Source organism: Bos mutus, chromosome 8 (genome assembly GCF_027580195.1).
Source record: "Bos mutus isolate GX-2022 chromosome 8, NWIPB_WYAK_1.1, whole genome shotgun sequence".
In the NCBI taxonomy this organism is placed as follows: domain Eukaryota; kingdom Metazoa; phylum Chordata; class Mammalia; order Artiodactyla; family Bovidae; genus Bos; species Bos mutus.
This window is the reverse complement of record NC_091624.1, coordinates 55,979,606-56,123,784: the sequence shown is the minus strand read 5'-3', so window position 1 is coordinate 56,123,784 and position 144,179 is coordinate 55,979,606. Positions and strand designations below refer to the sequence as shown.

Sequence of the window (144,179 nt, the reverse complement as noted above, 5' to 3'; positions counted from 1 at the left end):
TGGCTTGGTTGTCTTGGGATGAAATGGATGCTGAAGATGGCTTGGTTGAAAAACTGGAAAATTTTATTTTCCTTTTTCTTTCCTATTAGGTATTGTACCCACTTCCCATGCCTTTCTTTCAAGCAGAAAATATATTAAGTAGCTACCTTTTTCTTTTAGTAAAACAAGTATTGTTTTAAATTTCTTGTTGTTATGTGAATGATATTGTTTTGTTTTGATTTGTTTTTACTGCCAAGTGAGCATTGGTGGTTGATGTAGGGGGTATCTTGGGAATGTACCTTTTTCAAGATTAAGTGTAAAAGCTTGTTTTTGAATTGACTTTTACTGGGTGACTCAAGCTTTGCTTTTGGCTGTTTGATAGGGGTATTTCCTTTGAGGTTCCAATAAATAAATGATTCTATGTCCACCTGGGCACTTTTTTGGTGATTTTTCTATGTGTGCTCTTTAATAGCCAGATGTGGATTCTAGGAAAATGAGATATAAATGAATATAAGTAATCTGAAAGTTTTAGAATTTGCTTTGGTTGTATTCCTGATCTCATTCTACTTTATGTAGCAGATGGCTTTAGAGAGCAATTAGCTATATATTTATTAAATATTATACAAATATGCCAATATTATAAACATATTGCTATATAAATGTAATATATTAATATTTACATTGATGTATAACAATTATATGTTATATTAAATATTTATGTATAACACACAAGTATATAATATATTATTAATATAATATATTCATGATATTAATGTGATATATAATATAACATTGAATATAAAATAATTATATCAAATATATAAATATTCAGGCTTCCCAGATGGTGCAGTGGTAAAGAATGCAGGTGAAGGAGATGCAAGAGATGTGGGTTCGATCCCTGAGTCAGGAAGATCCCTTGGAGAATGGCTACCCACTCCAGTATTCTTGCCTGGAGAATTCCATGGACAGAGGAGCCTGGTGGGTCACAGTCCATGGGATTGCAAAGAACTGGACACGACTGAGTGATGGGACACATATAAATATACAGTTATTATAATGATACGTTTAATATATTCTATACAATAAAATATAATGTATTTTAAGACAATTATATAATATATACATTTATAAACATATTTATACATTTTAATTATATAACATGCATTATGTTATGCATACAAGTAGGTATGTATACTCAAAATTTTATTATGTAGGAATCTGTTCATCATAATAACTGATGTAAAGTAATATTTTAAATCAAATGAGCTATAATCTTACTACCTACACATAGCTACTTTAAAAATTTTGAACATTATCTAAATCATACTTGCATATCTCTCAACTATTTTTTTACACATGTACATATACACATTTATATACATATATGTATAATACCAGTTTTCAGTTCAATGTGTGTGTATATATATATATGATTATATTCCTGTGTATGTATATAAATATAAATCATGTTTTAATATATGTATATAAATGTATGTATGTTTCATATGTTTATATAAATGTCATACAAATTATGTGTATATAAATACAGAAATATACTTATTTAAACAAAAGGGACTAAAATAAACATAGTTCTCTAAGAATAAAAATAGTTATGTCTCACTGTTTCAATAACTTTATAGTTTTCTACCACATGTGTTTCTGTAATTGTTATGAACAATTCCCCTTTGTTGAATGTTGTTTTAATTTTTGCCATTATAAGTGAGGCTATGAAACATATGGGGGGCAAGAGTATTTGAAAAACTCTCCTAAAAGAAAACAGTTAGGTATGCTAAGTTAAATGTAAAAAACTTATTTTCAAGTGCATGGCTGATTTTGGAGGTGTGTAATAGAAATTTCCATGACCCATGAATGAAGGGTGGTGCATAGCTGTGAGAGTTAAAGTTACATTAAGAGTGGATTTAAGATTTTGATAGCCTAGAACACAAGCTGGAAAACCTCATTTTATGGAGCCAAATAGCAAATATTCAAGGCTTTGTGGACCAAAGAGGCAAAATTGGGGATATCATTTAGGTGCTGTGCTGTGCTTAGTTGCTCAGCCATGTCTGACTCTTTGCAACCACATGGACTGTAGCCCACCAGGCTCCTCTGTCCATGGGGATTCTCCAGGCAAGAATACTGGAGTGGGTTGCCATGGGATCTTCCCAACCCAGGGATCAAACCCAGGTTTCCTGGCATTTCAGGCAGATTCTTTTACCGTGTTAGCCACCAGGGAAGCCCAAGAATACTGTAGTGGGTAGCCAATCCTTTCTTCAGGAGAACTTTCCAACCCAGGACTCAAACTGGGGTCTCCTGCATTGCAGGCAGATTCTTTACCAGCTGAGCTACCCAGGAAGCCCATTATTTAGGTACTTATGTATTTATGTATGTTAGTCACTTAGTTGTGTCCAACTCTTTGCGACCCCATGGAGTATAGCCCACCAGGCTCCTCTGTCCATGGAATTCTCCAGGCGAGAATACTGGAGTGGGTTGCCATGCCATTTCCTTTTCCAGGGATTTGACCTGGATCTCCTGCTTGTAGGTGGATTCTTTATCATCTGAGCCACTAGGGGAGCCCACATACATATATATTAGGTACTTATATAACCATTAAAATGTTATCACTTAAAAATGTGAAAATTTTTCATAGCTTATAAGCTGTAAAAAATAGGCAGCTCTCTGGATTTGAGACACAAGCCATAGTTTACTGACTTAGAGACTTGGTTTTAATGGTTGTGACCACATGGGAGGCAGGAGATAGGAGTCCATCCCTACTAGATGGGAAGTTAGAACAAAACCCGTCCCTCGCTTCACCTGTAATGAAAGGGTGTGCCAGGAGGAAAAGTATCTATGAGGAAAGGGAAACTAAGACCAAATTATCTTGGCCTCTACTCTAGGCAGGAAACAAGTAGGAAATCCTGAAAATTTTGAACCCCAGACCTGTGTTCACAGTGTTTGGGTTGTAAATTTGTTTGTGGTTCTGCAAATAGAAGCCCCAAAATTAAAGTGCTTCCAAAGGGATAGCATTCCAAACACAAAACTAAATCCTTTCTGGAGAGGTAGAACTTCAGCCCTGGCTTAAAGGGTCCCACAGATAAAGTTTACCTAAACATGAGCTCATAAGCTAAACTTACACAATAATGAGGAAATCAGCTACAATGTGAGAGAATCAGCAAAAGCAGTCAATACTAGAGTTAGATTCCCAAGGCCATCCGTTGGATGTTGAAATTATCAAGTGCAAGGGAGAAATATATACATAAAACTAGAACTTAAGGATATTTTATAAGACTGGGTAGAATCTTTTTTAAAAAATTAAAAATACATGTCACTGATAAAGGTAAAAACTGAAAGATTGTTTAAAACAGATTAATTATGGAGAAGAGTGAAATTATGCTGTTTTTTAAAATATGACAGATCAGATATTCTGCCTTGTTGTATAAGTAGACTGATCTTTAAAAATACATATTGTTTTAAAGACTTACTAACTCTACAGTCAGGGCTTCCCTGGTGGCTCAGTGGTAAAGAATCCTCCTGTCAATGCTTGAGACACAGGTTTGACCCCTGGATCTGGAAGATCCCCTGGAGAAGGAAATGGCCACCCACTCCAGTATTTTTACCTGGAAAATCCCATGGACAGAGGAACCTGGAAGGCTACAGTGCATGGGGTCACAAAAGAGTCAGACATGACTGAGCAACTAAACAACAACAACTTTATAATATTTAAAGGCTTTTCTCCAAAGAAAAGTGAGAAGTAGCAAAACACAGAAAGTCTAGCGGGGAGGAAGTTCGTATATTCATTGCTAAGGAAGAGCTCCACCTTAGACCAGCAACAATGTGGAGGAGCTGAGCCTTAGATACTTACACTAAGCTGAAATCTTCAGAAATGTTTAAGTATTTATAAAACCAAAAAGATTTGTTTTAATTAATGACCAAGTGTTTTAACTGACATCAGAAGAGTAAAATAATAAACCCTGAGAATGTAGGAAAAAAATAGAGGTATGAGAAGAACTTAATAAAACAGAAAAAAGTATAAAACTGAGAGGATTTAGTAGGTCAAAATGATATTCTTTGAAAAGATTTAAAAACAATCAGATTATGAAAAACAAACAAATAAGCTACAGAAAGAATCTGGAAAATGTTCTAGCAGAGAAGTCAAACAGAGAATATATGAAATGCCAGTAAATTTGAACATTTATGTAAAATCGACAATTTCCTAGTTCCTAAAGTTTACCAAAACTGACACAAGAGGAAGTATATAACTGGAGTTCTTTAACCAATAAAGGAATTAAGTCAATAGTTTAGAATCTTTTACCAAGAAAATATCAGATCATTTGGGAAGTGAATTCTATCAAATTTCTATAAACAGATAACATCAATATTAATAAAAAACTTCTAAAGAGTTGCAAAAGAAAAATGCTCCTTTATTCATCTTACAAAGTCTATATAATCTTGTTACTGAAAATAGGATAGCACAGTAAGGAAAATGAAATTTATAGGTCAAATTTACTTGTGACTATAAAAGCAAATTTTTAAACTATTATATCAGCTAGCTCAGTTCACTAGAATGAGAAAAAGCATGACCAAGTTAGGTCATTCAATGAATGAAAAAATAGTTTAATGTCAGGAATATAGAAATTTAAATCACCCACATTTTATTTCTCTCATTTGTCTTTTAAAAAAATTGGTAAGTACCTATATTGATCCTTCTTGTACTCGGCATTGTCCTAAGTGGTTTATATATTTGCTCCTTTAAACCTTCTATTATTCCTGGGAGAAGGTTCGATTTTGCTTCCATTACTTAGGTAATACTTTTAATACCCAGGAAAGTAAGGTAACATTTGCAGGTTTGTGTGGTTGGTCATTGATGGGACCAGGACAGAAACCATCCAAAGACTACTTGGAAACAGAGCTCTGTATTGACACTCATGTTATAGATGAAAGGAAAAGAACCATGCACTTACAATATAGTTTAGTGCTCACATTATAGGTTAAAGGAAAGAAATCATACACTTAGATTATAGATTAACACTCATATTATAAGTTAGAAGAAAAAGAAACATGTGCTTCTCTCAGAAGATGTAAAAAAAGCAAATCTATTTGTAAAATATTCCCCAATTTCTTTTGTTTCTTTTCTGACTCTTGTAGTACATTTTGCCATGAAGAAAAATTAGTTCTTATATAATTTAAATGTATCCTTTTTTCTTTGTAGCTTAGAAAGGTATTCTTCATGAATAATCTATTTCAAGTCTCCCAGGTTTCTACTGATGCTTTTACAGTGTCATTTTTTTAAAACTAGTTGGTATATCTAGAATTTCTTAATGATTAGCCATATTTTCCCACTTTTGTTGAATGATTTTTGCTACTGATCCAAAAATGTCAATTTTATTATCATCTCAATTCCTTTATGCTCTTGAATCTAATTTTAATTTAAGGTGCATCCTGTTCCACTGGATGTTTCTTCTATTTTTGAACCAAAATGCTACTTTAATTATAATATAATATAATAAATGTGATATAGTTAACATATTACAAGATATAATAAATAGCATAATATAAAATAACAGTATAATTTACCATATAACAAGGTCAAAAAAGAACAAAACTATGCAATAATTTGAAACATCCCCCAAAGATACTTGTAAAATCAATATTCATTTCTAATTTAAAATAAATAATAATAGGGATATATGAATATTTCCACAATAAGAAGTAATTATATAAGAGAAAGAGATAAATAATAAAACTTTAGTAACATAGGCAATAAATGCCAGACAAGATGAAGGTGCCTAATATAATGTTAAATAAAAACAATTATTGAACAGTGTTTTTGAAGCACTTATGAGTTCAGTGACAAGAGAAAATAATATCTCATAAAAAAGAATATCTCATTCTTCTTAATGTCTGTACATGTTTTCATTGCATGAATATAGCAGCTTATTTAATATGTCACTGTTCTACATCTGGGTTTCTAGGTTCTTATGGAATTTTATTTTATTTATTTTTTAAATTTATTTTTGTTGTGGTATGCAGTATCTTTAGTTGTGACATGCGAACTCTTAGTTACGGTGTGTGGGATCTAGTTCCCTGACCAGGTATCAAACCTGGGCTCCATGCATTGGGAGGGAATCTTAGCCACTGGACCATCAGAGAGATCTCTTTATCGAATTTAATTATGCAAAAATGTTTCAGACTCTAGGACTTCCTCTTTTTGCATCTTTTGAAAGCAACAATATCTCCACAGATGATTTATTTCTGCTGGCTGCTCCAGCCACTAGCAGACTATGGCTACTTCTCAGTTCTTCCCATCACATTCCTAACAAATATGAAAATGCAAGGCAAGAAGGTCTTCTTCTTTGGAGACTGTAGAATAAGTCTTGGTGGTAAAGGTTAAAAATAGGAACACCGAAAAAATATTTTCCAGCTCTAACTATGTGTCTAACTCAATGAAACTAAGCCCTGTCCATGGGGTAACCCAAGACGGGCGGGTCATGGTGGAGGGATCTGACAGAATGTGGTCCGCTGGAGAAGGGAATGGCAAACCACTTCACTATTCTTGCCTTGAGAACCCCATGAAGAGTATGAAAAGACAAAATGATAGGATACTGAAAGAGGAACTCCCCAGATTAGCAGGTGCCCAATATGCTACTGGAGATCAGTGGAGAAATAACTCCAGAAAGAATGAAGGGATGGAGCTAAAGCAAAAACAATACCCAGTGGTGGATGTGACTGGTGAAAGAAGCAAGGTCCAATGCTGTAAAGAGCAATATTGCATAGGAACCTGGAATGTCAGGTCCATGAATCAAGGCAAATTGGAAGTGGTCAAACAAGAGATGACAAGAGTGAATGTCAACATTCTAGGAATCAGCGAACTGAAATGGACTGGAATGGGTAAATTTAACCCAGGTGACCATTATATCTACTACTGCGGGCAGGAATCCCTCAGAAGAAATGGAGTAGCCATCATGGTCAACAGAAGAGTCCGAAAGGCAGTACTTGGATGCAATCTCAAAAACGACAGAATGATCTCTGTTCATTTCCAAGGCAACCTGTTCAATATCACAGTAATCCAAGTCTATGCCCCAACCAGTAATGCTGAAGAAGCTGAAGTTGAACGGTTCTATGAAGACCTACAAGACCTTTTAGAACTAATACCCAAAAAAGATGTCCTTTTCATTATAGGGGACTGGAATGCAAAAGTAGGATGTCAAGAAACACCTGGAGTAACAGGCAAATTTGGCCTTGAAATACGGAATGAAGCAGGGCAAAGACAAATAGAGTTTTGCCAAGAAAATGCACTGGTCATAGCAAACACCCTTTTCCAACAACACAAGAGAAGACTCTACACATGGACATCACCAGATGGTCAACACCGAAATCAGATGGATTATATTCTTTGCAGCCAAAGATGGAGAAGCTCTATACAGTCAGCAAAAACAAAACCAGGAGCTGACTGTGGCTCAGACCATGAACTCCTTATTGCCAAATTCAGACTGAAATTAAAGAAAGTAGGGAAAACCACTAGACCATTCAGGTATGACCTAAATCCAATCCCTTATGATTATACAGTGGAAGTGAGAAATAGATTTAAGGGCCTAGATCTGATAGATAGAGTGCCTGATGAACTATGGACTGAGGTTCGTGACATTGTACAGGAGACAGGGATCAAGACCATCCCCATGAAAAAGAAATGCATAAAAGCAAAATGGCTGTCTGGGGAGGCCTTACAAATAGCTGTGAAAAGAAGAGAAGCAAAAAGCAAAGGAGAAAAGGAAAAATACAAGCATCTGAATGCAGAGTTCCAAAGAATAGCAAGAAGAGATAAGAAAGCCTTCCTCAGCGATCAATGCAAAAAATAGAGGAAAACAACAGAATGGGAAAGACTAGAGATCTCTTCAAGAAAATTAGAGATACCAAGGGGACATTTCATGCAAAGATGAGCTCGATAAAGGACAGAAATAGTATGGACCTAACAGAAGCAGAAGATATTAAGAAGAGATGGCAAGAATACACAGAAGAACTGTACAAAAAAGATCTTCATGACCCAGATATTCATGATGATGTGATCACTGACCTAGAGCCAGACATCCTGGAATGTGAAGTCAAGTGGGCCTTAGAAAGCATCACTACGAACAAAGCTAGCAGAGGTGATGGAATTCCAGTTGAGCTATTTCAAATCCTGAAAGATGATGCTGTGAAAGTGCTGCACTCAATACGCCAGCAAATTTGGAAAACTCAGCAGTGGCCAGAGGACTGGAAAAGGTCAGTTTTCATTCCAATCCCAAAGAAAGGCAATGCCAAAGAATGCTCCAACTACCGCACAATTGCACTCATCTCACATGCTAGCAAAGTAATGCTCAAAATTCTCCAGGCCAGGCTTCAGCAATATGTGAACCATGAACTACCTGATGTTCAAGCTGGTTTTAGAAAAGGCGGAGGAACCAGAGATCAAATTGCCAACATCCACTGGATCGTGGAAAAAGCAAGTGAGTTCCAGAAAAACATCTATTTCTGCTTTATTGACTATGCCAAAGCCTTTGTCTGTGTGGATCACAACAAACTATGGAAAGTTCTTCAAGAGATGGGAATACCAGACCACCTGATCTGCCTCTTGAGAAACCTGTATGCAGGTCAGGGAGCAACAGTTAGAACTGGACATGGAACAACAGACTCCAAACAGGTTCCAAATAGGAAAAGGAGTACGTCAAGGCTGTATATTATCACCCTGCTTATTTAACTTGTATGCAGAGTACATCATGAGAAACGCTGGACTGAAAGAAACACAAGCTGGAATCAAGATTGCTGGGAGAAATATCAATAACCTCAGATATGCAGATGACACCACCCTTATGGCAGAAAGTGAAGAGGAACTCAAAAGCCTCTTGATGAAAGTGAAAGAGGAGAGTTAAAAAGTTGGCTTAAAGCTCAACATTCAGAAAACGAAGATCATGGCATCCGGTCCCATCACTTCATGGGAAATAGATGGGGAAACGGTGGAAACAGTGTCAGATTTTATTTTGGGGGGCTCCAAAATCACTGCAGAAGGTGACTACAGCCATGAAATTAAAAGACGCTTACTCCTTGGAAGGAAAGTTATGACCAACCTAGATAGCATATTGAAAAGCAGAGACATTACTTTGCCAACAAAGTTCTGTCTAGTCAAGGCTATGGTTTTTGCAGTGGTCATGTATGGATGTGAGAGTTGGACTGTGAAGAAGGCTGAGTGCCGAAGAATTGATACTTTTGAACTGTGGTGTTGGAGAAGACTCTTGAGAGTCCCTTGGACTGCAAGGAGATCCAACCAGTCCATTCTGAAGGAGTTCAGCCCTGGGATTTCTTTGGAGGGAATGATGCTGAAGCTGAAACTCCAGTACTTTGGCCACCTCATGCGAAGAGTTGACTCATTGGAAAAGACTGTGATGCTGGGAGGGATTCAGGGCAGGAGGAGAAGCGGACAATAGAGGATGAGATGGCTGGATGACTCGATGGACGTGAGTCTGGGTGAACTCCAGGAGTTGGTGATGGACAGGGAGGCCTGGCGTTCTGCAATTCATGGGGTCACGAAGAGTCGGACACGACTGAGCGACTAAACTGAACTGAACTATGTGTGAGTCTCTTGGTTTGATTCTGTAGAGGATATAAGACAAGACTGTAGAATCTGCCTTCACAGTGCTTCCCATAGGATGTTGTTGTTCTGTCACTAAGTCACATTCAACTCTTTGTGACCGCATCAACTGCAGCACAGCAGTCTTCCCTATTCTTCACTATCTGCCAGAGTTTGCTGAAACTCATGTCCATCGAGTCGGGGATGCCATCCAACCATCTCATCCTCTATTGCCCCCTTCCATTAGTATGAGCTAAGTGAAATATGGTTGGGTATCTAATTCAAGACAAAATATAATGGCTATTTTTTGCTTGTGGCAAGATTGGTAGAGTGAATATAGACGTCACTGTAGGCTTTTAATTAGAGGGACACAATGAATCTTGTATAGAAAGCTGATTATTCTGGTCTCTTTCTGGAGATGAACTGGAAATTGTATAGAAGAACCGAAATTAGCTTAACCAAAGGTAAACTCATAAATAATTGAACATTAATTAAATATTTGTGATCCGTGTTTCTTTTTTATCATAATTTCTCCCAATTTATACACCTTTTTGATACCTGATTATTCATCTTCAAAGGTGCAATTAACAACAATTATTACTGTATGTATTTGGTTTTGCCTGGGCCCCAAAGAAACTATCCTAAATTACCAGCTGTGATTTTCACTTGATTTCCTCAAAAGAACAATTGGAACTCCTGGTCTTAAGTGGACTGGAATGTGAAACTAAATCTCTTATATATAATTAGAGGACCCTGCAGAGTCCTTTGGTAAATATTTGGAAAACACTAAGCTTCTTAAAATTGATTCTTGTAGTGCTGTAGGAAAGATCACTGAATCAAAAGGATGACAATGTTTCTTGTTCTTTTGTTGGCCTTCTTCATGGAAACATGGCTGAAGTTTCTGGACCTAATTTCCTCCCTTGTGTGGGAATTTCACTAAAAATATCCAACTGCATCCTGTCCTGATTAATTTCTGAAACTATTAGGACCAGAGAGAAGACGGTACACAGACAAAAGGAAAATATGGCAACTCCAAACCAAGAAGAGACATCTCGGAAGAAATCAACCCTGTTGACAACTTATCAGACTTCTAGCCTCTAGACCTATGAGAGTGTTACACTCATTTCCGGCCTTACCTCTAATATACAATAAATGTGCGTATCCCTGAATTGATTTTGGAAAAGTGAAATGTATAGTAGGTATGTGTGTGCATATGTATATGTGTGTATTCATATAATTTATTTTTATATTTGAAATTAATTTTAGTTTTGGCTGTGCTGGGTCTTTATTGCTGTTAGTGGGCTTTCTCTAGTTGCAGTGAGTGGGGGCTATGCTCTAGTTTTCGTGTGCAGGCTTCTCATTGCAGTGGCTTCTTCTGTTGCAGAGCATGGACTCTAGGGCATGCAGGCTTAAGTAGCTGTGGCCTGTGGGCTCGGTATTTGTAGTACATGGGCTTAGTTGCTCTGTGGCATATGTGATCTTCTCAGACCAGGGATTGAATTTGCACAACAAAGTTGCAGTGAGTGGGGGCTACTCTCTAGTTTTTGTGTGCAGGCTTCAATCCCTGCCATGGGAAAAGCACAAACTCTGTGCCAATGATATATCCTCTTTCCCACTTTTCTAAATGTTGTATTTTTCCCTTCATTGCTTTAGATCCTGTGTAGCAAGCATGATGAGAAATGGCTACCAATGATTTTGTTATTAATTTCTATTATTACCTTCATTTCACTGTGGCTAAAGATTCTTCGTATGATTTCAGTTTCTTAAGATGTTTTAGTACCTGTATTGTGGCCTAACGTATGGTCTATACTGAAGAATGTTTCATGTGTACCTGAAAAAAGTGTGTATTCTTCTTTTATTGAGTGATCTATACACCTCTGCTAGGTTTAGGTGGTTAATTGTGTTATTTAGTCCCCCAGCTCTCTATTGATCTTCTGTCTAGATGTGTTATACATTACTGAAAGCAAGGTATTGATCTCAACTATTATTTTAGAACTATCTATTTTTTCCTTCAATTCTGTCAATGTTTGCTTTATATATTTGGGGGATGTTTGGTACATTTTTTATAGTTGTTATATCTTTTTGATGGAATGAACTTGTCACTATATAGTGCCCTTTGCCTCTTGTGACAGTTTTGATTTAAAGTTTATTTTGTGTGATATTAGCATAAATATCCCAGATATTGCTTTTTTTTTTTTTTGGCTGTAATTACATGGGATATTTTATCCCATGCCTTAACTATCAACCAACTTGTGTTTTTGGGTCAAGTGAGTTTTTTGTAGACAGTGTATAACTGCATCATGATTTTTTTAACTTTGTTTATCAATGTTTATCTTTTTATTGGAGAGCTTAATTCACTTCTCAAAATTTACTAATGAGGAAGAACTTAATTCTGTCATTATTTACCATTCAAAAGTTAAAACAATATAATTTGAATTGAAACTAACTTAACTTCAATAGCATACAGAAACTCTGTTCCTATACAGTTCCATTCCTCCTCTTCACTGTTGTTACAAATTACACCTTTATACTTTGTGAGCCCAATAACACTGATTTATACTTACTTTATGCATTTGTTTTTTAAATCATGTAAGAAATAAAAAGTGGCATTGCAAGCCAATAACATGACAGTGGCTTTAATATTTGCCCATGTATTTATCTTTACTGGAGATCTCTATTTCTTTAAACAGCTTTGAGTTACTGTCTGCTGCTGCTGCTGCTGCTGCTGCTGCTAAGTCACTTCAGTCATGTCTGACTCTGTGCAACCCATAGATGGCAGCCCACCAGGCTCCCCCATCCCTGGGATTCTCCAGGCAAGAACACTGGAGTGGGTTGCCATTTCCTTCTCCAATGCAGGAAAGTGAAAAGTGAAAGTGAAGTTGCTCAGTCGTGTCTGACTCTTAGCAACCGCATAGACAGCAGCCCATCAGACTCCTCCGTCCATGGGATTTTCCAGGCAAGAGTACTGGAGTGGGGTGCCATCTCTAGTGTCCTTTAATTTCAACCTGAAGGATTCAGTTTGGCATTTCTTATAGGGTACTTGTTGGAGGTTGTAACAAACTCCCTCAGCTCTTGTTTATGTGAAAGTGAAAGTGAAGTTGCTCAGTCATGTCCGACTCTTTGCGAACCGTGGACTGTAGCCTACCAGGCTCCTCCATCCATGGAATTTTCCAGGCAAGAGTACTGGAGTGGGGCGCCATTTCCTTCTCCAAGGCATCTTCCCAACTCAGGGATTGAACCCAGGTCTCCCACATTGTAGGTAGATGCTTTACCGTCTGAGCCACCAGGGAAGTCTATGTGAGAATTGTTTATATGAGAATGTGTTAATTTCCCCCTAACTTTTGAAAACATTTTCGCCAAATATAGAATTCTTGGTTGACAGTTTTGTTGTTGTTGTTGTTGTTGTTAATTTTTCTTTCAGCACTTTAAATGTCTGGCCTCTGGCTCCCATGGTTTCAGATAAAAAATTAGCTATTAATCTTATTGGAGATCCCTTCTTTGTAATACATTTCTTTCTCCTTTCAAGATTCTCTCTTTGTCTTTTGGCTTCTGAGAGTTTGATTATACTGTTTCTGGGTATTTGTGGGTGTGGGTGTGGGTGGGGGGAGGGTTCTTTGAGTTTATCTTAAAAAAGAAATCGGCCAAAGGTTTACAACAACGAGATGCATATTGAATCCAAGGAGAGGTGGTTCAAAAATGGTAGGAAAGCTTCGTGACACTTGCCCTTGCCCCATCCATTCTCAGTGTTGTGATGGTCTTAAAGAAGAGGAGTCTTAATGCAACGATAATCTTAAAATAGCAACAGACCATGTTCCTAGTATGGGACCATCAATCCTGGTTCAAGAGGGAGCAGAGAGATCCTACTCTCAAATTATGACGTGCATCTTATCTAGCCTGTCTTAGAGCTACCTGAAAGACTGACAAAGATGCTTATATCTGTTTTGCCTAACGTGGAACACAGTCTGGAAAAGCAGAAGTCATTGTTCTAAAAAAGTGAAAGGTGAACTAACAAAGCACAGATGACTAGGGCAAAAGATTATAGATTGAAATACAATAGACCACATCAGATCCAGGGGCAAAAGCTGGGGGAGATTCTTTGTGAATTAGAACATACAAACAGTACCCATGTATACATACAGAAAAATTAAGAAAGCCACATGCATACTTATGATAAGATGCATGCTCAGAAAATATCAGTGAAGACTCTAAGCTTTTACCCTGAAGTGAGCCATAAACTCAGTGCAAGTCAGCTACTGAAGGAGTGATCTAGCAATCAGCAAAACAGAGAGAGGTGTGTAGTTTTGAGTGTACATGTGGATGTGCATGTGTATATTTGTTTTTGTTTGCTTTAGGTCCAGGAATTCAAGGAAATATCTGTCAAAACATTAGCTAAATGTGGGCTAAAGGAATAGAGATTTCAGAGACTACATATGATTAGGAATACAGTCATTGCAAACATATTTTGGAAAGGTCCCTAACAGACTAATACAGGCTTCAAGAGTCAAAAGCACAGAAAACCCTGGGAAAGTGAGATAATCTGATTTCCATAGATATCACCTTATAATAATAATACTTGAATGCCAAATTTTCAACAAATCATAAGACACATATCAAGACATAGGAAAGTATGGTCCACTTAAGGAAACAAACTATCCCTAAGGAAGCCCAGACTTTTCTCCATTGCATATTCTTGCCTCCTTTGTCATAGATTAATTGACCATAAGTACAAAGGTTTATTTCTGGGCTCTCTATCCTGTTATGTTGATCTATGTGTCTGTTTTTGTGCCAGTACAGTACTGTTTTGATTACTAAAACCCAGTGTTCAGAGAACTAAGATGATGGCATCTGGTCCCATCACTTCATGGCAAATAGACGGGGAAACAATGGAAACAGTGACAGATTTTATTTTCTTGGGCTTCAAAATCACTGCAGATGGCGATTACAGCCATGAAATTAAAAGATGCTTGCTCCTTGGAAGAAAAGTATGACCAACCAAGACAGCATATTAAAAAAGCAGAGACATTACTTTGCCAACAAAGGTCCATCTAGTCAAACCTATGGTTTTTCCAGTAGTCATGTACGGATGTGAGAGTTGGACTATAAAGAAAGCTGAGCACCAAAGAATTGATGCTTTTGAACTGTGGTGTTGGAAAAGACTCTTGACAGTCCCTTGGACAGCATGGAGATCCAACCAGTCCATCCTAAAGGAAATCAGTCCTAAATATTCATTGGAAGGACTGATGCTGAAGCTGAAACTCCCAATACTTTGGCTACTTGATGTGAACAACTGACTCATGTGAAAAGACCCTGATGCTGGAAAAGATTGAAGGTAGAAGGAGAAGGGGACAGCAGAGGGTGAGATTGTTGGATGGCATCATCAACTCAATGGACATGAGTTTGACTAAGTTCCAGGAGTTCGTGATGGACAGGGAAACCTGGCGCATTGCAGTCCATGGGGTTACAAAGAGTCAGACGTGACTGAGTGAACTGAACTGATAGTATAGTCTGAAATCAGACATGTGATTCCTCTAATTCTGTTCTTCTTTTTCAAGATTGTTTTAGCTACTCAGGGTCTTTTGTGTTTTCATACAATTATAAAAATTATTTGTTCTAGGTCTGTGGAAAATGCCCTTGATATTTCAATAGAGATTGCATTGAATCTGTAGATTTCCTTGGGTAGGATGTCCATTTTAACAATATTAAGTCTTCCAATCCATGACCATAATGGTATATCTTTTCAGCTATTTGTCATCTTTAATATCCTCAGTGTCTTATAGTTTCCTGGATGCAGGTCTTTTACCTATGTAGGCAAGTTTATTCTTAGATATTTTATTCTTTGTGTGTGTGTACTCCATCACTCAGTTGTGTCCAACTCTTTGTGGTCCCATGAACTATAGCCTCCCAGGCTCCTCTGTCCATGGAATTTTCCAGGAAAGAATATTGGAGTGGGCTGTCATATCATACTCCAGGGGATCTTTATGACCCAGGGATCACACCCATGTGTCTCATGACTCTTGAATTGGCAGGCGGGCTCTTTACCACTAGTGCTACCTAGAAGCCCCTTTCTTTTTTATGCAATTGTAAATGTGATTGTTTCTTTAATTTTGTTTTTTTGAGGTTCATTTTTAGTGTATAGAAATGCCATAGATTTCTGTATATTAATTTTGTATCTGCAAGTTCACCAGATTCATTTATGAGCTCTAGTAGTTTTTGAAGGTGTTTTTAGGATTCTCTATGTATCATGCCATTTGCAAACAGTAACACTTCTACTTCTTCTTTTGTAATTTGGGTTCCTTTTATTTATTTTTTTCTTGTCTGATTGCTGTGGCTAGGACCCCTAAAACTATGTTGAATAAAATATGTGAGAATGGGCATCCTTATCTTGTTCCTGATCTTAGGGGAAATGCTTTCAGCTTTTCATCATTAAATATGCTAGCTTGTCACTGTGGCCTTTGTTATGTTGAAGTATATTCCCTCTGTCCCACTTTTGGAGAGTTTCTACCATGAATGGATACTGGATTTTTTTCAAAACCTTTTTCTGTACCTATTGATATGATCAAATGGTTTTTAATCTTCAGTTTGTTAATGTGATGATAAGAGACCTAAGATAGCTACATAGGCTCAGTAACTTTCTCTCCCTGATTAGGTAGAAATCCTTGTTCTGCCTTCGAATTGAGTCAGTATCTGAGTAAAGAACTGCCAAGTATCATTCAGTTCAGAATACACTGCTGTGGCTATATAGAAATGAATTTGGCTTTTCCAAATGATAGTAAATGAATGTACTGAATGAATGCTTCAACTTAATGAACGGTTCTTAAAAATATATTAATGTAGGCACTTTAGTAGAGAATTGAAAACAAAACAAAAAAATTCAGATAAAAGGTTGGAATAAAAGTACACTTAGTTGTATACAGTTTCCTCTTGTAAAATTCTCTTTTTAAATTGAGTGAACAGTAAATTGAGAGTATCTGACTTGGGGCTAAGGAAATCTAAGCCTTCTTGGCCACACTGTATTCTCCTAGGTCATTTAATAAAGATACCAGTTGGATTGCTGAAAAAATAGTGGGAAAAATCAATCTCTCAGATCCAAAGGGCTACTTTTGAAAATATATGGACTGCTGTGCTCTTCCGGCCTCAGAAGTCCTCGTCTTAACCTTAGCCCTTCATGAAGAGAGGTTTTTGAAGCCACTTCCCACATTACTCATTATGTGACTGTTGAAAAAGAGAAACCCAGCTCTTTTCCTTTGCTTTCAACTAACCATTTTATTCAAAAATCTGTTTGGGTTGTTATACCTTAAACTTACCTGGCAAGGGACTTATGTGCATATTCTTATTATTTGAAAGATTGGTGCCAGTGTATGTGTCTGCAAAGAAAGAAGAAAATAAGGAAAGATGTGGTTATCAAACATCCCAATAGTGAAGTTGTGTGAAAGCAACTTTTGCAAGTTACCTGTCAGAGTTTAGCCTTATTATTATGTTTTATTTTATTCACTGAAAATAAATAATTTTCAGTGACTTTTGTCCAGATTTTATAGTTCCCAAAGTCCCGTTTATTCATGTTCAAACAGGGAAAATTACATTTTAAGTCACTGTTCTTCATCTCATGTTATTCATAATCACTCCTCATCACCTCTTGCGTCAAAGAAATGGGATCCTGAGAAGTGTCTAATGTTTGTCTTTGTGTAATGTGATGGGGATGCATCCCAGAGACATGTGAAATGTTTAAATGATGGCATAATGAAACTAGGATGGGGAGATCTGGAAAGATCAGGAAAGATGGCTGGTAGAGTGTGGCTAGATGGGGGAGAGGAGAGATGTGCAGCAAGAGGGAGAGATTTGCAGATGGAGAAAATTAAACAAATAATTAGGTTTTCTTGTGTGGTATGAGATGCAAGTTTTTTCCTCCCCATTTCCTTCAGAATCTCTTTGTGAAAGACTGTATTTTTCAGTAGTGTTACTGAGATAGGATTTGCTGTTTTGTTTGGACATGAGAATGGACCCATGGAAACAGTTACATTTTGGTTATCTATGATTATCTTTAAAAAGAAACATAAACATTGGCCACACTATCTATGTGCATGCTGCTTCCATGAAGTTCTTGCTCCCAGTTCATGTATCTTGTTGCTCAGTCATGTCCAACTCTTTATGACCCCATGGACTGCATGCAGCACGCCAGGCTTCATATATCTAGGTCCCTTCTTTCTTTAAGGTCAATCTCAAATCGCATCTCAAACGTACATTTACTGACATATTCAACCCACAATAAACTGCTCCTTCTTTGTTCTCCTTAGACTCTGATTGTTTATAAAAAACTCACTTTTGAACTGAAAAACTGTCTAATGTAATAAATTAGCTATTTCATCAGCATTTTTTGTATCCTCAACATAATTATAAGCTTTTATAGGTGTGGAATCATATTTTTATTTTTTTTCTTAGTACTTACACTTACTTTGACAAAAAATACAGTCGTTTATCCAAACATTATTTATCGAGTCTTAACTAATGTATTTCAACTCAATAAATATTCTTTGAATGAAAGCATGCATGAATGAGAAAGTATGCAATAGGTGGCCTAATGTACCAGCCAATATGACAAATAAAAACATAAACACAAAAACAAGCCAAAAGAGGACCAGGACTTTCTGCAAAATGTCCTGTTTTCAATTGGATGATGTCATGAAAATCAAGATACTCCTGAAAGGTCTTAATAGCTGACCAAGAATAGTTAACAACTGAAATTCTCTTGGACTTATTAACCCTATCACTAGATACATTTATATGTCTTAGGAATTTCATTAAAAGGATTTATAAAGGTTTTATAGACAAAATTTATAAATCTCTCAATTTCCATGTCCACATAGGATTTCTTTATTTGGGTTTCCAAAAGATTTAAATAAAATACAGGATAATTAAAAATTAGACATTATCTTTCTTAGTTTCATTTTTTTTTCCCTGGCAAACACCTTTAATATTCTCCATAGTGCTACCCAGTTTCCACTAGTGTTTTTCCCAAATGAATTTTGCTCTGAATGGTGGGATATATAAGATGTAAATGAATTGTTTGTTGTTTTAAAATTTTAAAATTCTTCACAATGGCCTGGCTATGGAAATGCATTGAATATTATTTAAATAAAGTGACATCCTCAGGATTATTATTCCATCCTGGCTAAGATGCTGTCTGCTCTGGTTTGTTAAAATTTCCCTTTAGGGTGGTTTTAATTTTGTTTCTGATCTTAGGGATTTATTGCCATACTCATCCTACACCTTGTTTTCTTTGAATTACTCTCCTTGCAGTTTCGGATTCATACAAGGCCTTACAGGTTAGTGACAACCTGGCCATTGCAAGTCTGGGAAGGACAGGCCTACTTTTCAGAAGTGTTAATGTTTTCTCTACCTGAGGGTCTTAAACAGATGTCAGTCTTCTGCACCACCTCCCCTTCCCCTTTTAATGGATGAAATTTTTTTAGGACATTTGTACCAGTTTCTCAATATTCTTCCAAACTAAATCTAAATTCCTGACTTCGAGGTAATGTTAGATTTCTAGTTCCAGGCCTTAATTTTTCTATTACTTTCTGAAACATGTATGTGTTCCTTTATTTTAATCTCAGCTATGTGCTTTTAACTTTCAAAAAATTTTACATGTGTCTCCAGTAAGAGGATTACTTTACATTGAGCTTACTCTGCTATTTTACTGGCATATTTAAGATACAAATAATTTGCTACTTACTGGGTTCAATTACCTGTATATTTCAGGCATCTAAAACTCATCATGTTCCAGATTGCCCTCTTTATTGTTAATAATTTTCTTGGGAATCTGCATGACATTAAATAGATTAAAGTTAGTGAGTGGCCCAGGAATGCCTGAAAGTTTATTTGTTAGAGTGGCTAGGGAAAGTTTAAGCAAGGAAGAAAACCAAATGAAAAACAGAATCACATAATTATGGCTGTGTTTACTCCCAGGATTCCACATAGGACTTCCTGGAAAGCTGGATTGGGGTATAAAATGCCAGAGTTCTAAGTGGGGGTGACACCATCTCATGCCGAGCTTTCAGTTCTGGGCTAACGTCATCTCTGGTCTGCTCTTTGGAGTAGAAACTCTGGAGGAATGGCCAGTGTGTTCCAGGGTATATGAGGAGGGAGATTGTGAGCATGGCCTTTTAAATTGCAGATAAACTACCCACTATAAATGTGCCTTATTTAATTCAACCAATCAGATTAAAGACTTTCCCCTTGAATGAAATGCTGCTACATATATGAGCAGAAAAACAAAGAGGGTATAAGGACATGGAGAGACTTGGAGTTTTGCTTTCTCACTGATTATCTTTTCCTTTGACCATGACTTCCGTTTGAGTATGCTAGACTTTGGGATGATGGCAACCCCTTGGGTTGGGTGATGGCAACCCCATCTTTACCAGAACCTCTAAAGTCAACTTTGATTTTTTTCTTTCTATTCATTCCATGTATACAGTCAAACATTAGATTGACAAAGTAGGTCTTGAATATCACCATTTCTTTATATTCCTACTGCTATCATCACTGCCTTAACCAGGGCTTTAAGTTCTATAAATATAAATATTTATATGTAAATAAAATATGTAAATAAATAAAATATAATATTAATTCTGATGATTTTAAAGTATTTTCCTGATAAAGATGCACAATATCTTATACAAATATTTTTATGTTGGCTATTCTTCTCTTGAACTTCCCAGGTGTCTCTGTGGTAAAGAATATGCCTGCCAGTGCCGGCAACACAGGTTCAGTCCCTAAATTGGGAAGATCCCCTGGAGAAGGAAATGGTAACCCACTCCAGTATCCTTGCCTGGAAAATCCCATGGACAGAGGAGCCTACAGTCCACGGGGTTCATGGCGTGCACACACACACACACATACACATTCTTTTCTTAGAATTTTAGTCATATAATTCTATCTCTTGGTATGTCTAGAAATTTTTGATTGAATGCTGGCCATTTTATTTGCTTATTTTTTTTTTTCTCACTGGAAACCTTGTTTTGCTTCAAAAATTTTATTCCTACCTAGAAATAGCAAACCTTCAAATTAACATTGTTAAAATGCTGTGAGGAACTTACCCGGTGGTCCAGTGATTAAGCATCCACCTTCCAATGAAGAGAATAAGAGTTCAGTCCCTGGTTAGGGACTCAGATCCCACATGCTGCAGGACTACTAAGCCTATATGCCTCAGCTACTGAGCTGTGCACAGATTTCCTTTAATTTGGTTGATTAGAATTTGCTTTTAGTTATTAATAATTTAGAAAAGTTTATTTCAACTTCACAACTTATTATTGATAATTTCACATTAATTTTCATTGTTAAATTTGAGAAAACTCTATGGATTACTTCCTCAGAAATACTATTATAAAGGCATTATGATTTAAGTACTGCTATAGTTTGTGCATTACAGGAATTGTGATAAAATACTTTTCATACAATTCCACTACAAACACACACATACATTCTCTGTCATTAACGGAGTATATTCTTGACGGAAGGAAATTTCTGTTTTGACTAAGCATTGATGAGAACTGAATCTTTGACTTACATTTTACATGCCTGATGATTGAAATAATTTTCCAGAGACTAGCTTCTGGCTTTATACTTTTCAGTTCTTTTTTATTCTTCCAATCCACATATTTTGAGAGCTATGAACTATAGGATGTGGCCATATTGTAATATGGTTTTTGTTCTTGTGCTTTTGTGTCTCATGCTAGTTAAAGAGGTGTAGGGTAGGTAATAAGGGTACTGGAAGTCATTTCTATAATGGGACAATTATTAAGTAAGTAGTTAATTACTTATGGTAGTGTCTGAAAATCACATAATAATGGCCTCGACTCTAACTTTGTAGCCAGATTTCAAAAAAGTCTGTGGCCATTCCAGTGTGACTCAACATTGGGGAATATGATGGAGGGAAAATTGGAAAAGAAATAAACACTGGTCTTATCTGATTGAAGTTAAAAGATATCACTTCAGAAAAATTTTCAAAAACATGATTACATGAACTAATTTTTGAGCTCTTCCTAGGACCTAAAAAGGAACTCGTAGTGTTGTGGAACCCTAAAGTTAAGCTTCACTAGCTTCTAAGTAAATTTGCCTTGTATTTATGGTAGTTGAGAGGCAATGAGAAAAAAGGGCTATAAAAGGAATGAGTCATTAGGGATGGGCAGAATGTAGTTTTTCAACAAGAAAGTAAGAGCAACTAGCTGAATGCAGGGATATAGAAGACATTGAAGAAGAGGGGATAGACACTAAAGGGAACAAAAAAATTGCAAAAAGAAGTCTATTCAGAAGGACAAAATAACACTTTTTTTGGTTACTTGCTATATGATTGGTCCTATACTAAGCAATTTGAATTCACTTTTATTTAACCCTTATAGTATGTATGTGAGGCTGGTGATTATTATGAGCATTATCTTATAAAGGAGGAAATAAAGGCCTAGCTTGGTTAAATAGGGCTTCCCTGGTGGCTCAGACGATAAAGCGTCTGCCTGCAATGCGGGAGACCTGGGTTCGATTCCTGCGTCAAGAAGGTCCCCTAGAGAAGGAAATGGCAATCCACTCCAGCACTCTTGCCTGGAAAATCCCATGGACGGAAGAGCCTGATAGGCTACAGTCCATGGGGTTGCAAAGAGTCAGACACGACTAAGCGACTTCACTTTACTTTACTTTACTTTGGTTAAATAACTTGCCCAGGGTCACATAGACAGTAAGTGGTACCCATGAACTTGAACCTGGGTCTTCTTGAATTTATTGCCTGAGCTTGTAGCACTTTAAATGGAAACACATGATATGCTTTCTTTGGGATAAATGCTTGTGAAACTGAGGGTATTAATTACATTTTAGAATGATCAATAACAATATATGAAACTTCTTCTACACATTTAATAATTACCATAGTTAGCACACAAAAATCTCCTACTTCCATCCTATTCTACTAAATCTAAAATAAGACTTCTACTTTGCTGCAGCAGTGAGAATTAACAAACATTTATTCATCAAGAATTATGAAGGACGTTCAATAATACCTTGTTTTCAGAACTTTTTAAATATCAGATAAAGTCTAAGATTTTAGCATTATACAAAATAGTGGTTAATTATTAGTGGTTTGGAAAGACCAATATAAAATTTTCTGATCTTACTGCACTGAGATTCACAGCCCTGATGTTTTCCACATTGACTATCTGAATGATGAAGAAAATTCAGTCACGTATTTCATTTCCAGCTGGACAGAAAACAAAATGAAATGTTTGGACTACAAACTTTTAATTTTTTCTAAGGCAAATGTATAGGTGATGTTTATTGCCTGATTAGGAGAAAAGTGATAAAAGAGGGCAGGCGTAAGAATTAAGCAGCTCAGCTGTCAGTCCCCACATCAGACAAATGATCCTTAGTACCGCCTGTCAGTATTGTTAACAGAGACTGTTATTTTATTAATCCTTATGATCCAGGGATTCTTTTTTTCATGTTTCAGGGCACAGCAGGTGAGAGAGTGGATTTGTTAAGCTGGGTGGGTTTATCCTTCTTTTATGTGTTCGTTCAATTTTATGTTCATTTACTTATTGTACACATATGGCAATGGAAGCTGCTAAAGCAATCGTTGCTATTCTGCAAAACAACAGGCACAGAAGCAGATGTCTTATTTCCGAGATTTTTTCCCCCCAGGATTATTATGATTAAAGATCCTTTCCTCCCACCCCCTGGAGAGGACCAAGGGCTGCTTGCCGGAGGTTTTTTAATGACTTGGGAAAAGGCTCAAATATCCCACCCGCCATTATGATAATCCACCCCAGGGGCAAACCACACATGAATATTACAGATTTATTTTATTTTTGTATCCCTGGAAAGGTATTATTAAGCTCATTAGAATACAAAAAAAAAATATACTGTCAAATTTCAAAATTACATGGATGAAGGAAATCACCAAAGTGGCATCATACCATGTGTGTTGCAGTTATAGTATCTATATTGATTATAGTAACTATATTAATTATATTGTGTTAACAATGTATGGAAAAGGCATAATACTGCAACTTATTTCAGAGAAAATATTTGTATTGGCCAACCCCAAATTGTACATTGAATGCGGGCTCTAGGAAAAGATTTAGTTCACGCTGAACAAGAGGTTAGCTTCTGTTTTCAGCCATGTGCTATTTGAGGAATTAAGCATCATGAATAATATAGGAAGTAAGAGGAATAGTCTAAAGATGGGATAGCACATTTTATTTAGGAAAGAGAATTTAAGGTTTTTTTTTTTTTTAGGAAAATTGCCTAATTATAATGTGATAAGAGAGTTATATTTTCTTCTTTCTTTCCTTTCTTCTTCTTTTTCTTTTACCATTTTTATCTTGGATATTTGATCTCTAAGATGAGATGACTGGAAAAGGCCATCAACCTTTTTGAAAGACTATTTCCCCCTGCTCCCTAAAGGCTGTTTGTCTCTTGGAGGCTTGGTCTGCATTACTTACCAAGAGGCAAGCATTTGTCCTTGCACTAAATGCTGACATCTCCTGATAAGAGAGAAGCTGCAAAGGAGAAGAATTGAAGGTCGATATGTTTATTTTGCTCTCAAGCGCACTGATGTACATTTGTATATTGGGGAAGGGAGTGGAGCTTGAGAGTGGGCCAATGGGGAGGGGTGAATATTTTGTGATGCGCTCTACCTGTGGGCTTATAAAGTTTACAGCTGCATTAGAAGGACAAGTATTACCATTGGCATGAACAGTAGAGTGCACTCAATTGAAAAAGCTTCTAGCCACTCACCTAGGGCTATATGCATTATTGCATTCACCCCCACCCTGCCTTCAAGCTAATTGAAAACGTCAGTCCATTTCAGCAAAGTTACACAACTGTCCATCCTTTTACCTGGTACAAATATTCCAGAAGGAAGAAAATGGAATACACAGAGCAACAGAGCTCATGCAATAGCCCATGTGTCTTAGATTTAATATCTGATCACTAGCTGGATTGAAGCCAAGAGGCAGTTCACAAATTTGCTGCACATTAGAATCACCTGGGGAACTCTACTTAGCTCTCCGTGCCCAGGCTCCTCCTAGACCTATTAAATCAAAATCTCTGGGGCTGGGACCCAGACACTAGTTTTTTTTTTTTTTTAAGCTCTTTAGGTAATTCAGACAAGCAGCAAAGTTTGAGAACCAGTCCAGTAGGGGGACAAACTTATTTCATACAGATACAGTGAGAGCAATTCATATGTAAAAAGGGCATTAATTCATATATCTATTTCTTATTTCTCATTATACTGTTGGAGTTTCAAACATGTTTTTTTTCCCCGCCCTGCAAAAAGCATTACTGTTTCCATTTGGTTCAAGGCATGAAAGAGGGCTCCAGAGTGGTTAAACAGCTGCTTTGTGGCTATAGAAAGGGGATTCAGGGAGAAGCCCTGATGCCAGAGGGGCTCCTCAGAGGCCTCTGGGCTTTGAAGTCTCCTGGTTGAGCTTGAGGGTGAGCCTTTGAGAGAGAGACTCACCCAGCCCGGCCTGGAGGGCCGCCAGCCTGAGGAGGTAGGCCTTGATATGAGTTTCACCTGCTCCTCCAGGACAGGTCTCCCCAGGAAATCACGGAGGTGGAAGTCTGTTCGCGAGAACCAGGGCAGACAGATCCAGAAGGGCCCAGTTCAGGTTCTTCATGACAGTGGCGGCTTCACAGCGTCATGGGTTTTACCCCACTCTCTTGAGAAGCTTCTGCATGTCCCGGAAGAGGGCGCAGTCGCAGCACTGGTTTTGCGTTTTCCAAAGACTCTAGGCCTTCTTGGCTTCTCCTGGGCCAATTGGGGAAAAAAGAAGTGGGCCTAGCTGGTGCAGAGCCACGTTATGTGGTTGAAATGGAAGCGCAGAAAGAGGTTAGTGCCCGCAGATGCGTGTTGAACAGGGGGTGAACAGTAGTCTCCACAACGGTGGAATAATTCTGACAAATCAGGGAGCTCATGGTTGAACAGTAGTAAATTAAGCTCAAAACTGATGTTGGCTGGTTCCAAAGGCCGAGGAGAGCTGAGTGGTGGATTCCAAAGGTTGCACCTGGAAAAAAGGTTGGAGGGTGGTGGAGGCTAGAGGACGGGGAATATGTGGGTCAGTTCCGTCCAAACACTGTTGAAGCAAGAGACAGGTCTGCGGACTGCTTGAGTGCAGCACTGTCTACCTTCTACCCCCATTTCTAACCCTTGGCATCTTGTAATCTTTATCTGTCTCCACAGTTTTGTTATTTTAAGAATGATATATAAACACGATCATGAATTAATCTTCAGAAATTGGCTTTTTAAAATTTTTAACTCAGTATCATTCCCTTGAAGTTCATTTCAATTTTTTGCATATATTATTTATTCCTTTTTGTTGCTAAGTAGTATTCTATCACAATATTTTATCACAATTTGTTTAAACATTTACCCATTGAAAGAAATGTGGGTAGTTGCCAGTTTTTGGCTGTTAAAAATAAAACTACTATGAATATTTACGTTTAAGTTTCTGCAGGAACTTAAGTTTTTCTTTGGGATAAATGCTCAATAATACAATTACTGGTTTGTAGGGTAAATCTAGTTTTAGGATTTAAAAAAACAAAACTGTCAAGCTGTTTCTCAGAGTGGCTAGACCATTGTATATTCCTACCAGTGATGTGATACAGTTTTTCCTCATACTCACCAGCACTTGATGTTGTCACTGTATTTTAATTTTAGTTATTCTGTGATATCTTATTATGGTCTTAGTTTGTGTTTTTCTAATGGCTAATGATGTTGAACATCTTTTTGTGTGCTTGTTTGCCATGTGTATATTCTATTCCATGGAAATGTCTTTCCCTGTATTCTGCCTTCATCTGTCTATTTTCTGATTTGGATTTTTTGAAGTTTAGTTTTGAGAATTCTTTGTATATTATAGATACAAGTCATTTTTCTCATATGGGATTTTCAAATGTGTTTTCTCAGTGTGTAATTTGAGTTTTCATCCACTTAAAAAGGATATTCTATGAAGCATTCTTAATTCATTTGATGAGATCCAATTTCTTGTTTTTGCTTTTATTGATCATACTTTTGTTGTCAAGTCTAAGAATTCCTCACCTAGCTCTAGATGCCAAAGATTTTCTCCTATTTTTTTCCCTCTGCTTTTTAAGGTTATGATCCACTTTGATTTATTTCTTTATATAAGGTGTGGAGGTTTAGGTTGAGGTTTAGGTTGAAGTTATTATTATTATTTTTTGGAGGGATGTCCAGTTGTTTCAGTACCATTTTTAAAGCCTTATTTTCCTCAAATATAAAATGGAGAGAAAAATAATCTAGTTTATGTCATGAAACTGAACTAGTAAATATGAAAGCAACTAACTCAGAAAGTAAGGTTTCTTCTTTTTCTTTATGTTTATATAATCCTCAGAATTTATTTACTTGAAGAGTTTTTCTTTTTAACAGAACTAAGGGATTTTAAGGTTCAGGTCCTATGCTGCTGCTGCTAAGTCGCTTCGGTCGTGTCAAACTCTTAGTGACCCCATGGACTGCAGCCCACCAGGCTCCTTCATCCATGGGATTTTCCAGGCAGGAGTACTGGAGTGGGTTGCTATTGCCTTCTCCGCAGTTACTATGAGACTGAATTATGAGTAGTAATTAGCTAAGCACAGGTGTAAAGCATTTGACTTACTCCCTAGTCATCATTTTTTCTCATCCCGCTAAACCCACAGCCCTTATCTAGTTCCAGCCAGTAGAGTCACAGTTTGTTTTACTGTTAAACTAAATTTCAGTTTAAATTTTCTCTACATATTATGTGTCTAGAATTGACTATGTTGGTGGCTCTTAACCCTATTTGCATTTTATTCATATAATCACCTGGGGAGATTCTATCATGGATATTTGAGAATAGACCTGTTATAAAAGGCCTGACTTATGGTTTTTGGACCCAAATCATAGTCTACATTGCATCAAATCATTTGATAGATCAAATCATTTGATAGACCCAAATCATGGTCTACACTGCATCAGATCATTTGATAGATGACCTCTAAAAAGGAATTTGTGATGGCTAATGCTCTTCATTTGCCAGTGTGCTTGTTTTGCCCCTTTTGAGGTGGAAATAAGGAAAAATTGCCAGCAGTTTGGCTTCCTGAATTCTAACTTTATGCTGTGGAATTAGTGTTGGCTCAGTACAAATCTTCAGATATTCATTCTGTCTCCTCCCAGCTGCAGGAACTTATATCCTTGAGCAGCTTTTTACCCACCATGCTCTTTTGCTTCTAACCTTAGCAAATAGGAGTCTCCCCTAAATTATTGTCTTTCCAAATGTTAGGCTTCAAGGCTTTAGCCAAGAATAGACAGAAAAGGAATTTTAAAAATGCAGAATGGGAAAGACTTCTGACACAATGGATACTTAATAAAGATTTGATTTTGAACAATAATTTGTGTCATTGCAAAATAACTCCTTGGTGAAATGCTCATCTTTGGTAATCATTTTCTTAAGTACAGACATTAACAACCAAAATATGTAGTACTCTTCTTCATAGTCTAAAACAAACCTATATCTAGATGAGAGGAGAATTCATTGCATAACTTGAGCTCTGATCTTACAGCTCCCAAGTCCTATATTCTTTCAACCATGCCTGCTAATTTTCTGTCTTCTTGATGAAGTAATGGCTTTCAGCTTGCATCCCCTTTCTCAGCATATTGCTTGATGACTAAGAGAAAGGGATCTGACACTTGACTGCTTGGATTCAAACCCTGACTAAAATTTACTTGTTGAGTACTCAAGTATGTTACCTGTTTTTGCCTCAGTTTTCTCATCTATAAAATAGAGACAATATTGCTTCTCTCAGGGAGTTTCTATGAGGTTAAAAGAAAATTTATACAATGCAGGGATTTATCAGTTCTTGTATGTATGCTGTGAAATGTAGATCTCCTGTGTACAGACACAGTGCTACAGTTATCTACTGCTTACATGATAAAAAGTCTAAACCTAGTAGTGTGTAAACAGAAATTTTAACATGTGCACAGGTTCTATGGGTCAGCAATTCAAACAGTGCCCAGAGGAGATGGCTTGTCTCTACTCCATAATTGATGTCTGAAACCGCAGCTCATGAGGATTTGAGTGGCTAGGGCTGGAATCATCTAGATAATCTGAATTTCATGTCTGGCACCTGAGATGGAATGACTTGAAGACTGGGCCTGACGAGGACTGTTGACTGGTGTGCCTGCAGAAGGCTGCTCATGTGGTTTGGACTTCTTATAACATGATAGTTAGGATTCAAGGTAGAGTGTCTCAAGAATGAGTGTCCAGAGTTCAAGCTTTCCAAAAGAATCATGCAGAAGCTGCACGACCTTTATGACCTAGTCTTAGATATTACATAGCATCACTCTTGTTATATTCTAGTGCGGGAGTTTAAAGTCTTTTTCAATAAGGTGTTAGCAGTCAGTACTTTAGGCTTTGCAAGCCATACAGGCTCTGTAGCGGATACTCAGTTCCACTGCTGTGATATGAAAACAGTTATGGATAATACCTATACTAATGAACATGCTGTGTTCCAATAAAGCTTTATTTATAAAAGAAAATAGAGGCCTAGATTTGGTCCACCAGCCATGATTTACTGACTCCTGCTCCGTTCTTTGAAGCCACAGAAAGTCTGCCCAAATTCATGGGGAGAGGTGCCCACATGTGGATGGAAAGAATGGCAATGATTTTGGGGCCCTGTATTAAAACCACTACATATGGGATATTTACATGAGGATGTGTCTGCATATCTTGTTTCTCACATTTATGGTGAATATGTGGTGTAGGGACATCTTATATTTCAAAGTTGGAACCTGAACTTAATGACTTTGATTTCTGGAACAATTGGTAACTCTAAGTATGGTTTCCTTAAATTCCTTACCCCAATAAATATGCCATGAAAGATAAATTTCAGGAAAACAATTGCTTTATGGCAGATTTTTACTAAGTCTCCATTGACTGAATTATTCTTTTTCATTAGAAGGCTTGCTTATTTTATTTCTTTCCTAAAAAGGTTTATAGCTTTTTGGATCTTGTATTTCCTTCTGTTGAGAGGATGATGCAAGTTTTTATAAATGGAAAAAATGGGGCAGGCTGAGATCACTCAGATCATACTAGTACTTACAGGAATAACTGAAAATGGAACACAGTCTTCTGAGATTTTCCTGTCCTGTGCCCTTTCTAGTAGGTGCCATTGTCTGCCGGGCCTGGCAATAATCATTTTCGACCTTTACCTCTCTAGGCTATTGTGAAGTGGTTTTGGGCTTTGTTAGTTTTCTTATGAGTTTATACTAAATTGTGTTCATAAAGTAGGTGAAATTCCTCCGGGAAGGATGGTAGCTATATTATTACTGGGTTATTACTCAAAAACATGGTGTTGATTATCTTTTTTTCTTTTCTTTTGCCCAGTTGTATCCGAACTGAAAAGATACATTATCCAAAATGAAAGACGTGCATCTGGTGGCAAAAACTAATTTAAAGGATGAAAATTCCTGATAGTTGCTTCAGTCAACCCTTAAAACACATGGAGCTTCATTAGTAAATAGACAACTTTCAGATCTTTCCCTTGGAAGAGATCACATAATCAGCTTTTGTGTTGATTTCGCATTCTGTTCTTTAGAGACAGAACAAATTAGAATAATTGGCTGGTACAAGGAAGGCACAAAGAATGTTCTTGTATTTTTGTGTTGCATCCCTTAATAAGGGTTGAAAATGAGACAAGAGGTGGGAACTTGAAGCCCAGAAGGGCAGTGGGGAGAGAATATTGTTTCTTTGAAAATATTCTTTCGGTGTTGGCCCAGAAGAAATGGGAAGCTGAGGAAATATTTTTTAAAAACAATGATTTTTGTGTTACCAATGGGAATGTGGAATTAGTAAGAATGAGGAACCATTCTCTTCCACCAAGGACTTGGGAGCAAATGAAACCATAAATACTCCCCACTCTTAGAAACCCTTTTGGAGCAGAGAAGAATAAAGGCAGTGCATCAGGGCAGAGGTGTTCAGAGCAGAGGGATGGGAGGAGAACAGGAGAATGGATATTTTTAGAGCTGTCTTTTTGAAATTTACCTGCCTGTCGTTCATTGCTGCTTTGCCACCACGTTGGTCCAGTAGAAATCCTCAAAGCAGGGGCAGCTGTATTTTAAAATAATAGGATTAAAGCAAGCGACTTTAATCCAGGTCTCTTTAGTTCAAGAGCACAGAGGAGAGGATGACAAAATAGGCTGCAAGGAATTGTTCACCGGGTGAATTTCCCCTAAACCTCACTAACAAGGAGAAAGGGACCACTGGGTTATGTTTCTTGTAGGAAAGCAAAAATGTTGAAAGCAAGTGACAGAGTGTGCAGGCTGTTTAGAAATCAAGCTGTATCACTTGGTCACTTGCTGATGATAACAGCGTTGGCTGAGACCTAACCATTTACAGTGAAGGCATGTCTCTGAGTAATAAGTTCCAGGAGGGCCACAACTGAGTTTGTCTGTTTTTAGCATTTAGCGTGGTTTTATTATCTCAGAGCCCAGTACATTATTGGCATATAGTAGACTTAAAAATGAATATTTGCAGATTGTCCAAATGAATGGATATGTGTGATTCATATCTGATTGGCTGGTCCTATGCTCTCCAGTGGATTTTCCGTGTCAGATTTTGAAAGTATTTATGACGGGGATTGACATTGTTCCCCATCTCATGGATAAAGGTTATACATCATAGGACTTTATATTGACATCCTAAATCTCTCATAGGAATTACTTAACAAGAAATAAAATAAGGTTGGATTCTGTATAATTTCTAGTTTTTAAGTTGATCAGACACTGGCATTTCAGCCAGTCTTCTGGTTGGTCCAGTGATGTCCCATGATCACCCATACATAATCAGAATGACTTTAGGATTTGGGAGCCAGAATATTCCTCAGTGTTTATTGCTTTGCTAGTGCATTTTATAAAATAGACTATTGAAAAAATAGCTTTAGACACAATATAGCATTTTATGATTTAGCCTGAAATCTGAGAAATATAGAGGTTATCTGAAGCCTGTAATGGTAAAATTCCCTCTGCTATTGAAGTTATTGTCTTTAAACAGAGATTCTACGTCAGTAATGCTATATATATTTTTTTGCATGATATTCAGGTTAATTTCCTGTTTTCTCCAAGGAAGCAATAGGGTGGTTGGTATGAGAGATGATGTGACTTCCAAAGGTGAAATATTATTTTGTTGTAATTTCCGGCTACCTAAGGATAGGAGAGGCTCAGGACATTACAGTCAGCATATTCTGTGAAGCAAGTTATATTGTGGTTTATTTATGAGCTTTACATGTTTATTTTCTGTGCAAGTTTGTATACTCTTTTTGAGTAGCTAAGTGTTTCGTAATTTTGAAACACTTGGAGTTTTATATATTGTGGTTTTATGGTACACTGTCTTAGGATGGAGAGGGCTCAGTAGAGTTCTTGTCACTATATAGTTCTGTATGTTGAGTCTTTACTTGAAACAAGTCTATGACATATCTGCTGAAGATGAGGAGAGAAATAGTTTAAAAACTGCAATTGACAACAGAAAATTGTATGTTTAATGCATTTATTATGTAATTATAAAATTAACAAATGACCATGGTAGAAATTTTGAAAGTCTGCTAGACAAAATAGAGATTTACAAAATTGGGGGTAAATTTCAGAGTGTAAAATTGTCCATGAATATCAGTGCTTTCACATTTTCCAAGACTTTAAAAAGACTCTGCTTCTTAAGATTGCACTCATGATATTTTATTTTAATGATCTTTTCATTATGAGGACACATATGTACAAATCTGTAAAAAAAAGAAAGGCATGTAAATTGCTGATGTTTCAGGTAGCCACATGACATAAAGTGGGAAAGGTCAACAAGCTGAAAGCACATGGATTAGCTTCTCTTTAATTGTTTACATAATTCTGATAGTTTCTTTCAGATAAAGTAATTAATGGGGAATCTTATTCAAGAAAAAAAAAATGCATGAACCTCAGGCCTTCTTGAAGCTGAGTGTTCTTTCCACAAAAGGTATTACAACTTTCCACGGCCACGCTTTCTTACTACCTGTCGGGGAAGGAGTATCGTATGGCAAAGAATTTTCCCGAAGGGAGGTGCTTCCCACACAGGTTGTCGTAAATGACTTCTGAATTACTGCTACTTAAATGCTGTACTTACTTGATTCTATTTTTTTTTTTAGAGCTATAAACTGTCAAATGGCTCTGAGGTAACAATTGTTTGGCTATTCTTCAGGGCTGTCACAATATGGTAATGACCTGAAAGTGAAAGTGTTAGTAGCTCAGACGAATCCGACTCCTTGTGACCCCATGGACTGCAACCCACGAGACTCTTCTGTCCATGGAATTCTCCAGGCAAGAATATTGGAGTGCGTAGCTGTTCCATTCCCCAGGGGGTCTTCCAGACCTAATGATTGAACCTAGGTCTCCCTCATTGCAGGTGGATTCTTTACCTTCTGAGCCACCAAGGAAGCCCAAAAACCAGAAAGGTGTGAGTCTTTGGTTTCAGAGTGAAATGGGAGCTAGAGTTGAGTTGGAGAAGAGGCCTTGCCTCTTTTAGTCAACAGTTCAGTGGCTTTTAATTAGTTTATACATTTGTATAACTACCACCCCCATAAAGGTAGATAACAGTTCTAAAACTCCAGAAAGTTTCCTCCTAACTTTTGCAAAAATCTCCCCATCTCCCACCCCCAGGTAACCACTGATCTAATTTCTATCTTTAGAGATTAATTTTGCTGATTTTAGAAATTTGTGTAAGTTGAATAATACAGAAGGTACCTTTTTGATCTGCCTTCACTTGCTCAGCATATGGTTTTTGAGATTCATTCATGCTGGAATGTTTTAAATCAGGACTTTAGCCTAGGTGGCTGATTTTGTCTGAAGACACCTATAGGTACACCTGAATCCCTGACATTGTCACTATCTGTTCTTGGCTCAATGTTTTAAACTTTACTAAGAAGCACAAGGTTGAAGTAATGAAACTTATTGTTAATATGATGGAGGTGAAGTGAATGTTGTTATATAATTTTCTCAGCATAAATTGATCTACTTGGAATCATTGTGTTGATAATCCATAAGGATATTCTTCCTAGAAAAATCTTGACAGTGTAAAACTTCTAAAGGATACTGTCCTCCTACTCCTTTAGTTTGCAACTTTGGGGTAATATTTCTGGAAAATTCAAATGCTCACAACCTGAAAGATACAGTTATTCACCCGAAGGCTGAGTTGCCTAACCCTTACATGCTTTCTGATAGAACCCAAATATTTTTTGCACAACAGTGCTTTCTTGTTAAATATAAACATATAAATTATTTAAGATGGGCATGCATATGCAGTAAAATGAAAAAACAGTCTTTCTGAGTTTCCCTTGTATTGTTTTTCATTCAAGTTTCTACTCAGTTCAGTTCAGCTGCACAGTCGTGTCTGACTCCTTGCGACCCCATGGACAGCAGCATGCCTGGCCTCCCTGTCCATCACCAACTCCTGGAGTTTACTCAAGTTTCTAGAGTGTATGATACTAGTTTAGGGTAACCTCTGGTTAGTTGGGGTCCTCTCTTTACATAAATGTTGAAGTACTCTATACCCATGTTGTTTCCTACTTTTCTCGCTTTCATTTTTTTGTTTCTAGCTTCTTATAATCGGTTATACTTTATCTTGCATTTGTTGAGGTGGCAGCTAGTGTAGGAACATTGAAAGCAGTGTGAAATTTTGATGTTCAGAATACATGTTGGCCAAATTCTATATTGAGGGAAGGTCTGAGTTTATTACAATAACCCTTTCTCAGCCCTAGAAACTGGGCTATATCCTGACAGGTATATAGAATTCATAGGAAATGCCCTCAAAGAGCTTACCGATCATAGATGCATATGCATGCATGTAATGATTACTTTATTGGCAGCTATGCCAACATACACACTCTATTTTGTTTTACATCATTATCGTTGCCTGCTGCTTACCACTATATACCTTGCTAATGGTGTGGTTTCTCTGGCTTGTTAATTTCATGGCCAAATAATATGTAATTTATCACACACTTTAGTGTAGAAGACAGAGAGTCCATAAATTTTTGTATGCTTCTTTCCCCTTTCGGAATGTATTAAACAGAGATCAGCCAAAGTAATAAATTTATTTCAAATGCATTTGATAGCTAAACATCAATTAGGACTGATGGGCAGTATTTCTTCTTCTAGCAATGTAAGTATTTTTAAGACTAAACCACTGAATGTGAGTTTACTGAACATGGGACTCTGTTTACTGGGATCCCTTCTTAGAAAAATAAAAGAAAACTTGAATTGGATATGTGTGACTTATTCAAGTTGTAACTAATTAGATACACCGTGGCTAACTTAATTTGTCAGAATCATTTAGTATTTTACTCACTCCCTTCCCCTTTCCCAAGTCTCATGAGAATGGATCATGAGTACCTTAAAACATAGTAAATCATCTTTCATCCCTATAAATCTAACTATAAAATCACACTTTCCTTATCAAGTATAACTCACTGTCTTTTAGAGTAATTGTGGTTTTAATTCTCTACAAAGTTGAAACCAGCAGAGAACAATGCTTTTATGGAGTCACCACATTCTAGAGCTTTAGAAAGAAGACTTTAGAATTAAGAACAGATATATCATTTTACAGCTAAAGCAGCTGAAGCCTAGAGTAGGAAAGTGACCATCCAGGTCAGGTAAAGAGGTTGAAGATCAGGTTTCAAGCTGAGAAAGAGTCTATGGGGACTCAGTCTGGGCAGTTCAAACACTGAAAGGAGACCACTAATGTTCTGGGAAGGCTGGCATCTGGCCTCAGTGTGGGATTTCAGACAGAGAGTGGGCCCAGGGGGAACTGAGCCTTTGCAGTGGGCAGAGGAGTCCATCCCATCTCCGAAAAGTGCCACTGACCTCAGAGTGGGTGGAATAAGCAGTGAATTCTAGTCCACCTGAGAAAGCAGGACAATCTGATTAACTCTGAGTTTAGGTTTATCTTTCATACTTCTTGAGGAAGAACTTGGACAAGGCCAAGTCAAGTGCAGCCTCTTGAATTCCACACCCAGTATGTATTAGTGGAGGCACTTAAACCTTCCAAATGATTCCAGTATTTTAATTTTACTCTGTATTTAATTCAACAGTCCTATGATTACTTAATGAGCAAATAACTGGAATCAAAAAGAGTGTGAATGTATTTTTAGTGTGAGGATGGGTGGGTGAAGTGGGGCAGTCTGGAAGAGGGAACCAATAAAAAGGGATCTTGGTAAATAAAAACATCTTTTAGAAATGGAGAGGAATTTGGAAGGAAATTAGTGCCTGACACCATACTCTTATCTTTGCATGCTTAGAAGCTAGTTTCTGATTTTATTTTCACAACAGATCTCCCTGTGATGAATTGTATTTGACCTCCACACTGTTTATCTCCTGGACATACTGTGAAGTTTTGAGAAGAAGCAGGTATTAGAATTTGTCTTGAGAGCAGCTATAAACATTTCCTGGAACCCCTCTAGGGTAGAAGAAAAGGGAAAGGAAAATGGAAACAAGGGATAAAGACAGCTAATAATGTTGGAGATACCACTGGGATTTGTGATATCTCTTTTTGAAATGGCTTCGCTGGTGGTTCAGGCAGTAAAGAATCCACCTGCAATGCAGAAGGCCTGGGTTCGATTCCTGGGTTGGAAAGATCCCCTGGAGAAGGGAACAGCTACCCACTCCAGTATTCTGGCCTGGAGAATTCCATGGACAGAGGAGCCTGGTGGGCTACAGTCCATGGGGTCACAAAGAGTCGGACACAACTGAACACTTTCAATTCACTTTTTGAAACTAAATAGAAGAAGTCAGAACTTGACTGTTTCTTGATCATGGTTTGTTTTCATTTTTGTTTTTTTCTTACTCCTTCATCAGTTATCCCAGTTGATAGAATATCATGTCATCTTCAATTTCAGTATGAGTGCTTGTCTTGCTTCCATTTCTATTATTCATGCAAACGTTGATTGAACTGATGACCCCAAGTTATCAAGGAAACATTAAATGCACTGATGAATACATTTCTTAATTTGAGAAAAAATTAATGAGTGAAGGTTAAAACACTCTTCTTAAATTTGTCATTTAAAAAATTCTAATATGCATACCTCATTGACTAATAATGCCAGAAAAATGAAGAATTCCTATGTATTAATGAGTCTGTATATTTTTGCACAGGTATGACTGTTACCGAATGTAACAGCCCAGTTTGCTGGCCATGTCCTGTCTCCAAGAAAGTTGTAGCTTCTGTTGTTTCAGTTAGTTCACTGGATATCAGAGGTAAATTTTTGAAGCTATACTACCTTTTACACTTAAAAAAAAAATTGAAGTGTAGTTGATTTACAATGTTGGGTGTCAGGTGTACAGGTAAGTAATTCAGTAATTCAGTTATGTGTGTGTGTGTGTATGTATTCTTTTCCATTACAGTTTATTACAAAGTATTGAGTAAGTTCCCTGTGCTATACAGTGGGTTCTTATTGTTTTATATATAATACACACTTACTTTGAATGTGTGATCCACGCTGGTCAGACAACATGATTATGTTCACTTTTGATATAACCTTTTTAGGTACAACCTCAAAGTCTTTGATAAAATATTTTAAAATAATTTTAGCCTGTGTGTGTTCTAATTCCAGTGGTAGTTATTAGAGATATGGATTTGCACTAAGTATTTGTCTTTTTTGTTCTTGGCCAATTAAAAAAATTCTTTTTATTTTCTGGTTGGTTTGCTAAATGTTTATGACTACAATAAAAATGTTAAATTTTGTCTCATCTTAAAACACGATCTGAATTAGCGATGAATATTGTGCTGTATACATAGGGACTAAATATAGTTTCTAACTTCATAAACACATAATCTAGAAGGGAATACAGACACATATGTAACAACTGCATTGGTTTACTGAGTGAAATAGTGAGATGGATAAAATGCTGTTGCTGCTAAGTCGCTTCAGTCATATCCGACTCTGTGCGACCCCAGAGACGGCAGCCCACCAGGCTCCCCCGTCCCTGGGATTCTCCAGGCAAGAACACTGGAGTGGGTTGCCATTTCCTTCTCCAATGCAGGAAAGTGAAAAGTGAAAGTGAAGTCGCTCAGTCGTGTCTGACTCTTAGCGACCCCATGGACTGCAGCCTTCCAGGCTCCTCCGTCCATGGGGTTTTCCAGGCAAGAGTACTGGAGTGGGTTGCCATTGCCTTCTCTGGGATAAAGTGCTAGCAAGCCTTGAATAGTCAAATCAGCTTCAAAAATAGATGTGCAGTTATTTTAAAATATTTTAAACATTTTCCAGCTACATGCAGAAAATAGTGTAAAAAATGTATGATTCTTACTATAAGCAATTTAGTATTTTGACATTCTGAGCATCCTCATAATGAAATTAAGTCCAGAAGGAGTTTTTTTCTCCATGATCTCTTGAAATGGTCCTTGTTCATCCACAATATTTCCCATAATAACAAAGGTGCTTCCGAGGGCAGGAAACTTCAACATTATTAAAGTTTCATAAAGCGAAGTCAATTTTAAGAATATAATGTCCCCAAACTGACAAAGGTCTTGAAAAATAATTTCAAGGGAAGCATAAATTATTTTCTGCTTGTCAAAGGGCAAAAATATTTAGGTTGAGCTAACGAATGGTAGAGTTTTAGAGTGAGAATATCTTAAAATATTACATAGATTTATACTGTCAGGAGATGCTAACTACATGAGGTTATTTGTATTTAAACAAATTTTAAAATTAAAAATGCAGTTTCTCAGTTAGATTTGCCATATTTCAAAGATGTTTATTAGCTACATGTGGCTAGTAAATACTGCATTGGATAGTACAGATACAGAACATTTTCATTATCATAGAAAATTATGTTGAGCAATACTAAATAGATACCCAGATATTCACAGAGGAGGCAACCAAGTCTCAAGGAAGTAATAAAACTTTCAGAGGTCACACAGCTATGCTTTTAAAGAAACACAGAATGACACAAAGGAAGTAGTAACAGAGGCATTAAAGAAACCCAGGAAGTTTCTGGAACAGATAAGGTAGAGTTTAACAGTGCAGGCTTAGTTGTTAGCAGGATTGAAGCTCATGATCATTAGGAAGACCTACCTGACTGAATTTGGACATTTAAAATTTTATGCAATGAATTAAAAACAGACAACTATTTCAATTTTAATGAAAAGCTGCCAGCTCCATATTTTTAGCCATTGCTGTGCTTCCAGATTATGTTTATCATTTTAATATACAAGGCACACTCTGAAGTTTGGTTTATCTGACCCCAAGAAATGAAAAAATCTTGTGGGTGTTACGGCTATATTTGAAAAGGTTGATTTTTAAATGCATCGTGCAGACTGGCCCTGTTTTAAAAGGGACTTCTGCCACCACATAGTCGAAATGTGAACTCTTTTCTCACTTTGCAAAAGTCAAAGACAGTCCCTGCATTTTTATTATTTCATTGAAATCCAAATATTATTTTTCCATTTTCTAACTTGTTTTCATCACAGTGTGATCAACTGTTGTCAAGAAAGGAAAGGTTAGATTTATCAATCAAAGTTTGATAAAGGCCCTCTAAATAATTGAACCCTCAGGAGAAACAATCCTCATGTATTCTTTTTCTATTGCTTCAATATCTTCATAAAAAGTCATTTCAATATGTTTGGTCCTATAGCAGAGATTCTGTAAAGTGCTTATCTTCCTCAGAGGTCCAGAAAGCCTATGAATCTGTGGACAAAGGTGGGTAAGGAAAGAGAGAGAGGGAGGATGGAGAGAGACTTGATGCTGAGATAGGACAATGTTCTAAAACCTCCTTGGGTTGAAGGTAGGGGAGCAGAAATACCCATTAGTAATCTAGAGTAAAAGTTAAATAATCAAGGAGATGAATACTGTGAAGGAATATGGTAACTTCCCTCCTAGAAATAAAAGTTATCCTTATTAATTCTCTTCCTTTTGCCCCAGAGAAGTGTTAGTTAGACTTGAGAGGGCTATTATTGCCAGAAATGGAAAAGGAAGTTTGAAGAGACTATCTTGGAGCAGAGAGAGCAAGAAATCAAAGCCAGTAGATGGAAAGCAGACTTCACGGAAGTCTCCAACTCAACCTCTAGGAAAACCAAGTCCAATTCCAAAAGATCCCGCATGGGAATTGAGGAAGACTGGCAGAGAGGGCAAAGTTACACTGAAGGTACAGTATTTATTATGGGATTGAACTCCTGAAAGGCCTTCTAGTAGCTTCAGACCTATTCAAGAATCCTTCATGTCCTGCTGGTTCCCAGTGAGTGGCTCACAGCTTCAAGACCTCTTGTCCAGGCTAAAGAACTATTTGTAATATACCCTGCCTGTATTTTGTACTTTGGCACTCCAGACAGGGAAACTTGATCCATTTTCAGATTCTAGTGCTTTTACCCCAGCCCTGGAAATGCTGCAGGCAGCCAGTCTCAGCTAGAGGGAGCCACTTAGCCCAGGGTCGCATCACCCCTTCCTACAACGCCCTTCATCCAATGACAAGTGTAAGAATATAAAGGTTAAGACATCCTACTGAAGTGGGACATTCTCCTGAAGGGGTCATCTCATTTTAAGAACTCTCCCTCAAAGGGTCACCTGAGGTTTCCTGAGGCTGCAACACAGCTTTACTTCTACCTTTGCCCAATCTGATGTCCTTTTTCTTCCATACATTGTTGATTCCAAGAGTTGTCCCTGTTAATCTCTTGGACATTAATCACTGTCTCAGGGTTAGCTCTGAACATAGTGGCATTTATTTAAGATTTGGAGGGCATACCTAGGCTTTGGTGTGCAGCAGCGCCAAACTGCACAAATATCCTTCTATTTCTCTCTCTCATCTCTGTTTTCATTTTCTCTCTGCTAGGTTAGCCAGGGGACTCCCAAGTTCTTCATTCTGTAGTCCTGGTACCAAGATTCTCCTGGAAAAAATAAACTTATTCACCTTTTACATCAAGTACTTCTTATTTTTTCCCTAGCAACATAAATCATCCTTAAAAGGAATTAGAGTGTCAAATCTTAAATATATTTTAGTTTCTCCACCACTTTATACATTAAATGCTCTTTCCTGGAGACTGATTCTGACATTGGCCTTCACTGCGTTATCAAACAGCCTCATTTGGAAGCTACTCCTGTTTCCAAATGCTGCCTTCTGCTGGTCTTCTGAAGTTCTTAAGTCTGCCCTGCCTCCACCATTAGGTATAGTTCAGTAGTTGTCTACCTCAAGGTAATAGGGTATCTTTTAGAAGTTTTATTTTTTCATCATTTACACACACACACACACATATATATATATATATATGATTACATATATTATATAATTCTAATAATGAAGCATCTATGTGACCACAGCTTTCTGTGCAACCCACAGGTTTTGCTACAGTATATTTTCATTCAGTTCAGTCACTAAGTCACGTCCAACTCTTTGTGACCCCATGAACTGCAGCACACCAGGCCTCCCTGTCTATCACCAACTCCCAGAGTCTACTCAAAACCCATGTCCACTGAGTCAGTGATGCCATCCAACCATCTCATCCTTCATTGTCCCCTTCTCCTCCTGCCCTCAATCTTTCCCAGCTTCAGGGTCTTTTCAAATGAGTCAGCTCTTCGCATCAGGTGGCCAAAGTATTGGAGTTTCAGCTTCAACATCAGTCCTACCAATGAACATCTAGGACTGATCTCCTTTAGGATGGACTGGTTGGATCTCCTTGCAGTCCAAGGGACTCTCAAGAGTCTTCTCCAACACCACAGTTCAAAAGCATCAATTCTTCTGTGCTCAGCTTTCTTTATATTCCAACTCTCACATCCATACATGACCGCTGGAAAAACCATAGCCTTGCTAGACAGACCATTGTTGAGAAAGTAATGTCTCTGCTTTTCAATATGCTATCTAGGTTAGTCATAACTTTCCTTCCAAGGAGTAAGCGTCTTTTAATTTCATGGCTGCAATCACCATCTACAGTGATTTTGGAGCCCAGAAAAATAAAGTCAGCCATTGTTTCTATTGTTTCCCCATCTATTTGCTATGAAGTGATGGGACCAAATGCCATGATCTTCGTTTTCTGAATGTTGAGCTTTAAGCCAACTTTTTCACTCTCCTCTTTCACTTTCATCAAGAGGCTCTTTAGTTCCTCTTCACTTTCTGCCATAAGGGTGGTGTCATCTACATATCTGGGGTTATTGATATTTCTCCCAGCAATCTTGATTCCAGCTTGTGCTTCTTCCAGCCCAGCCTTTCTCATGATGTACTCTGCATAGAAGTTAAATAAGCAGGGTGACAATATACAGCCTTGACGTACTCCTTTTCCTATTTGGAACCAGTCTGTTGTTCCATGTCCAGTTCTAACTGTTGCTTCCTGACCTGCATATAGGTTTCTCAAGAGGCAGATCAGGTGCTCTGGTATTCCCATCTCTTTCAGAATTTTCCAGTTTGTTGTGACCCACACAGTCAAAGGCTTTGGCATAGTCAATAAAGCAGAAATAGATGTTTTTCTGGAACTCTCTTTGTTTTTCAATGATCCAGCAGATGTTGGCAATTTGATCTCTGGTTCCTCTGCCTTTTCTAAAACCAGCTTGAACATCAGGAAGTTCACGGTTCATGTATTGCTGAAGCCTGGCTTGGAGAATTTTGAGCATTACTTTACTAGCGTGTGAGATGAGTGCAATTGTGCAGTAGTTTGAGCATTCTTTGGCATTGCCTTTCTTTGGAATTGGAATGAAAACTGACCTTTTCCAGTCCTGTGGCCACTGCTGAGTTTTCCAAAGTTGCTGACATATTGAGTGCAGCACTTTCACAGCATCATCTTTTAGGATTTGAAATGGCTCAACTGGAACTCCATCACCTCCACTAGCTTTGTTCGTAGTGATGCTTCCTAAGGCCCACCTGACTTCACATTCCAAGATGTCCGGCTCTAGGTGCATGTTTCATTATCATTCAATTAATAAAATTCTAATTCCTATTATGACTTTATCTTTGACCTACATGTTGATCAGAAGTATTTTTTTTTTTAATTTGTTTATTCAGCTGCACCAGGTTTTAGTTGTGGCTTTCAGGATCTTCCATCTTCGTTGTAGCATGCAAAGTTGTTTAGTTGTGGCAATCAAACTCTTTGTTTGTGGGATCCAGTTCCCTGACTAGGGATAGAATTCAGGCTCCCTGCATTTGGAGTATGGAGTCTTAGACACTGGACCACCATGGAAGTCCAGAAGTATGTTTTTAATGTCCAAATATTTGATAAAATATTGGTTATATATTTTTAAATTTCTTGATTATTCTGCGTCTTGTTTTATAACCAGCATACAGTCAACTTAAAAAAGTGTCCTATACACCTCAAAATTTGTGTATAAATGTGCATTTAGTTCTTGATGCAGTGTTTTATGCAAATTTAGGCCAAATATTTTTTCAGTTAATTTAATTGGGGGATAATTGCATTAAGAATATTGTGATCGTTTTTGCCATACATCAACATGAAATGGCCACAGGTATACATGTGTTCCCCCCAATCCTGAACCTCCTCTCCCATTTCCCACCCCACCATATCCCTTTGGGTTTTCCCAGAGCACCGACTTTGCATGCCCTGGTTCATGCATCAAATTTGCACAGGTCATTTATTTTACATATAGTAATGTACATGTTTCAATGCTATTCTCTCAAATAATCCCACCCTCATCTTTTCCCCCTGAGTCCAAAAGTCTGTTCTTTACATCTGTGTCTTCTTTGCTGCCATGCATGCAGGATTGTTGGTACCATCTTTCTAAGTTGTATATATATGTGTTAATATACAGTATTTGTATTTCTCTTTCTGGCTTACTTCACTCTGTATAATAGGCTCCAGGTTCATCCACCTCATTAGAACTGACTCAGATGCATTCCTATTATAGCTGAGTAATTTTTCATTGTGTGTATAGCACAACCTCCTTATCCATTCATCTACTGATGGACATCTAGGTTGCCTCCATGTCTAGCTCTATAAATAGTGCTGCAGTGATTGTTGGGGTACATATGTCTCTTTCAATTCTGGTTTCCTCAGGGTGTATAGGCCAAAGAGTTTAACGGTGGTATTCAGATCTTCTGTAGTTTACTGATTTGTTGTTGTTCTGAATTACTGATCTAGGTAATTTAGATTTTATTTCTAGTTAGTTTTTAGAATTTCCCTTCATATATTGCATTGAAGTTTAGTTTTATGACATGTTCCTTGTAAAGTAATGGTTGGTTTTATTATCCTGCCTTATCTCCAGTGATACTTTTTGCTTTCAAATCTCACATTAATTTTTTTCCAATTTTGCTTATTGTTTTTATGACATAATTTTTGCATCATTTAACTTGCAGTTGGACTATGGTCTCTTGTAAGGGGCATAGAATTAAGATTTTTGTTTGTTTCAAAAAATCTTTACCCTTTAATTTGAATATTTACAGTTAATGTATCTTATTATAGACCATTTACTCCTTGTTTTCTACTTGTCCTACCTTTTTATGTTCCTTTGGCTCTTCCTTCTAAATTCATCAAACTCCATTTTCCCTTTATTAGCTCACAATGTTTATATAAGTAGCAATTACACATGCACCATGACTTATTAGCTCTTTTACTGCTTTTCAAGCAATGCTGAGACCTTAAATTTATTTTATTACTTTTCCCTCCTTCTTTTGTTTTAATGCATTCTAATTTTTTATGTATTTCATTATTACTGTATGTGCAGTTAGATTTTATTTAGATTTATTCACTTATTTATCCTTTCTGTTATATTTAATTCCTTTGTAAAGTCCTTATTTTCATCTATGATAATTTTCCTTCTGCCTGCAGGTCTCTCTTTATAATTTAATTCAGTTGGTGCTGATGAGAACATATTCTCTAAATTTTGTTTGTTCAAAGATTCCCCTGTTTCATCTTCCAAACATTTTCTCTGCCTCTAGAATTCTCAATGGGCAGTTATTTTCTTTAGCACTTTCCATTATTTTCTAGAATTAATCATTTTTGTTGAGACGTAAGCTGTAATCAATCTCCTGCATTGTTCAAAGGTCAACTGTTGTTGTTTTTCCTCTGGTTACTTCTAAGATGTTCTGTTTTTCTTTGCTATTTGTGAACTGTACTGTGGTGGTGTTAGATATGGTTTCTTTATATTTACTCTTGTTGCATTTTTTAGTGCTTATTGAATTTATGGTTTGATGTATTCTTTTTAGTTTTGAGAACTCTCAGCTATTATTTCTAAATATTGTTTTCACCCCAATCTCTCTCTCCTTTTCCCTTTGGACTCCAATTTAAGCATATGATTAAAATGTTTACTGTGGCCCATATGTTTCAAATGCTCTTTTCTGTACTTTTTTATCCTTTTTGTTTTCCATGTTTAGCCTTAATATTTTTACTGTTACTCTATCTTCCAGTTTATTTATCTTTCTTCACCTGTGTCAGTCCACTACTGAGTTTTAATTTTAGTATAATTTTGAATTCTATCAATTCTGCTTCCATCAGTTTCTAGTTGTCTAGTTAAATTCTCTACCTTGTCATCTATTTTCCTGAACTTGGTAATATTTATTAAAATAAATTTGAACTTTAATATTTAGATCATCCATGATTCTGATTCTGTTTTTTATTCTAATTCTCCTTTTCTTGGTAGTCTTGGTGGTTCTTCAATGAATACCAGACTTGGGATATGACAAGTTGTAGAGAATCTGAATGACATTACAGTTGACCTTTGAACAACCTGGATTTAGACTGCACAGACCCACTTATATATCGATTTTTTTCCAATAACTGAAGCAGTACATAATCTCTGGTTGGTTGAATCCTCAGATGCAGAACCATAGATAGGAAGGGCCACCTATAAAGTGATATGTGAATTTTTGACTGCATATGGAGTCAGTGTCTCTAACTCCTGCATTGTTCAATGGTCAACTGTACTTTTTTCAAGAGAGAATTTCCTACTCCCAAGTAAGGAGCAGAAGGAAAGATCACCTCATTGATCTTCAGTCATTGCACAAACATCATACTCATTTTCCTTCTTTATAGATGTTTCCTTCAATGTAACTGTTTCATCAACCTTCCTAACACACGTTCACATGGACACAGAGACACATACATACAGAAACCTCCAGTGTCCTAATTCACATCATTAGCTTTCCACTGGGCCACTATTCTTTGGTGGGATCTGAACCTCAGTTTTATCTCCTCAGCATTATAAGACTTCTAAGTCTTTGCTTTGACTTCAGTTAGCTTTTGTTTGACTTCTTAGCATCTTGCCTTGTCTACCTACATGGAAAATGTGATACATCAAGGGACCACTGTTGCTGAATTGAGCTCAAGTCTCTGAACTTTTCCTGCCTCTGGGATTTTGATCCTTAAAATTCTAGCTGCCTTGTTATTTCTAAATTCCAACTTTGCTCTCTCCTCAGTCCTATGACATTGTCCTAAGATCCACTGGCTTTTCTGTCTCTTAGGAGTCACATTTGGATTCTCAGACTTTTGATTTTCATCAATAGTTTCTAAATGACTGGGCTAGAAAAGCATGTGCAGAATACTGTTATTACTTCAGTAAGTTTCTTTTCTATTTTACTTTTCTATGTCATGACTACCTCATTAGCTTTATAGTGCTCACAGTCAAATGTTGCTTATGATTTATCTGACTTTCTAGTGTGTTTTCCTAAGGTAAACTGATATAGTTGGAAGCAGAAGTCCTTACCTACTATTGAAAAATTCTGTTTTATCTTTCTATGAATTCTTTGATTTATTTTATTTTGTCACATCTTCCATCACTTTTTCCTACCCCAAATTCCCATTCTCACAGTTAATTTTAAAATTAAAAAATATAATTAAGCTAATATGTTAATTTTCAAGGAATTAATTTTGCTTTGAAGAAGAACACAGATTGGTGAATGGAATACGGAAAATTTCTTAAGACCTTTTTCATTTCTAAGAGTAGTAACCAGCCATCTGCACCATGATAAATTAGTCAACTATGTAAGGAAGCACTCATTATAAAATCAGCATTACTCAATAACAATCTCAAAAATTGCTTCACTTTCCTACTCATGTCACCAATTTCCAGATGTTCAATAGGAGCTTAGAATCATGAGACAGGACATGGGAAATGGCCTATCTTAGTAACCATAATTATTGGGAAAATGAAATTATAAATAAGGACTTGCTATGAATATATTCAAATCTTTTGTTCCTAAACATTTTCTAGAAGAAGGCTCAAAAGTTTGACATAGAAACACCTCTTGATAAGAAACAGTAAAATTTCTCATAATAGTTCTTTTCTGATCCCATTATGTGATTCTCAGGTTCACACAAAATTATTTTTACATGAACTTCACAAAGCTTATTTTTACTATTAAATCAGTGGCCCCACACCTCTGAAGCATGTGGCAAAATAGTTGAAATTGGAAAAATTTTCCAAAACCCAGGGCATATGACATACATACCTATAGAACGCAATATTTCTGTCTAGTTCTGTGGTAGACTTTTTCATACCTGCCAATCTAATTTGACTGTTGTTTTTACAATGCATTAGTGGAAATTAAATGGTAAGTTCAGTCAAACAGTCATTTCATACATCAAAAAGAAAAATCAGTCAACACCACTGTCTGACTGAAATAAATGAAGAAAACAATTCAAGGCAAACAAATGTCCCAGTAGACTTGTATAAATGCAGTAGTGGTGTCATATGCAGAATTAATCTTTCCCCACTCTTAACTGGAGAACACTCTGCCAGCCAATTCAGTCAACTCAGATAATCCTGAATTTTAATATTCCAGTTTCATTTACTCTCAGTTAATGGTGACTGCCCTTCCTTCTCCCTCATCTGTCAATCAGTGGAGAATGTCAGAGCAGAAGAATAGTAATATTGGCATACTGTAATGTCCTGCCCTGAATTCTACAGCTTCAAAATTCTTAAGCTAACTCAATGATCTTAAAGAGTCTGGTGCAGAAAGAATATGTAAATTAAATTACAGACCATTGATTGGCCTTCTAGCACTAACATCCCTTATTTCTGGTTCTAATATATCACAAAATACTCAATAGGAAAATTTTGAGTGTTTAGCAGGATTATATGGAGAAGGCAATGGCACCCCACTCCAGTACTCTTGCCTGGAAAATCCCATGGACGGAGGAGCCTGGTAGGCTGCAGTCCATGGGGTCGCTAAGAGTCGGACATGACTGAGCAACTTCACTTTCACTTTTCACTTTCATGCATTGGAGAAGGAAAGGGCAACCCACTCCAGTGTTCTTGCCTGGAGAATCCCAGGGACAGAGCAGCCTGGTAGGAGGCCATCTATGGGGTTGCACAGAGTCGGACACGACTGAAGCGACTTAGCAGCAGCAGCAGCAGCAGAATTTGGCTCCAAAGCAGGCACATTGAAAAGAAACATTGTCATCTATGATTGGCTTTCAAGTTGACTTGTCTTTTACTCATAAACCAGATCCAGTGTGAATTCAGTTCTGCTAAACGTTAGAGAATCTTTTGGAGGGGGTGTGCCAATTGTTTTGAATATTTTTGCACTCTAACTTTTAAAGCAAGTTTATTTTTCAAAGAGTTTAAGGGTTACTTTAATACTATAAAGATTATTTGTATTTTTGAGTTGCCAGTTCTCTAGAACAAATTTGTGTGCTTGAAGTTCTTAACTGTGGTACATAGATAGCATGTGGAAAGCAAGCAAAATAGATGGCTTTTCTGCTTTGAGAGAATTCTGCCTATCTTTGTAAGTAATAGGACTCATTCCTCATGAAATAATGTTCAGAAAGGAAGGAAAGGTAATTTTCTTAGTTTAAGCTTATGATACTGAAGATGTATGATACTAAGAATAGCTTTATAAAGAGGATCTGCATAAAACAGAAGTAACTCTAGGAAACATGTATTTTCTTATGGACTCTTATTTTTGTGATGGTGAAAAGAGGATATGGCAAAGAAGTGACACTAATACTGGCATGTTACATCAAGCTGTTTCATGGGATGCAGGGGTAACATGTGGGCCAGTAAAAGCACTTGAGAAAGAGTCAGCTCTCAATCATCCATCACCGAGTTTGTAGAGTATACTTGTGCTTCTTCTTCTTTCCTTTTGGCCATTTTACTTTTCTCCGCATATTTGAAAGAAGGCAAGGTGAAAAAGAGTGGGTTAACTGTCAAATCAATCTGATTTTCTATTTTATAGTACCTCTCACAGTTTGAGAATAGATAGAGAGCTTTAGAATACTGGGAAAAAAGAGTCTCTTGGATCAGTAATAGACTCTCATGATATTTGGTCAATCTTGTGCTCATTTAGGAAGCTAAATAGTAATTGAATGTATCAACTTCTAATTCAGTAACTAATTAAATGCTCATTTAGATAATATACCTAGGTAAGGAAAAAAAATTATTTTTCTTTACCTTGTCATAGCATTAGTGGATGTTGGGGGGAATCTGTGTTTATCTATCTATCCATCTAGATATAGATACATATTTTGGATTTGCTAAAATTATTATTATTTTTATTATTCCCATATCTGTTTCCCATCAGATCTATTCCTTCTCCCTTTCTTGCTCTTCTGACCCCTAGAAGCTACATATACAAGTACCCACTGTTAACATGGTTAGATTTAATGAGAATCTTTGATATGTAGTTGAGGAACAGGAGGAAGGGAGAAACCAGAATCTTTTTCTCTCTCTATCTTGATCTCGCTGGCATCTCTGGCAGGAATGTCTTCAACTCTGTGACTCCAGGTCCTAAAAAGCCTGTCAGCCAGGTGACCATAGATGCTGTCTTGACTCTTGGTGATATCACCTACTTCCTTTGACCTCCAGCCTAAGAGAATAGTAGTCTTCTGTTGGTGATAATCTCTAGATTGTCACACATCCCTTGTTTGGTCTCACAGCTCTTCCATGACTGGTATAACCAATTCTCTGTACTTAATTCCTTTTATTCTTGCTTGTAAAATGGTTTTCTTTCCTTGGTTAGACCCTAGGATACAATGGATAGGGCAGTTTTTCTCATGACTAACTCACTAATCAGTGAGGATCAACAAATTCCCAGTAACATTAATACCCTAATTTTACTAACTCATTAGCTGCATTTGACTAACTGCAATATCTGAGCCATCCTTAGAGTATCTTTAAGGTAGCATGATTTGAGGGGTCTTGAGAAAGGTTGTAAGACCTTTCTACCAATTCATAAATTCTCCTCCCAATGTCACATGTATAATCATTTCTTAGTCTCACAAACTCCAAGAGATAGAGGGGGAATTATAACTATGCAGCATAGTTTCTGCAATCAGATGCAAACATTTAAAACATCAATCACACCTGTTTTTTTCTATGACAATATAAATATTTCAAATATTTGGCCTATATGAAACCTAGTAATAAATGCAATTTATAATCAACATCCCTATGAGATATGCCTACTACCACACTTAATTTTTACTAACAAGGCATTTTCCCCATGCAATAACAAATATGAATCATTACACAATACTTGGGGGTACAAGTAATATCAGATTTTTTCATATAAATAACATTTATTTTGGATCCAGACACAAACCACCAAGTTGGGCAAATGTACAGTATCATCTAATAGTGGGAAACCCTTCCATTATTTGGTAGAAGAGATTGGAGGCTTCTTCTATACTAGAAAAAGTGAAGAGAGACTTGGTCGTCATTTGCAAAGGTCATACCTGCCAATACTTTTTGATCAGACCAGGAATGATCCCTTTGAAGGTGGAGGGGATTCCAGAATATCATGATTTAGAATACACTCCATAGACACAGCACATTTAGAAATCCTGCCATACATGGGTGCCATGTTCAATTTGTAACCACTTTCCTCTTCTTCATCCTCAGTTGCCTCACAATAACTTAGGATCAGATCATCCTTGTTAGACCTTGACATTCACTTTGTCAACCCACTGATATGCCAGTTTCATAATTGACTCACTGTGAAACTGAACCCACAATTGTAGTGTTTGCCAATTTCTGTACTGTGACTGCTCCCACTGTGGTCAGTTTCACATTACCAACATGATGTCAGTGAAGGCAGAGTTAGGAACAGATTTTTTTTTATTATTTCCACCATACAAATTTAAGACATGTAAATAACCTCAAGAAAGAGCATAGATTATAATAAAATGCAGTATAGTAATTAGGAAGTGATGAGTTTTGAATATCCATTAGTATTGTTTTTAAATAAAATTAATTTCACAGTAAGTTTATATCATTTAAATTTTAATGATGACTGTATTTAACAACACAAAATTCCTGAAAAAGATAAGTGGTTCTGACAAGAGAATATGAGCTATCTGTAGTACACTATCATTTGTCTTTCTCTTCTTAGATTCTCAGAGGAGCCCGCCAGGCTCTTCTGACAATGGAATTCTCTAGGCAGTAATACTGGAGTGGGTTGCCATTTCCTTCTCCAGGGGATCTTCTGGACCCAGGGATTGAACCTGGTCTCTTGCATGGCAGGCAGATTCTTAGCCTTTGAGTGTCCTTAATCTTCAAATACAAAGAGCCATTGTAAGAACTGTCAGCATCATGGTCCGTGGTCCTGGGTATGTCTTCTTTTAAAGGAGTGTGAAGAGAATCCTATTTACTATTCACCTTGTTATATGGAGAATTAAGAACTAGAACTGTGGGGCTGACTGTGCCTCTGGAGAGAAGGGAGTTAGGGTTGGAGTATTGTAGGGAAGCTCATTTTTATGTTTTTGTGAGTATAGAGCAGTAAAACACAAAATGAAAATTAATTTATCAGTAGACTATTTGGCTACATAAAATTTTGAATCAATCACCCTACTATGAAAAATGTTCCTGCTGCCCCCACTGTTTTAGGATATCACAGAGGGCTCACTTAGAGTGCTCCCTGATTAATGTAGATGCCAGGTACCATAAGGGGCTCCCCAGATGGCACTAGTGGTAAAGGACCTGCCTGCCAAAGCAGGAGACATAAGAGGCACAGGTTTGATCCCTGGGTTGGGAAGATCCCCTAAGGAGGAAATGGCAACCCACTCCAGTGTTTTTGCCTAGAGAATTCCATGGACAGAGGAGCCTGGCAGGTTACAGTCCTTGGGGCTGCAGAGTCATACACAACTGAAATGACTTAGCATGCATGCAGCTACCATTGAGATGTCTACCCTTTTCGTGACAGAGCAGTTTTGGCTCCCATATTCTCTAGTATCCTCCAATTCTGCTGTTATCTAGTACTTTTTCAATTCATGAGCTTGGAGATCATCTTCAGAGTTACTTCTTTTCTTTCTGTTGTGCTTGGTAAAAGACGTCTAGAGCCAAGTTGCCTAGCTCTGGAATAGCAGATTTAATGGGACAGCTGCTTTGGTTTTGCAGTTAGTCCTTCTGTTTTGTGAGACTAGATCCTAGGGTGGCTGAATCCAGGCCATTTTGTAAAATAGTCACTAATCTGTAACTGGTAAGCCACTTCTTTCTGATGATAATGATGTTGCTTGACTTAGTCTACGTTTAGGACGTGTCTTTCCTAGCAGCTCTATGTAACATGTTGAAAGTATGGTTCTATCATCTATCCCAGAATATCCAGTTGCCATATATGTCTATGTATGTCTTAATCCTAATTGTAGAACTGTTTCAACCTTTTCCCCAAGAAATTCTTGTATTTCTATTTTAAAATGTGATGCAGAAAGATACTTGGAAAGTGTAACATTCCTGTGATGCTTAATCTTATGTGTCAACTTGACTGGGCCATGGAGTTTCCAGGTATTTGGTTAAACATTATTCTTGGTTCTACACTCTGAATGTCTGTCTCCCCAGAATTCATATGTTGAAATTCTAATGCTCCAAGAATGATAGTATTAAGAGTTAGGGGTCTAAGGAGGTGACTTAAGAGTCATGAGATGAACCCTTGTGAATGAGATGAGTTTTCTTATAAAAGAGGCCCCACAGAGATCCCTTGTTTTTCCTGCTATGTGAGGATACAATAAGAAGTCTACAATCCAGAAAAAGTCAGTAGCAAACCATGTTATCACTCTGATCTTTTGATGTACAATTTTCAGAACTGTGAGAAAGTTGTTATTTATAAGTTGTCCAATTTATAGTATTTTGTTATAGCAGCCCAAGTGGATTAAGACAATAAGTATTTCCTAAGAGTGTTTTTGGATGAGATTAAAATTTAAATCTGGATATTGAGTAAATCAGATTGCCGCCCCATAATGTGGGTAGGCCTCATCTAATCAAAAAAGAACAGGCTGACCTTCCCCTGTGAAGAGGGAATTTTGCCAACTTATGTCCTTTGAACTGGGACACTGATTTTGCTCCTGCCTTTAGACTCAAACTAAAACATTAGCTCTTCCTGATCTCAAGCCTGCTAGTTTGTTTTGTTTTGTTTTTAATTTATTTTTTTAATTGTTTATTTTACTTTACAATATTGTATTGGTTTCGCCATACATTGACTTGAATCCACCATGAGTGTACATGTGTTCCCCATCCTGAACCCCCCTCCCACCTCCCTCCCCGTCCCATCCCTCTGGGTCATCCCAGTGCACCAGCCCCAAGCACCCTATATCATGCATCAAACCTGGACTAGTGATTTGTTTCACATATGATAATATACATGTTTCAGTGCCATTGTCCCAAATCATCCCACCCTCGAGGCCTGCTAGTTTTTAGAATGGAACATCATTGGCTTTCCTGATTCTCAGGATTGTGGACTTAGACTTGAGTCTTCAGCTTGCTTACCACCTTGCAAATATTGAGACTTCTGCATCTCTATAATCATGGGAGCTAATTCCCTGTAATGAATGTGTTTGTATATAAATATATACATATATTGTTATAAACACACATGTATACATATTTATTTATGCCTTATTGGTCCCATTTCTTTTGAAAACTGTAATACATTGCCTGATATTCTTAATTTTGACTCTGTTGACCTCAGCACTCTACTATGGAACATGGTATAATAATTTTTTATTTAACAGTAATTTCCTTATTGAATACATTTTTTAATTAGAAGGAAAGATATTTTCTTTATATTTGCAGCAATACAAATTTTTCTTTTTTTCCATAGATGTAGATCCCAATGATTATTTCAATTAGCTGATTTAATATTGATGAAAATGATGGAGAATATTTTTAAACCAAATTCCAACTACATAATTGTAAACCTTCACACTTAATTAATCATAGTTTACATGTTTGGGAAATTAAATCACTCTTAAGGAGCCTAAGTAGTTATTTATGTATACTATACAAAATTACAGAGGCAGGAAATTTGTTGATACTCCTTTTAAGGTTCTTTTGAATTTCCAAAATATTTTATAAGGTTTAGGTTACTTTGAAGTAGGATTAGCATTTATAAATGAGTAATCAAAGTTGAAAGAAGGAGCACCAAACTAAAAGTCAAGTCTCTTAAAAACTAACCTTGACTCTGACAATGATTAGCTGTTTAACTAGTTCACATCAGTGGATCTCACTTTCATTATGTACAAGTACTGGTAATAACCAGATAATATCTATGCTTTTAGTATTATTTCATCTATAGGCAACAGTGTGAGATAAGAAGTTTCTTTGTTTTGACTCATCTAAACTCATCTTACTGACTTGGGTTTTTCTCATCCTATTTCTATGACCACAGAATGACTCCCTCCTCTGACCAGACTGCACTAGGGAAAAACAAATCTGATACTCATTTGTCATAAGTTTAAATAATTTAAAAGGGATTCAAGTGTTATTGACTCTCTGTTGCTACATTTGTTTTGCATTTTAACAAGACCAACATTTTTAGCTAAATGAATGAAACTCAAAAGTGGAATTTCAGATGACAGTATAGTTTGGGACATAGGAGTTTTCTTAGCCATTTGAATAACTTTCAGGGTGATTGTCTATTTGGCTTATCTATAATATTGAGACAAGAATGTACAAGTCAGGACTGGCCAAGAGGTAGAGGAACTGCTGCCAACCATACTTCATTAATTTTTAATCAAGTGTTACGTACTAGACACTTTGCTAGTTCACAGGTATGTAGGGTTAGTGAAGATGGTGCACGGAACTTATTAACTACTTGTACTTACTTGTGACCATGAAATCTACAAACTTAGAGAAATATTGAAGACCCCAGGCCCACAATGCCCTACATTGCATAACAGTCATCTATTCTTACTTGATAGAGTTTGAAACACTGTTAAAAGCTGGAGGAAAGATTAGAACAAGTCTTGTATCTTACTTCAGCCCTGAAATAACCTCCACACTCTCATGTGTCTTTTCTGTTGTGTTTTTTTTTTCCTCCTTTTTTGCTTTATGGAAGAAAGGGCACTAAAAACAGTAAACATATTATTGAGACAGAGACAACTGAAAAAATAGTATCAATACATTTTGATAATTGATCCCTGAAATTGTACAAATAGTATGAGATAATTGTATAATTAAATTGTAAAATTGTATAAACTTGTGAGATCAAGTTTAATTGAAAATAGTGTTACTGAAAATGATTAAGTACCAGCTGGCAATATTTATTTGACCCAAATATTCAAAGTCACAAGCTGGACACTAATAGTAATGTTCAAATTTATAATTAACAGTAAATACATAGACTAGAAAAAATTCTTTTATAGGACTTCTATAGCCTCCTAAATTAATTCACCAAAACTAAAATACTGTCCTTTATAACACTGGAAATGAAAGCTTTACTTTTTAATGGGAAATCTGCAACTCATTGTAAAAATGGAACACTTCATTCCTGGTCTATACATATTTTCAGAAGCAATAGTTTTTGGATTGCCAAATACTTAGCATAAAGACAGCCTTGAAAATTCATTTCAGGCATGAGACACCTATGTATATAGAAACAGGACTATTAAAATGAAATAACCACTTCCTGGGACCAAAAGTTTATAATGATGAAAACTCTTCAAAGTGATACCTTTTGCCTTATGCTTTGCAATCCTAAGCCTGCAAGTACAAAAAAAAGATTGAAGAATGAGAAATAGATACAATTTATGATGGTTATTGATATAACTGCAGTTCCTGGTACTACTTGGGTCAACTATCAAGGAGCAGGGAGAATTTCAGCAGTAAAACAGTCTTATCAGATTTATCAAATTTTTTCTTAAACTTGATCATTAGCGTATCCTACATGCAAACATTATTACATTTTTACTTTTGACATTTTCCTGCTCTGCTAAGAAGTAAAGTATATATTAGACTGGTAATATAGAGCCTCAAGTTTTGGTTCCAAGTTTGTGATTTGGACTAAGTCCTGTATCTTATATAAGCCTTCTGTTGTAAAAGTAAAACTTTCATTTCCAAAGTTTTAGAGAACAATATTTAACAGTGGGTTTAAGTTTATGAAGATTTTTTTAAAGTCCTATATAAGAATTCCCTCTGGTTTTGATTATACTGACATTTGATTATAAATTTAGAAGGTGGATCATGACCCCAGTTACCAGTGCTGGGTACTTTCTACAACACCAAGATATCTCTCACCTTAAAGATCAAAAAAGTAAAGTGTGTTCAATTCAGATTGATATGACCTGACACCTTGGTATTGAGACTTAGGCTAACTAATATTTGTTAATGAATGTAAGCTGTCTCTCAGAAGTGCAAGTAGATCCATTGGTATTTAGATTGAGTTTAAAGTCAACAAGTGGAATATATATTTCAGGAAGTTACATGTGTTTGTAGATCAAATGATCCTGGCATTTCTATGACTTTGTTGTGAAACGCCTAACTGATAGAGCCTCAGAAATTATCTGTAGTTTGTGTAGGAGAACATAAGGACAATGTGGCAGATGTGGCTAATGGACTAATGAAAAGTCATACTTTCCTGAGATTGTGTGCAGAGAAATGGGGCCATGTGGCTACTTTCCCCTAAAATGAATGTAAATGAGAAAACACGTACATCTTCAGGATCAAAGCAGTTAAGAATAGATGTACCTTTCCTAAGGTCTCTTTTTTTCAAATAAAAAGTGAGAGGATCCCAAAGACTGAGCCAGGGACAGGATTCCTGAAGGCCATTAAATGAGGAAACCCCAACTGGACATTCAAGTGTCAGAAGTAATATCTGTTGTGTGAAGCCACTAAACTATGGAAAGCTGCTGGCCATACTGAATTATTACCAAACCTTCCTAATACAGAATTTGATTCTTTTTTTTTTTTTTTTTGCTAATGATAGCACTAACTCAAAGATATTTAAGGGCTAAGGAAAAATGATACCATCAATTTGTTTGCAGTCTCTCAGTTTATATGGTTTGTGTTTATGGTTTTTTCCTATTCATGCTATTTGTCCCTACTGAGTAGTTGAGGGGCACAAATCCATAAGAAAGTTACTGGAGAAACCAAGGTTTAGGAAACTTCCCTTAGAACACATTGCTAGTTGAGTGTCACAGTGCAGTGGAGATTTTTGACTCAGGCAAATGGATCCAAAGCCCACACTTTTCCAATGTTCTTCTGCCTGAAAAAGCCTGCGCTTAGTTACTCCAAGATATCCATGGTGGTACAGAGGCAGTCTTAAGGTCCAACCATGTTCCTCCTTTGCAAGTTTTTTTGAAGTATATTCTATGTAAAGTACAAATATCATAAATGTTTCACTTCAAAGACTGTGACAAATAAAGTGCAACTATGTCATGGCATCCGGTCCCATCACTTCATGGGAAATAGATGGGGAGACAGTGGAAACAGTGTCAGACTTTATTTTTTTGGGGCTCCAAAATCACTGCAGATGGTGACTGCAGCCATGAAATTAAAAGACGCTTACTCCTTGGAAGAAAAGTTATGACCAACCTAGATAGCGTATTCAAAAGCAGAGACATTACTTTGCCAACAAAGGTCCGTCTAGTCAAGGCTATGGTTTTTCCAGTGGCCATGTATGGATGTGAGAGTTGGACTGTGAAGAAGGCTGAGTGCCGAAGAATTGATGCTTTTGAACTGTGGCGTTGGAGAAGACTCTTGAGAGTCCCTTGGACTGCAAGGAGATCCAACCAGTCCATTCTAAAGGAGATCAGCCCTGGGTGTTCTTTGGAAGGAATGATGCTAAAGCTGAAACTCCAGTACTTTGGCCACCTCATGCAAAGAGTTGACTCATTGGAAAAGACCCTGATGCTGGGAGGGATTGGGGGCAGGAGGAGAAGGGGACGCCAGAGGATGAGATGGCTGGATGGCATCACCAACTTGATGGACGTGAGTTTGAGTGAACTCCGGGAGTTGGTGATGGACAGGGAGGTCTGGCGTGCTGTGATTCATGGGGTCATAAAGAGTTGGACACGACTGAGCAACTGAACTGATGTACCCATCATGTAGATAAAGACATAGCCCTCCATATTCCCTGTACTAATTCCTTTCAACAGTGGACTGTTCCTAGCCTCTTTTAACCTATAGACTAACTTGACTGCATTGCATTTTATATAAGTTTGATAATATAGTATGTATTCTTTTGTGTCTCATTCTTTTTTATTTTTTTTGCTAATATGTGTATTTAAGAAAGTCTTACTGTTGGGTGAAGTGAAGATGATTCTTATTCATTGCTGTTTGTTATCTTCTTGTTTGTATATATCACAATCTATTAATCCATTCTACTACTCATGGGCACTTGGGTAGTTTTCACTTTGGGTTTATTAGAAATAATCATACTCAGTGAGTCCCACATTTTCCCAAAGGAGCACACAAATGAAAAAACCAAAGGGCACGGTGTCTCATGCTTGCTGTCTTCCCCTATATTCCAGTCCTTCACATTTCACTGGACTTATTCTTAAAGGAAAGAAAACAACCAGAGGACACTTGGCATCCATCTTCTATCTGGTTTTACACTGTGTGTTTTAGCATTTTTATTACTTGGATACTCTGTATAGATTTACCTTTTTGAATATGCTAAATGTAGGAAGTCTAATTTTAATTTATTTTTTATATAAAATACACAAAAATTAATAAACATTTCAAAGTTGAAAATATCAACTTAGTATAGAGAAAAGATCATCAGACTTTGAATTCTGGAAAAGTAGATTTAATTTCTATCTCAGGGACTTTGTTTCAAAAAACCATCTTCAAGACTAAAATTTGCAATATGTATGATGGAGTTATATTCCTGCTGCAAAAACTTTTTATTGTGTAGATATTACATTTGTGAAGGCCTTTGGTAATCCTAAGGGCAGTACACAAATATTGGTCATTATTAGGGATAAACTTGCAAAGCAAGTGGGTGCTAAGTCTGAGTGTTAATAATAGCTAAAACAAATCTAGGGTCTAATCTATTGAGATTTTCTTCATTTAATTTTCTTTCCTCTATCTGTGTGTGTATGTGTGAATGTACTTTTAGGTCTACTTTTATTTTCTTAGACAACGAGAGAGTGAAAGTAAAAGAGAGAAGGGAAAGCTATCCAGGAAAAATTAAGCTTAAAATTCTTGCCAAGAACTAGACATGCTCCCCGCAGAGTGAGGTGTTATGGTTAGGTTATGGATATCCATTGCCCCCGTCTCTGGGGACTCATAAACTGGCTAGATGTCCTCCAGTTCCTATCCTGGACATTTAACAGCTCGGGTGCATTGTCAGCATGTGATTATACCCTCCCCAAGGGATCTGCAGTTTCAAGCACCCACTTCTAATCTCCCTGCTACAGCAGAAGTGCACTGCAATCAAAGACAAATTTGTAGGTCAATGAGTTGAAAATTGGTTGTCTTTAACTTTCTGATTTTTAAATTCATTTTGTACAAATTGGTTCCAAGAAAAAATAGGATGGGATGGTGAAAAATAAGAGCTGCCACCTTGCATTAATATTCACAATATTGTCTACTTACTTTTGGTTTCTGGATTAATGTAGCTCTGACTTGGCTCCTGTCTCTGTCAATAATAAAAAGATAATAAAATGGATAAATGGAAACCAGAGAATTTGCAAGCTGCATGATAAGTGTGATTTTTCAGGTTAAAAAAAAAAAATGTTCATCTGGGAACAAACTAACTTAAAGATTTTAAAAGCCAATTTCAGCTTAGCGGCTGGGGTTTTTTGAAATCTTAACCACTGACTGAGGTGTGAAACTTACATTTGATACAGTAAATCTTGTCGACTGTTATTTTAAAGGACTGAAATGTGCTTTTATTGCAAAATTGTCTCAAATAAAAAATACATTTTTACAATCTCACTCTGTCATAAACTTTCATGTCAGGTTTTGGCTCCACAATGCATGCGGGGGAAGCATTATACAGAAATAAGAAGGAGGCATGCATAATAACTTGTTTTATTTTCCATTGTAAGAAACAGAGATGGTCTTATGCCATTCTTGTTATCAAAATACTAAATATTACATACTTGATCAGAAATGATCAGTAAGCATATCTCAGGTCATAAGACTATTGCTTATTGTTGCAGAATTGTTTTCTTGGTTTGATATACTATAACGCCATATATATAAGAAGTTCTGTGAAATGTGTTTATAATTTCTTTCACTTAACATATTTCCTGAAATAATTATTAAAAACTCCAGGCCAGAATTCTACAGAGAGGGGAGCCTGATTTATATGATTCTCACACTAACATTTCAAAAATTGAGTTTTCTCAAAAAAGGTTTTAAATGAATTGTACTGTAATTAATTAAATTGTAGATTTCTCACTATTATAAGTACTATGATTTCAAGTTTAAAAGTAGTTAAAAAGATTCCATTTGTATGAATAACGTGTCTACTCATGTCTGTGTTTGAGAATATAAGGATACAAATTTGAAATGACATTGATAGCATAACCATTGGCATATTATGTTAAGTGTCAATAGATATGATAGAAAACAAACTAGCCAGCAGTTTTTGTCTCAGGGCCATTTCTTTTTAGAATATATTGTTTGTTTACTGACTTTAGAAATCTGGGCACACATTAAATCTATTAAAAATAAAATAATGATGATGGGAAAAATAATTACAAGGCATTGCTCACATGCTTCAGAAATACCAAAATGACATAATTCTCAAAGAGAAGTCCTCTGCCCTTAGACTTAGGCTTTTAGGGCTTCAGTGTATTTGTATGTAGGTACACCTCAGAGATTCTTTACGTTCAGTTCTAGACCACTGCAGTAAAGCAAATATGATAAAGTGAGTCACATGAATTTTTTTGGTCTCTTGAATGCACAGAAAAGTTATGCTTACACTATACTGTAGTCTAGTGTGCAATAGTATTATGTCTAAAAAAATACATACCTCAATTGAAAATACTTTATTGCTAAAAAATGTTAACCATCATTTGACGACACAGGGTTGCCACAAACCTTCAATATGTAAAAACCACAATGTATGTGAAGCTTGATAAACTAAGCACAATCAAATGAGGTATGCTTGTATGTGTATATTCACAAATAAAAAGGGTTGTTCATATTGTTCCTTCCCTTACACACTGCCATTAGAAAATGCTCTTGCTGCCGCTGTTGCTGCTAAGTCGCTTCAGTCGTGTCTGACTCTCTGCGATCCCATAGACGGCAGCCCACCAGGCTCCCCTGTCCCTGGGATCCTCCAGGCAAGAACATTGGAGTGGGTTGCCATTTCCTTCTCCAATGCATGGGGTAATTCAAACAGGATAACCAATGTTAAAGTGCTTTGCAAGCTGAAAAAAAACTCTGACTCTTTTGCCAACCCCTGAGTTTGGTATACTCTTTACATTTATGAATCTGTTGACTTTTAGAATGACTTTTGTGATTATTTTTGCTTGACATGAAAGTCTCAAGTGAGTTGTGATTTCCACTTGATATGTGGGTGTTTAGTGCTTCCTTGGTGGCTCAGCGGTGAAGAATCCACCTATAATGCAGGAGACATGGCAGGAACTGAAGGTTCAGTCCCTGGGTTGGGAAGATCTCCTGGAGAAGGAAATGACAACCCAATCCAGTATTCTTGCCTGAAAAATCCCATGGACAGAGGAACCTGGTGGGGTCCCAAAACAGTTCAACATGACTCAGCGACTAAATAGCAGCAACAGAGGCCAACTTGCTGTGTTTTTTCTTTATTAGTGTTCATAACATTTCAGACACCAGATGTCTGGGATTTTGCCCATGCTGATTCTCCAACACCAACTTGATATCCTTTATTCAATTCTGACACTAACCAGAGGTAGCGTAGAGCCTACTGGTTAAGGGTTCAGTCCTACAAGACTGGCCCGCCCCCAACCCCTAACTTCAGATGCTAATCACTAGTAGTAGGTCTTCAGGTTACCTAAAATTTCTGACCAACTTGGCTGCAAATTGGAGGTTTCCACAGTACCCTCTCTGGTTTCAGTAATTTGATAGAGCAGCTCATAGAGCTCAGGAAAACAGTTAACTTATTTTATGTAGGATACAAATGAAAAGCTGGATGAAGAGATCCATAGGATGAGGTCTGGAAAGATCTTGAGTGCAAGAGTCTACCTTTTTTTTTTTTTTTTTAAACTTTACATAATTGTATTAGTTTTGCCAAATATCAAAATGAATCCGCCACAGGTATACGTGTGTTCCTGCACTCTCCTCCAGGCATGTAGATGTGTTCACTAATGAGGAAATACTCTGAACCCAGTACTTTTAGGGTTTTTATGGAGGCTTCATTATGTTAGCATGATCACAAACTGCACTTTCAAACTTTTCCCCCTCCTGGAGAATAGGAGATGGGACCAAAAGTCTCAGACTTCTGCTCACAGCTTGATTTTTCTGGTGACCATCCTCCATCCAAGAGCCCACCAAGAGTAATCTCATTAGAAAAGAAAGATATTCCTATCACCTAGGAAATCACAAAGGACTTAGGAGCTCTGTGTCAGATGGTCCCATCACTCAGTAAATTAACAAAAGTCTCAAGAGCTTTGTGTCAGGAACTTGGGTCAAAGAGTAATGATAGTATCTCTATCTACAGGTTCAAGAGTTCTGTGTCACGCACTGGGGGCCTGACCAATATATATACATATATATAATATTTGTTTCCTATTTTACAGAGGGTCTACACTGCTGAAGAATGAGACAGGCTTTTATCTAGGCTTCCATGATAAACTCAGGGCACTGAGTTTTCTATCACATTAAAAATTCTAAGGAGATACTAGCATCATTAAAATATTATTTAATTATACCTTTTATTAAGAAGTTTTAATGTGTTTACCGACTGCTGTTGGATTGTTAATAAATAATCTTTCCAACAAGAATTTTATGATCATGAGATACTAAATAGAAAAGCTCTTTAGATTTATCCATGTTATGATTTTGAAAAGTAGTAAAGTTAAGTATTTCTGATGTCAGAAAACCAGTAAGAGTAAGCTGCTAAATTCAAGTTAGTAAAAATATTGAGACATTTCTTATCTGTATGAACAGCAAGAATCTGAAAGCATGATTCCAGCAAATACACTCTTTGAGAATCAGCCCATATGTCACTAGAATTCTTAACAATTTAAGGTGAACTAGAAAATAAGACCAGAAAGATTTCATTTACTTTCAATCTAATTCAACAAACACTTATTGAACTCTAATTAAAGGAAGGTTCTGTTTCAAAGACTGTGCATATATAGATGAATAAAAAGAAAACAAAACCAATTCTGACTCTTACTGATCTTATCAACAACATTTATGGTGGTTGAGGATATACTACATAAAGCCTGTTTTCTCTGGTCCATCTTACTTAAACCAGGACAGAGACTCTGAGTATCTACATTTTCCAGATGAAGATCAAGACCTCTGTAGGAAAAATCCAAAATGATTTGCAGACCTGCTCAATTATTTCCTGCTGATTGCTATCTAAATTCCTTGGGAACTGACACTGGCTTATACATACCTATTGCTGTAGTTCCTACACACTTGTTCTCAAAGTATGGCCTGTGGGCTAACAGTATTTGAGTATACTTGAAAAGGATAGATGGCAACTTTTCTCTGTTTGGTAGAAATCACCTGTAAAGCTATCTAGTCCTGGAGTTTTGTTTTGGGGGGAGTTTTAAAATTATCTATTCAGTTTCATTACTGGCAATTCGCCTGTTCATATTTTGTATTTCTTCCTGAGTCAGACTTGGGAGAATGTACATTTCTAAGAATTTGTTCAGCACAGAGGGCCTCAAGACAACTTGCTCCTTGTGGGGAGAAGCTGTATAATTGTAATCTGTTTATGGGTCACCCACCTGGGGGTATGGGTCTTGACTCTACCACTACTCCTCTCTTCCTGCCTACTTCATTGTGGTTCCTTCTTTATACTTTTAGTTGTAAAGATCTTTTCTGGTAGATCCTGGTCTTTTTCATAAATAATTTTCTGTAAATAGTTTTAATTTTGGCATGCCCGTAAGAGGAGGTGAGCTCAGAGTCTTCCTGCTCTGCCATTTTGGGAACTCTTTATTTCTTAACGCTCTTTATTACTATAAATCAGAAGTGAAAAGTAGTTATTCTGTTAACTGCTAATATATTAAGCAAATCAATTATCGTGTGGATGTTTTAAAATATCAATAATTAAATGAGTTAGACTTTATTTTAAAGAGATGAGGGAAGAAATTTAATTACAAAATTTTTAGTAAAGTATTAGCCTGTATTCAATGAGTATAATGCTTGCAAAGATACAACCCACAAATACATTTCACTCAAGGTACTAATGTTATGACAGTTACAGAGTGAAAGTGAAAGGGAGATCAATTAAGATAAAAGGGAAAAAGATGACAGGAGATATATAAACAGAAAACACTTCACAAAAAGGCAGAAAAGAGAGGAAGAAGAGATGGAGGTATAAAATAATAGAAGAAGAGAAGAAACAGATTGAGTACACATAAAAATGAGAGACAGGGGAATTACTAGAGGAATGGACTTTTTTCTGTCCTCACCTTAATTTCAATGTGGTTATGCACTTTCAGATCAGATCAGATCAGATCAGTTGCTCAGTCGTGTCCGACTCTTTGCGAACCCATGAATTGCAGCACGCCAGGCCTCCCTGTCCATCACCAACTCCTGGAGTTCACTCAGACTCACGTCCATCGAGTTGGTGATGCCATCCAGCCATCTCATCCTCTGGCGTCCCCTTCTCCTCCTGCCCCCAATCCCTCCCAGCATCAGGGTCTTTTCCAATGAGTCAACTCTTTGCATGAGGTGGCCAAAGTACTGGAGTTTCAGCTTTAGCATCATTCCTTCCAAAGAAATCCCAGGGCTGATCTCCTTCAGAATGGACTGGTTGGATCTCCTTGCAGTCCAAGGGACTCTCAAGAGTCTTCTCCAACACCACAGTTCAAAAGCATCAATTCTTTGGTGCTCAGCCTTCTTCACAGTCCAACTCTCACATCCATACATGACCACAGGAAAAACCATAGCCTTGACTAGACGGACCTTTGTTGGCAAAGTAATGTCTCTGCTTTTGAATATGCTGTCTAGGTTGGTCATAACTTTCCTTCCAAGGAGCAAGCGTCTTTTAATTTCATGGCTGCAGTCACTATCTGCAGTGATTTTGGAGCCCAGAAAAATAAAGTCTGACACTGTTTCCACTGTTTCCCCATCTATTTCCCATGAAGTGGTGGGACCGGTGCACTTTAGGGTAGTTTAAATTGCCATCTCTGTGCTTTGAAAAGTAATTACTGAACACAGTTCTTTAACTGCTTTTTACCAGGAGCATTGCTGAGGCCCCACTCTGAGTAGGATTACTGTGGCAGGCTGTCAGAAATGGTAGAGTTCTCAGCTCTATACTGCCTGGTGTCATGGCAACTTCTCTTTTGCAAACAGAATTTGCTGCAAGGGTCTAAGTTTGAAGTAAATAAAATTGTGATACGATAGAATCCTCCCATTTATTGCTAGGTGGCTTCTCAAATATGAGGTGGAGTCAACACGCTGGGCAACCTTTTTCCTATTAACCTTGAGACCAACACATGTGGAAAGATACTACCACACTCCATCAATTCAATTCTCATTTTAAGTTTGATGATGTTCCTTTGTTATACCTTCTCATTCTCATTCTAATTATGTGTGTTGACTGAAAAATATATTGACTTGGAATTGAACTAAAATGGCAAGGGGTATAAAATGTTTTAAATTAAAATCCCCTCAAAGAAAGTGGAAGATCACACAGCCATTGTTAATTTCTTTTTGTTTTGATTGTCTTAGCATTGGTTAGTCTTAGAATTAGTTTTAGAGTTAGATTTTTCAATTTGTTCTCATTTCAACTGAATTTCGATCACAATATATATTTGACTTTTAAACCCTAAGTAAATTTCATGTTTATGAATGTGAAGAAATAATAGCTAAACAAAAGAGGAAAGTTTAAAAACTCTTGTAAACACACAAGTCAACAACACAAACTTTTCTCTAAATTGCTCCTTCCTAATGCTTTGTATTTTTTTCTTCCTTCCATCAGCTAAGACATTTACAACATTCAAACATGAAGGTGAGAAAAATACTACATTTATATCTAAGAGAGATCTGTGGTACAGGTCCTCTAAGAGGAAAAGCAATATCAAGGAGAAAAGAAACAAACTGCATTTTTAAAACCTATGATAAGCAGACACAATGCAGGCAATAGAACTACATTTCTAAAACATGTATATTTAGTTTCTTCCAAAACATGAGACAAGCTACATCTATAATACAAGACCAAACTGTAAGAATGAAAGAATATTCAGAAAACAGGAAGAGATTGGGGAATTTTAAAAATATAAGTAAAATTTTCAATAGAAGGATTAAAAGATAAAGCATAAAAACTTTGAAAATTAAATTAAAAGATAAAAAGAATAATATACGTGAGAAAATAAAAGATTATTTCAGGAGTTATACCACAAGGAGATAGAAAAAGGTCTACAGAAGATACTAAGGGGAAAAAATTTATTAAAGAAATAGTATTTCCAGAGCTTAAGAGCATACATCTTCATACTGGAAAAGCTTATGTTGGAAATACATTTGCCAGACAAATGCATCAGGTTTTTAAAAAATACTTACGTCTATCAGAAAATCTAAGGACAGAAAAAAAAAATACTAGAAGCTTCTGATGGGAAGAAACAATAATTATCAAAAAATAATCAAATATAATAAAATAGAATTCAGCAGCTGTAGATTTCTTAATGGAAATGTTGGCTGTTATAAAATAAAGAAATAATGTCTTTAAATTCTGAGGGGAAGTATTTTCGATCCAGGATTCACACTCAGGCAAACTATCCGTAGAATATGAAGTGAAAATAAATTCTTGTTAAAGTATATAGGTTCTTAAAATTAATCATTCTTGATTCTCCTCCTAGGAAGTTACTATAGGATATGTTTCTGCAAAACAAGGAAGTAAACAAATACAGGAAGGACTTGAAATCTGGCAAAGGGTGAATCCATAGCAATAGAGCTGTGGAGTTTCACTCTGACTGTTATACAGGAGCACCAGTCAGCAGCTGGTGTGGACTGGAGCAGTGGGCTGGATTGCTGCAGAGCCAAGGCATTCCAAAAAAACAATCATGCTCAATTAAAAAAAAAAAAAAGAATCTGGTTTAGTTACCTTAAAAATTTACCAATAGGCATTTGAAAGGTCAGTTGAAATATTTGCAAAATGTAATAATGACTCTAAATGAAGCTGAGAAAATATGAAGAGGCAATTATTAACTCCATGCAAAATATAGGAGAAAATTCAATCATAATATATACTACAAAGGCATATTAAACAATGCAACCCTGATTTGCCATGAAAAATATTAAATGACATTGAGAGACTGAGAAGGGTGTTTGTGTAACTGTGTCCGTCTATATATCTACATGCTAATATGTATATTTGACTGGGGACAGGGTGAGCTTAACTCCTGTAACAAAATTAAACTGATGATATCTGAAATTGACAACCAAAAAAGTAGTAATGCCAATCAATTATTTTATAATATTGTGATAAATGTAAGAAACAACCCAAAGAATTTAGACCTTCTGGGGAAGAAGTTGAGTACAGAAAAAGTGAAGGGGTCAACTATATGTGTAATGAACTGTTAGAAAATAGGTGATTTAAAATTATGTGCATTCATTATTGGAATCTAAAAATTTAAAAATGATTTTAAAAAGAAAGAAACATAGCCACTCCCAGGTATAATGTTTTAATTTACTAATAGAAATGTAGATCATTTGATGCTGTCAATACTACCCATGATTTTGAGACAAACTGTGCTATATATGCTTAAGAAAATTATCCTGAGTCATACCTTTATTTCTTGTAAATGACATTTTTACAAAAGGAAGAACTTTGTTCTATCCTAAGGAATTGGGTAAGGAGTTTACAAGATCTGAATGTATGACATCTACCCAGTGGATGGTAGATTGTTCAGATTTTGAAGAATTTGCTATAGACATTAGTTGAATTGGTGAATAATCTTAACCAAGGGGATTACAATTCAAATATTGATGTATCTTAATTTGTAACATGAAACTAACCCTGAGACAAACTGTGTGTGTCTGTGTGTGTGTTGGAGGAATAATGAAAAGCAGAGTGACAAGAATCGCATAACTTTCCTATGACCCAAGGATTAGTATATTGATGCTTCTGATCCCTAGGGCTTATGGATGAAATGTGTTCTATTCCATAGCATTATTTTCTTTGGGGCAATACATGCCAGAGGAAAGTCTCTCTTTGTGTCTTTAGATAGGTCTAGTGGCTCCTGTCTTTTGAAGTTTTACCCATTACATTTGACAGCATTTCTGCATCATTTCTAGTTTCTTTATCTTTATTCTCACCTACGTTGCACCTGGTGTGCTCAGGTCCCTCCAGACTATTTCTAGCACATTGCTCACAACACCAACCATACGAGTGAGGCCCCCAACATCAGTACACAAAGAGCCTAATTTAAATCCTCTTTCCTGATACAGGGATCCAGCGTTGAACACCTCTTAATCATGAAACAGACCACTTCATGTGCCTCACAAGATTTCTTCTTAATTCTTCTCTTAAGAGTCTTTATTTAGTTATGTTGATTGTTAGCTAAGCATTCTTGTTTGTCTGATTGTGCCTTAGCCTTGCAATTATGATTTTTATTTTCTTTTAGTGCACCACAGGCTATGACACTAAGAAAAGTGTTGCTGAGTGTCAAGCACTCTGGGGATACTTGGAGGTCAATGAATCTCTAATTACAGCACCTGTAACATTGATTTACAAGATAAATGTGCTTTTTCCACAAAGTACATTCATAAATGGTCTCTGTAGGGCTAGGATATTTTATGCTGTAGGACAGAGTACTGGAATGTTGAAGATGACTACATGATAGATACCCAGTTCCCTTTCAGGTTGAGGGGAATTGTGGAATCAATTAACTGTTCATTAATATGCTCAGAAAAATCAAGTATCAGTTTTTAATCAAAACTACATAACCCACCTTCTTCTTCTTCTTCTTTTTGTTTTTTAAACAGAATATCTAGTCATAGGACCAGCCAGTATGTTTTGCCTTATACAAGCCTCCAGTCCTTGCTGACTGGTTCAGTTTGGTTCAGTTGCTAGTCGTGTCTGACTCTTTGCGACACCATGGACTGCAGCACGCCAGGTCTACCTGTCCATCACCAATTCCCAGAGTTTACTCAAACTCATGTCCATCGAGTCATTGATGCCCTCCAACCATCTCATCCTCTGTCATCCCCTTCTCCTCCCACCTTCAGTCTTTTCCAGCATCAGGGGCTTTTCAAATGAGTCAGTTTTTTGCATCAGGTGGCCAAAGTATTGGAGTTTCAGCTTCAGCATCAGTCCTTCCAGTGAATATTCAGGGCTGATTTCCTTTAGGATGTGCTGGTTGGATCTCCTTGCTGTGACACTTACCAGTATTAACTTAATTCAGTTTAATCTAATTCAATCAATAGCCATGTACCAATTACATTGTGCATTGTGCACAACTTGCCATACAATTTGACTACAACTCAGATCCTGTCCTGAAGGACTCATAGTCTAGTAGGAATAAACATATGACTACTTAAGCATATCAGTCATGACTGATATGGAAAAGAAAACACTGTGACTGTCACAGGGGCAGACATGCCCATGAGTGTCCAGGAGTCTGTGGCAGAGGTGGGGTTGGCAGTGGCCTGCTTCAGGGTTGGAGGCACTGAGTCTAGCAGTGTGTGCATGGGACATTTTGACCTGTCTTCTACTTACACTAGGCTATCATTATCTTCATTACCTCCATGAGAGTTTGGCCCCAGGTCAAGCAACAGGGAGGGAACACAGCCCCGCCCAGCAACAGAAAATTTAAGATTTACTGAACATGGACCACCCATCAAAACAAGACCCTGTTTCACCCTCAGTCAGTCTCTCCCATCAGGAAGCTTCCATAAGCCTCTTATCCCTATCCATCATAGGGCCAACAGAATGAAAACCACAATCACAGAAAACTAACCAAAACGATCACATGGACCACAGCCTTGTCTAGCTGTATGAAACTATGAGCCATGCCATGTAGGGCCGCCCAAGACGGATGGGTCATGGTGGAGAGTTCTAACAATTTGTGGTCCACTGGAGAAGGGAATGGCAAACCACTTCAGTATTTTTGCCTTGAGAACCCCATGAACAGTATGAAAAAACAAAAAGATAGGACACTGAAAGATGAACTCCCCAGGTCGGTAGGTGCCCAATATGCTACTGGAGTTCAGTGGACAAATAACTCCAGAAAGAATGAAGAGATGGAGCCAAAGCAAAAGCAATACCCAGTTGTGGATGTGACAGGTGATGGAAGTAAAGTCCGATGCTGTAAATATTGCATAGGAACCTGGAATGTTAGATCCATGAATCAAGGCAAATTGGAGGTGATCAAACAGGAGATGGCAAGAGTGAACATTGACATTTTAGGAATCAATGAACTAAAATTGACTGGAATGGGGGAATTTAACTCAAATGACCGTTATATCTACTACTGTGGACAAGAATCCCTTAGAAGAAATGGAGTAGCCTTCATAGTCAACAAAGAGTCCAGAACGCAGTACTTGGATGCAGTTTCAAAAATGACAGAATGACCTCTGTTCATTTCCAAGGCAAACCGTTCAATATCACAGTAATCCAAGACGATGCCCCAATCAGTAATGCTGAAGAAGTTAAAGTTGAACAGTTCTATGAAGACCTACAAGACTTTCTAGAACTAACACCCCCAAAAGATGTCCTTTTCATTATAGGGGACTGGAATGCAAAAGTAGGAAGCTAAGAGCTACCCTGGAGTAACAGACAAATTTGGTCTTGGAGTACAAAATGAAACAGTCAAAGGCTAACGGAGTTTTGTGACGAGAAAGCACTGGTCATAGAAAAACCTCTTCTAGCAACACAGGAGACAACTCTACACAATGACATCACCAGATGGTTAATACTGAAATTATTTTGATTATATTCTTTGCAGCCAAAAATGGAGAAGCTCTATACAGTCACCAAAAAGAAGATCAGGAGCTGGCTGTGGCTCAGATCTTGAACTCATTATTGCCAAAAGCAGACTTAAACTGAAGAAAGTAGGGAAAACCCCTACACCATTCAGGTATGACCTAATTCAAATCCCTTACGATTATACTGTGGAAGTGACAAATAGATTTAAGGGATTAGATCTGATAGACAGTGCCTGAACAACTATGAATGAAGGTTTGTGACATTGTACAAGAGGCAGTGATCAAGACCATCACAAGAAAAAGAGATGCAAAAAGGCAAAATATCTGAGGAGACCTTATAAATATCTGAGAAAAGAAGAGAAGCAACAGGCAAAGGAGAAAAGATAAGATAAACCCATTTCAATGCAGAATTCCAAAGAATAGCAAGGAGAGATAATAAAGCCTTCCACAGAGATCAGTACAAAGAAGTAGAGGGAAAAAATAGAATGGGAAAGACTAGAAATCTTTTCAAGAAAATTAGAGATACCAAGGGAACATTTCATGCAAAGATGGGCACAATAAAGGACAGAAATGGTATGGACCTAACAGGAGCAAAAGATATTCAGAGGAGGTGGCAAGAATACACAGAAGAACAATACAAAAAAGATCTTCATGACCCAGTTAATCACAATGGTGTGCTCACTCACCTAGAGCCAGACATCCTGGAATGCAAAGTCAAGTGGGCCTTAGGAAGCGTCATTCCGAACAAAGCTAGTGGAGGTGGTGGAATTCCAGATGAGCTATTTCAAATCCTAAAAGATGATGCTGTGAAAGTGCTGCACTCAGTATGCCAGCAAATCTGGAAATCTCAGCAGTGGCCACAGTAGCAGAAAAGGTCAGTTTTCATTCCAATCCCAAAGAAAGGCAATACCAAAGAATGCTCAAACTACCACACAGTTGCACTCATCTCACATGCTAGCAAAGTAATGCTCAAGATTCTCCAAGCCAGGCTTCAACAGTATATGAATTGTGAACTTCAAGATGTTCAAGCTGGATTTAGAAAAGGCAGAAGAACCAGAGATCAAATTGCCAACATCCACTGGATAATGGAAAATGAAAGAGAGTTCCAGAAAAACATCTACTTTTACTTTATTGACTATGCCAAAGCCTTTGACTGTGTGGATCACAACATAACTGTGGAAAATTCTGAAAGAGATGGGAATACCAGACCATCTGACCTGCCTTCTGAAAAATCTGTATGCAGGTCAAGAAGCAACAGTTAGAAGTAGCCATGGAACAATAGACTGGTTCCAAATCGGGAAAGGAGTACGTCAAAGCTGTATATTGTCACCCTGCTTATTTAACTTAAATGCAGAGTACATCATACTAAATGCTGGGCTGGATGAAGCACAAGCTGGAATCAAGAATTAGGGGAGAAATATCAATAACCTCAGATACACAGGTGACACCACCCTTACGGCAGAAAGTGAAGAAGAACTAAAGATTGATGAAAGTGAAAGAGGAGAGTGAAAAAGTTGGCTTAGCTCAACATTCAGAAAAGGAAGATCATGGCATCTGGTCCCATCACTTCATGGCAAATAGGTGGGGAAGCAGTGAGAGACTTTATTTTGGGGGCTCCAAAATCACTGTAGATGGTGACTGCAGCCATGGAATTTAAAGACACTTGCTCTTTGAAAGAAAAGCTATGACCAACATCAGTTCAGTTCAGTCACTCAATCGTGTCCAATTCATTGCAACCCCATGGACTACAGCATGCTAGTCCTCCCTGTCCATCACCAACTCCCGGAGTTTACTCATACTCATGTCCATTGAGTTGGTGATGCCCTCCAACCATCTCATCCTTTGTTGTCCCCCTCTCTTCCAACCTTCAATCTTTCCCAGCATCAGGGTCTTTTCCAGTGAGTCAGTTCTTCGCATCAATTGGCCAAAGTATTGGAGTTTTAGCTTCAGCATCAACCCTTCCAATGAATATTCAGGACTGATTTTCTTTAGGATGGAATGGTTGGATCTCCTTGCTGTCAACAGGACTCTCAAGTGTCTTGTCCAACACCACAGTTCAAAAGTATCAATTCTTCTGTGCTCAGCTTTCTTTATAGTCCAACTCTCACATCCATACATGACCACAGGAAAAACCATAGCTTCAACCAGATGGACCTTTGTTGACAAAGTAATGTCTCTGCCTTTTAATATGCTGTCTAGGATGGTCATAACTTTTCTTCCAAGGAGCAAGCGTCTTTTAATTTCATGGCTGCAGTCACCATCTGCAGTGATTTTGGAGCCCAACAAAATAAAGTCTGTCATTGTTTCTACTGTTTCTCCATCTATTTGCCATGAAGTGATGGGACCAGATGTCATGATTTTAGTTTTCTGAATGTTGAGTTTTAAGCCAGCGTTTTCACTGTCTTCTTTCACTTTCATCAAGAGGCTCTTTAGTTCTTCTTTGTTTTCTGCGATAAGTGTGGTGTCATCTGCATATCTGAGCTTATTAATATTTCTCCTGGCAGTCTTGATTCCAGCTTGTGCTTCATTTCTTCATTTCTGGCCTAGAGTTCCTCATGATGTATTCTGCATATAAGTTAAATAATCAGGGTGACAATATACAGCCTTGATGTACTCCTTTCTGTATTTGGAACCAGTCTGTTGTTTTTTGATCAACCTAGACAGCATATTAAAAAGCAGAGACATTACCAACAAAGGTCCGTCCAATTCAAGCTATGGTTTTTCCAGTAGTCATGCATGGATGTGAGAGTTGGACTGTAAAGAAAGCTGAGCACTGAAGAATTGATGCTTTTGAACTGTGGTGTTGGAGAAGACTCTTGAGAGTCCCCTGAAAGAGATGGGAATACCAGACCACCTGATCTGCCTCTTGAGAAATTTGTCTGCAGGTCAGGAAGCAACAGTTAGAACTGGACATGGAACAACAGACTGGTTCCAAATAGGAAAAGGAGTACGTCAAAGCTGTATATTGTCACCCTGCTTATTTAACTTATATGCAGAGTACATCATGAGAAATGCTGGACTGGAAGAAGCACAAGCTGGAATCAAGATTACCGGGAGAAATATCAATAACCTCAGATATGCAGATGATACCACCCTTATGGCAGAAAGTGAAGAGAAACTAAAAAGCCTCTTGATGAAAGTGGAGAGTGAAAAAGTTGGCTTAAAGCTCAACATTCAGAAAACGAAGATCATGGCATCCGGTCCCATCACTTTATGGGAAATAGATCTGGAAACAGTGGAAACAGTGTCAGACTTCATTTCTTTGGGCTCCAAAATCACTGCAGATGGTGACTGCAGCCATGAAATTAGAAGGCGCTTACTCCTTGGAAGGAAAGTTATGACCAACCTAAATAGCATATTGAAAAGCAGAGACAATTACTTTGCCAACAAAGGTTCGTCTAGTCAAGGCTATAGTTTTTCCTGTGGTCATGTGTGGATGTGAGAGTTGGACTGTGAAGAAGACTGAATGCCGAAGAATTGATGCTTTTGAACTGTGGTGTTGGAGAAGACTCTTGAGAGTCCCTTGGACTGCAAGGAGATCCAACCAGTCCATTCTGAAGATCAGCCGTGGGGTTTCTTTGGAAGGAATGATGCTCAAGCTGAAACTCCAGTACTTTGGCCACCTGATGCGAAGAATTGACTCATTGGAAAAGACTCTGATGCTGGGAGGGATTGGGGGCAGGAGGAGAAGGGGACGACAGAGAATGAGATGGCTGGATGGCATCACTGACTCGATGGACATGAGTTTGAGTGAACTCCCGGAGTTGGTGATGGACAGGGAGGCCTGGCGTGCTGCGATTCATGGGGTCACAGAGAGTCGGACACAACTGAATGACTGAACTGAACTGAACCGAACTTCGCTCAAGGAGATCCAACCAGTCCATCCTAAAGATAATCAATCCTTAATATTCATTGGAGGGAATGATGCTGAAGTTAAAACTCCAATCATTTGGCCACCTGATGCGAAGAACCAACTCATTGGAAAAGACCTTGATGCTGCAAATGATTGAGGGAAGGAGGAGAACGGGACGACAGAGGATGAGATGGTTGGATGTTGTCACTGATGCAATTGACATTAGTTTGAGTAGGCTCCGGCAGATGATGATGGACAGGGAAGCCTAGTGTGCTGCAGAGTCGGACACTACTGAGCAACTGAAGTGAACTGATCACATGGGCAAGTTTTTATACCTGAGGATAATGTACATGAGAGTATATATGTAAAAGTTTAAATTTTTACATTAAAACATTTAAAAATGCCTTGTACTCATGCACCTATTGTCACCATTTTCTAGTGATTTTGGATTCTTTTTTTTTAATCTCATATGGAATGGGAAAGGGAAATGAGAATATTAATTCATTTGTGTGAATATATTTTCTGGAGTAGAATTTGATGGGACAAGATGCTAGATCTCCACTTCAGAGCTTCCTTTAACCAAAAAGCACTGAGCTTCAGTATCTAATCCAGGATACTTCCCTGGTTCTTACTGATCACCTGTTCAACATTATCCAGATAATCATCATAATTTTTTTGCTTTCTTGTTGAACATCAGCAGTGGTAAGAGTTGCCTATCATGCGATTACATTGATCCCTGAGTGTCAAAGGACAAACCCTTCTGAAGTCATTTAAATTAATTGAGAAGGCAAAATGTTAATAAGTCAGTACTGTAAATAAGCAGGGGAAATTTGATTCCTGAGCATCATCCCATTGGTAAAACTGGGTCTAATAGGTGGAATAACGCTATGAAGTATGACTTTGTTTGATAGTAATGTTGGATGACATGCTTGGCTGACCAAGTCAAATGTTAAATGTAAGAAAGAATTGTTTAAGAACGTTTCCCTACTTCACTTTGGTGGAATACCATCGCACAGAACAGATTCAGAATTAAGAGGCTTGTGTGTATTTAGCTTAATTAAATATTTAATCAAATGTCATCTACCTGTTATTTCCACTCTACAATTTTCCATGACACCCAGAAGAATTAGCTATTTTTTAACATTTCTGTTGACTTTCTTGAAATAAAACACTATTGGTTTATGTTTCTATCCATCTTTTAATTATCCCCCAAAGTTCTCCCTCCTTCATCATCTTTAGCTTCACTGGGAAAACCAAGTGGGATTAGTGATCACTCACAGTATTTAGAAGTTCAGCTGACCTTAATGAAAAGCCCAGGACCCATCCAGGTTGAAAAATGAAATTGCTGTGCCTTGTGATTTTTCACGTTTCCACTTCACTCCCTGTAGCCACATCTTATTCTTAATCAGAAGGAAAATGTGAACAGATCCATTCCATAAAACAGTGGAACAGGGACTAGGAACCAGGTAGAGGCCATTTAATTAAAAGGTATAAGAGAAATAGACTGTAAAATTCAGCTAGTCCTATATAAAAAGTCAGCTTAGGAGAATTGAATGATAAGCTAAACTAACACATGTGAATTTCCAGAAGAGAAAAAGACAGTTTTGAAATCTTAGCAGCTTTGTTTTACTTTTAGTGTGCTTTAGGTTCAAGATCACAAGCTGAGCGCAATGTTTTAAAAAGGACAGAAGATGGAAGTAGGAAAGAAGTCAGCTCAATGAGTATATGGTTACAGATCGCAATCAAAGAATATTGTTCTGGTTTGCTTGCCTAATATTAAATGGATATCAGCATATTTTTCAATAGTTTGGCAAATTGTTTCATTGGTAATTAGGAACAAGAATTGTCTGGGTTGTGGCTTCAAAATAGCTTGCCAGGTTTGCAGTAACAAGGAAGCCATGTTAGTGAGAGGAATTTTGCAGTGTTTGCTAGGGGGCACTGCAGGGCCGTTTTTGTCTTGTCGCTTTGAGTTTTTCGTGGTTTGTCCATTTTAGTTACCTGTTTCTGTGAAAGCTGAAGTATTATATTGTTAATTACAGAGTTTTTATTATGGTTTTTACCTAACTACTTTCCCTGTACCCTTCAAATTCTGTGTTTTCTGGTGGGATTTGGTTGAACTAAAAACCCTAGGTTATAGTGGGGTGTTGATCTAGGAAATAGCTGAATCCAGCCTCCACTAGGAAAAGTGAGTTTTGTTTCCCCTAAAATAGCCAGGCCTGAGCACATCCCAGAGTTTGTTATTGAACATCCAAATCTTAGGCATTGTATACTGAGAAGCATTCCTTGTATTTTGAAGTCAGCCTGAAAGATTTCTGAAAATAAATGCTCTTTTCCTTGTCATCAGCAGGGCCTGTTTCACCTATCACCATAACGTGATTAAATCATAAGAGTACCAAAAAGCACCTGAAGACAGAACAGTCCTATCAATCTTGGTTCAGAGATTTTAATTTTCTGAGGGGAATGAATATTATAGTCATCCCCAAGGCAGTGCTGCTTTTACCTCAGAGCACTGTCAGTGAGCCAGTTTGGCCTTCTGAGCCATTAGTCAACAGTAGAGTTCTTTTAACTAAACTGCAGTAGATGTTTTCATGGCCCAGGTAAATTCACTCTACAGTTAAATTCTTTAGTCCAAGTTCTCAGAAACTAAGGAAACAACCTTCACTGTAAATGCTCCAACAAAAGGCAGAGTACATTCATAGGGTCAGCAGAAAAATGGAGAACTCTTAAACTTGGATATCTGTAGTGATTTTCAGACATATGTAGCCTCGACTCATTGCTGCTGCTGCTGCTGCTAAGTCGCCTCAGTCGTGTCCGACTCTGTGCGACCCCATAGACGGCAGCCCACCAGGCTCCCCCATCCCTGGGATTCTCCAGGCAAGAACACTGGAGTGGGTTGCCATTTCCCTCTCCAAAGCATGAAAGTGAAAAGTGAAAGTGAAGTTGCTCAGTCGTGTCCGACTCTTCGAGACCCCATGGACTGCAGCCCGCCAGGCTCCTCCATCCATGGGATTTTCCAGGCAAGAGTACTGGAGTGGGGTGCCATTGCCTTCTCGACTCATTATGGAGGGTTAAATCAGTGAGCTGCTTGCAAGTTCAAGCAACTGTCAGTAGATTCTGCAAGGGAAGGGCCATCCAAATAGCATATATTGTAAATCAGTCCTTATTAAACCTTTAAACTAAAACTCATTTCATTTCCAAGAGGCCCAGTTCTTAGGGTGGCCACTCTGTGATGACCAATGGACATGTTTCTAAGGCATGATGGAGCCCCACTCTGGCCATCACTTACATTCAGAATGTTTGGGTGGCTAACTGCTCCCCACCCAATATCTAGTTCTTATTTACTCCCTTACTATCACAATCCCAATTGTATTGGGTGTGTTAGTTGCCCAGCCAAAAATCTTTTTCTAATGATTTTTGCAGCTGAAGTTTCCTGTGTGAAACAGTTCTAACCAATGAATTTGAAAGTTTCTGTTAGTGCTTCCAAGAAATCCCCTAAAATGGGACAGACTTGGCTGGTATTGACTTTTCCAGTCTCCTTTATTTTTCGAATACAGATTCAATGATGATGCAGAATAAGAACTAACATGTGACTATAAGTTTACAAGCACACAATGGGATGTTTGAGCTCAGTGATGGAAGGAGTCAGACTCCTAGTGCTGTCACTAGGAGAGACATTAAAGATAAAATTTATATTTTATAATATAAAATATTTTATTATAATATAAAATGCCATATTTTTAAATTTTTTATAAACATTCTTCAAGTAAAATTGGTGATCTAATTATTGTTGGGGCATTCATCCTCTGACTTCTCATAGCATATCCTATCACTCTTTATCCAATATAGAAAGTACAATTTTGGAGTAAAGTCCAGGAAATTCTCTAAAACATATATCCTCTAAAAATGCAAGGCGTAGGTTAAACGTTAGTAGTTTCATATCTAAAATGGGAATAAAAATACTAAAACCAACTTGTTGTCACAAAGAATAAATAAAATGAAGCCAAACCACCAACACTGCTCCTGGCATATAATACATACTCAATATTACTTGTATAAGACATATTAATAATATGCATTTTATATACATTACATACCATTTTTTTTTACAGGAAACATAAACATATTTTATGTTATGGAATTTGAACATCATGTTCTGCATGTGAATTTATTATATGTCATTATAAATATTTAAGTACTCACTGCTAGTCATCTAGCAATGTGCCAGGCACTGTCCTATATATAAGTGAATGCAGTGGTGAACAGAATGTCTTGACCAAGTTGCAGTCTATTATGCTACAGAAAATATACCTTTGTATCTGTTATATCAATATATTAAGTACTCATGAAAGTATTTGAAATGTAACGTAAATTGACTCTTACAAATGTACATTGGAAAAGTCAACTTTTATACTTCTTTTACAAAAGATCATTTGCCCAAAATGCCAAGACCTAGCCATGTACTTTACTGTATCTATAATATCACAGATACTAGCACAGATGACAATCTGAATATAAGCGATGTCTAAAGTAGGACTCCAGCATGCCTGGGAAACATCATCAAAAGAGAAGTGCCCTTCTGGACATGCAATTATTTACAGTCTACGAATTCAGTGTCCAATGTGTTCATACCATCTGAACAGTGTGACTACAATTTTCAACAAATTTCCCAAGTTTTTCTCAAAAATGAAAATAGGATCTTACAAAGAGGGAACATGATATTAATCATTAATATTTTCATCAAATATTTTCCAGCATTCTGCCTTCCAAGCATGTGTAGAATTGTATTCCCGATCACTCTTGTGTTTGGGTGGAAACGTGTGATTAGTTTTGGCCAAAGAGTTGTGTATGGAACTCTTTGAGTGTGATATAGATCACTTATGGGCTAGGATATGTAGTAGCTGATGTGTGTGAGAAAGTGAAGAGCTCTTTTTCCTTTAGCACCATGAACCTGCAGTGTTCAGGTCATAGAGGTTGGCTGTTCCATCAGCCCAAATCTCTGAGTGACTACAATGAGCAGAGTACCCCCACCAACCCCTGAATAGACATGTAGCATGAACAGAAAATAAATATGGAAGTTCTGGCCATGTGGTTTCAGTGATTATTTATTAATGTCACGTGACTTTATCCTATCTGATACTGCTGTGGTCATTACATCTGAATCTACCTTGAATCTCTATTGTCCTCAATTTCCATTTCATATACTCCTCATAATACATAAGATTATGCTAAAATAAGATTAGCATAAATAAGATTATGCTAATCTTATTTTTCAAGTTACATCTTTAATCTGTCTTCTACTTAGACTAGGCTATCATTATCTTTTGCCTGACTCTGCTTATCTCCTAACTGAATCTCTTGCTATCCACCTTATGACTCTCAAACTATTCTCCATTTAATAATGAGAATTATATTCTTATAAAATTAATCACTCTGTCACTCCCACAATAGTTAGTATAAAATCAAATTCTCTGTGAAGTTCAAGCAGACCATTAAACAGACTCACCCTGAGCAACCTGCCTAATTTTACTGTAGTCCAGTTACATTATTGATCATTTTCTTCATTAAAAATATCCATTTTTTCCCCCTACCTTAGGGCCATTGCTTAAACTCTTTAATGTTTTTGAATTTTCTCCATGCAGTCTTTATTCTCATGTCAGGAACTGTGCCTCTTTCAGTTCAACATTATATAACCAGATGACTGCTAGTCCCTGCTACATTGTAGGTATTAAGGCATTTTTGTTGAATGAAAGACTGAAGGATAAAATAAACAAAGGAAGAAACTTCATGAATTCTGTTGAGGATTTGAAAGCTAACTATTACACTGATGAGAAAATCTAAAGCAGAAATGGGGCATTTTAAAGGGCCTCAAACCAGGTACATATACTTGATGAAGTAGTCCATACCAACTGGAATTACAAGCTAGTAGCAATTAAATAAAAAAAAGACGAAGAGCAAAGTCACATTCAGAGATAACCTCTAAACTCATGAAAATTAAAATTGATCAAATAGATATGCAATTATCAATTCAGATTAAATATATTTCATGACAAACACAGCTTGAAATCCTTAGATATCAAACAGATGGCACATTCCATTTGTAAAGCTTCATAAGTCAGTTCAGTCGCTTAGTTGTGTCCAACTCTTTGCGACCCCATGAACTGCAGCACGCCAGGCCTCACTATCCATCACCAACTCGCGGAGTCCACCCAAACCCATGTTCATTGAGTCGGTGATGCCATCCAACCATCTCATTCTCTGTCGTCCCCTACTCCTCCTGCCCTCAATCTCTCTCAGCATCAGGGTCTTTTCAAATGAGTCAGCTCTTCGCATCAGGTGGCCAAAGTACTGGAGTTTCAGCTTCAGCATCAGTCCTTCCAATGAACACCCAGGACTTATTTCCTTTAGAATGGTCTGGTTGGATCTCCTTGCAGTCCAAGGGGCTCTCATGAGTCTTCTCCTATACCACAGTTCCAAAGCATCAGTTCTTCAGCACTCAGCTGGGGAGCCGGCGGGAGGCACTCCACCAGTGGCAAAGGTCATGAGGAAGGAGGCTCGACATACGCAAAGGCGGGATTGAGCCTCAGGAGTCCCCCTGGAAATCCTCAAGCATCTACCTCCATAACCAGAGCCTGCCTACTTTACTACTTTGTGCTCTCACCTACACCTCTGACTTTACGGGGGGCTGTCCCCCACCACCTCTTTCAGAGAAGGAGTTAACTTAGAGCTCCAGTTAATAATAATTCCTGGGCATGATAGGAGTGTTTCAACCTACAAACTCCTCTGAAGGTTCTCTAGCCTGCCTGACAGGCTTGTCCGGCCACATGTGATTGCTCACAGCCTCCCAACTGTGAGACGCACGAGATGCTTTAAACCTTCTAAAAGCAGGTTCTTTAGAGAAGTTAGAAAACTATTAGTATAGGTATAGTGGGCTGATTAGAAATTGTATTGGTGAAGGGTTTTTCATTTGTTGAGCCAATGTTTACTGCTAAGTCTCCACATCCCCTGCCCTTACACACATTAATGAATATATAGAACAAATAAGTATTAACCTTTGATATTAATCACGTTAGACCTTAGGCTAAGTAAATTCTTTCCTTAATTAAAACCCACTACACCCTCACCCTATAGGAATGTAACTTTATCTGGTACCTTCGGAAGGTGGCGTCTGTTTCAAAAATAATCACCCCTGGAGAAATAAGTGTTGACTGACCGCTGTCACAAGGAGAGGGTCATAAATTGTCAGCAGGCCCCCCTGGCCAGAAGATGATGTAACACCCCTAAGACCTCTGTATACATTTGTATGAAGCACCTGACTTTAATAAAAGTCAGGACAGCTGTCCCCGCATGACTTTTGTATAACATCTCAGTGTATAAAAACAGACTCTGGAAAATAAAGAATTGGGATCAGTTCCTCGAAATACTGGTCTCCCCATGTCTCTCTCTCTCTCTCAAATTCTGGCTGAGTCTCCATCTGGAGCGCAGAGCCTGCCATGCTTACTAGTTATGCCTGGGCTTCTAAGATCCGACCGGGGAGGCCTCAGTGTCTCCTTTCCTTTGGGAGAATGGAAGGATGCCTGCGGCCTGCGTAAGTGGTGCAAACTTCTTATCTTCAAGTTTTATTGGTCTCCCGTGTAAACCAAGCTACTCAGCCTCTCTTCTCCACTGAATTTTCCTGCTGAGCTATCCTCATTCTATTACTGTTTATATCTCTAATTAATATCTAATTGAAGCTATTGTATCCTGATCTTCACCAACACCGTCCCCGCTTCGAATACCCTGGATCAGCTGGGTCTGGACCCTGGCACTCAGCTTTCTTTATAGTCCAACTCTCACATCCATACATGACCACTGGAAAAGCCATAGCCTTGACTAGATGGACCTTTGCTGACAAAGTAATGTCTCTGCTTTTTAATATGCTATCTACGTTGGTCATAACTTTCCTTCCAAGGAGTAAGTGTCTCATGTGCAGCCAAAATAGAGATTGTGTATGTTTCACACCTAGAAAAGACATAACATATAACTGATTTACAAGGAAAAATAATCTACAAGTTTCCATAAATGAAGAAAGTATCATGTTATGACTTTGATCTAGATTGTATATGGTAGATAACAAAAACAAACAAAAAGGGCCACTGTAAGAAAATATGAAGGAATATTTAAAGGATGTTAAAGCCATTTGACAATGAATTTATACAGTACCTGAGAATTAAAAAAATTTTCCATATGGAAAAATAAAACATTAATTCTTCTATATTCCTTGAAGCTGCTGAAATGGAAATACTTCTGATTGCATATCCCTTTCTGATTAAAGGGGAGGTGGTGTAAAGGCCATGCAGTTTAATTAAAAATGGTACTAGATAGAAAGTCAAGAGAGCTAGCTATAATTACAGCTCAACCTTAAATACATGACCTTAAGAAAGGTACTTTCACTAGGTCTTGGTTTACTCAATAGAAAATTAAGAAAATAATATCTACACTACAGGTCTGCAATGAAGATTGAATCAGGTAGAATATGTTGAAGTTTCTAGCCAACGACCATTTCTGGAAAGTATTTCAAAAGTTCCCTTTCCTTGTCCTTGGTGGCTTAGTGCTATGCACAATGGGATGTAATACAGTTAATTTTTCAAGGTGTTATATATTGGACAGGCTGAGTTGGAGAGTATGCTTTGACCTCCCAACAGCACTGGGAAAATGGAGATGGAGGGAGGATTATAAATTTGACTGTTGAGGAGCAGTGGTAACCAGCTGCTGTTGCTAATTGTAGGAAGGTTGTGATGAATTCAGACTTCATTCAGGCAAATGTTTATACATAAGGGAGTCTCATCAAGTGAACTGGGCAGGGTAGACAGGGATTCCAAGCAATAATCAAGGTCATGACTATTAAGAGTATGGTTCCAGGTAATCAGTGTGTTCAGAAGAGAAATGAGCCAGTGGCTGAGAAACTGGTGAAAATACTGTGCAGCCTTGTGAGAGTTGGGCAGAGTATCACCAGAGGGTTTCTTTACCAGAAGGACAGAAGCATGTCAAACTCAAATTTAGAATTATTGGAGGAATACCCTGGCAGTTCAGTGGTTAAGACTCCATGCTTCCAATGCAGGGGGTACAAGTTTGGTCCCAGGTCAGGGAGCTAAGATCCTGCATACTGAGTGGCACAGCCAAAAGAAAAAATAATAATAATAAATTTAGAATTATTGGAATTAAGTGTTTGTGTATTTGTAATTTTGATCGATTCTTCCAGTTTTACCTCCTTAGATATTTCATGTATTCACCCATCTATCCACAATGTATAAAATGACCTCTTTGCCCTAGATTTACAAATCAAAACAGTGTATTCTTAAACTTTTTTATTTTCACTGATGTGATAGTGAAAACTCATATGTTTTTGTAGGCTTTATATCAGCCTAAAGGTGTAATTGGTTGGATCTTAGTTTCTCCTACTTCTAACGTTTTATTGGAACATACCTAAAAATTGTTGACAAATAATAAGTTCAGGCTCACTTTGGGAGAACAAGTGGAGAAGAAAAGAAAGTGTGGAAACCTGTTTTAAAAACCCATTTACACAATTACTTTGTGGTGGACCTTTGGTAATTTATTTAGTTTCTCTGAGCTTTAGTTTTCTCTTCCGTAAATAGAATTACTGAATTGTGAAATTTACTGAAAATCTTATGTAATACCTGCCATTTAGTATGCATATAAGACTTAATTTAGAAACGATTTAAACTCTTTATTTAGTACTAAATTATGATTAGGTAAATGTGTATGTTTCATGCTTAAGTGATTTTTATCCTATTTGTATGTTCTTTTGGAGTTTAGATACCTAAATGCATTAATACAGAACAGGTTATGTCCTGTACATTTTAGGTAAGCAATGTGATGTGTATTTACTGAAAATGCATAGTTCACTCAGTAAGTTAGAATGCTGTATCCTATCAGTAACTTTGGTTTCTTTTAGGGTTTCATAACAAGTCCCAATTGCAACTTCTTTCAGAATAACTTTGTCTAAAGCTTTTGGAAATGCAGTGTGGAAATAGAATTTCTAGTGCTGAGTTGTATCTCCTGTGTGTCATGTGCTAAGTTTTGTCCAACTCTTTGCAGAACCATGGAATACTGAGTTATATATGGTCTCAATCCTTCTTCCTCAAATCTAGTGTGTTGTTTAAGATTGATGAAACATATGTCATTCCTGTCATCTATTATTTCCATTATGTAAGATAATTGAAATTTCACTTTTGTTTTTCCTCCTCTATCTTGGGAAAATTTTACATTTCTAACTTGCTGGGAGCTTTAGCCTAATCCTTGAGGTCAAGGTAGAGAAAAATATCCAAACATTCCCTGGTCTTCTGCGAAGTCTACTTAATCTCCTTGTACCCACTGAGTCTCTTTTTAGTCACTTTCACTACACTTCATAGACTTACCGCAAATGGTAATTCTATATTTATGTATGTATTACTTCTGAAAGATTTGCCTTCTTACAACTAGAATACAAGTCCCATGTATTGAGAGAACATTTGCTTTATTAACCATTAGGCACCAATTCCAAAAACTTGACTCAGCCTATAGAGCTTATTAAAACATATTATTGAATAAATAAGTACATTTCCATTCTGTCATATACCTTTAAACCTCTCTTAGGAATAGATTACTTATCATATTATGAATGATTTAATTCAAAGCCCTTCTACATGTTCCTCTGTTTTTCTCTTTAAAATGCGCCTTTATAAAACATGGCAAATTTCACTGCTTTTCTAGGCTGATATGATCCTCTGAGTTTCATTTTAGATAGTTTTCACATTAATTAGAAAGCAATGAAACAAAATACTTTTAGTTTCTAAAGCTTGAGACTATAATGCATTTGTTCTTCCACTATAGCTAGTGGTAAAATAAAAGGCACTGTTTCAGTTTTATATGTTTCTCTAACTGCCTGGTGAATGCAGTCATTATTTTGGGGGGTACTTTCTGACATGGAGAGTAGAGTATAAGAGTCTGTCTTTAAAAACTCACTGTCCAATAGGATATAAAAATCTTAAGAGGTGTGACAACTGCTCCAGAAGACCAACAGAAAATCCTGAATTCAGTAAAGCTAAATTTATTTGACATATTGCAATAAGGGAAAATACACTATAACTGTCACACTCTTGTTAACATCTCTGAAGGGGAAAACTGGGGAGATGGGAAATATTTGCATGATTTTAGCATTTTAAAGAGTAATTTTCAGGTGAATCTTGCAAGAAGGGGAACTAGCTGGGACCGGACAGAGTTTATGACATAACTGCTTTGGCTTGGCATGTGAGGGTTTTGAAGTAAGGTATGACAAGTAAACTTAGTCTCCATAAGTAAGCTGCTCTTATTTGCTCAGTCTTGTCTTCCAGGAGCAAGTATTCCCTGGAGCAAAAATCTAATTTTACTTTGCTTATTCTCAGTATTGTTTAACATAGTCAGAGGAAGTATGCTCAGTCTCTGTATGGTTTAACACAGGAAGAGAAAATTATTTTGGTATCAGGTTTCAGTCCTTCATTTTTGTGATTTATCAGCTTTGGCTGAAGAAGACTATTACCATCTGATCACATGATAAATTTACATATGTATCACTGTTTGAGTTAGCCAACTCACTGGAAAAGACCCTGATGCTGGGAAAGATTGAGTACAGGAGGAGTAGGAGGCCGCAGAGGATGAGACAGTTGAATGACATTACCAATTCAGTGGACATGAGTTTGAGCAAACTCTGGGAGACAGTGAAGAACAGGGAAGCCTGGCATACTATACTGCGGTCCTTCAGGTCACAAAGAGTCGAACATGATTTAGCCACTGAACACAGCAACACTGTTTGATGTTATGGTTGCATATAAAGTTTCTGATAATAATCACTGCAGGTGTTTAAGATTTTCTTCTATATGGGGGAAGATAATTTATTATATAAATATTGTTTGATGGAATTGCAGCCATGAAACAACATTTAAGACTGAAGATTACACAATTGAGCACTATAACACAGACACACATGAATTATTATCATCAGAACTATGGTTCATTTCTAAGCCAGAAATAGTCCTCATTCCTAAGAATAGATCAAATCCCACACCCACCTTATCTCAAATTATATATGGATATTTCTTATGTTTGTCCAGTTTTGGCATCAGGGTAAATTGAAATAATAGAATGAGTTGAGAGGTATTCTATCCTCTTCTATTTTTTAGAAGACTTTGTAAGGAATTGGTCATGTTGTCATTAAATGTTTGACCACAAAATTCTTTGGAATTCAGCCTCAAAGCAATCTGGACACTACATTTTTTAAAAAAATTGTTCATCAACTCACAAATCTACAAGCGTATCTAAAAAGTTTATCCATAAAACTCTACCTTTCTGTAGCTTCACCATGTACTATGGATATTACCTTAGCACTTTATGGAGCAGTGTCACATGCAAAACAAATCCCCTCTTTTTTTTCCTGAATGTAAAGTATTGTTGATTTGTTAACATTGAACTCATGGTGAGCAACACTGCAAGTCATGCTTGAATGAAACTTATCTAACACACATTTTTTCCTAAAAAGCACATCACAACCTTCTTGTGCTTGTAGACAGCACTTCACTATACTTGAGGCCATTTAGAATAGCAAAATCACCAACAAAAAGCACAAAAACATGAAAAACTTGACACCAAATGTATTTCAGAAAAGAAACTTGTGATGTGTGAGAGCTGACATGACAGGGCAATGTGTTGCCTGATTTGACCTCAGTTAGAACATGTGTTGGGTGACTCAGATGATTCATTACTTTATATAAGTTTGTAAATGACTGTGAACTTGCCTGAGTATCTATTTGGGGGGTTACAAACACATTTTGCAAGTAGTCACATTTACAAATGCAGAATCCATGAATAATGAGAAGCAACTGTACGTTAGTATGCTCAATAGTGTCCTACGTTTCTCCAAGGCTCTTTTCATTGTTTCTCATTCTTATTTTTTTTTGCTCTCAGATTCTATGATCTCTGTCAATCTGTCTTCATGTTTACTGGTTTATTCTTCTACTAACTCCCATTTCCTGTTGACCCCTGAAGCAAAATTTTTGTTTGGTTATTGGGCTTTTTGAACTCCAGAATTTCCTTTTGGTTCAATTTATAATTCCTATTTTTCATTGATCTTTTATAATAGGTGAGACATTATTATCATATCTTCCTTTAATTCTGTAAGTATGACTTTCTTTAGTTCTTTGAATGTATTTGTAATAGCTATCTTAAAGTTTCTGTCCTCAAAGTACAACATTTGGACTCTCTAAAATGCAGTTTCTTTTGCCTGTTCTTTTAAATCCTGAAAATATGCTTTTTTATTTATTTGCCTTTCTCATAGTTGGTATTCTCTTTGGTTCCAAACTGGATATTTGATAATATATTATAGCAGTTCTGATACTAACACCCTTTCTCTAGGACTATCATTGTTTGCTAGTCTACTTGTTTGTTTGCATTTATTTTCTAGTTAGTTGCTTGCTTTAGTTGAGTGAAGTTAGTTTTTCCCAAATGTGCAACCCTTAATGTTGCGCTCAGAGAGTGCATGCTTGAGTATGACTCCTCCTACCCGACTAGGTTAAAATGGTTTTATCTCTGTCCTCTTTGACTATCTCTTTCTATGAACTCCCTTTTATGCTACTGCTTTAGTTGCAGATGAAATATCATCTGCATTGGTATCAGATGCTGCAGTTAGCCTATGCTAATTTCTAGCTGATTGCTCTATTGTTTTGACAACACCCTGGTAAATAAATTACTCTGAAGTCTGATCTGATTCTGCTTGAACAGAAACAATCTGATTCCAGTTTGAGGAGTTGTCTTTGAGGCCACATTTTAAGGCTTCCTCCACCCCCAGGAGGGCTCTTCTTTGCTGCTTCTTCCTCAGTTATTTCTACTAACCTTCTAGCTGTCCTGCCTTTTCTCTTATTGCTGTTACAGAGCTATAAGCCCCCAACTAATTTACTCATCACCAAAATCACCACTGTTGTTTCCAGGGTCCTTAGGCTTGAACTTCACACTCCGTTCCATATATGATGAGCCTCTTAGGGAGAAGTATGGAGTGCTTTGTTCTTTTAGCCTTCCTCCTCTTCCTGGGCAGAATGTAACTGCTACTGCTTCAGAGTTTAAGGTGAGGACAGCACCCTATTTCTCTTGCAGAGACACCCATGTTCTATGAACAGAGTTCTAGGCAAAGATACTCTATGGTCTTCTTGGCTTTCTTCTCCTAACATGGAACCTTAGCTATACTCGTGAACTAAGACAAGGATGCTTAAGGTCCAGCATTCTCAGCCTGTCATGCCTGATGTAGAACTTTTGTCCTATGACAAGGCCTATGTAGAGGAGGAGGGCCTTTACCTTCTCTGTCATTTTTGCCTGAAACAGAGCTTTTGCCACATGAAGCTGGGTGAGGAAAGGATGAGAAACAGGTGGTCTGCTCCTCCTGGGCAGATACCATAACTCTTGGCTTGGACTGTCGTGAAAGACTTACTCCATCTTCTTAACTTCACGTGCCTAGAGTAGATCTCCTGTCACTTTATCTGGGAAGGGAAGGGGGCAAGTCATAGTTCAAATGGCACTGACTCTGTTCTTCCAAAAGTTAGTAGATTTTCTTGAATAAGTGTTTCTCCATTTGTTATATGACCTTAGGATGACTTCCAGAGATATTTAAATTGTTTTCCATACTTTGATCACTTGTTTTTTATTGGGAAGAGGATCCACAGAGTTCCTCACATCACTATTCTAGAAGTGCTTCTGACTTGACTTTTCTGGGATGTTTTGCTGTTTATAACATCTGTATATCTAAATACTTTTCCCATCTCTGATAACTTCTCAAAAAATTGTATTGTGACAGAACATACATCATCCTTTATAATCTATTGTGGTCACTTCATGTTGGGAGTTCTAACTGGAAACTGAGACATGAAAGCCTTTTCTGCTTCCTTATTTCCATCCTTAATTGAGGTTTCAGCCACTGTATTGTCAAGGAGTAACTGTGGGCATAGGAAGAGAATAGAGACTTTATTTCTAGTCCTATTTTCCAGTCCTTTCCTAGCTCATTGCTTGAGTATTGGAAATGCTTCTGTCTGTCTTTTGGCTCTTTGATAGGAAGTCAGCTCTTATGTCATCTGCCTGTATCCTCCGCACTATGTTTGTTTTGTTTTAAAATAAAAGCTATGTGTTAAATCTACAAGCTCTGGATCTTAAATTTTAAATCATTTTACAATGCCTTTTTCTTTCAAAAGTCACAACTGTTATAAATCACAAGTATTTTTACTTTCAATAAATTGTCTTTTCAATAAGTTTTCAATAACCAAGACAGAGAATGTTGCTGTTTATTCCTGCCTACCCTTAAGGGCAAGGGAAATGGAAAGCTATAGGCTCTGTCCAACTGTTAGGAGTAGAGAGAGCAGTGAGCACAAGGAAACTTGGACCAAAAATGTCAATTAACATTTCACAATATTATCTTGCTATTGCTTTAGAATTACTTGGCAAATCACATGATGTTTTTATTTGGAGGAGGGGGACTGTGGAATGGTAAGGGTGGCTGCTAGTAAAAGCTCGGTTGGTTCCTTTCTTCTGTAAAAACCAAATATAATTTAGAAAAGAAAGAAGAATAAAGAAGTGAGTTACTTACTTTCATATGGTTTCTTTTAAAATTATGATTCCTAAAGCCTGTTTTCTCTTAGCTCTTTTCAGAGTTTCCATTCCTGTATGAAGAGTCCAGAGTGCCCTGAACGTCTGTGACATGCCATGTTCATCTTTTTTGCATTTATAGAATGTTGTGGTTTCTCCCTGTTTGCATAGACTTCAGTTGAACATTGTCATTCTCTATTTTTTAAGTGAGTTCTACTTGATTGTTTCATGCCACATTTTTTTTTTTAATATGTCTGAAAGTCAACACCACCCGAGCAACAAGGGCAAATTTTCCCTCTAAAAGAGGCAAAGAATTCATTATAAGTAATTTTTACTAGGAAACAAATGGGGATATTTTCTAAAAAGTAATAAAATGAGAACACTACCAAAATTGTTAATCATTCTTTCCCCAGATCAGAACACTCATCAGGTCAAAAGCCAGGAGAAAATTTTGAGAATCATTAAATCTGGTATGTTAGAATAATATTTTACTGGTTAGTCTTTCCTGAAATGTCCAACTTTTTTCTTTTAATTTAGTCGTCCAGCCTTTTCAGTGAATCAAGGAATGGATCTAACAATAGATACTGATTGAGAGGTTGCCTTTTCCTGACTTGATTTTCAAAAATCTGGATCCTTAATGATATAGGAAGGATTTGAAGCATAGACAAATTATTTTGGAGAGAACTGTAGTCAGAACAAAACTTTTATGCTCTCCACTATAAGAAAAAGGACAGATAGAGAATAATTCAACAATGGTGGATCCCATAGAGAGAATCCCTGTGCTATCTTCATGGACTGATTCCTGGAGAGGTAGAATGGAGAGGCAGAAAATCCCAACCAGATTTTTGTTCCATGCCCAGGTTGATCCTACACAGCAAATTCCAAGTGTAAAGAAGCTCTGTTTTTATCTCCGCCTTCTTCCTCTCCTTCAAGATTCCCATAACCTACCATTACGTTGTATGAGTGACAGAATAATCTCCCTATGTCCAAGACTTCAAATCAAGGGAGTGTTGAAAGAAGAGAGCTGTCAGACATGAATGAACCATGTATATGAAATTAAGTTATATGACCTTGGTAATCTGTGTGGACTAATGACAGAGACCCAAACAGGACTAGGGATTAGCTGTGTGGACAAAAGACACAAAGGTCCAGATGCCTATAGCTTTTCTTTATTGTCCAATAAGACTGCTCAAACTTGAGCTGTCACACTTACTTTCTATTAGTAGGTAAAAGGTATTCCTTTTCTACCAAGTTTCTCATATGATATTTTCTTACATCTCATTGGCCAAAATAGCTATATAGCCATGTGTGCTTATTTGCTCAGTCGTTTCTGACTCTTTGCAACCCCATGGACTGTAGCCCAATAGGCTCCTCTGCCCATTGAGTTTTCCAACTAAGAATGCTGGAGTGGGGCGCCATTTCCTATTACAGGGTATCTTGCTGACCCAGGGATCAAACCCAAGTCTCTTTGGTCCTCCACTGACAGACAGATTCTTTACCACCTGTATAGCCATACCAACTGAAAAATAGGCAAGAAAACATAGTGTTGAGTGGGATGATGATGTGTTTGGTTGATTAAAATTAGGCTTCTTATTAAGGGCTTATATTAAGGAGTGCTCTTCTTGTGGAACTCCGGCACTTTATCCTGGAAACTCTAGTAATCTTCTCGCTAGGCTCTTAACTCCTTCTTCTCAACTCAGAGTATCCTGGGCTCCACTCGGATTCTCCCTGCCTGCATTACAATTTTGACTTTTTCTCAGGTCAGTAAGTTAGATCTATGTTGGGTTTCATTTTGTTTGTTTCCCATCATGAAGGATCCTTTTCCTTCATTGCCTGATACCCAGTGTCTTAAAAACCTTTGTTTATTTTTTGTGTGTTTCAAGTAGGAAGGGTTAATGGGGTCCCTGTTATTTTGTACAGGCTGTGAGTGGAAGCTCCCTACTCTATTCATTTTTCCCTCCTATTTATTATTGTACTCATATCTCTCATCTGCTTGGTGAGTTCTTTGCAAATTACTTTGGTATTTGTAATTTGCTGAAGTGTAAGTGAAGTTAGCATATGCACTTTACTTCCTGTCAGAGATAAAACTGCTTGTGAGTAGTCCTGTCTCTACTTACTAATTAGGCCTCCCTGCCCATAGAATTTGAGCCTGGGGGGATGGGAATTAGTTCAAGAAGAGAATGTATTTGGAGTGAAATGGTGTGGACCCAGAAAGCAGTAAGCAACACCCTGAACAGACCTTTGTAGAAATGACTGAAGGCCAGGGTGTATGAAGAACAGATTAAGTTGGAATACTTATTCGATAACACTCCTGTGGACTTTAGCCTGATTCAGATTTGCAATTTGTGTGTGTGTGTGTGTGTGTGTGTGTGTGTGTGTGTGTATGTATGTATAATGTTTAGTAGTTAATGTATCATGATAGGCATGACACTGAATTTAAGGGACTGAGATATAGTTCAGGTCTGGTTTTAGAAAATGACTTCATTTTCTAGCATAAAATGTTTTCAGGGTAGGTAATCTCCCATCTCTAAACTTCAGTTTCCTTTTCTTGCATATGTTGTTGTCCAGTCACTTGAGTTGTGTCCGAATCTTTGTGACCCCATGGACTACAGCACGCAAGGCATCCCTGTCCTTCCCTATCTCCTGGAATTTGCTCAAACTTACAGCCATCCTGTTACTTGATCTTTATGTACTAAATTCTATTTTTTATGAAAGGTTTTCTGTTTTAAGTGGACTAAATTAAACTTTCTATATACATCACAGAGCCTCTTTATACGTGAGCTTTCTTTCCCCTGTCCAAACTTTTGCAATTCCTGGTAACCTCCAAGGTTTGTGGCCTCTGGAGAATTCAAAGAACTACATTTAGGAATTTGGTTTGTTGCTCTTTCTTCCCTCCTACAACTCAATTTTTTTGCTCATACACACCCAGTGTCACAAATAGAATTGGTGTCTACAATTGGAAATGCAAAAGACCTTGGGATATAAATTGAGTTGAATATGTAGTGATTGGGTATTTTCTGTTGACAAATTAGTCTTTATAATTTTGGGGGTCAAGATGTGCTTGAGTTCTCAGTCTTAGGGTTCACAACAGTTTTATAGATTGGAATTCTACTACTACTCTATTGTTTCCAATACATTTCACAGGAGCAAAATATCTTCAGACCACTAAACAACATCTACTTGCAAGTGAAGAGGGAACAAAAGCTCATAAAACTGCAATAAAATATTTATTTGTCTTCAGCAATAGGATTAATTTTATCACTGTAGATTTATGACCCTAGAAATTCGTTGGTGGATATTTAATATATCAAAATAGCAGAACAAGGAGCTTGTATTAAGAAATGTGTTGTGAAACTTGTGATTTACCAGAGAGAACAGATTTTTTTCCATAGAACTTAATAAAACAGCAACAAAATTGAATTAGCTTGGCATAAAGTTTAATTGCCTGACGAAAGATTTGATACTGCTGTTGCATTACTGTTTATTATATATAACATATCTTGGACTTGTGGATCATCACCCCCCATCCCCACCCCCAGACTGACTGGGAAAGCTGATGATGGCAGTAGGATTGTAGTGTTAGTGTCTAGGAATATTCTTTTTGATTTCCTCTTCCTAACATAAAGGAGGAAGAGTTCACTGCAATGATCTTTCCAAAAAGGAAAACAGAACTGTATAGCTTGTTGCCTCCCTCAGTGCAATTCCTTTATTGAAAGCCTCTCTTCAAAAATTCCATAGCTCTTCAGTGCTATAGTACCTTGTGAGAGTGTGCCTTAGTGACATCCAGCTTATGCATCTGGGTTTTTGTTTTTGTTTTTGATAGAAATAGCCTGATAGCGGAAAGTCATAAAAGAATATAGTAAATCTACAACCTTCCAATTTTCTCTATTTTGAGTTGTGGCTATAAGTATGAATTACTGTCTTTCTGTTCATATTGTGTCTGACTCTTTGTGACCCCATGGACTGTCTGTGGAATTCTCCAGGCCAGAATACTGGAGTGGGTAGCCTTTCTCTTCTCCAGGGGATCTTCCCAACCCAGGGATCAAACCCAGGTCTCCTGCATTGCAGGCGGATTCTTTACCAGCTAAGCCACAAGGGAAGCACATATATATATTTCTTATCTTTTGAGCTCCTATAAGAATTAGGTACACACTTAGGAAAAAAACACAGTCTCTTGAGATTGTAATATGGGAGCTAGACATCTTTATGTTCAGAAAGGTTAGAGGTATATGGTCTGACAGAGGCAGAACAACTTCAGTCCCCATAATTCAGCTACTACAGAATTTGAGAATAGAGCCACTAAATTGATGATATGGCCATAGTGTTTACAACCAGAGACCGTCTAAGTTCTTATCCATGAAACTCTTAACAGCTAACCTTCTTGAGGACTGCTTTGTGAATTTTCAATCAGAAGGACAGTCCCCAAAGGGTGGCTGAGTCTGGATCATTGTTATGGAAAGTGATTGAGTAAGTAAAAATATGTATCATGAGAAGAAGCAGCCAGTAGCTTCCTTTTAGTTTTATTTAATGAGGGTAAAAAAAGGATTTCTTTTTTTGTTTGTTTGTTTAATCCTAGTGTCTCCTGGGGTCTTGATAATTTGTGTTTTTAAAGTATGTCATCAAGAAAGCATTCACTTTCTGTCACAGATCTGATTAACTCTCTCAGCCATTTGCATGTTCTTGATAGTAGAAGCATATGTACATTTGATGGAGTCTACAGGAGTCCAGAACATTGAAGCTTTTGGGCTTAGTCATATCCAGTGCTTTTAGGCCACCTTCAGCCCCGTTACTGATTATCTACCTAGAGAAGATGCTAAAAATAACACAAAATATAAATTTGACTCAACAATTAGCCGTTCAGACTAAAAATTCTGTTCAGACATTAAAAAATTAAGTCCATAAAACCTGAGTGATTTTATGGCATAAAAGAGATTATCAATTAACTTCAAAGTAACGTGGTTATATGAATGCTAGTGTCTCTCTCTCTCTCCCTCTCAGATCCTGATTAGAATAACCAAATATATTTAATAATAGGGAAAAACTCACATCCGTGCTTCTTACTAAAAGAAAAGATTATATGACTACACCATAGAAAAGAAAAAGTATACACTGTTGCAAAAAAGTATTCACAGAAGTTGAAAGCAAAGAATGAACAAAGAGATACAAACTCATTTAAATAAAGGAGTCATTATATTAATGCCAAACAGGTAGAAATAAATGCCCAACATATTAAATGTACCAATACTACTGCATTATTGATGAAGGACACAATCTTCCAAGAAAATATAAATACCATTATTCCTTGCATTAAAATAACCAACATAAAAATACATAAAATAATCAAAATACACAATCTGTATAAATCTAAAAGAAGTTGAAAGAGCTTCCCTGGTGGCTCAGATGGTAAAGAAATCTGTCTGCAGAAGACCCAGTTTCAATCCCTGGGTCAGGAAGATTCCCTGGAGAAGGGAATGGCTACCAACTCCAGTATTCTTGCCTGGAGAATCCCATGGACAGGGAAGCCCAGTGGGCTATAGGCCATGGGGTTGTAAAGCATCAGATACTATTGAGTGACTAAGCGTGCACACACACACACACATACACACACACAAGAAAAGTGAAAAGAACACAATACTAATAGATGAGTATTTTTACAGGCCTGGGGATATCAGTAATCTACAAATAAGCTAGTAAGTAAGCCAATACCCTTCAGAGTAGGATTCTTTCCCTCATCTCTTATAAAACACTAGAAAAATTTGGTTTTATTTTGAGCTATAATGGAAGCATCAATATACTACAAAATGCAGCCATTTAAGAGAAAATATTGTCTGACCATAATACAGAGGGAAATAATAAAACAAAATGAATAATACTCAATAACTTGACCATCTCCCAAGTTTTGCAGGACTGTGTTATGACTTTCTTTCTGTAGAAGTATATATATATATATATATATATATTTCTTTTTTTATTTGTTTTCAGAGAATTTCTTATCTAAAGACATTCTATGGCCATCACAGTGACATCATTTAGTACTTTTCTCTTGTGGTTCATAATCTATGTACTGTAATTCTTTCCTAATAGCTCTAGTTCTGGTAACACAAGACAATGGGTTAAAATCTGAGCCTTTCACACTTGCATTGAATACAGTGTGCCATTGTCAGCACTAAAATGCCACTTAATTTTGTTCCTTTATTCTTTTACATATCCCTATTTTCAAAGCCCTTTTCATTTTTTGACAGGTAAAAATTAAACTGATAATCTTCCTAACTGGTTCTTAGACCAAAAGGAAATATAAATGTAAGTTATATAATATATAAAAAGGTCAGTGGTAAGAATATTATATATCAACATTTATGAGAGATTTTTAAAGTTGCACTCAGAAGAAAATAAATGTCTCTATATGCTTTAAATACTAAAGAATAAAAGAGGAATTTTTTTAAATTTAAAATTTCATTGAAGATTTTTAAAAAAGTATAGCTAAAGTAAAGCACAGGTTGGCAAACTCTAGTCCATAGGTCACTTTTAGCCCACCACCTGTTTTGGTGAATAACATTTTATTGAAACATAGCTATGCTCATTGACTTTTAAATTGTCAATGGCTGCTTTTGTGCTACAAGGGTAGTGTTAAGTCATTGTGACAGGGACTATTAGGCCGCAAAGTCATACAGCCCTTTACTGTAACCTTAATCTAGGGCATGTAAAGAAAAGGATTATTAAAAATAAAATTATAAATGCGTGATTTGAAAATTAATCTGAGATATGTCCATTGTTTTAGCATGTTCTAACATGCATAGAAAACCATGTAATGTTATCCTATTTTGTTAGCATCATCTCATACTAAAACACTGAATGAAAAGCATAATGAAATAAAAATACAGATACGTTTCTCACATACAGGTGAAGTATTGAAAGTAAATATTATTAAATCTAATTCAGCAGTATGTTTAACTATTAATTACCTGCAGCCAAGTGAAAATTTATTCCAGGGTATATAAATTATTTACTATAAGTAAATATGCTAATACACCTAATCACATCACATAGCCCAAAGCAGAGAAATCATACATTAATCTTGATGCAGAAAAACAGTTGGTCTCTTTTTATGATAGAAAAATATTAATCTAGAAATGTAAAAGTATATTTTTAGTATGTCACAAACAGCATACACACTCTGATGTTTCTCACAGTTAAACGTCAGAGACAGTCTTTTAAAGTCATAAATGGTATAAGAATATCTTCTATTTTCATGAATATTTAAGGGAAAAAACTTATGAAAGTTCCAACTAGTGCATAAGATGTTAAAGATTTGAAAAGAGGAAAACATTAAATTATTATTTTCCGATTATATTATGATTATATTTCCTGAAAACAAAGTCTGGAAATTAATAGATCTGATAGTAGACCTCATTCAAGCTTCTTCAGTTGGCAAAGGGATTCCAGTGAGTTTGACATGTAACATTTATTTGTTATGTCTTTGCATTTTCCTTTACTTAGGAACAGTTCCTCGTTTTTTCTTTGTATTTCATACCTTGACAGTTACAGGAAACTATAAATCAGTTATTTCATGGAACATCTGTTAATTTGGGGTGTTCCTGTTAGTTTCAAGTTAATGTGTCACTGGCTGAAGTATTTCAGAAACAGTGTTGTGTTCTCATTATATGCCTATTCTAGGAACGATGCTAAAGCTGAAACTCCTGTACTTTGGCCACCTCATGCGAAGAGTTGACTCATTGGGAAAGACTCTGATGCTGGGAGGGATTGGGGGCAGGAGGAGAAGGGGACGACAGACGATGAGATGGCTGGATGGTGGATGGCATCACTGACTCGATGGACGTGAGTCTCAGTGAACTCTGGGAGTTGGTGATGGACAGGGAGGCCTGGCGTGCTCTGATTCATGGGGTCACAAAGAGTCGGATACGACTGAGCGACTGATCTGATCTGATCAGATGCACATGTTTTTCCTTTGTTCTGTTACTGGTAGTGTTTACCTTCGATAAGTTGACTAAAATGCTACTGACCATTCTAAACTTACTATTTTTCCATTTTTGTAATAGGTATTATATCAGGAGGTAATTTGTAACTATAAGAGTATCCTATTCCACATTATTTTATTCATCTGTTTGTTTATATTGGCATGTATTCATGACTTTCTATTTTATTCAATGGTTATGATTTGTTTCTATATATATTTAATTGCTCAAATTGTCCAGGGTGTCCAAATACTGAAAATTATCATATGGCCAGGATCTGCACTACATATATAAAGACATTCCCTATTCAACAATACCAAAATACGCTGTTCCCTAGCAAAGTTTATATGTAGAGCAATGTTATATGTAACCACAAAAACCTGAAAGCAATATCAGGGTACAACATTAGAGGAACTAACAGATTTATACTTCATTAAATATAGTGGGCTGTTGGATAGCCCTAAAATCATTAATGTTATTATATTATTCAGGTGCTATTCATTACATCAGAAAATGCTCATTGTAATATTAATGGAAGCAAGGTAACTAGGTTCCAAATTGTATATATTATAATCTCAAACATATTAAAAAATAAAAGGAGCAGAAACTATATTAAAATATGTATAGTAGATCTTTTCAGTGATGGAGTTATGAGTGACTATTATTTTTTAAAATTTCCAAATTTGCCACTGGGCATACTATGTTTTTATAATTGAAGGGGAAAAAAAAGCAAAACAATAAAAAGCATTGGATCAGCTTCCCACAAATATTGATTCAGTTATTGGGCTAAGGGAAGTTTTACTACCAGGGACGGTTTCATTTTCCCACTGTGCATTACTCCACAGGAGAAAAAAACATGCCAGCCTTTTTGGGCATGTTGGTGCACTGGGCAGGATGGTGTACCATTATAAGTTGGGATAATGATCATTATCTGCTAGGTGACCTGGAGAGGGTGGGTATCCAGTAACTCTCTCTCTATTCTACCATGGAAGCATTAAAAGAAATCTGCCCTCATATCCTTAGTTGGAAATATGGCCCTGAACAAAAGGGTTAAACATAAAAAAGGGTTAAACAGAAGTACACAACATAAACAACAAAAAATATAAGACCTATATTTTAAGTTCATTACTGTAAAAAAGATAAAATGCAGGATGTTCCTCTCATGTGTACTATAATATTTATGAGGTCATTAATGTTTGCCAAAAACAGTACATGCAAAACTGTCTTATTCTTTCTTCTCTGGCATTATCATAATATCCTATATGGAACTTTTGGTAAAAATTGGTATAGTCATTCATTATGCATTTATCTTATTTTAATCCTCTTTGGACTTGATTAGGATGACAATACTTAGTGCTTGAGAAGTCACCATGAAAAGTATGAAAGCTCAAGATATATCTGCTTATTCATAAGTAAATAAATCATTCTTTTTAACCCTTTAATCTACTCTAGAAATTGAATAATTGAGCTAGAACAGGGATTGTTCCATCTGATTCAAAACATTTGGAGGTCAGAGTCTCAGAGAGATTTTTCACATGTTTATTTGCTCTAATTCACATAATTAGTTAAAATGAACAAATTAGAAAACAAGTAACCAAAGGGTGCTGGATTAGCAGGAGTCTTAAAAGCTTTGCAGCTTCTTCGTATAATTATTGAGGAGGCATGTTTAATTAATATAATACCCATTAGTAATGATTAAATATAGCCAAGGTCAGGAAATTAACCCTTTTACCATTTACAGTTGGCATTTTAATTTTATAGTACTCTCAGCCCAGCAGAAATGTTCATTTATTTCAATGTAATATTCTGTGATACTGTTGCAGCATCAAAAATCTCTCTTTTTCATGTCATTATAATACAGTAATTTATGGGTAAGAAATGGAGGTTTTAGTTTCTGGAGATATCTATAGAAGACTCTCATAAATGTGAAAGTTCAGTACTCAAAGGAATGAAGATGCACATACAATTTCAAGAGACTGTGCTTTGCGAACTGGACTCTTTCTGAGCTGAGTGAAAAATAGAATGAAGAGACTTAAATAGTTGCTCCGTTTCCTAATCCCACATCTTGTACCTCAATTGAAAGGGGTTAAGAGCCCATTAAATTCTCTTCTTGGTCCATAAGCTTCTTTTCAGTACCTTTCCCAGGTTGCAAAGAAAATTTCCTGAAGGTTAGCCATTAAAGATTACTATACTCCTGAAAATCCTTGACTTATGTCTTGAAACATGGGGTCATTTTAATTATCTATGGATGAAAGACTGGTTTGACTTCAACTCACTTTAGGTGTCTCTTATGATGTATAACATCTTAAGGTTCTGAAAAACTATCTCCCTCATTACAGTCTAACAAATACCATATTTACTCAGCTTTTTGTTTTTATTTCTGCTTTATGTAATTCATTACTACCAGTGCATCAACTCTGATTTCTATGAATTAGGGAAAAAAATCTACAAATCAAAAAAAAAAAAAAAAAAAAACCAGCATGGAGTTATATTTTAAGTTTCCATAATGAAGCTACCCTCTCATTTGTTAAAGGTGTAAAAATTACCATCAATGAATATTATAAGAACCAGAGGATAAAGGAGGTGGGATATGAAAGATACTGAGTGTTTATGTGAATGAAAATTTTCATGAGTAGTGATACCTGTTTTATGTTCTCAAATTTAAATTACAATATTAATTTTAAATTATTTTTATTGGAGTACAATTGCTTTACAATGTTGTGTTATTTCTGTACAGCAAAAGTGAATCAGCTATATGTATACATGGGAAAGATTGAGGGCAGGAGGAGAAGGAGACGACAGAGGATGAGATGGTTGGATGTCATCACCGACTCAATGGACATGGGTTTGGGTGGATTCTGGGAGTCGGTGATGGACAGGGAGGCCTGGCGTGCTGTGGTCATGGGGTCACAAAGAGTTGGACACGACTGACTGACTGAACTGAACTGAACTGATACATGTATCTCCTCTCTCTTGACCTTCCCTGCCACCCACCCATCACTCTCAAAATTTTTAAAAAGATAGTTTTCAGATAGAAGAGAAATGCAGCTCTAATAGTTATATGTTTCTATGAATTATATATGTAATATATTTAATATGTATGAAATATATGTTTATTACAGAGTTGTCCTATATTAGTTGTGATTAATACTTGGTCTTTTGAATTTCAAGATAAATCAAGCAAGATGAATTGGGTAGGAACATCTGGACAGAATAAGGTTTTTCACGTCTGAAGCTGAAATCTTTCACCTGGATGAATTTGCCAAAGCCCAGAGGCATTCCCACAGTTCTAGAGTTTGGAAACATGAAATTTTTAGAATTCTAAGTACAATCTCTTTTCCCACGGGAGGACTCACATTAAACCAGCAAACACAAATAGTGTGTAGTAACAGAATGGCAAGTTGTGAATGTAATGATAAGCAAAAAAAAGTAAAGAAATCACAGTACTCTTTATCTCTTTGAAGTGTACTCTGACTGATCTGGATGTCAAAAGCAATTGGGATTCATGAACTTTTCTGTGTGTATTTTACACCTCAATGAAATTACAAAAAACAAAGTGAAATCTCTGAAACCCAGGGGCTAAGACTCTCCAGAGTAAACAGTAAGGACAATTCTCCTTAGAGTTTGGGTGGTGGTTTCTAAGGGCAAAGGGTAATAGCTACTGAAGTTGTCAGTTATGATTTGAAACTTTAATTTCTGAATCACAGATGCATGTGTTTCAAAAGAACCTTGGAAATTTGGATGGATGGTTGCCCTAAGAAGACCTTTTGTTTCTGAGTAGTGAGGATGACTCTTTAATGATTTATAGTTTTTCTGTCAGTTGTCTGAGATAACTTTTCTTACTTCATTTGGCAAAACATTTGCTGGTCTTTCCTCTAAACCAGAGGTCAAGATCTAACTCCTACAAAACTTTCCAATTGTTTCAATTTATTCCAAAACTCCTTGACCCTATCAACCTCTCTTACTGGGAACATTTCAAAATAATTGTAATTTAAACTTGGAGTTATAGCTCTCTGAAAATGTGACTCATGTATTTTGTTGGTGGACCTTCAGCTCTCAGAAACTCTGAAGTATTGAACAACTGGACACCTTGTGTTTCTGGGTAATTAGAGCTACTCTCTCATTTATCAGCTGAGTGATCTTGAGCAAATTGTGAAACTTCTCTAAGCTTTAGCTTCCTTGTCAATAAAGTTGGCTCTGATATATGTAATATTTTATACATAATAGTATACACAGTATAGCTGAGGTGTGTTGTGTGTGCAGTGACTATGATAAGCATTTAATACTACAAACGACTTTATCTCCATCCTTTGTGCTTAGTCACTCAGTCATGTCTGACTGTTTGTGACCCCATGGACTGTAGCCCACCAGGCCTCTCTATCCGTGGGGATTCTCCAGGTAAGAATACTGGAATGGGTTATACCATGCCCTCCTCCAGATCTTCCCAACTCAGGTACTGAACCCAGGTCTCCTGCACTGCAGGTGGATTCTTTACCCTTGAGCTAATAGGGAAGCCCCTCCATCCTTTATCCTTTAGTGAATATATTCTTACAAGTGTATCAACAATTGAATTGACGCCTCTGTGAGATAGTGAGGTCTCAGATAACAAAGGATCAGTTCTCAGCTGGTCACATCTTGGCGGTGTTGGAGAAGACTCTTGAGAGTCCCTTGGACTGCAAGGAGATCCAACCAGTCAATCCTAAAGGAATAGGATATTCATTTCTGAATATTCATTGGAAGGACTGAGGCTGAAGCTGAAACTCCAAAACTTTGGCCATCTGATGCGAAGAACTGACTCATTGGAAAAGACCTTGATGCTGGGAAAGATTGAAGGCTGGAGAACAAGAGGATGACAGAGGATGAAATGGTTGGATGGCATCACCAACTCGATGAACATGAGTCTGAGAAAACTCTGGGAGTTGGGATGGACAGGGAAGCCTGGCGTGCTGCAGTCTATGGGGTCACAAAGAGTCTGACATGACTGAGCGACCAAACTGACTGAACTGAACCATAATTTTGCTTGGGGATAAGAGGAAGGAGATTCAGAATGAAGCAGGGTTAAGTCCCAAGAAACTTTGTCCCTCAGAACCTTTCCACATTTGAATTTGCCATGTATAAGAGAGAATATGGATTAGGAGTCCTGCACCTCTGATTTAACTGTGATGCTGGTACATTCTTCCCAGCTAGCATTAATCAGAAGCCCAAGTTTCAGTGTATCTCTCTGCTTTCCTTTATTTTTATTTTTCTTCTCTTTCTTCTTTCTTTTTAATGAATTATCAACCTCTTTTTTGTTTGTTTTTATTTTTTCCTTTTGTTGTTCTTATTGTCTAGTCGCTCAGTTTGTGTCTGACTCTGTGACCCCATGGACTGTAGCATGCCAGGCTTCTCTGTCCTTCACTGTCTCCTGGAGTTTGCTTAAACTTATGTCCATTGAGTTGATGATGCCATCCAACCATCTCATCCTCTGTCACCCCCTTCTCCTCCTACCCTCAATCTTTTCCAGCATCAGAGTCTTTTCCAATAAGTTGCTTCTTTGCATCAGGTGGCCATAGTATTGGAGCTTCAGCATCAGTCCTTCCAATGAATATTCAGGACTGATTTCCTTTTGGATTGATTGGTTTGATCTCCTTGCTGTCCAAAGGACTCTCAAGAGTCTTTTGCAGCACCACAATTAAGAAAAATCAATTTTTCAGTGCTTAGCTTTCTTTATGTTCCAACTCTCACATCCATACATGACTACTGAAAAAACTATAGCTTTAACTAGGTGGACCTACATTTTCAGGAGCTTTTCACAGTCTCCCATATGTCTTTCCCTCTATTTCTCTTCAATCTAATTCTATTTCATTTAACCTCATCCAGCCTTTCCCTCAGGTCCCCCAACATGTGGTACTCATATGTTCAGCCAGGTTTGTTCCCTATTCCATAAGCCCTCTGTGCTCACTCCTGATGTTGTGTATTGTCCCTTCCCTGAAGGCTCTTTGCTGTCCTTCTTATAAACTTATTCAAGACTCAATCCTACCTCATCTAAGAGGTCCTCACAGAAGAAGGCAGTGCTTTTTGAAACCCTTCTTTAAATGAAATCCCATAGCAAGTCTAATTTGTCCTCCCTGACCTGGTAATTAATTATCCATTGACCCCATCATATAGGGTATGTTGTTTTTCTTATGTGTTATTCTTCTTTATATAAAAAGGTTTTAATGACTTTAACTAGGAGCTATGGCATTTTCTTTTTCATTTTCGTACAAGGGTCTGTGATATGAAGTTAACATCCATTTCCCCCACTTCCCATTCACGCTCAGCACTCATTAAGCATAAAGCATACATGGAACTTACTGGTTTACAGGTTTTTGTAGCCCTTGGTTCTGGTCCTTGGGTCTAAGCCACAGTACTGTAATGCTAATTTGATTGATTTCTTATTGTCACATAACTCAGGAATTAACTAAATCATTACAAATTTAGAAACATATAAGATACTATAAGAAAGCCAATGGATATCACAACCTTAGGCCTGGGGGAGAGTGCTGTGCGAGTCATAGATTGGTGGGGTTCATATTTAATGATTTAGCCTTCTAATATTCCTTTGTAATTAAGAGATATGCAAATATATAGTTAATATTTAACAGCATTGGTTAAAAAAAGAGAAAAGAGAGAAAGGGAGGGAAGAGAGAGATCTTGAAGACTTTTTGAAATTCATGAACAAATATGATTGGATGGGCAAAGAGAAAAACCAAGGGCTGACCTCCTACAAATAAGCTCAGGAAAGAGAGAAGGGCTCATCTGATATGCAAGTAGAAAGGTTAGAAAATCTGAATAGTCTGAGCAATGTTGGCAGAAGGCACATTAAAGAGCTTGCACAATTCTGCCAATGTCTCACCCAAAGAAATCTGGCATGGTGTTCACCATCTAGCTAATCCTAACATGCAGACATCTCTGAGAGTGAAATCAGATCTTTCTTTGCCAGACTGGGTTCCTTATTTGGGCAACTGGGTCAAATCAAGAAAGGCCAATATAGGCTGCCAGAGTAGACAAGGAGAGGAGAAATAAAAGAACAAGACAAATAATTCATCAGTGATTTCTTCCCAATATTCTTAGCCTCCACCTTACCTCCATCTTACTGGTAATACAGGAATAAGGTGGAAGGATCAGGTAAGAGGTATATATAGAAACTGAGTAAATATCGAAAACAAAGTAACTTAAAACATAAAATTTTCTTTCTAGGGATAATTGTGGTGATAGTTCAGTAATAAAATAAGATCAGATGAAGTCTGAAGAAATGTTAGAAAACCTGGATAAAGTAGAAAAACATCTGTTTGAAGGCATCAGAATGTTAGAGACACAAAGACGTGTGGGCCAAGTTCTAGGGAGAAGGGAAATAGACACAGGAATGACATTTGGCCCAGCTTTTCTCCTTGGGGCATTTGCTGATTCAAATCTTACAGTCTAGGGGCTGAGAAGCCAAGGAGTTCAAAAGACTGCAAGCAGAGAAGCCAAGTGGCAAAACTCAAGCAAAAAGCAACAACTAAGAGAATGACAAACTAAGTCTCAACAGGGCTGAGGGAACCATTGCATATAAAGCCTGACCAGTACAAGTACTTGGGAATGTTCACATGGTAATTTCAAAGGGCAGCACCCATGGAGGAAGGACAAGCCAGAAATAGACCAACCTTACCAAGACTGAGAACCCCTTTGAATGAGCTCAAACTGAGAATGGACTAAGGTTACCAGTCCCCATCGTAACTGTCTGCTATGAGCAAAAAGAGATCTTTTCAAAAGAAAGATAACAACATCCAGAGTAGAGGTATCTTTATAGTTTCCTAAAGTGAAAGTGAAGTCGCTCAGTCATGTCCGACTCTTAGCGACGCCATGGATTGCAGCCTACCAGGCTCCTCTGTCCATGGGAGTTTCCAGGCAAGAGTACTGGAGTGGGTTGCCATTAAAATAAGCCTGGTTTTAATATAAAACATAATTTGACATACCAGAAAAATACTAAATGGTCAAGAGCTCCAAAAGAAAAAGACAATATAAGTCAACACAGGAGGACAAGATATTGGAGTTTTCAGTCATTAGTTAAAACAACTATGATTTAACAAAGAAAATATACACATGGCAAATAAGTTTATTAAAAAGTGCTACATGTTATATAACATTAGGGAATTTTAAATTAAAGTGATGAGATACCAATACATACCTATTCAAATGGCTAAAATCCAAAAAATGAAATACCAAAGCTGGTGAGGATATAGAACAATAGGAATTCTCATTTGTTGCTAGTGAGATACATGACAGTTTCTTATAAAAGTAAACATACTTTTATGATACAGTGATCTTGTCATCATGCTACTTGGTATCTGCCCATAGCAACTGAAAAGTTATATCTATATTAAAAACCTGAATGTGGGTTTTTATAACAGTTTCTTTCTTAATTGCCAAAACTTGGAATCAACTAAGATGTTTTCCAATAGATGAACCATTTGGCTTCTCTGCTTATAGTCTTTTGAACTCCTTGGCTCCATACAAAGCAGTAGCATTCAGCAATAAGAAGGAAAGTCTATGAAGCCATGAACAGACGTGGAAGAAATTTAAATGCATATAGCTAAGTGAAAAAGAGCCAGTACGCAAAGGCTGTGTACATATTGCATGATTCCAACTATATGAAATTTAGAAAAAGGCAAAACTGTGGCCACAATGAAAAGATCTGTGGTCACTAGAGGTTGTGAGAGGGAGAAAAGGGTAGGTGAACCATGGAAATTTAAAGGCAGTGAAACTTCCATGTGTGGTTCTGTGATGATGGATACAGGTTATTATACATTGTCAAAAATCACATAATGTACAAAACAAAGAGTGAAGTCCAAAGTAAACCATGGGCTTTAGTTAGTAATAATGTGTCAGTATTAGTTTAGTAACTATATCAAATATGTTATACTACCATAAGATGTTAATAATAAGGGAAACTGGATAAAGGTCAGGAGGTATGAGAACTCTCTATGTGTTGTTCAGTCACTAAGTCATGTCCAATTCTTTGTGACCCCATGGCCTTCATTATCTCCCGGAGTTTGCTTGAATTTATGTCTAGTGAGTCAGTGATGCTGTCTAACCATCTCATCCTCTGCCACCCCCTTCTTTTGCCTTCACTCTTTCCCAGCATCAGGGTCTTTTCCCATGAGTTGGCTCTTCGCATCAGGTGGGCACATATTGGAGCTTCAGCTTCAGCAACAGTCCTTCCAATGACTATTCAGGTTGATTTACTTTAAAATTGACTGGTTTGATCTCATTGCTGTCCAAGGTACTCTCAAGAGTCTTCTCTAGTACCACAATCAAAACGCATCAATTCTTTGGTGCTCAGCCTTCTTTATGGGCCAATTCTCACATCCATCCATGACTACTGGAACTCTCTATACTTTCTGCTTCATTGTTATGTAAATCAGAAATTACTCAAAAATAATCTATTAATTTAAAAACAAGTCTAGACCTGCATACAAAACTTGCAGATAAATCCAGCCACAGCAGCATTATTTAAGTAATTCCAAAGTGGAAATAACCCAAAGGTCCATTAACTGATTAATGGATAAATAAATCACAATAATAACCATACCATTAAATGTGGTTCAGCCATATAAAGAAATCGTATACTGATACATGATTTCTTGAATGGACCTACAACATGGATGGACCTTCAAACCATGCTAAGTAACTGTATGATTCAATTTGTATGAAATATCCAGAATAGGCAAATCTATAGCAACAGCAGCAGCAGCAGCATAAAGACAAAGTATATTAGTGGCTGCCTAGGGTTTGGAAAAATGGGGAGTAAGTGACTTATAATAGATTCGTTTTCTTTTTTGGAGAGAGGTGGACAAAAACTTTAAAATTGTAGTGGTAAATACACAGCACATTAAATTATACATTTGAAACTATATGGAAAGTAAATTATATCTCATTGAAGGTATTATTTAAAATTATGATTAGTTATTAAAAATAAAGGGCAACATACACAGTTTAAGCAAACACTGTGAAATGCAATCAAAACACCAATACAGTATATTAACGCATATATATGGAATTTAGAAAGATGGTAACAATAACCTTGTATACGAGACAGCAAAAGAGACACTGATGTATAGAACAGTCTTTTGGACTCTGTAGGAGAGGGAGAGGGTGGGATGATTTGGGAGAATGGCATTGAAACATGTATAATATCATATATGAAACGAGTTGCCAGTCCAGGTTTGATGCACGATACTGGATGCTTGGGGCTGGTGCACTGGGACGACCCAGAGGGTTGGTATGGGGAGGGATGAGGGAGGAGGGTTCATGATGGGGAACACATGTATACCTGTGGCAGATTCATTTTGATATATGGCAAAACCAATACAATATTGTAAAGTTAAAAAATAAAATAATAAAAAAAAGAAAGTCTAGACTTAAAAAAGCAGTAGCTGAAATTAAGCACTCAGAAGCATGGTTTGATGGTGTCATAGTCAAACAAAATAAAGGATTACTAATGTCAATTAAAAAATAATGACTAAAATTTGGAGGGAAAATGATGGAAAACAGAGAATCTATCCCAAGACCCTGGGGGCAGGAAAGACCATGGCATGAATGTAAAAATGCCACCCGGCTCTCTCGGGACAAAGAGGGAACAGGCTGGCCTGCTTTTAGTTCATTTGCTGGGAGGGGGGCCTTTTACCCACCATACAAAATGTTAAGGAGCCTGCCCTCCAAGATGCCTTAAATAGCAGAAGCCAGGGCTACCACCCCATCTCCCAGGGCAAGAGACAGCCTGGTTGTGTCTGTCTCTTTTTTATTTTTTGCCATAATGGCAGAAATATGACCTATAAGGGTCCTATCCTGTCCTATATATTTGAGGTGTTTCACTAGTAGTTGAGGCTGATTGGACAGGTTTGAGTCAAATTTACTTTGTTCCATTGTTAATTGAGAAAGTGTTTCAATAAAATATTATTAAAAAAAAAAAGAGAAATGAGTACAAAAGACATATGGAATATATATACAAACTACTGTGTCTGGAGAAGGCAGTGGCACCCCACTCCAGTACTCTTGCCTGGAAAATCCCATGGACGGAGGAGCCTGGTAGGCTGCAGTCCATGGGGTCACTCGGAGTCGGACACTACTGAGCAACTTCACTTTCACTTTTCACTTTCATGCATTGGAGAAGGAAATGGCAACCCACTCCAGTGTTCTTGCCTGGAGAATCCCAGGGACAGGGGAGCCTGGTGGGCTGCCGTCTATGGGGTCGCACAGAGGTGGACGCGACTAAAGTGACTTAACAGTAACAGTACTGTTTCTAGCCAGGCCCAAGTCACACAGCCTAGAGAGAATCTACCTGAATCACTAGGACTTCTCTGAAGGAAAAAAATGAGATTCTGATGCCAGAAGTGGAAGGAATGATTTAAAAAGAAAAAAAAAATGGTACAATATAATCTAGCTACATCAGTAGATACATATTTCCCTGTGGTTTTAATCTGGTACACACAATAAGAAAAGGATGGAACTCATAGTAGGGGCTGCTAGATTCTGCTGAGGAAAATATGCTGTGGCAGTAGAGTATTTTTAGTTACTTTTTAGAGTCCACATGTAAATGACATTATGCATTATTTGTCTTTGTGTTATTTCACTGGGCATACTGTCTTCCAGTTTTATCCATGTTGTCTTAAACAGTTGGATTTTCTTTTTTAAGGTTGAGTAATATTCCACTTTATATATACATCAGATTTTCTTTATTCATCAATGTATTGATGGACACCTAGGCTGTTTTCCATATCTTAGCTCTTGTGAATAATGCTGTAACAAATATGGGAGTGCAGATATCTCTTCAAATAATGATGGTGTGTCCTTTGGAAGTGGTAGTGAGGAAGAGCTTATGACAAGTTGACCATGTGTTAAAGATGTTGGAGGAAAGGTCATTTTCAAGGTCATACACAGTTTAAAATCATGACATTTCAGTGACCCTGTGTGCATGAAGTCTTGCTTTTTTTTCTGAATTTGAATACACTGCAAAGAAGTGTTGCAAAATTTTTGATAAATATCAAAAGAATAAATAAATAAAAAGGATGGAAATACTTTGTCTTTTACTATGAAACTGGAGGAAAGGCAAGCCTTATAAGCAGCATGTGGATGTGGCCTGCTAGAATTTTCTCTGACGATAGTGCTAATTTAGAAGAAGAAGGATCCAAGGCTAAGGAACAATTCTGAAAGCAAAATAAGGCTGCTGTGTCTGCACCCAGTATATGAGATTAAGTTTTAATGGCATATGATGAAGTGGCCATGACACAGTTGGCAGAGCTGGTTGAGTTGTTGAAAATGGCTCTTGAAGCTACAGGAGTTGGACAGTAGACACAGAAAAAGAATAAGGTAAATCCAAAAGAGTGGAAGGACAAAATTAATAAAGAGCAAAGACAAAAATAGAGAAAAAAAGTGGTAAACTTGACAATACCGAAAGCTTGTTCTTTAGAAAGACTAGTAAAATAAGCAATATTTGGTAAATACAATAGAGATGGGACTAGCTATACAGCAGTATTCTTTTAATTACAAAAGAATACTATACTAACTTTATACCAATACACTTGAAAATCTGGACAAACTAGATGATAATGAATAAGTTATATGCATCCAATATTGACTCATATTTTGAGTAGAAAATATAAGTAGCTTTATAAGGTTAGAAAATATAATCAAAGATCTACACTTTAGAAAGATATCAGTTGTTTTCCAATTTATTAAAAAAGCTAAGAGTCCCAAGACAAAAATTAGATTTAGCAATTTACCCTAAAATTAATCAGAAGCACATTTCTTTTATGATATTAGGTTGTAATGAATATTAGCGGATAGATTCCAGCAACACATTTTTTTTAAAAGTTATAATGATCAAGAGGCATTTATCACCATAAAACAGATTTTTTTAAGGGAGGGTAAAGTTGGAATGAGGAGAGAAATGTGCATATCCAATATAAAAACATACTCCAAAGTTTCAGTGGTTTTAAAAAAATCTGCTAAACTATAATAGTACATCAATATATTATTAAATCTGTATAGGAACCCATGTATATATAAGAAATAAAATATAAGGTAAATAAAGTACAGACTATCCTTACTGTAGAACTACAAAAATGGTCATACAAATTACACTGTGCAAAGTTGATCTTAATGACCAATGTGGAAAATATTATTGTTCCTTGATCTTAAAATCTTGCTGAGAAAACACTAGAAACATTCTTGTTGGTTGTAGAGATATATATAGACTTTAAAAAAGAGACTTTACTGTACACATGAAACTACCACAATGTTGTTAATCAACTGTACTCCAATATAAAATCAAAAGTTAAAAAATGTTTTTAATACTAAATGTAGAGCTTGATTTATATAATTGTTTTAGATGACAATTGCAAGTCATTATATAATAACGCTAACATATTTGGATATTACAAATTTTATTTTACTTAAAGATACATTCTTTTAAGCTTTCAAAATATAGTAAATGTTATTCTTAGTTAAGAGACTGCAACCTAAAACATTAGAAATACTGAGAATTAGCATGTTTTATTCTATTGTCAAAAAAGCTTATGAGACTTCTAGTTTTGAGTCCAACATGAAAGGAGCTTGGAAGTTGCCACTCTGTACTAACAAGTAAATATCTGAACAAACTGAATAATCAACAATTCTTAGATACATTAGAGAAGTGAGGTCACAGGAAAAATCACCATGTCCCAAATTGGAGAGGCGAACACAGACTATAACAGCTTACTGGAACAGAAATGCAAGAGCAGAAATCACTGTGGAAACCAATACTGAGGTAGGAAAAATGGAACTGTATTTGATGAATTGCTAGAGGCTCAGTGTGCAAACGTCTATATGATAAAAATTCCAGGGAGGCCTCTGTACTTTTGTGAGTTTTGTCTCTTGAGCTCTGCCAGCTGTCACTACTGGGTGAAGAAGGTCAGAGTAAACTCCTCTTCTGGCTGAGGGAGGAGACAGGAACAATTTTGAAATACACCAGAAAATTCTACTATTCATAATAAGGCCCGCCCTCAGTTCAATTCAGTTCACTCACTCGGTTGTGTCCGACTCTTTGTGACCCCATGGACTGTAGCATTCCAGGCCTCCCTGTCCAACACCAACTCCCGGAGTTTACTCAAACTCATGTCCATTGAGTCACTGAAGCTCTCCAACCATCTCATCCTCTATTGTCCCCTTCTCCTCCCACCTTCAATCATTTCAGCATCAGGGGCTTTTCCAATTAGTCAGTTCTTCCCATCAGATGGCCAAAGTAGTGGAGTTTCAGCTTCAGCATCAGTCCTTCCAATGAATATTCAGGACTGATTTTCTTTAGGATGGACTGGTTGGATCTCCCTGCAGTTCAAGGGACCCTCAAGAGTCTTCTCCAACACCACAGTTCAAAAGCATCAATTCTTCAGTGCTCAGCTTTCTTTATTATCCAACTCTCACATCCATACATGACTACTGGAAAAACCATAGCTTGGACAAGATAGACCTTTGTTGGCAAAGTAATGTCTCTGCTTTTTAATAAGCTGCCTAGGTTGGTCATAACTTTTATTCCAAGGAGCAAGTGTCTTTCAATTTCATGGCTGCAGTCACCATCTGCAGTGATTTTGAAGCCCAACAAAATTAAGTCTGTCACTGTTTCCACTGTTTCCCCATCTTTTTGCCATGATCTTAGATCTCTGAATGTTGAGCTTTAAGCCAACTATTTCACGTTCCTCTTTCACTTTCATCAATACTCTTTAGTTCTTCTTCGCTTTCTGCCATAAGGGTGCTATCATCTGCATATCTGAGGTTATTGGTATTTCTCCCAGCAATCTTGATTCCAGCTTGTGCTTCATCCAGTCTAGCATTTCTCATGATGTACTCTGCATATAAGTTAAATAAACAGGGTGACAGTATACAGCCTGGACATACTCCTTTCCCAATTTGGAACCAGTCTGTTGTTCCATGTCCAATTCTAACTGTTGCTTCCTGATATGCATATAGGTTTCTCAAGAGGCAGGTCAGAAGGTCTGGTATTCTCATCTCTTGAGGAATTTTTCAGTTTGTTGTGATCCACACAGTCAAAGGATTTGGCATAGTCAACAAAGCAGAAATAGATATTTTTCTGGAACTCTCTTGCTTTTTCCATGATCCAGCGGATGTTGGCAATTTGGTCTCTGGTTCCTCTGCCTTTTCCAAACGCAGCTTGAACATCTGGAAGTTCACGGTTCATGTACTGTTGAAGCCTGTCTTAGAGAATTTTGAACATTACTTGGCTAGCGTGTGAGATGAGTGCAATTGTGTTTTAGTTGGACATTCTTTGGCATTGCCTTTCTTAGGGATTGGAATGAAAACTGACCTTTTCCAGTCCTGTGGCCATTGCTGAGTTTTCCAGATTTGCTGGCATATTGAGTGCAGCACTTTCACAGCATCATCTTTTAGGATTTGAAATAGCTCAACTGGAATTCCATCCCCTCCACAAACTTTGTTCAGGGTGATGCTTTCTAAGGCCTACTTCACTTCGCATTCAGGATGTCTGGCTCTAGGTGAGTGACCACACCATCATGAGTATCTGGGTCTTGAAGATCTTTTTTGTATAGTTCTTTTGTGTATTCTTGCCACCTCTTAATATCTTCTGCTTTTGTTAATATCTTCTATTTCTGTCCTTTATTGTGCCCATCTTTGCATGAAATGTGTTCCCTTGGTATCTCTAATTTTCTTGAAGCGATCTCTAGTCTTTCCCATTCTATTGTTTTCCTCTATTTGTTTGCACTGATTACTGAGGAAGGCTTTCTTATCCCTCCTTGCTATTCTTTGGAACTCTGCATTCAAATGGGTATATCTTTCCTTTTCTCCTTTTCCTTTTCCTTCTTTACATAGCTGTTTGTAAGGCCTTCCTAGACAACCATTTTGCCTTTTGCATTTCTTTTCTTGTTGATGGTCTTGATCACTGCCTTCTGTATAATGTCACAGACCTCCATCCATAGTTCTTCAGGCACTGTCTGTCAGATTTAATCCCTTGAATCTCTTTGTCACTTCCATTGTATAATTGTAAGGGATTTGATTTAGGTAATATCTGAATGGTCTAGTGGTTTTTCTGTACTTTCTTCAATTTCAGTCTGAATTTCGCAATAAGGAGTTCATGATCTGTGCCAGAGTCAGCTCCTGGTCTTGTTTTTGCTGTCTATATAGGGCTTCTCCATCTTTGGCTGCAAAGAATATAATCAATCTGATTTCGGTATTGACCATCTGGTGAAGTCCATGGGTAGAGTCTTCTCTTGTGTTGTTGGAAGAGGGTGTTTGTTCTGACCAGTGCATTCTCTTGGCAAAACTTTGTAGCCTTTGGCCTGCTTCATTCTGTACTCCAAGGCCAAATTTGCCTGTTACTCCAGGTGTTTCTTGACTTCCTACTTTTGCATTCCAGTCCCCTATAATGAAAAGGACATCTCTTTTGGTTGTTAGTTCTAGAAGGTCCTGTAGGTCTTCATAGAACCATTCAACTTCACCTTCTTCAGCATTATTGGTCGGGGCACAGACTTGGATTACTTTGATATTGAATAGTTTGCTTTGGAAACAACAGAGATCATTCTGTCATTTTTGAGATTGCATCCAAGTACTGCATTTCGGACTTTTTTGATGACTATAATGGCTCCTCCATTTCTTCTAAGGGATTTTTGACCACAGCAGTAGATATAATGATCATCTGAGTTAAATTCACCCATTCCAGTACATTTTAGTTCTCTAATTCCTCAAATGTCAGTGTTCAGTCTTGCCATCACCTGTTTGACCACTTTCAGTTTGCCTTGATTCGTAGTCCTAACATTCCAGGTTCCTATGCAGTACTGCTCTTTACAGCATCAGACTTTACTTCCATCACTTATTCTTAATAAGTCCTGCCTTTAGGAGGGACTCTTTTACCGGAGGTCTAATCTATTTGGTTTTGTTAAGTTTTGAGATTGACTGGCCTGAGGGAAGGGAAATACACTAACCCAAGTCCCTTCCAGCCATTTTGTCTCACTTAAAATGAGATACTTTAATGTTGAGAGGCACTTCTGAAATTCAGTGCTGAGGAACACATGCTCATTATAAGACTGAGACCTAATCATAAGACTATAGAATGCTTCTACAGCACCACATCACTGAAGATCTGTTTACTGCAGTTAATTCCACCAGTATACTGTGTCTGGCTTTTCGAGGAGAAAACTGAATCATATAAAATGCTTGATTAAAGCCACAAATGGCAGAAAAAGAGTGGAATATAAAAATAGGAACAAAGAACAATGGCAATAAATGTGAAACAGTATCAGATATGATAGATATTAATCCAATGATATCAATAATCATTTTAAATACCAATGATTATACCAATTAAAAGATTGTCACAGAGCACCTAAAAACAAGATCCACTTATAAGAAATCTACTTTAAATCTTAATATAAAGGTACATATAACTTAGAAGCAAAGGGTTGTGGAAAGAGATATCATACTAATTTAAAGAAGTTTGAGAAGCCGTATGAGTTTCAGTCAAAGCAGATTTGAGGGCATGGAAAATTACCATGCACAAAGAAGGCTTTCCATAATGATAAAGGGGTCAGTTCTCCAAGAAGCCATAAGAATTCTTGATGTGTATGTGCCTGACAACAAAGCATCAAATTAGACAAAAACAGAACTGCAAGGAGAAAGAAAGACGCCCACTGTCATAGCTGGAGGTTTATACACCCCTCTATCATAAATGGAGAGATCCAGCAGGCAGAAAATCAGCATAGACATAACTGAACTCAACAACACTATTGACAAAATGGATGTAATAAACATCTACAGACTTCTTCATCCAACAACAGCAGAATGCACATGGTCTCAAGCTCACATGGCATATACACCCAGATGGACCACATTCTGGGGCATAAAGCATGCTCTAACAAATTTAAAATAGCAGAAATCATATGAAGTTTAGTCTATTCTCAGACCATGATAGGAGTAACTTGAAATCAATAGTAAAAACAGAGGCGGAAAATTCCAAAATACCTGGAAATGAAGCTGTTCGGTTCTAAACATTCCATGGGTCTTGCTCTCTGTATGTGAACATGCACAGTGACCCAGCACCCAGAGACTTTGAAAGGTGGGGTCTGGTTGTTCTCTAATTGTGATATACATCTATCATTACTGTGGTGGTTTGTGAACTTGATAACAGCTGTGAAGTTTGGCACTTCCTCACAGTTAATACATGCTGGTATCTGAAATTCGTTTGTTCTGTTGGGGGACAGGCATTATTTAATTAAATAATGGTAACTGAAATTCACGCATGAGCAAACTGTTCAGAGTGAGGACTGCCTGTATAGCATACATTGAGTAATGTTCCATGGTAAGAAATAAATACCTAAAGGCCTATAGGATGAGAATTCATATCTTGTTATGAGGAAGTCTTTCTCTAAGCAGAATGTGAAACTGAGATATAAAGAAAAAGTTGCTTTGACTTCATAAAAATGAAAGAATTCTGTATAGCAAAAGGCAACCCAAATAGAGATAAAGATAACTGGCAAACTTGGAAACATAAACATATGACGATGTCTTTGGCCAACAATTCCTTTTCTTCACAATAGAATGAGGGGGGAAATCTCAGTGAGCCAAACCTCATGAATCAATAGATGAGAGGTTAGACTAAATTTCTCATATGGTGTGGATTTAATTTTATGGAATGCAAAATATCTTCCAGTAGGAAATATGGAGTATCACCAGTCTTATCCAAATCCCTACAATGCACACAGGTAAACCTTGAATAACTGTGTAATGGATGAGTCCCTTTTCTGTTCTATAAGAGAGAGAGAACAATTAGCAGAATGTGTGTTTCTCCAGGGCAGAATTCTGGTATTGTCTCTGGACCACTGAGCTTTGCAAAAAATCGAAACGCACAGTCTCTGGCAAATCACTCTTAAACAATCAAAAGGGAAAGAAATGGAAAGGCTGATGAACTTGCTAGTCACCGTGTGGTCATGACTCCTGAAAATAGTGATGATGGGGAGTATGTGATGTCACATATGTGAAGCTTACAGGGTATGGAGATTCAGATATACAGGGTGTAGATTCAAATGAAGTTGAGTAGGGAAGAATGCCTCTCATAACCCACCTCAGCTGAATTACTTAATATCTCAACTGGGAAATGTTGATTAAGAAATGAGAGGATACAGGCAGGAGCAACTCCTGAAATAGTGCCTAAATAACTCAAATATTCCTAAGGAATCCTGTGGACAACTGTGTCAGAGAGGAGCTGACAAATGGAATATAATAAGCACAGAGATCATGCCCTTGTCAGCTAGCATACGGAGAGCATTACTGATCCTCAGCAAATCATTACTGATCCTCAGAAAAATGTACTGTGACTGGGTCTAAAACCTGACTGGAATTTTCCATAGATGTGTGATATTGGAGATGCGTTTGCAGCTGCACTTGCCAAATCACCTTTTCAAAGCAGAGTAGGTCATGGCCAGAGGAGCAAAGGCTGCTCTGCTCGCTCTCAAGCAGAAAAGGATTTTAGAAATGCCAAGTTCTCTCCCACAAAGGAAGGGGTTAGCAGATTATGAATTAGTGATTAGTACAAGTATCTGTGATCCCTCAACTAATTTCCATCTTGAAGCTGGGATATAAAGACTCAGGCGCTGGGTGGTGAATCACAATCTCTCTGAATAGGTGCTTAATCAAGACTGGATGGGCTGAATTCGGGTCTCGGCATCTGGTGCCAGCTCTTTTTCCAGCAGGATGCCTTTAGACATGTCCCTGACACCTTTGCATCTATAGCTTTTTGTTGTTGTTTGATTGTTTAAATATATAAAATGGTGATAACACTACTTGGTGGCATATTCTATTAAAACAACAATAACAACAACCTGTCATTACTCAGTGCAAATCAAACAATAAATGCTTTCTCTTAGTGAACCTGCTTAACAATTTTCTGGACTCTTCTGCTGTGGGCCAGATTCAGAAATACACAAGTGAAAGAGGAGACAGTACATCATGTTTTATTCAATTGGGTCTTGATACCTATGTGTGACTCTTAACCAAGGAGTATGTGGTAGTTAAGGACACAGATTGAAATTGTTTAGAATGTGCCCTAAGCTCTGACTGCCAGGATTTAAATCTTAACTCTGGAAATTGTAAAACCTGGGAAAAATTGCTTCCCTAAACTTCATTTCCTGCATCTGAGAAAAATAACAGTATCTACCTTGTTGTAGACTCAATAATACCCTTGCCCTAAATGTCTACATTCTAATGCCCAGAACCTGTGACTGTCACATTAAATGACAGAAGGGATTTTGCCAATGGGATTAAATTAAGGTTATTGACGGGAAGATTATCCTGGGTTACCTGGATGGGCCCAAAGTCGTCACTGGTGTTCTCATGAGAGAGAGGTAGAGGGAGATTTGACTTCAAAGAGAAAGTGATGATGAAGCTGGGTTTGGATTGATGCCAGCCAGAAACCAAGGAATGCTGACAAGGAAACAGATTCTCTCTTAGAGCCTCTGGAGGGGGCATGAATGGTTCTACCAACTCCTGATTTCAGTTCAGTGAAACTGGTTTTGGACTTCTGTCTTCCAGAACCATAAGAAAATGTGTTTTGTTTTAAGCCACCAAGTTTGTATTAATACTACAGCAGCCATAGTGAACAAATGTGTACCTCTTAGGAACTATTACCCCAGTTAAAATGTGTGACTGGAAGCACACTTAGTGGCATATCTGCATGCAGCAGGTATGCCATCATAAGCCATTCTTAAAAACCTGAATCCTTGGTTTTGTGGGATCATCAAATTCAGTACAGTGGTCACCATTTTTCTCCTTGTTCATCCTGGTAACGTGTCTAGGCAGCTAGCAGAGAGAGCTCAGTCCTTCTCCACAGGTCCTCTCACCTCTATTAATTAGAAGGAAAGTAAAAGTTGCTCGGTTATGTCCAACTCTTTGCGACCCCATGGACTGTAGCCCCCCCAGGCTCCTCTGTCCATGGGGATCCTCCAGGCAAGAATACTGAAGTGGGTTGCCATGCCTTGCTCCAGGGGATCTTCCCAACCAAGGGATCGAACCCAGGTCTCCTGCATTGCAGGCGGATTATTTACCAACTGAGCCACCAGGGAAGCCCAAGAATACTGGAGTGGGTAGTCTCCCTTCTTCAGGGTATCTTTCTAACCCAAGAATCGAACTGGGGTCTCCTGCATTGCAGGCAGATTGTTTACCAACTGAGCTATCCAGGAAGCCCTAATTAGAGGGAAGAGGTTACTTAAGTAAGACATTACGTAAGCCACCTTATTCTTTTCCTTTCCTTCATGATTCTTCATCCAAATTTATAAAGACCACATCCAATGTGGTCTTTATAAATTTTAAAGAAAACAAAGTCATTTCTCAATGGATTCAGATACTACCCTAAATTAAGATTGCCAGTAAGTTCTTGTTCTTATTTCCAGACCTCATCACCAGAAATTCCTGAGCCTAAGTCCTCCCTAGCTTCTAGGATCACTCACTTTCTCATTTCTCCCTTTTCCTTTTAGTTGAGTCTTGTCATTTTAGTCCCTTCCTTAAACACAACTCATAATAAGGTGACATAGCAAAGTGATGAAAGTATAGATGTTTTGGTTTTAATCCTGGGTTTTTGTCATTTACTTACTGTGTGACACTGGACAGGCTCTTAAATCTCTCTGGGCTTCAGTTTCGAAAAAATAATTCAGTGTTATAAATAATACTTACCTAAGATTGCAATTGTGAGGATTAAATGAGTTTAATATTTGCTAAGCACTTAAAATCTCAGAAGATATTAAGAAGAGGTGGCAAGAATATACAGAAGAACTGTACAAAAAAGATCTTCACGACCCAGATAATCACGATGGTGTGATCACTGACCTAGAGCCAGACATCCTGGAATGTGAAGTCAAGTGGGTCTTAGAAAGCATCACTACAAACAAAGCTAGTGGAGGTAATGGAATTCCAGTTGAGCTATTTCAAATCCCGAAAGATGATGCTGTGAAAGTGCTGCACTCAATATGCCACCAAATTTGGAAAACTCAGCAGTGGCCATAGGACTGGAAAAGGTCAGTTTTCATTCCAATCCCAAAGAAAGGCAATTTCAAAGAATGCTCAAACTACCGCACAACTGCATTCATCTCACATGCTAGTAAAGTAATGCTCAAAATTCTCCAAGCCAGGCTTCAGCAATACATGAACTGTGAACTTCCAGATGTTCAAGCTGCTTTTAGAAAAGGAAGAGGAACCAGAGACCAAATTGCCAACATCCACTGGATCATGGAAAAAGCAAGAGAGTTCCAGAAAAACATCTATTTCTGTTTTATTGACTATGCCAAAGCCTTTGACTGTGTGGACCACAATAAACTGTGGGAAATTCTGAAAGAGATGGGAATACCAGACCACCTGATCTGCCTCTTGAGAAATTTGTATGCAGGTCAGGAAGCAACAGTTAGAACTGGACGTGGAACAACAGATTGGTTCCAAATAGGAAAAGGAGTCTGTCAAGGCTGTATATTGTCACCCTGCTTATTTAACTTCTATGCACAGTACATCATGAGAAATGCTGGGCTGGAAGAAGCACAAGCTGGAATCAAAATTTCCGGGAGAAATATCAATAACCTCAGATATGCAGATGACACCACCCTTATGGCAGAAAGTGAAGAGGAACTAAAAAGCCTCTTGATGAAAGTGAAAGAGGAGAGTGAAAAAGTTGGCTTAAAGCTCAACATTCAGAAAACAAAGATCATAGCATCTGGTCCCATCACTTCATGGCAAATAGATGGGGAAACAGTGTTAGACTTTATTTTTCTGGGCTCCAAAATCACTGCAGATGGTGACTGCAGCCATGAAATTAAAAGATGCTTACTCCTTGGAAGAGAAGTTATGACCACCCTAGATAGCATACTGAAAAGCAGAGACATTACTTTGCCAACAAAGGTCCATTTAGTCAGGGCTATGGTTTTTCCAGTTGTCATGTATGGATGTGAGAGTTGGACTGTGAAGAAAGCTGAGCGCCAAAGAATTGATGCTTTTGAACTGTGGTGTTGGAGAAGACTCTTGAGAGTCCCTTGGACTGCAAGGAGATCTAACCAGTCCATCCTAAAAGAGATCAGCCCTGGGATTTCTTTGGAGGGAATGATGGTAAAGCTGAAACTCCAGTACTTTGGCTACCTCATGCAAAGAGTTGACTCATTGGAAAAGACTCTGATGCTGGGAGGGATTGGGGGCAGGAGGAGAAGGGGATGACAGAGGATGAGACGGCTGGATGGCATCACTGACTCTAGGGACATGAATCTGAGTGAACTCTGGGAGTTGGTGATGGACAGGGAGGCCTGGCGTGCTGCGATTCATGGGGTTACAAAGAATTGGACACGACTGAGCGACTGAACTGAACTGAACTGAAACACTTAAAATAGCACTTGTTATAGTGTAAGCACTATAATTATGCTTGCTAATAATAATAAATGCCATTCCAAGCACATAACTTACTCAACTTTCTGTCATATCTTTGATGTATGTATTTGATGAAATCAGTAAATCATTCTGTTTCAAGGGGAACAGAAAAGTGTTTTTGAACAATTGTCCATGTGGCTATTTCACCACATTTAGTGTTTCCATATTTCTGTACAACAACCTGGGCTAGTCCAATAGCCAATTAAAAATGGACAGAGCTTATGTTTTGCACCCTTTACCTCACTCACCCCCCCCACCCCCACCCCCGCCACACAAATCCCCATCTCTTTGGACATAAACTTTCATTTGTCCTCCATCTTCTGAAAACCTACTTCTAAGAAAGTGTCTGGGTTCATCCATGTCACTACAAAGTAACATTGACATATAAACACTATCATGTGTAAAATAGCTAGCTAGTGGGGAGCTACTGTGTAACACGGAGACCCCAACCTGGTGCTCTGTGATGACCTAGAGGGGTGTGAGGGGAGGGCTGAGGTAGGCTCAATTATATATATATATATATATAGTTATGACTGATTTGCTTTGTTGTATGGCATAAACCAACATAACATTGTAAAACAATTATCCGCCAATTTAAAAAACAAAGGTGTATGATCTCCAGTTTAGTATGAATTTAAGACAAAGGTACCATTTACCTCAGAGAGACAACTTTTCAAGACTGGTTTTGTTTTTCAAATATTTTTTTTGTTTTTCTGTCTCTCCCAGCCTTTCAACCTTGGACAAACACAGGAGATCCATATTATGGCTCCAACACTTAGCACCTGTGCCATTCTCCGAGCCTGAAAGAAGCATCTGAGGGCAACACTCCTGTCCCGGGACTGTTGAGAGGACCACGCCTAGCTCTGTTTTAGGTAAAGTATAAACTGCTGCCCAGGCAGCCCATTGGATCACATCACCCTGGGTACACGGCAGTGACTGGTCCAGGGAGGGCCTGGGTGGGCTCAGCACAGTCAAGGGCTGTTTCTGGATCTCTAAGAATAAAATATTTTCTTCTTAGAGACAAGAAAGACATGCATTCATGAGTCTGATTCTCAAATCTTCCACAAGCCACCTTCTAATTCTTGAGAGATATATGCAGGGAACAATGCCCTGCTTAGTAATAACTAGAGTTTTAGCCTGAAGTTCCACACAAAATTTCTAATCTTAAGAAATATAAGAGGCCCTAGGTGAGACCTCACTTGTGGCCTAGACCAGTATTGGGCACAATATGGAATAAGGACTACCTGGCTCATGATTACCTGCAGTACTGGATGAAATCCAGACTGTTAACTCTCCCACAAAGTGAGAAAATTAAGAGTGATGGGGCCAGAATTATGCAGTTTTCATGATTAGTAACTAGTCATTATTTCCAGTCTAACCTGAAAGCAATTTGGTCTCTTTTGTTTCAGGAGCTTATCCTTGCTTTGGTCTTACAGCTTCCAAACTGAGGAGGGGGAGGGACAAGGGTTTTGAAAAAGGAGGGGATCCAGGCAAGGAAACAGTGTTCAGTTTGAACATTTAAAAAATAGTTTATTCTGGGAAAATGGTGCAAGGAGAACAAAAGAAGGTGGGTCAAATTTTAGGAAAAGCAATGAAATTTTGTGAGAAAATAGCGGTTGGAGGAAAAAGCAAACTGAAATACAGCATGAGTTTAAACAGTTGATGTTAGAGACAGAAGTAGGAGCATCATACCTACAGAGAGGAAAATACAGTTCTACCATCCTGTTGTCCCCAGGACTGCGCAGAACTTAGTTAATTTAACTTACTGGTTTTCAACCCATAGCATCAACCTGTAAATAAAACACAGGACACTTTGTTGTAATTGCATAACAAATTGTAAATATTATCATCACAGGTAAACAAAGCAAGCATGCTGTTGACAAAAGGTGAGTTGTACAAGGGGAAAGACAGAACTGGGGGCACAAGCAGTCTCAGGCATAAAGACAATGATGAGATTAGAGTGAAAGTGAATACTGTAGCTCTGTACTATAGCTAATATTTCTGGAGAGCTTCCGTGTATTGGACATTGAAGGCTGCAAATGTGTTATTATTTGCATCATCACGAGCGACTCCATGCAGTAGTGGTTATCATCCATTTCCCTATTGTACAGGTGAGGAAACAGAGGCCCAGGAAGGTTGAGAAATTGCTCAGGATTGCAGAGCTAATAACCTGAAGAACAAAGCTTCCAAGCCAAGTCCATCTCCAGAACCAAGGCTTTTAGCCACTGTGCTACCACTTCAGTAAAAGCCAGCAAAAATTGCATGGTATTACAGAAGAGAAGCCACGTAAGTAATGAAATGAATGTGATGTATTGAAAGGAAGAGGGATGAGAAGTAGTAGGGGTAGGAGTTTATCTTCCTGCCTCACGCTAGGGTGCTAAAATCCATCTACAATGGATACAGCAGATAAACATAATGTTTAGAATTATGGGGGTAACATTCATGTGGCCAAAAACTGTCTCTGGAGAGGGGAACTGGGGTTAGAAAAGTTGAATTTCTGTATTTGAAATGCTATCATGTCCACATATTATTTTCATAAAAATATATCTATTTGTTTAGAAATAGCTTCAACTGTGTAAATGCATTAAAACGTGAAATTCAAAAGCATCTTTACATCTCGTACATTTGTTAAGTGCTTGCCTAATCAGAATTGTTCTTTTCAGTTTTGAAGGGTTCTTTTTTTCAATGAAAAGCATTATAAATTTTAAAATTTAAAAATTGTCCCTGGTAATATTGCCAGCAAGGCCAAGAGAAGGTGTGGGACTGTTAGAAGCAAACTGGATTTCAACCCTGCTTCTGGGAGGCCGTTCTGACAACAAAGGGAAGGAGAGTCTCTGAAGTTAGGGAGCAGGAGCTTTGATCCTCTGGAGTTGTAACAAACAACTTAGAGTAAATGAATCAGGCGGCAGGGTGCCGGGAGGAGGCTGTCGGGCTCTCTGTGATGGTGTTCTTTGTTTTTGTGGGACTAATCTCAGAAATATTGCATTAGGCTCAGTGCTGTGCATTTTTAGGCTGGAGTTACCGTATTTTTCCATCTGTATACTTCATGAAAGCAAGCACTTTTACGCTCCCTTTAAAATGGGAATTTCCTATTTGAATTACCTGGTGAAGACATTTGAAGTAATTCATTAAGTATACACATGCATGCTCTATCTCCATCTATGTATCTATCAATCATCCTTTCCCTACTTACCTACCTGTATTAGTCTGCTCAGGCTGCTATAACAAAATAGCATAGACTAAGTGGCTTAAACAACAGACATTTCACACTTCTGGGAAGTCTAAGATCAAGGCAGATCTACTTCCAGGTGAGTCCGTCATTTTTGGCTTGTAGATGGCGATCTTCTTGCTGTGTCCTCCTCACGTGGTGGAGAGAGAAAGCTCTAGTGTTTTTTCTGTTTCTTATAAGAGCTAATCCCATCATGACAGCTCTACCTTCATGGCCCCTTCTAAACCTAGTTACCTCCTAAAAACTCCATTTCCTAATTCCATCACACACAAGGGGATAGGGTTTCAATATATGAATCTGTGGAGGGGAACAAAAGAATTCAGTCTTAACGCTTTGTATCTGTCTCTGTCTTTATGTGTAGAATAATAACAGTGGCTTATAATTCATTTCCCTGTGTTATTTTATCCTTCCAAAACTCATGTGAGGTAAACTGGCCATAGGAAAATCACTGATTTCACTGAAACACTTGAAGGTTGAATTAACTTTGTGATCACACAATCAATGAATGATGATGCCACAATTCAATCCACATCTTCTCCATCCTCTTTTCCTCTTCTCTATTCCAGCCACATTATTTACTAGCTTTTCCCTGAGGACACTGGTATCCTTCTTCTGGGCCTTGGAGAGGTTATTCCCATTATCTGGAATGCTTTTTCCTCAGATATTTGACTCAGTTGCCTCCCTCTACACTGTTCAAATTCCACCTTCCCAGTAAGACTTATCCTGTCTATGGTTTAACTTGAAAACTTTTTTTCTCTGCCCACAAGGTCAATTTCCCATATACTGCTTAATTTCGATTGCATTTGTTACTAGGCTTCCCTGGTGGCTCAGTCAGTAAAGAATCCACCTGTAATGCAGGAGACCTGGTCTTTTATCTGGGTCAGGAAGAGCTTCTGGAGAAGGAAATGGCAACCCATTCCTGTATTCTTGCCTGGGAAATCCTGTGGACAGAGGAGCCTACAGGTGGGCTACCGTCCCTGGGGTTGCAAAGAGTCTGACACAACTTGGCAACTAAACCACACCACCAACTTGTCAGATAATTTACGTTGATTTCTGTTCTCCCCTCTGACTAAAAGATAGGCAGCATAGAGTCAGGAATTTTGCCTTTATTGAACCTAAGGGAGGCCCAGCAGAACTCTAGGGTCTGCAAGAACTGGACACAGTTGTAACTCTTATGTTTGGTATTTTAGCAGCCTATCTCAGAACCAGGCCAGTTATTCAAGAGAATCTTTTCTGATACTTTAAGCAGTATGATAAACTTGAAGTAAACTTAAATTTTCAACAATTACAGAGCAGGCATGGACTCTTCCTTTGTTTCACCAGACACATGAACCTGGATACAAAATCCATCCTCTCTGGGTGAAGTGGGAATGTACAAAGATGACTGGCCTAAGTCTCATTTGGATAAAAAGATGCACAAAAGAGACATTTAAACATTTTCAAAAACTAAAACCATAAACTGTGTTTCCTCTTCACATATCAGAGATTATCTAGCCTTTAGTGTGGTTAGAGTAGTGTGGGGTGGGGGGCGGGGGGAGAGACAGACAGAAAAGGATGAGTTGCCCTGTCTCTCCCTCCTCTGGACCTTAGTTTTTCCTGGACTGTCACTCCTTACACTCAAAGCAGATTTCAGGAGTCTGCACACACGGTCATAATGTGTGCCTCGCTCCACAACCCAGTCACTGGGACCCAGAAAATTTTGCAACCTCAAGTCTGCCTCAACACATCATGACTCATATATATCAAAGAGTAAAGACACATAAACAGTAGTAGATTAACAAGAATAAGTTATTTATATATAAATTACATATATACATGTTTGTACATAAAGCTGGGAAAGATAAGGGACCATTGAGGCAAATGGATAAGTGGAGAGGAAGCAGCTAAAGATAGCAGTGGGCACCCTGCCTGTTGCACGTGTAGAGAAAATAGCCAGAAGTTTGGGTCGGCCAAGTTTACAGTCAAACCAGGGATGGCACAGTGGATGATACATGCAGTTTATTTTCCATCCTCCAAATGGAACTTCTCAAGTCTGGTATATAGTTCTGAACTGGGCTCATATGTTTCTCACCTTGCAACACACACACACCCACATTCCTCACCCATGCACATACAACACACACTCCTGCACACGGCTGCGAGTGTGGTCCTTTGGCTCATTGTAGGAAGACAGCAGGTTAACAGTTTCACTCAAATGGGCAGAGTTGTTTTCCAGCAAAGCCCGTTCATCGTTGCACAGAATCTGCAGAACAAGATATGCTCTTTATTTGTTGAGTTTTTTCACAGAAGAAAGGAGTTCGCTAATGCTCCAATGAAATCCTGGGCAGGTGATAAAAGTACCAGACCCAGAGCACAGACGCAGCTTCCCTGACCAGGAGCTGCTAAACACAACGCTGTGCTCCTCCTAAGTCAGAAGGGTGCCCTGAGTTGGGGTCCCAGGTGTTTTGAGCATAGAAGTTCCTCTCTAAGTATATATGGTGCTATCCCCCGTCGTACTGTGTGGGTTTGGGTTGGGGAGGCCTGGGTGCTTTGTGTGAATGGAACACCAGACGTGTACCCAGTCATAGCAAGTGTGGTGCTGTCCCCCAACGCCCGCTCTGTGCTTTGCATATGTGAGTTCCAAGTCCAATGGCAGGTGTTGACACTGGGGCCTCCCATCCTAGATGAGATGTTGCTCCTCCCATATGTTCCACCCATGGTGTATTGGCCAGGTGGGCCCCAGGTGTACTGATGGGAAGTGTGGATACCAGGTCCTCCAATCCTGGGAATGATGTTGTTCCCTCCTATACCACCACCACTTGCATCTTGGACAGGTGGGTTCCAAGCCAGGGGTGGGTCTCACACTTGCAAATCCAATGGATGCAGTGTTGCTCTGGTGGAAAGTGGAAATTGACTTGTTCCTTAACACAAATTTCTTCTCCATGGTGATGGGATTTGTAACTGTAGATTTTCTACACTCATATGGGTCCTAGGTGCAGTGATGGGAAGTGGTAACACCCTGACCTCTAACCATAAGGATGGTGGTGTCCCCTGCCATCACTCTACCACCTGGATTCGGCTCAGGTAGACCCCAGGCATTGGGATTCAAGTTGAAAGCAGATATGTGCCTGGATGCTGGGATGGTGGCTTGCCCTTCATACTGCAGCAGCCATGCTGCAATGAGATGACCCCCAGGTGATCTGGCCCACAGTAGGAACACAAGTGGTGCTGGGTGCCCCACACAGTTCTGTCCAAAAGTTAGGTGGGCCAGATGCTTCTGAATAAGTGAGGCCTAGGGCATTCATACCAACCCCAAAACTCCCACCAGCCATAGAGGCTGCAGGTCCCATCAACAGTGGGCCTGATATGGTACTAGCAGACAGCAAGCTACTGTCTCCAGTACTGGGCACTGTGGTATCCACTCCAAAACCAGTAGTAGCAAATACATCCCTGGGGAAAATACCTGAGTTGTAGACAAAGGCCGGCTGCATGTTGATGGTGGTGATAGCAGACAGGGGATCTGGCAAACCTGAATCCATTTTGCTTCCTCTGGGTGGCTGGACTGCAGAAGATGTTAGCTTTCTATCTTGTTCTAGGGCTAATGGGTTTCCCAGTGGAATAGACTTGTTAGGCTTCTTCCTATTGTTGGCCCCAGATGTGGGCTGAATGGTGAGTTCTGGTTTCAAGCTTCACTTGAAACATGGGTACCTCTGTTGACCAAATCCACAGGCAAATAAGTTGAGGCTTGGGTCCAGGCATTGCCACCACTGGGCGCTGTGTTCTCAGAACCAAGAATAGCCATGTGATATGGGTAGTGGTTCTCCTTGGAGTCAGAGGTAGACTGGAAAATAACAGTCTGAGGAGGAGGTGTTGTATGCATAGCATCGATGTCAAAGACTGGTTTGACATCTGTAGAGATGCCATCTGCTGGAGCATAGATAACTGCCAAAGCCATAGGTGAGGGGCTGGGAAAAACAGGAACTGAAGCCATAGATGTGGGGCTGGGGAAAACAGGAGCTGAAGCCATAGATGAGGGGTTGTGGGAAACAGGAGCTGAAGCCATCGTTGGGGTGCTGGTTGAGGCAGGATTTGGGGATTGAGGGAAACAGCCAAAGCCCTAGACGGGGAGGCCAGGGAAGACAGGACCCAAAGCCATAGATGGGGGGCCAAGGGAGAAGCGGCCAGAACCCTAGATGGAGGGATGGGGAAGACACCGGCAGGAGTCCTCAACAGTGAGGCTGGGGAAGACAAGGCTGTAGATGGGGGACCAAGGGAGACATCAACTGGGGCCCTAGGTGGGGGGCTGGGCAAGACAGCAGCCAGAGCCTTAGATGGGGGGCCAAGGGAGACAGTAGCCGGAGCCCCAGATGGGGGCCTGGGGAAGATGGCAGCCTGATCCCCAAATGGGGGCCCAGGGAAGACAGAAGCTGGAGCCCCAGGTGGGGGCCCGGGAAAGACAGCAGCCTGATCCCCAAATGGGGGCCCAGGGAAGACAGAAGCTGGAGCCCCAGGTGGGGGTCCGGGAAAGACGGCAGCCTAATTCCCAGGTGGGGGCCTGGGGAAGACGGCAGCCTGATCTCCAGGTGGGGGCCCGGGGAAGACGGCAGCCTGGTTCCCAGGTGGGGGCCCGGGGAAGACGGCAGCCAGAGTCCTAGGTGGGGGCCAGGGGAAGACAGCAGCCTGATCCCCAGGTCGGAGCCCGGGGAAGACGGCAGCCTGATTTCCAGGTGGGGGCCCGGGGAAGATGGCAGCCAGAGTCCTAGGTGGGGGCCAGGGGAAGACAGCAGCCTGATCCCCAGGTCGGAGCCCGGGGAAGACGGCAGCCTGATTTCCAGGTGGGGGCCCGGGGAAGATGGCAGCCAGAGTCCTAGGTGGGGGCCAGGGGAAGACAGCAGCCTGATCCCCAGGTCGGAGCCCGGGGAAGACGGCAGCCTGATTTCCAGGTGGGGGCCCGGGGAAGATGGCAGCCAGAGTCCTAGGTGGGGGCCAGGGGAAGACAGCAGCCTGATCCCCAGGTCGGAGCCCGGGGAAGATGGCAGCCTGATTCCCAGGTGGGGGCCCAGGGAAGACGGCAGCCAGAGTCCTAGGTGGGGGCCCGGGGAAGACGGCCGCCTGGTTCCCAGGTGGGGGCCCGGGGAAGACGGCAGCCGAAGTCCTAGGTGGGGGCCCGGGAAAGACGGCCGCCTGGTTCCCCGGTGGGGGCCCGGGGAAGACGGCAGCCGAAGTCCTAGGTGGGGGCCCGGGAAAGACGGCCGCCTGGTTCCCCGGTGGGGGCCCGGGGAAGACGGCAGCCGAAGTCCTAGGTGGGGGCCCGGGAAAGATGGCCGCCTGGTTCCCAGGTAGGGCCCCGGGGAAGACGGCAGCGGAGTCTTAGGTGGAGGCCGGGAAAGACGGCCGCCTGGTTCCCAGGTGGGGGCCCGGGAAGACGGCAGCCGGAGTCTTAGGTGGAGGCCGGGAAAGACGGCCGCCTGGTTCCCCGGTGGGGGCCCGGGGAAGACGGCAGCCGAAGTCCTAGGTGGGGGCCCGGGAAAGATGGCCGCCTGGTTCCCAGGTAGGGGCCCGGGGAAGACGGCAGCCTGGTTCCCAGGTGCGGGCCAGGGAAAGATGGCAGCAGGAGTCCCGAACGGGGGCCTGGGGAAGTCGGCAGCGGGAGCCCCAGATGGGGGGCTGGGCAAGACAGAGGCTCTCTTCTGCTCATCAGTGGTCGCAAATGTGGGCTGAGGGTTGTTTCGGGAGTCAAAGGGATAGTTAAAAATTGAAGCGTGGCGGGAGACCATGGGCACAAATTGGATGGTGGTGCCTGGTCTCTCTGCAGTGTGTGTCTGCTCCACCCCAATACCTGGGGGAGACTGAAAAATTACAGCTTGAGAAGGGGGAGTAGTGTCCATGTCCGTGATGCCCGAATCTGAAGGAGAGGGCACACTTGTAGATGCCATGACTGTGGTGGTAGAAGGGATGGCAGTAGAAGTAATGGGCTGCTCAGTTAGAACAGGGGGAGGGACGGGAGGGTCTGGAAGAGGGGTGAGTAAGTTTAAGGGAGGGGGAGAATCTACACACATGGGTGTTGGGGATTCATTTTTGTAGGAGGGTGGCTGGAAGGAGAGGGTTGGGGTGCTCAGAGGTGTGGAGAGGTCAGAAGTAAAAGGTGGTGTTGCTTTGACTGAACACCGAGTGCCTTCGTCCTCCTTAAGGGTAATTCCCACAATGGGATTCCAAACTGGAGGAAAAAGATAATCTGCAGGAATCGCAGAATGAGAGGATGCAGGGGCTGTGTATCTTGCCTCCTGATCCGTATAAGGTGGAAGGCCAGCCAGACTGGGGAATCTGGAGGACAGTTCTGCCAAGTGGGTGGTGGTAGGAGGGACCTCCAAAATGTGACTGACCGGAGCCAGGGAGCCTGTGGTCCCTGGGGCAGGTGGAGGGGCACTGCAGCGTCGCATAGCCTTCCTTACATCCTTCAGGATTTTGTTTCGCTGACGCTCCATGCGTTGTTTCAGGGTGCCCCAGGTTTTGGCGAGAGTCATGCCTGGAAGCTTCGGAGGCAGCGGAAGGTCACTGCGACCCCACAGCAGAGGCAGCGGTGGTGGTAGTGGTGGCAGCAGTGGCGGCAGGGGCAGAAACACCGGCAGGGGTCTCTTCCGCTTGAGGGGGTGCCTACTGCGGGCAGATCCCAGGGCAGAAGAACTGGTCCGTGGGGTGTCTGAAGGTTGTTCACGCTGCAGCGCCTTCCCAGACATCAGTGACTCCGGGGAGCTGGGTCGGTGGTCTTCACCCAGCACTTCTTCTATTGGCCTCTCGGGCAGCAGGTTGCAGCACGGACTTGAGGCAGAGAGCACCCTGGCCAGGGGGCCGGGCTGCGAGGGAGGCTGGCTGTCTCCAGCAGTGTCGTCTAAGCAGATGGCGAGGCTTTCAGAGGAAGAGTTCTTCCAAGACACCTGGGCTTTCTCATTGAAGTTGCTTTCTGGGTGCACCGGGGGGAGGTTTGGAGGCTCAGGACTGCACTGGAGGGACGTGAGGACCCCGCTGGGCTCCTGGGGCCTGGGTGTCATTGTTATATCCCGGTCGCAGTACAGACTTATCTTTCCATTGTTCTCTCCTTCGGCCTCTGTGTGACCTTCCTCCTTTGTTATGCTTTCCCTGGGCTCTTCTTGGACCATCGCCTCACTCTCCTTTGTGCAACCAAGTGGGAGGTGCCTGGTTGGTACCGGGTTCCCAACCTTGACTACCCGGGCAGGTAGCTCAGTTAGTGAACGCAGGAGAGTAATTTTGCGCCCCGGTGGAGGAATTCTGACGGTTCTCGAAGGTCCGAACATCATGGAATTACGAGTGGACAAGACAGGCTGCTTCTTTGGCGAGTTCCTCAAGTTCGTCACGGGTAGGACGCCCACAGGGGAGTACCCAGCCTGCTGGATGGGGTACTGCCTTTTCGGCGCAATGTAAAAGCTGGATGATAAAGGTAATCGATCCTGGTTGAGCAGCCTGTGACCAGGGTGTAAAGCAGGAGCTGGAGCAGCGGGGTGGCCCCGGCCAGATGTGATGGCATCCCGAGAGGGCAAAACCAGCGAGCGACGGCCCAGCGGGTTCCGGCGGCGGAGCGCGGAAACAAATTTACACAGTAAATTGCCCATATAGGACAGATTGTGCGCCAAACGCCCTGAGAATAGAGTGTGAAACTGGGAGAGCGTCTACCCAGCTTCTGACTCCTCTCGTGGTCAAATACGCACTGGAGGCAGGATTTCTCAGCCTGGCACTTGTGACATGTCCATGGTATACGCATCACAGAGAAACTGGGCTGCAAGCCCACACGTGGCAAATTACGGGGCAAAGGGCGGGGCCCCAGCGCATGACCCCTCCTGAACTCTCTAGCAGCCGAGGCTTCCCACTGTGGGTGCCAGGAGTTTGGCACCAGATGGGCCACCATGCAGAGACTGTTCAGGACTGTGGGGGCCTCCTCCTCCAGAGCTCATCCTGTCTAGCACCTCATCATGCAGCCACCTTGGTGCCTGCGTTTCTATCGGTCAGCCCTTCCCTGCGTGGGTCTCAGAGGCCTGTGCAAAGCTGAGTGCAGGAGCCACCCACCCTGTCGGGGGGTGGTCCGGCACCTATGGGGACCTTCCCAGCTTCTCTGCGAAGCCTGGAGCCAGGAGCACCTTCTTCACTGCTGCTCCTCTGCCATCATCTCCAGCCCGCAGGGAATGCAGAGCCCTCACCTGGCCGGATGCTGCACCCCATAACCTCCCTTCCTGGCAGGTAAGGCTCTTTCTTCACTTCTTTTTAGAAATTTAGTACAACAGTTAAACTTTAGACTGTTCTTCAGGGTGTGCAGATGGTAATGGCTTAGCCAGGATTTGAACCAAGCTTGCTTTGGGCTGTGGTGCCTCCTTGTCATACATGCTTCATGTGTTACTGTTCTTTTCTTGTACTCCTTATGGCACTTAGCCCTAAGTGTCATACCTAGAATGAGCCTGTATCCTACCTTGTAGAAGGTTTTCTTTTGCTCAATTCATGAATTGATCACCTACTGCACTGGGTTCTGATCTCAGAAGATGCAGGTTAGGGACCATCAGTTGTCAGCATAGCACCAGCGGAGGTTTTCCCTTTGGTCTAGTTTGAAGGATCCAGATATGTAAAGATCATAGTCTAGATAAATCGTGGGCTTTCCTGAAAGAAATTTACCAATGAATTATTCTGTATGGATTAGAAGCCAATTTCTATGGATGGCCTTCCTGGAGTATGTTCAGTAAGGCAACTCATTCATGTCTAGAAAGCAAATACATCATTTATTGCAGCTTCATAGTGGAGCCCTGTGTCAGTTTAAAATAGTACAATTTGGTCACTGTGAGCATGTCAGCTTGGGCCACTCTTTACTACTATGTGTAATTCTAGAGATTCTTATGCCCAGGAGAGAAGACACATTCTTGGGTGTCTAGGACAAGGGAAACATGTTATTATTCACAAAGTAGAAGCTTCAAAATAATAGGAAAGAACTTAAAAATCCTAGTCTAACATGGTTTTATTGAGTTTGAATCTTGTTTCTTTGGCTTACTTCATTGGAATATTTTCTTTCTCCTGAGCTGACATTGTGTGTTATACATCAGGCATGTGACATGTAGAGGTTTCAGAACCCAGAATTGTATTGATCGGTGAAACTTTATATATTTTAGTTTAAAATCTATTTAAAATAACACTGGACATAATTCATATATTATAAATTAGTTTTGCCCTCTGCTCTTGAGATTCTTTTTATAGTATGTCAGAGCAAATTTGGACTTCTATCCCCAATAAGATTCGAGATTGGAGGACACAAAAGCTTTTTCTCAGACCTAAATTATGTCTGAAAAAAGCGAGAAATATCATAAGCTCTATCTGACCTCTCTAGGAGCAGAAATGATTTACAGCCGTGGCATTTAACCATAATTCCTTGATCTTGTTTGAGAAGTTCAGTAAGGAATGATCTCTTGATTTTTGTTTCTTCCTTGTTTTCTTGTCTTGCTTACCAACAATCCATTGTAATCCATGAATTAATATGGCATCAGGCTGAGTGGTCTCTGGAGCTCATTCAAGTAACTTTTTTCCCTAAAATAACTCTAATTTCCTTGTTTTTCAGCTCCTCGTCTTTCCTTGCCCTTTACTAAAACCAGAACTCACCAAAAGCTGACTGGCTTTGTGCAGACCCTTCTTAGGACAATCTTTCCTTAATTATTTTATTCATCACTCTGTTTCATTTTTTGCCTTCTAGAAATATGTTGAAATCTTTCTGTAGTTGATGACTTCCACAACATCTTGGCTTTTATTGGCTTATTAACTTTGGTATTTCTACACTTTTATTTAAATATGGTTTCAGAAGGAATAGAAAGTAAATATGTGTCCTAGTCTGCTATCTTGAGCTGAAAATCCCTGTCAGTTTTAGCATCCAACATTCCCATAGAGGGGAAAAAAAAAAAAAAAACCCTTGGCATTAATAGGTGTAACAACTCAAGATTTCAGCTTTTCTTGGGTAATCACTAAGGACTTAGTATGTGGTGATTTCTAATGCTGCTGCTGCTGCTAAGTTGCATCAGTCATGTACTGACTCTGTGCAGCCCCATAGCTGGCAGCCCGCCAGGCTCCTCCGTCCCTGGGATTCTCCAGGCAAGAATACTGGAGTGGGTTGCCATTTCCTTCTTCAGTACATGAAAGTGAAAAGTGAAAGTGAAGTCGCTGAGTCGTGTCTGACTCCTCGTGAAACTCCTCTGTCCATGGGATTTCCCAGACAAAAGTACTGGAGTGGGTTGCCATTACTTTCTCCTAATTTCTAATGGGAAAATAATAACTATTTCATGAAATTTATTTGAGGATTACATTAGATAATGAACACACAATGCTTTCTAAAGTTTAAAAGTCCATAAAAATATTTTTTGTAATTGATTTGTTGCTACTTCAGTTTTACTTGACAGTGATTTATGACCTTGCTTATGTGAGAAGATGCTTTCTGATTTGTTGTTTTGAAAGTTAGATTATATTTTTCAACAGCTCAATGAAAATAACATCATTTCTGAAGGTTAAGGGTGAAGCTGTAAATGTTTCTTGATACCTGTCACTTTACAATATTTTCAGCAGCTAATTCATTCATGTATTCCTCCTCCCAATTTTATTGTGGACCTACTACCAACCAGATGCTTTACATCAGGTGTTGGAAAACATTTTCTGGATTTTTAAATATGTATCTTAGACTTGGTGGGCCGTATACAGTTTCTGTAGCTTCTCCTCCTCCTCTTTCTTCAGCAGTCTTTCAAAATGTGAGGTTCAGTATTAGCTCACGGGTCATAAAAAAAACAGGCTGAGCTCACAATGATTTGTGAGCAGTTATTTGCCAGTCTCTGCTCTACATTGTCACTGAGTAAGAGGTGCATTTTTTAGTAAATCATGTCTTTGAGTCAACTCTTGGTCTTCCGGAGCTTGTCCTTACTCTCTTGCAGTTTTTAATCAACAGGGCATTCAGAGGGATCCTGTTAAAACATAAATCAGATTGTATTGCTCAGATCTCTTCAGCGACTTACTCTAAGCAGAAAGCAAAGTCCTCAGAGTACCTCCATGGGCCTACAAATCTAGGCCTTTGTTTCTTCCCTGACTTGTTCTTTCTCTTCTCTACTTTGCTCACTCTATTTCCCACAAACTGACATCCTTTCTGTTCCTTGAATACTCTAGGCACATTCTTGCCTCCTTCTCTTTCCATATGACTGTTCCCTCTGCTGATAATATTTATTCCCCAGATATGCACCTTGCTCCCTTCCACAACCACCTTAAATTCCTTGATAAATTTTATCTTCCCCATAAAGCCTTCATTTATTACTTAATTTCACGTGGCAGGTACCTTCTATCAGCCATCTCCATCTCCCAACCATGCTTTCTATTTTTTCTCTAGCACTTACCTGATATACTAGTTATTCTATGCATCTATTTAATTTTTATTTACATATTTATACTTATATATTTATATTTGCTTGTATATTTTTGTCTGCCCCCTCAATTGGAGAGAGGGTATATTCATCTGTGTTGATCACTGCTGTGTCATCAACCTATAAAACATACTAAAGAATGGTGCCTGAAATTTGATAAGGGATTAAGAAATTGGCCACATAACTAAATATGTACATAAATTAATAAACAAATCTCCAGGGCTTCTGGATGAGGTCTAATGAAAAGAGGAAGGCAAATGATTGGGACAGGGTGCTATAAGAAGTAGAATTTGGAATACTCTGATAGGTATCCTAATAGATAAGGTCTTGTTAAGTTAGATAGTTTTAATGAGAGAGCTGGGAACTAGGGATACACAGCATCAAGATTTTTATAATATATTGTGTAGAGTTCTTTTTAAGTGTGCACAGATATCACTGAAAATCTATGCATGTGTGCATGCCTCTATTACTTTATTTAGTGCTTTACAAGAGCCCCTCAAGGACAGGGTTATAGTAAGTATCAGTATCTTTCCTTTATGATGAGCTTAATTTGTTCAAAATTATATCATAATTTATTTGCAACTGTGAAAGCAGACTTAGTTTTTGAGTAGACGCTCCCTAGAAATCTGTGATGTTAATAAAACCGACAAATATGTGTTCAGCTTCCAATGATACACATACTACAGACTCAATTATGGTCCATCCATTTTAATAAAGGCAAGAAGTGATTTAACAAATAGAGAGCAAAGAGAATATTAAGTTTTGTCCTGTGTTAATATTAGCAATGGATAAAGTGGGTTCCAACACCTTCAAGATAGCTTGAAACCATCATCTCTATGTCATGGCAGAGGGATGTTCAGCCAGGATATTGTTCTCTGTCACTCAGAAAAATACCCATAATGTATAATGATACTTATTGAGTCAGATATGGGACATTTGGGTGGTTAGAAGTCCTTTAACATGATTCTTTCAGATGCCTTAGGTACAAGATGAAGCTAGCAGCTTTGGACACTTTCAGCAATGAAGAGTTTGTTTGGATGTTAATTTTTATGCTGAATGAAATTCAGCTGAATGAATTTCATGCTGAATTCACCCTACCTACTTTAAACTGCAGCACAGCACGCACACTTCAGTTACCAGTTTGGTTCATTCCACAGAATTTTCATAAAACATAGTGTTCTATATACCTGGGATGTATCTCACTTAGTTCTAAGAATTTCCAGATAATTCTTCATACATAGTGTTACAATTCCAATCTTGCCAAGTCCTGCACCAGTAACAGAACACAGCACATTTATTTCTCTGGGTTGTTCAGATCCCAGTGAAAGAAGAATGGAATGGGATCAAAGAGATCAGGATTCTTGTCCCAGATTTACCATAAAATAATTGTGTTCTCAGGAAAATTGTAGCTATTCTAGACCCCTTTCCTTTTCTTTATTTCAACAGAGTTGCACTAGATGACACCAAATAACATCCCACTCTTTGCAGTAATAGCTTCAATGTTATTGGCATTCTGAAACAAATGAATACAATGACACATGAACCTGTGCACCATCTCTGTAACCATGTTTTTTAAAGATGAAAAAATGGCTGAGCACAGAAGTAGCTGTTTTGACCAGAGGCTCCAAAGTAAATGCAACTAAACCACAAGTTTCCTTCTTTCCTGAAGCTCACTTAACTGAAACATAGGCTGCTGGATATTAAGCTGTAAAGCATATTATCAGTGTATTTTAAAAGAAGCTATTCTTCTAGGAGAAGGGGACGACAGAGGATGAGATGGCTGGATGGCATCACTGACTTGATGGACGTGAGTCTCAGTGAACTCCGGGAGTTGGTGATGGACAGGGAGGCCTGGCGTGCTGCGATTCATGGGGTCGCAAAGAGTTGGACATGACTGAGTGACTGATCTAATCTAATTTGATTCTTCTAGGATTTCTAATTAGTAGCAGGAAGTTTTGAAATTCTTAAAAGATCATCTACTCTTGTGAGTTTACAGCTCTATTTTCCAGCCAAGCAAGTTGAATTAGGGCATCTGAACTTTTGGATGGATCTCAGAACTAAAATTCTAAACCTCTTGAGTTTTTCTTCATGCTGTCAGAAATTCATGCCAGATAGTCCTTTTAATAGAGAGTATGTACACACTTGTATATTTTCATATAAGAAAGCAATGTGGTGAGTGAGGATGGAAGTGAAGCCCTCAGTCTCAGAGGGGTATTGAGCTCCTGGTGAAATGTAATCATTATTTCTTCAAAGTAGAAAAGCAGTTATTTGAAGTTATTAACACCAAATAACTATTGATACATTATCTGTGATATATGTATTTACTGTACCAACTAGGTGTGTTCTTTTTGGAAAGTACACAGCTGTTTGAGACACAGATTGTTTATTTTTGTTTGTTTTCCCACAAAGACTGTGACCTTCTGATCATGAATATCTATATTTTACTAATATCTGGAACCACGAGCTAACACGGTGTCTAAAATGTAGCCAATGAATATGAAATCAATGAACACACTTTTTAAGTACAGGCCAGGGCATGGGCAAATATAAATTTTTTGTTTTCAGTCATAACGTGACTGAAACATATAAATGATACAGACAACGAGCGCTACAGTAATTCAAAGAAGGCATAGAACAGATAACCTGTAAGGATCTATTGTATAGCACAGGGAGCTATACTCAATATTTTGGAATAACTTATTAATGGAAAAGAATCTGATAAAGGACGTATATTTAAATTAATCACTGAACTGTACACCTAAAACTAACATGCCATTGTAAATCAACTATACTTCAATTTAAAAAACAGACGACAACAAAAGACCCCAAGAAGTCATAGACATGATATTTCCATAGAGAAGCCAAACGAAGAAGAGAGAGATAGCTTTTGAATTAACCAGAGGAGTCACAGAGAACCTAGGCTTGGACCTGAACTTGAATTTACATTAAGATTGCATTGCAGATACAGATGTAGGTAATCACATACACTCACTATACTGAGACTAGCTGAAGGTATGAGTCTTGTTCAAGATCCCAAAGCAAGTACAGTGTGGAGTCAAAATTTTAAGTGACACCTAATACACTAAAAAAAATAAAAAAATAAAATAAAAAGCCCCTTCTGTGATACCGTGTTGTCGTTGAAATAGTTTTGTTTCTTTCTGGTAGATTATAGTAGAGATTGGTTCTAGTGTCTCCTGCAGTAATTACTAGTTCTGTTTATCCCGTCTATAGTTGATCTTCAAAATTTCCATTAGAATGGTTTTGCCAAAATGAAACATACAAATATTCATGATGCCTGTATCCAAGTATTTCTTCTGTTATTCCCTGCTTCTCTTCTAGGATTATATGAACAATTCACTATCTTGAATTATGCTTTTCCCTCCTCCAAGAATTCTCTCCGCCCTCTTGGGCACCTGGAAAACCCACTTCATTTGTCAAAACTCAGTTTACATATTATCTCTTTTATGCTGTCTTCTGTTTAGTGTTGTGATCACTCTTTCCTTTTTGCTCTCATTACACTTTTACATACCTGACTGTTGCACTTGCTACACTGTATTGTAGTTGGATTTTTTTACATATCTCGGGCTTCTTCTGGGCAACATTCCTTGGGGCCAAGGACTACCTTTTCTTCATCCATTGATGCAGCCTTAGCATGTTACTTGGTATGCAGTAGTTAATACAAAAATGAGATCTGAATAAATTTAAAAAGGTAGGTACATATGACTTATTATCACTTTCCAGACATAACAGGAAAAAACATTACTGTTGGTGCTGAATGTTCACTTCTACTGTAGTGAATGGTGGTGGTACTTGACTCCACTTGCAATGTTTTACCTACCATTTTATGTATTTCTACCTGATATCTCTTCTTTATTTCCGTCTATATATTTATTGGTAATCCAAGTAAAGCAGGAATGAGGGTAGGGCTAGGCTATACTTGCCTGGAATAGTAAAGACGTTGTGTGACTTTTTGGTGAGAAAATCCTGACGCATAAGAGGTCTACATCTTCCCTTTGAGGCATATGGAGGGCTCTACCTCTAAAGAGTTTTATTAGCAACTAATCAAGATGTTTTTGCACAAGGCTCCTGATTAGCTATTAATAATACTAAGAGTGAATCAGAACTAAAGTAGTTTCTGATTTGTTTTACATTGTAAATGTAGGCTATTATTTTTTAATGCTGGGAGTGGTGGTGGTGGGGAGTGAAGGAATGGTCTTTTCCCATCTTGATGTTTCAATCCTGTCAAGAGAGATCTTAAGGTAATTTCAGCCCTGCTTCTTTACTTACTCCACCCCGGGGTGATCAAGTGACTTATATAGGAAGCTTGAAAAGAATTAAGTGGACATGTTTGTCTTAACTAATTCTGTTCTCTCCCTTGAGAGTGGGAGTTGGTGTCTTCTGTTTCTGTCATCCTGTGTATTACTAGTTCAGTTATGGACTAGTAATTTCTGGGGTTCAGTTGTGGGATGATTTCATTCAAACTGGATTCTAAGCCAGGGTTAGGTCAGTACCAGGAATATTCTGACCTCCATCTTCGCTCTGTTATCTTGTTTCTTAATTAACTCTATACCCAGATGTAATTAAGGTGTTGTACCTGTTGTACTTGCACAAATGCATCATTTGGTGTGTTACCTGGAAACACTGAGAAATAAAAAGAAAGGAGCAGACTTTTTGGAGAGGAAAATGTCCACGTGGAAATGTTTCCATGCTTCCATGCAAGGTAGTCTTGTGCCTTGGTCTTTAATGTGTGGTGGGATGTTGGGACTTTTGACTATTTGAAAATACTTCGGCTTATGCAGTTAAATGCCGTTAACTGCTGAAGTCTAGAAAAGGTTTAATGTATGCCGTATTAGTTTCCAGTACCTGCTGTAACAAATCAGCATAAACTTGGAGTCTTAACATAATAAAAATGTACTATCTCACAGTTCTAGAGGTCAAAAGTCTGATATCAAGGTGTCAGTAGGGCTGCACTCCCTAAAGGTGTTCTAGGGGAGAGGCCACTCCTTGTATCTTTGAGCTTCCAGTGGTTAGTAGCTTCCTTGGCTTGAGGCCACATCACTTAGTCTCTGTTTTCACTCCCTTTGTGTTTCTGTATCTTCTCTTCATCTGGTCCAAATTGCCCTCTGCCCTTCTTGTTTAATAAGGGCAATTGTCATCATATTAAGAACCCATCTGATTAATATGGAAATCCCATCTCAAGATCCTTAATGAAACTTGCAAAGACCTTTTTTCCAAGTGAGGTAACAGTTGAGAATTAGAACATGAATGTGTCCTTTTGGGGGTCATCATTCAACCCACTACACCAACAATAAGACTCTGCAGTTGGCTGTAGTTTACCGCATGGGAGAGTGGCTGTTTCTGTCAAGCCACTTAAGTAAAGGTCTGGTATAAAGAAAAGGGGCCCTAGGGAATTGCAGGTGGCTGAGCGAATGCCTGGAGCAGAATGAATAGGGTACCTGGAGGGTCTTTAGTATAAAGAGAACTTTACCTGGCTCTTAACTTTGGGGTGGGCAGGAGTTTTCAGGGCAGGAAATACTCAGGCAGTTACTCACCTTGGCTTACTCTTCAGGTAGTTTTTTCCCAAGCAGGCTTGACTGAGACAAAGACTTAGTTGTGAGGAAAGTATGTTTTCCAGAACTTGTCAGCATTGACACATTTGTTACCATAGGCTCAAGTTAATCCCCTTATATGTGGACCCAAGCTGACATGGAATTTGTCAGTTACGTTGGAGAAAGAACTGTTCTCTAAAAGGCAGGCTTCTTTGGTCTATGCAGTTCCATAGCCAGAGGCAGTGGAAATGGCTATGGCTCCATAGGACCATAGAATCTATACATCATAACTGGAGGTATAATGTTACTGGATAGAACCCATAATCAGGTCAGTACTGCAGTGTGAACAGATCATCAAAGAGGAAGAATAACTCCAGGGTCCATGTGTGATAGGTGCTCAGGGCTGTGCATTGCACATGGCAAATTCGTAGCGACCAGTCAACGTTAGGCCAGAAACGTCCTCCTGGTTCTAAGTTTGCAGGTCAGGACTTTCAGATAAATGGTACAGACTAGTGGACATCCTAGTGAGGCTAAAATCAGAGAGACTTTATCTTTCTTTCAAATGCCATTGAGTTTCAGCTATGTTCTTTGATAATTTCTGTACTGGATTCTGGGAATGAAAATGTGCCTTGTTTCATTATTCTGGGAGTGGGGACTGGCTTGCTTTTGAGATTTTTAAAATTGTGGGCATAATGCTATAATCTCAGATTGAATCTTAGTAACTCTTTAAAATCATTAAAAGCATGGTTCATGAAAGACCTGATAACTGATAGAAAAGCCAAGATCCTGAGAGACCAGGCCAATGTCAGCGGCAGAAGTCCAAGCTGTAGATATGGAAGGATCCCTCAGTCCACTGAGATACTGAAAGCCCTGCCACTGAGAATGAATTAAAACATACATTTGGGAGGATTATTTCTGGACATTTAAGGACTTCAGATTTTTAACCCAGCATAACAAGGAAACTTGATTTAAAAAAAAAAAAAAATGAGGTCTTCAACTTTGTTTTCCTTTCTCAAGATTGCTTTGGTTATTGAGGGTTCTTTGCGGTTACATATACACTTTAACTAATTTCTTCTATTTCTGAAAAACTAGGGGAAATGTAGATAGCTTTGTATAATATGGACATTTTAACATATTAAGTCTTCCAATTCATAAAAATGGGATATCGTTCCATTTATGTCTTCCTTAATTTCTTTCAATAACATTTAGTAGTTTTAAGTGTGCAAGTCTTTCATGTCTTTAGTTAAGCTTATTCATATTTTATTATTTTCGATACTATTGTAAATGAAATTGTTCTCCTGATTTCTTTTTTAGATTGTTGATTGTGAACAGAAGTGCAAGTAATGTGTGTATGCTGATTTTGTATTCTGCAAACACAGCGCCAAGTTTATTAGTTCTACTAGTTTTTTGTGAAATCTTTACCATTTTCTGCATCTTTTTTCAGTATGTTCAGATCAGATCAGATCAGTTGCTCAGTCGTGTCCGACTCTTTGCGACCCCATGATTCGCAGCACGCCAGGCCTCCATGTCCATCACCAACTACCGGAGTTCACCCAGACTCACATCCATCAAGTCAGTGATGCCATCCAGCAATATCATCCTCTGTCCTCCCCTTCTCCTCTTGCCCTCAATCCCTCCCAGCATCAGAGTCTTCTCCAATGAGTCAACTCTTCGCATGAGGTGGCCAAAGTACTGGAGTTTCAGCTTTAGCATCATTCCTTCCAAAGAAATCCCAGGGCTGATCTCCTTCAGAATGGACTGGTTGGATCTCCTTGAAGTCCAAGGGACTCTCAAGAGTCTTCTCCAACACCACAGTTCAAAAGCATCAATTCTTCCGTGCTCAGCCTTCTTCACAGTCCAACTCTCACATCCACACATGACCACAGGAAAAACCATAGCCTTGACTAGACAGACCTTTGTTGGCAAAGTAATGTCTCTGCTTTTGAATATGCTGTCTAGGTTGGTCATAACTTTCCTTCCAAGGAGTAAGCGTCTTTTAATTTCATGGCTGCAGTCACCATCTGCAGTGATTTTGGACCCAGAAAAATAAAGTCTGACACTGTTTCCCCTGTTTCCCCATCTATTTCCCATGAAGTGATGGGACCGGATGCCATGATCTTAGTTTTCTGAATGTTGAGCTTTAAGCCAACTTTTTCACTCTCCACTTTCACTTTCATCAAGAGGCTTTTTAGTTCCTCTTCACTTTCTGCCTTAAGGGTGGTGTCATCTGCATATCTGAGGTTATTGATATTTCTCCCGGCAATCTTGATTCCAGCTTGTGTTTCTTCCAGTCCAGCGTTTCTCATGAGGTACTCTGCATATAAGTTAAATAAACAGGGTGACAATATACAGCCTTG

General features: G+C 38.4%; 2 protein-coding genes across 2 annotated transcripts; one reads left to right on the top strand and one right to left on the bottom strand.

The window, feature by feature from the left end:
* Positions 1–6,698: 6,698 nt before the first annotated feature.
* Positions 6,699–7,499, top strand: LOC138988979 (craniofacial development protein 2-like; the record flags this gene model as incomplete). Its single annotated transcript, XM_070376115.1, has 1 exon — positions 6,699–7,499. A coding segment is annotated over one exon (801 nt), but the record flags the coding sequence as incomplete, so codon positions are not given.
* A 17,898-nt stretch (positions 7,500–25,397) lies between these two features.
* Positions 25,398–132,463, bottom strand: NPAP1 (nuclear pore associated protein 1). Its single transcript, XM_070374937.1, has 6 exons — positions 130,194–132,463; positions 129,391–130,134; positions 128,544–128,800; positions 128,147–128,397; positions 126,959–127,098; positions 25,398–25,623 (listed from the first exon to the last, which is right to left on the bottom strand). Exons 1-6 carry the CDS (start codon positions 132,461–132,463, stop codon positions 25,398–25,400), a joined length of 3,888 nt encoding a protein of 1,295 aa, XP_070231038.1.
* Between the last annotated feature and the right edge of the window lie 11,716 nt (positions 132,464–144,179).

Bases quoted from the DNA above. Each gene is read 5' to 3' on its own strand.
- NPAP1 (XM_070374937.1), bottom strand. From the start codon at position 132,463: ATGGGCAATTTACTGTGTAAATTTGTTTCCGCGCTCCGCCGCCGGAAC. The intron at 130,135-130,193 runs GTCTTCCCCGGG...GCCCCCACCTAG, and splicing joins CCACCTAAGACTCCGCTGCC to GACTTCGGCTGCCGTCTTCC. The intron at 127,099-128,146 runs GTTGGTATGAAT...CTTGTTCTGCAG, and splicing joins TGGCTGGTGGGAGTTTTGGG to ATTCTGTGCAACGATGAACG.